Source organism: Rhipicephalus sanguineus, chromosome 10, assembly GCF_013339695.2.
Source record: "Rhipicephalus sanguineus isolate Rsan-2018 chromosome 10, BIME_Rsan_1.4, whole genome shotgun sequence".
Classification (NCBI taxonomy): Eukaryota; Metazoa; Arthropoda; class Arachnida; order Ixodida; family Ixodidae; genus Rhipicephalus; species Rhipicephalus sanguineus.
In genome coordinates this window covers 55,638,521-55,770,177 of record NC_051185.1, presented here as the reverse complement: position 1 = coordinate 55,770,177, position 131,657 = coordinate 55,638,521, and the positions used below count along the sequence as shown (strand labels likewise).

Below are 131,657 nucleotides of genomic sequence, written 5' to 3'. Positions count from 1 at the left end.
AACATCGAGGCGCGAGGACTGCATCACTACAGGCGACGCTGTTCATCTCTTCTATAGTCCAGAAATGCTCTATGACGCCAGTGACTCCGTCGTTCTCTTTCTCTCCCTTCTCCCCTTACCCCTGTGAGGAGGAGCAGGCTAGAAACCCGCTTTCCAGGCCGACTTCACTTCCTTTCTCTTCATTTAACATCGTCTTCTTCTTCTTATCACTCCGGTGTTCCATTCCACGGTGCAATACTGACTCATTTTAGAGCGAAAGTTGTACCACGCCATGTATCCCAAGGTCATTCATCGCGTCGCAATGACCTCGAGCCGCTGGAGCAGTAGTGGGGCTGATGTGACGTCACGCCGCGTAATACGTTGCGGAGAGGCGTCGCAGCTGCGCTCGCTCGGAGCCTCGTCGCTGCGGTATCACGCGACTAGGCGAAGGTTCAATGGCTGTTTCGTCGGCGGTTGGCCGCTCAGTCTCGCCATGGATGGCGTGCCGGCTGGGCTGTCTGTGCGTGTGCTTCAGCGCAAACTACAAGCTGAATCCAGTCATCCAGTAGATAGAGCTAGACGTCAAATTGCGAAATCTCAAGCGAAGGCGAAGTCGGCGAAGTTGCCTGCTGAAACACCGGAGTAAAGGAAGGCCAGATTAGCACGTTATAGAGAAGCCAAGGTTGCAACCACTGCTAGCTACTTCACGGACCATAAGTCCGTCTTCGTCAGCATTCAATAAACACAATGAAACACACCATCAGATTTGCAATAAAGCCTAACTTTAATGAAGCACTGGGTACATAGTCTTTGCAATACCAAGCCAAGCCTGCATTGAGGTCTTAATGACTATACGTTTACAAGAGATAGACCTCAGCCAATTTTTCTTGCATTTATCGCTGTGTACGCGCTGACTCTTGAGATGCATTAGTTGCTAGTGATAGTATGGACGAGCCAAGAAACCTAGGAGGCAGCTTTCCCAGAGCTACCGCTTTTCCCACTTCACCAGCAGTCCCAGGTAGAGCACTGCACGGGCCGGATTTTAGGGCCCGGGCCCGGCCCGGGCTCGCTTTATGAAGCCCGAGCCCAGCCCGGGCCCGTGGTTCCAAGCGCGGGCCCGGCCCGGGCCCGGGCGTACATGACCGAACCCAGCCCGAGCCCGGCCCGGGCCCGGGCGTACTTGACCGTACCCAGCCCGAGCCCGGCCCGGCCCGGGCGTTCATTACTAAACTAATCCAGGGCGCGCTTTTTCATGACCAGGCCCCACCCGGGCCCGCTAGAGGATATTAGTTGTTGATGATGATTATTAATGATGCCGTGCGCTTTGTAGCGGACGATCGGACGGAAAATCCGGTGTGTACATGCATCGAAATGTTGCTTTGCCCACGGTGGTAGCTCAGCGGTTAAGCTGTTTCGCTGTTAAGTCCTAGGACGCGGGTGCGATTCCCGCGGCCACGGCGGCGGGAATTTGGTGGGGGCGAAATGCAAGAACACCCGTCTATATACTTATTTTTAGGTGCATGTTAGAGAACACGAGGTGGTCGAAATTGATCCGGTGCCACTACGGCGTGCCTCGTAATCATATCGTGGTTTTGGCACTTAATACCAAGGAATATAAATGAAATGTACCATATGGGGAGCGACTGCAAGCCTCCCATACACCATACAGAAACCCCTTCGTGTCTTTACCGACTTGCACTCTGCTTACTCGGAAATATTTCGCCCAGCCTCGGAGATGCTACAGCTGCCGCTATTCAAAGCATCCTTCGTAGGCACGAAAAAGCCGACAGGCCGATAGAAATTATTTGGACGCCAGGGCATACGGGTGTGCCCGGGGGCAATACGGCGGCACACGCCGCTGCTGCTTCCGCAGGCGGGTCGACCAATCTTTCTCTGCCCCCACCCCTCAGGGTAAACCCGTATGAGCTCTTAAGTCAAATGGCTCCCTCGGTAGCCACAATGCACTACGTGCGTACGTCCCTGCGTCATGCTAGTAAAAAACGCATTACGCAGGTTACCCCACCAGTCCTCTTTTCCAGCAAGTGTCCGCTTTCGCGCTCTCAAGAAGTATTCATCAATAAGATCTACGCAAATTCCGCATACACGCCGTATTCTTTAGCTAAATGGCGACAACCGGACATTGCGACAGTGACGTGCAATCACTGCGGGCTGCGCTGCCGCGCAGACCTTCACCACTTACTGTGGCAATGTTCCGCATTTGAAAAAGGGCGAATGGCCATACAGGCTTTGCAGTACACAAATTATCGGGAAGCGCTGCTTACGGACCCGGACACGCAGTTAGTATTCGCGCAATATGGAAGTCACAGCGGCCTGATCAGAGTGGCTTAGGGGGTCCGACAGACCACAGTACTGACCACACACCGCCTCAGTACATGTGATTGTGATTTGAATAAGTGCAAACCCTATGAAACTGTGAAATATTAGTATAGTTTGAAAGTCCCGCTTATCCCCACAGAGGCCATGCGCCTCCCTCTTTTTCAATAAAGGACTTTCCATCCATCCTATCGTATGTGTCAACCTCGAATAAAAGACCGAAATCTTTATGCCTCCCATGGGAACAACCGCGATCTGGCCCATTGTTAGTGCTGTTAATATATATATATATATATATATATATATATATATATATATATATATATATATATATATATATATACACACGTGTCACTTCAGCTTGGCACAATATACCTTAGACCATGGAATGCATAACATTCGCGTGTGCTCGAAGGCCCGACTTACGCCTTTTAATGAGCGGGTCCGGGTCCGGCCCGGCCCGCAGCCTCAAGCCCAGGCCCGCAGCTTCAGGCCCGGGCCCGGCCTGGGCCCGCGCTTTCAAGCCCGAGCCCAGCCCGGGCCCGCCGGAAAACGCTTCGGACGGCCCGGCCCGGCCCGAGGGCCGGGCCGGGCCCGGGCTTTCGGGCAGGCCCGGGCCCGTGCAGTGCTCTAGTCCCAGGTACCCGCAGTCCAACGGGGAAGTCGAGCGTATGGTGCGTACGGTCAAGGAACTCTTCAAGAAGTCTCCGGACTGGCCTTTGGCCCTCTTGGCATACCGCAATGCACCTGGCGTGACCGGGTACAGCCCTGCTCTGCTGCTCATGGGGCGCAGCCTCAGGACTCGCCTTCCGGTCCCAATGGCCGCGTTGCTTCCAGGACCTCCTAACGCTGCCGACTTCCACCCGCGTGACGCTGCCCAACGACGTCGCCAGCGTCAAGATTTTGACCGTCGACATGCTGCACAAGATTTGCGGCCCCTGGAAGAGGCAGAGAGAGTGTGGATTCGCGATGCAGATTGCGCTGGCACTGTTCTTAGCCCAGCGCAGCGTCCATGCTCCTACGTGGTCCAGACGGATGCAGGAGCTCTCTTCCGCAACCGCGGAGACATCTGGTTCCGCAGCAGTCTCCGTCATCAGGTGGTCTAGACCTCGGGAGCTCCAGTCCACGGACACGACGATCCAAAAGCCTGCCACAGACTCCAACTCACCCAGAGCCTGTGCGCAGCAGTCCAACTCCCAGGGCACTTACTCCTCTACCAGTTGCATCGCCACCGGTTTCCCCAGCTACTCCCTCAAGACCGGCTGTGTCGGTTGTGCGCACTCGGTCCGGACGTTGTGTTAGGCCACCGGTGCGGCTGAACTTGTAGAGCGTGCCATGAGACATTTGTCATTACGTTGCGTACCTGAGAGCGAGGGGTTGCTTTCTGTTACTTTCCCAAAAGGGGGGATGTAGAGGGCGCGAGTGCCAAGCCGAATATGAGGCGCCCTCTATAGGATGTAGTAGATAAAGGCTGTACTGACAATAAACGGGGGCACCTCTGCTAGGGACTCGGAGCGTGTGTTTTTACTCCGCGGCCCTCGGGCTTCAGCCTGCCTGCTCGGCTCGAACCCTCCCACCACAGTTTCTACGTTGATTCTCAGCGCGGAGAGTTTCGAGTTAAACCACAGACAGTCACAGACACGACACGGATGTGCAAACTCCAGAGACAGAAACTCACGCTAAAACCGAGCTTTCGCTAATCTCACAGATCTACGGGCACGCCGTCGTTGGTGTAGGCCTTCAATCGCTTCGGGTCTTCTCGCAGCCGCACTCGCCGTTGCGGTTACCTAGTATTTTCTGGTTGTACGTACCCGCGGTCTTCTGCTCACCCCCGTCGATTCGCAGCCATTTGTTGTTGGGCCAGCTGTTGCCTTTCTTCATTTTTAGTGGACCAGTGGTGGGCAGTGGTATCTACCCAATTTCTGTGGCACATACCCGTTTATGATGACGATAGTTTTTTGGTTCGTCGGACAAGGAACGATTTGCTAGGCAGTTTCGCTGTTCAAAAATAAAGCGAACTAAAATCTCTCCGGGGCTGTAACTTGAACCCAGGTCACTTCGGTCTGAAATCGAGTGCCTTAAACTAGGCCACGCTTCCATTCGTTCTATCGCATTGTGCAGTGCTCTCTCCCATAGGTCGGCAAGCTCACTCATGAGTAGACTCAGATGCTTGAGTCTGAGTCAGAGTGAGTCCGGGTTAGGAAAATTGTGGTGAGTTTGAGTCCTAGTGAGTCCGGTTGAGAAAAAGTTTAGTGAGTCGGAGTCCGAGTGAGCTCTCAGAGCAAAATGTATTTCTTGAGTGAGTCTGAGTGAGTTCCAATTTTTTTGTCGACCTATGCTCTCCTAACGTAAGCGTTCAGTTCAGCGGTCGTCCCGGGAACGCTGTTTTCGGGCTGAAACGTGACCAACAGAAGGTCCACCTAGGCTTTCGTTTTCGCATTCTTCACACAAAGTTGTAAGCATCTCTCGATAGTTTTATTAGATAGCAATTATATGGACACTCTCGGCTGGTTTTTGCTGTTGCCGTCGCGTCCCGGATATGTGTATGTATGTATATACAGGGTGTTTCAAGAAATGTGTCCAACCTTCTTAAAAAATCAGGAAAATGCGATATTTGCTCGGGGCTTTCAGAATTGCTTTTTCTCTAGCGGCAGGAATCTTAAGGTAGTTAAGGAGATCATTTAGGACAGTAATTAAGAAAGTTACATTAATTAACTTTTTAATTAGTGGAGTTAGGTGATTGTGTCAAATAGGAGAATTGAAGTTCTTCATGCGAGGAGCCCATCCGAGCTTTGAGATTTCGAAAAAGCGTCCTCTAGTAATTTTTGTGGCGTAATGAAATTCAACGAAATGCAACGGCTTTCAACAGCGAAAGCCATCGAATTCGGTTGAATTTCATTACTTCGTAATTATTACTAGAGGCCGCTTTTTCGAAATCTCAATGTTGGGATGGGTTTCTAGCACGAAGAACTTCAATTCCCCAATTTGACACAGTCACCTAACTCCACTAATTAAAAAGGTAATTAATTTAATTTTCTTAATTACTGTCTTAAGTCATGTCTCTAACCATCTTAATATGCCTAGCGCTACAGAATAAGTCATTCACTCATTTTGGACGTCTCAGAAGAATATGGCAGTTGCGTTCTTCCATGTTTCTGCTTAGGTTTCGCCATTGAACTTGGTTGAATTTCATTACTTCGTAATTTTTACTAGATGCCACTTTTTCGAAATCTAAAAGTTGGGTTGGCTTTCTGGCATGAATAACTTCAATTCTCCCATTTGACACAACCACCTAACTCCACTAATTAAAAAGTTAATTAATTTAACTTTTTAAATTACAGTCCCACATAATTTCTTTAACCATCTTAAAATCCCTGCCACTACAGAAAAACCAATTCTGAAGGCAGCAACCAAATATCGCATTTTCCTGATGTTTTTAGAAGGTTGGACACATTTCTTGAAACACCCTGTATAAATAAAAGCCACAAATAAAAATAAATCAGAAGAAAGAACATTTCCGAAGCGCGCCGCGGGGATTCGACCCAGCGATGCCTACATTCGGAGCGCGCCGCTTTAGACAACTCGGCCAAACCAAATTGACGCACCTTTGCGCTCCGCTCAGTTGACTTCATAAGCGGAGCGAGAGATGCGTTCTACGTTCCGCTGGTCGCACAATCGTTCTGCGCATGCTCACTATAGTTGCTTCTACGCGTTTGTGTGTAAATTGCGTCACGCGCACTGCAGATCCTTATACGCGTCTTTGTGTTAATCGCTAGCATACGCGGGTCTGCCTGGAGCGCATCGTAAACACTCAGCTTAAAAGTATCTGTAAACAAGCCCCGTTATACGGTTGTCCGTAAGTTGTGTTGGATCGCTCGGCGTCTCTTTATTTCTGCTTTTTCCGCTGTTTCACTTGCAGCCCGTCGCTACGCATCACGCGCGGGCTAGTGCTCGGCTCGCACGTGCGTTCACAACGACGAAAGCCAAGCGCGAGACGCGCGTACCCACACATCTCGCTGGCCGAACTTCTTGCATAACTTCCGCAGCGTTGCACCTGATGTATGAAACGGAGTGTATATATGCATGAAACATTTTTACAGAAGTGTCCAAGTCTGCAGGGTGCCCCTAACACATGCTACTAGGGACTACATGCACACACTTATTGTGTGTTTGGAAAAATGGTTGACGATTCAGACAGAGCACGATATGTACTCCACTATGTCAGAGCGGTTAGTCGTATCGAAAACAAGGACATAAAGCATACGGGGGACCGTGATTAGAAAAATCACAGCATATCCACGGAGTGAATGATGATGAGTGGGCGAAGCTGCGGAGGTTCATCGGTAAACCGTGAATCTTCCGTGAATTCTGCCCAGTACATCACCACCGACGTGAGATCGGGCGCGTTTATACTAAAGGTTCGATGAGTTATGACGACTTGCAGCTCACTTTAATTTTACATGTACGCTGTGGATTTTCATTGTTTAGAAAACCATTGCTTTAGAAAAATCTGGCGTCTTTCGTTAAGCAGCTGGCGTCTTTTCGTTTTGCTTTAGAAACATCTGGCGTTCTTTCGTTCTGCTTTTACAAAACATCTGGCGTCTTTCGTTGGTTTATTTCATCAATCAACGGCGTTTTGAACAAAATTTTTATTGTTTAATCACGCACAGGAGAAATCTCACCAGGCACTACCTTGGAGGTAAACAATGCCTGCTAATGGGAATGAGAGACAGAAGAAGTCGGCTTTTAGCTAACACTTACACTTCTACTTCTACTAACGTTTCCTACTGGAACATGCCAATGGCTGCTAATGGGGAATGAGAGACAGAAGAATTCGGCTTTTAGTTAACGCGCACGCTGCGAATTTTTTATTGTTCAACAACGCACAGGAAAAATCTCCCACCGGCACCACCTTGGAGGTCAAAGCGGAAGACTTGTTACGGACTACGACGACGACTACGAGGGACGAACGGGTGCCGCCTTAAGGAGCTTCGCCCCTAAAAAGTTCATTTCATCGGAGGACGCTACGAACACTTAGAAACAGTGTCCGTACAACAAGAACATTAACGTACACAAATGACGAAACACAATATACATAAAACGTTTTAACAGAAATGTCGAAGTCCGTAGGGTGTCCTCGTGTGCTACTAAGAACTAGCATACGCACTCTTATCACAATATATAAAATGTATGAACGTGCCGATGACCAGAACTGTAAAACGGCGCTCAGCCGCTAGAGACAGATTGGGTAGCATCAATGCCTGCCTGCTATCTTAGTGAAACGGCATGAAGGTGCCAGTTTCCTGCTGTAAAAGCCTAAAATAAATTCCTTGCCCCAAAGGACCAAAACGGGTGCACGAGGTTTATGAATGTCATCGTGCAGAACCTTCTGATGTTTAATCCAAGTTTACAAAAGCAAGACTTCGAAGTCGCGGCACACGTGATTATATGCATGCATAAAGAGAAAGGAAGCGCCCGTTTTTTCGAAGGTGCAAAATGGCGGCTGCTGGCGAGGTGCGAATTATGATGCACTGTCTGCAAGTGCGTGGAATTAACATAAAATAATTATGTGACGCTCTATATTACATTCCAAGAAATGAAATTTAGTGATATGTGTTTTTGTGCGCTTTACAATTATTGATCGTAAGATATATGTAATTAGATATTTAATTGTACTGTAGTAAGTCGTGTTCCATATTTACAAAAAATTACAAAATTGATCTCAAGCTGCATGCGAAAATTCATTTTAATTGTATGCATTTCATGCAAAGAAAAATAGTACTTCCCCTTTGATCCTGGAACGCGGCACGACCCTTCGGCCATCGCAGTGCCTTCGCCAGAGCGATTGGCTACAGTCGCACGCAACAAATTGACGCTCAGTCAAGACATATTGGCCATGCAAAATGCAAATTCATCTTATGCACAACGTATCTTGCTCTTTCTTGGTCACTGGTCCAATGAACTGGCAAAAACAAGTAGCGTCCACATACGTATGTTGCGCCTCACGTGGCGCTGTTCGTTTGATGAAAGCTCTGGGACCGGGGTCTCAAGCTCACCTCGGCTAGCGGGCCGCAGTCAGGAAAATTAGACCCGCGGGGGCCGGAACAGTGAAGGTGGTGGGAGCGGACGGGGGGGGGGGGGGGGGGTAGGAGAGACATTATACCAAGTGCCACCTAACGTTGCTATTTGTAAGAACGCCTTTTCCATATGTCATATATGGGTCATTTTCGACGAGGATTTGATGTCCTGCTTTGAAAAAAAAGACATATCGATAAATCTGGACGGCGATTCTCAAATATAGAGTTTTCGTTCCACGATGATGTTTCAACTCACAGTGACCGCATGGGGAGCCTAACGACAAAAAAAAAAAAAAAGGTACTTGACATCAGTCGTGTCTCTGTAGCTTACCCGAAGAAAGCGCTATTGATTGCAATGGGCGAGGAAATAATGTGAATACTATTTAGCAAGGAGGAGGATAAACTTTATTATGAACTAGCAATTTAAGTTCCTTAAAGTAGCAAAACTTTATTACGTGGGAAACCGCGGGCCGCGTGTTTGACAAGGGGGGGGGGGGGGGGGGGGGGCACACCGGGCCCGTGCCCCCCCGAAATTTTTTTTGCCATGGCACACATAGCTCAATATGACGCTCGATCACATCTGCCTGCCCGACCCCCACTTCAGATCAAAGAGGTGCCCCCCCCCCGAAAAAAATGTCTGGCTGCGCCCCTGGCTGGAGGAGCTTAAATATCGAGAATTTACTGTTCAGAACCACGATGTGAATACGAGACGTGCCATAGCGAGGGACTCTGGGTTAATTGTGACCAGCGAAGCTTCTTTAACATGCATGAAGACCATACACAAAAGACCAAAGTACTGAAGTGCGCAGTCACATTTTCGACCTTTTTCCCTCATATAATTGTGGACTGGAACTGCATATTTTACGACATCGCTGCCATACCTTCGCGGAAGAGGGGTCTACGTTTTTCAAACCTTAAAGCGATACTAAAGAGAAGCAGTGAATCAGTTTAGATCAATAAATTGTGCTCTGAGAACTATAATGTCGCTAATATCGCCATCATAGGTTTTTTAATAGAGGGAGAAATCAAGTTGAAAGCTACAGTTTTAAATTTCGCGCCGAAATCTCCCCGTGTGACGCCGGCGTCCGCCACATGTCTCGTTCTTCGCTCTTGAAAAACGCGGTATGCGTCTCCAACTTGAGTTGTGCCGTGCCGTAACCACGGTCGCTGACTAGGAAATTGAGATGTCCCGCGCCATTTGCTACGGGAACGCGTTCTTGTGCTGAAGTTGCATCATCCCGCCGATAGGTATCCGCTGCCGTCAGCAGTCTTATGGGCTCTCGGCGTTGTTACTTTATCTGGTCAATCGCGTCTCGCGAGTGTCCTCACCTAAGTGTGAAGTGACTACACCGCGTGATCAGTGTAAAATATGCTTGAGCGAATAGATATTGCATGTGCATGTGTCGTCATGCTGTGATCGGGAACTTGTTGCTATAATCAAATAAGATAAAAAAATCTGCGCATTCTATGCAATAATATTAATCGCGCTCGTGTCAATCATTTTGCTCCACTGACAAACAAATTATTTAAAGCTTTTTTTGGAGAAAACTGGCATCTCCATGCCGTTTCGCTGGGAAGGCATACAGGTAATAATGTCAGAGCGTTCGACTCTACGAATTTCCATCACGGTTTGGCAGTTCTTACAAGATGTGCTGAATAATCCTAATGTTAACACAACAGCTGCTTTATTGCTCCCGTTAGTTCCTCCGGTTCGCCGCACACGCTCTGGTCGTGTGACTTGGAGCGCGCTAACGGCGTCTTTTCTTCCTGGCCACCTCCGGGACTTCATGTGGCGTCTGGGATGGGGTGTGCTCCTCACTCTCGACCGCCTCGAGCGGTGGAGAATGGTACAGTCAGCATGTCCGAACTGCACCCTTCAGGAAACAAATGAGCATGTTTTGAGGCAATGTGTCATTGCGCGTATTTTCTGGAGGGCCGTGCATGCCGGATTTCGCGGCCTCGGAGTAAACCGCGTCGTTTGTTCTGGGTGTTGTTCTCGAGGTCGCTTCGCGTGCCTTCTGATTGTTGCCGGCGCTTTCTGTCTTTGGCGCAACCGCTGCGAGGCTCTTGCAGCAGGCCGTCGCCGTCGCGCTCCCTTCCCAATCCTGGAGCGACTGTACTCGGAACTTCTATCTGTTCTGTTGGAGGAGCTCTTCTTCCTCGGTGAGGAGGAATTCCTTCGGCACTGGTCTTGCCCCTTTGTGTTGGTCTCTGACAGACGCGTGAAGCTTGTTTTTCGGCCTGCCTGGTTTTGGTAAGCTGTTGTCTCGGTTGGTATCGGCAGAAGCGCATGTAAATATGCAAGATGTACATATTGACGTTTTATTTGTGCTTTCTGTTTTACCATGTAATGTGCATATATGTACCTAGCTTTTTTGTGACATTATTTGTATGTGTGTGTAAATGTGCTAAACATCAATTGTACTTGTTACCTCCGCGTCACTTCATGTGCTTATTTATGTGCATGTTACCGAATTATGTTTTGTCCTTCTCGTGAACGTATTTCTAGCAAGAAAACGTCATGTTAAATTGTTATTGTTGTTAACCGTCTGTGATGCAATAATTTTTTCTAAACACAACCCATCGGTATGGTGGCTACCATCGGGGCAGCTTAACGCTCTCCCCTAGGAGTCCTCCTATCGTAGTGTAAATCGTCCAGCATTTGTTCTAAACACTTTCCAAGAAAACCTGAACGGCTGAGCGCTCCCGCATTGTCTCGGCCCCGTTTTTTCTGAGCACATGATGGTGTATTTTGAGCGAAACCTCTGCTCCGCCATGTCTCGCAATCATTCGTCGCCTCGCAATGACCTGGAGCCTCGAGAGCGCAAGTGACGTCAGGCCACGTGATCCGCTGCGGAGAGGCGTTGCAGCTGCTCTCTTTCGGATCCTCACCGATGCGGTACCACGTGACTAAGCGAAGGCTGCTTCGCCGGTGCTTGGTCGCTCAGTGTCGCCATGGATGGTGCGCCGACTGGGCCGTCTGTGAGTGCGCTTCAGACAGTCTAAGTCGCCATCATTGCTAAGTACCCCACGGACCATAAGACCGTCTTCGTCAGCATTCAAGAAACACAAATAGAAACTCGAACACTGCATTTGCATTAAAGTTGAGCTTTAATTAAACACCGTGTGCATACTCTTTGCAAATCCTAGCCAAGCGTACTTTTCGCTAGTGAGTGGTGATGACTAGGTTTTCTCAACGCCAATTACGAATGTACCGACAGGTGCATGGGCACTACAGGAAGAATCGCAAGAAATATCCACATCCCCGCGTGTGGCTTAGCAGGTCCCAGGTGGTCTGTCCGAGGCGGCTACAGACGGACACTTTCACCAACCCATACTGCCTGCGCCGCCTGTAGTCCGCGCTGCACCCATCGCCTGACTGCCCGTTGTGCGAACACGAAGGGGCCGATATGGCCCATGTGCTATGGGAGTTCGAAGAAACACCAAAAGGAAAGAGAAAGACAACAGTAGGGCCCTCTGAAGCAGGGCGCGTCTCTGAGCGATGGCAAGCCTTCCTCCTCAGCGAGGCCTCTGAAGACCAGGAGTGGGCCATCCAGCCTGCCAGGGCCACCGCCGAGGACTTCGGAAGGTGTTCCTCGAGCGTTGGAAACCCGAAAGCCCAGCCCCTGGCACCAGCAACAATAACCGCTGGACAAATAAAGTTTATCCAACTCAACTAAACCCTATGCGAATTTATCGCATATGACGTATTATTTTAACGCATTACGGCTTCCGTGTCCCGTTAGCGAAAAAAAGTGCTAACGATACGGAGACGTTTTCATTGAGCAAGAGCCTGTTGCCTTCTAAGAAGAAACGCTGAACAATTTAGGGCATTTTGCACTCTACTATGGGCGAGCTGTAAGCAGTAGTCCCTAATATATCACGAGGTTGGTAACAGCGAAAGCGACAGTGGTGCAGTAGCGTGTGTTTAGAACAAATGTAAACGAATGAGTACACCACTGCGGGATAATTGTATGCAGCTGTCCCTGTCAAGAATTATTCGAAGAAAGTATGCGTGTCTTTGGAATGCGTAAGCGTAGAGCTTTAGTATAGGTTGCGGCCGTCCCTAGAACGCTGCCCTTGAGCGGCATAAGCATGGCGTCTTTCGTCATCTTTCCAGCGTCTATCAGCGTTCTGGAACGACCGCCGTTAGAAGGCGCATCCCGCGACCACCGAGACGCGAGTATGACATTAAATTTTCGCGAAGTCTAAATTTTGTTTATGCGCACAGTCCGTTACATCTTGTTCTGGAGATAACTTTACACATTTGTATTGCACTGCGGGTACAACGCGTTCGTATGTTCAGATGTGCTAACATCCTTCATGCGGCCGTGTGTAGCATTGTGGTTAAGACAGTCGTCTCCGGACCATGGCGCTGGGTCTACGTGGTCCGAGAGCCCGCCGAGGAAATTAATTTTGTTTTAATTGATTTCATTTCTTTGTAGTAATGATCATCTTGCTTAACTGAAAGCTTCTTTTTCGTTGAGTAGGCATGGGAATGCTTGCTCATATGAAGTGGGAACGATGTACTGTGCTGAGTGCTACAGCTACATGTGTCCTTTTGTCAGCATGCATTTAGAACAAAGGTTGAACGGTTTAGAGTATCATTGGTACTCTACTGTGGGAAAGCAGTACGCTGTTACGGTACCAAAGAGTTCGAAAACGAACCAATAGCGACGCCGAACAATACACGACCACTAGGGACAGATTGTGTGGCATTATTGCTTCAATGCCATAGTAGTCCAAGGGTATGGAGGGGCCAATTTTCCGCTGTAAGAGCCTCAAACAATTTCCTTTCCCCAGAGGACCAAAATGGGTGATACCACGTTCAAGAATATCATTGTACGGAACGTGCTGATCTTTTATCCTACGTTACTGAAGCATGATTTCGAAGACACCGCACACGTGATTACGTGCATGCATACAGAGAAAGGAAGTGTTCGTTGTTTAGAAGGTTACTGCCTGCAAGTGCAATATGGCGGCGCCGTTCGTTTGATGCAAGGAAGTCCTTGGTTTGATGCAAGGAAGTTAAAAAAATCTTCTTGGTTTGATGAAAGCTGTAGGAGATTCCGATGATTTACCGGCCACAACAACTATGTGAATACGAGAGACGCCATAGTGAGGACCTGATCCGTGCATACCTGCTCTAGCGACGTGTCCGAGATGATGTCCTCTAACTTCAAACGCTGCTTGACGCGCATCATGCACAGTGTGCGCCATGCACATAATAGAAAGGAATTAAAGTGAATGAAGAACGAATTCCTTTCCATTTATGTAATAATTATTATACTTCTGTTGAAAGATACAAGTAACACCCCCTACACCTTCCTTGGCTCCATTGTCTGTTCATTTCATTAGGTTCTGTCTAACAACAAAAAAAACCTTTACTTTCCTTGGCTTCGTTGAATGCTGGTTTTAATTAAGGTCTTGTTGTGAGGCACGGAAGAACGGAGCGCGCGTTCTCAGAAAGAGCGCTGGAGTGCAGTTGGAGAGTTGAGGGAAAGGGCAATGACAGCGCATTGGAGCTTAGAAGGCAAGGGTAGGGCTGAAGCCGAGGAGGACTATGTCAGCGGCTGCGCGGGAAGGCATTTATGGAAATGGTAACGGAGGCGCTGGGGTGATAAGTGTCAACGGCGGTGCCTGTAGAACGCTCTGGAAACCGCTGCACGTCGCTTGCAGGTGGTCGCGCGCATTGTATACGTTGTCGCGTGCGTGGGCTCAGAGCTTCGTCCCTTACGTAACTGAATAACGTGACGGTTTGGGAGTGTTGGTACTCCATGCCCATTAGCAGCGCGAAAAATTGACCAGGAGGAGGCTGTCTGTCCCCACGCTTTGTCGTTGTTTATGTTCTCTCGATGTTAATGTCTTGTGCATTCCACATGACCAACAGAAGGTCCAACTAGGCTCTTGCCTTCACATTCTTCACATTCTTCACATTCTTCACATTCTTCACATTCTTCACATTCTTCACTAGGCTCTTGCCTTCACATTCTTCACATCCCCCGCAATATTTTTGCCATAACCGTTTTAAACGGCTACAATAGAGGCGACATCGATGAGGCGTTGTGAAGTTACTACTAATCCATTTACGGGATTTACTGACTGTTTAAAATATGTTAGAGCTCGTAGATATCATTCGTATAGTCATGCCGTGATCTTCAAGTTGTTTTTATAAATACATAGGATAAGAAATTGGTGCATATTCCACTATTCTATTTATCTTGCTGGTTTCAACCGTTTTACTGCACTGACAAGTAAAATAAATTTATGACCTTTTCTGCGGAAAACTGGCCCCTCCATGCCGTTTCAATGGGAAGGCGTACAGGTAATTACGTCACAGCTTTCGACTCCCCGTATTTACATATTGTTGCAGCTATTGTGTCGATATTTGTTCATTGGTTCCCCAGACATCTGCCTATGTCCCTTCTTCCGCCTTCAAAAAAGCGGCTGTCTACGTATTCTGGAATTGATTATACCTACTACGGCATATCATCCTCCGTGTGGGTTTCAGTACTCGAAGATGTAAAACGACGCGTCCGCGAAGCGCAACAGTACGATTTACCGCTATTGGAAAGACGGTACTTAGCACAGACAGTATTTTGCGGCCGTGCATGGTACGTTTCTCATGTTGTGCAGCCCCCCTTGCCAATAACTAGGTCGTTGCAATCCCTTCCTGGCTCGTCTTTCTGGTCAGGTGGAACTCACCTGGATTGCCGCGCTGCGCTTGGGCAACCACGCAACAGAGGCGGATTCGCGTTCCCATCTGTGTCTGTTCGCTGCCGGCTGCTTGCTCTGCGATTTTTGCTTCGCTTGCTAAACGGTGACCATTGTCCAGCGCGTGATCTTGCCTGCTATTTCTTAGGCACAAAGTTACGCTATTTGTTACCGGAAGCACGGCTTAACTCCGCACCGCAAGTACTTAACGTGCCTGCATTTTACTCCACGGCAGTAGCATTTTATCGGCATGCACAGCAGGTTTGCCCTGATGTGGACATTCCAGAAAACCGGGTTGTAGATACAACGGCAGCCCTGCTGCTCCCTCTGGTTCCTCCAGCCCGTCTAGCACGTTCGAGTCGTGCCTCGTGGAGCGCGATAACGGCATCCTTTCTACCTAATCATCTCCGTGACTTCATGTGGAGTCTGGGATGGAGAGTACTCCCAACACGAGACAGGCTGGAGAGGTGGGGCATGGTCCCATCTTCCGCTTGTCCTAACGGTCCGCTACAAGAGTCCAACCAGCATGTGGTGCAGCAGTGTGTAATTTCAAGGGTATTTTGGCGAGCCGTTAACAGTGGTTTCCGTGGCCTAGGAGATAATCGTTTCGTCACATCTGGCCGCTGCTCGCGTAGTCGCTTTGCACGCCTTCTAATTGCTGCGGGGGCTTTTTTGTTTGTGGCGTAGCAGGTGTGAGGCTGTTGCAGCTGGTCACCATCGCCGAACTCTGTTTCATATTCTGGAACGGTTGTACTCCGAACTTATGTCCTTTTTTGTCGGATGAATTGTTCTTCATTGGGGAAGAGGAATTCCTACAGCAGTAGTCATGCCGTTTCCTGTCGGTGGTTGATGAGCGTGTGCGGCTGGTTTTCCATCTAGCCTGGTTCTTGTAGCCAGGTCATCAGACAGAGCTTGATGAATGTATATAATATGTATGTATTTATTATTTCTGTGTGTGCATGTTCCCGTATCCGCGTGGGTTCTTGTATATATACATTTCATGCTAACATTATTCAATTCTGTACATTGCCTGCGCCATAACATCTGTTGTACTATCGCGCTCAGTATGAGCTACATCCCGCGAGCGCGTGGCCGAGCGCTCTGCAAGCTTGTACAGTGACGCCGATCTTGGCATATTTTCGAGTTATTGGGAGAGAGTTTGGCTGTTCCTGCAAGCGCGCATCGCCCCCACTTGCGTTATCCCTCGCCCTCGTTTTTACCTGCGGTGATATCAGCTTAGAAAATGATAACTTCGCGGGCGCAAGCAAGCAAGTGGGGGTGATACGCGCTCGCACGAGCAGCCACATTCTCCCCCGATAACTCGAAAATATGTCAAGATCGGCGCCACTGTACAACCTTGCAGAGTGCTCGGCCACGCGCTCGCGTGATGTAGCTCATACTGAGCGCGATAGTACATATGTGCTTGTATGTTCACGAAGTCATGTATATTATGTGAAAATAAGATTGTTGTAAGTGTATGTTAGCCCACAGTAGCATGTGTTGAAGACGTCCTGTGGACTTGTATTTCTGTGTAAAAATGTTTTATGTATATAGTGCTTAGACATTTGTATATGTTACTGTCTTTGATTACGACACTGTACCCAACTGTTAGTAGCGTCCTGTGATGAAATAAACTTTTTATAAATGCAACAGAGTAGCGCTTTCTCATTGTAGAGTACTCAGCACTCTGAATCGTCCGCGTTTTTTTAGATGCCATCTTATGGCGGAGTTCACTCCGGTGGTGGTGGTGTGCGGCGTGACCACCCTTACTGCACATGCGCACACCCTCTCCACACACCTCCTCTCTACTCCCCCTCCCCTTCTCCTCCACTCCTACTCCCCCTCTCCACCCCCCCTTTCGCGCGCCTCATTCTCTCCTGCGCAACGCCGGGATGAGCGCCAGCGCATGCGCGTCCCCTCCCCCTCTCTCTGCTCTCCTACGCTCCCCCCTCTCGCGTGCCTGTCGAACGCGTTCCCCGCTTGCCCTGTGAGAATTAACGGCCAGGCTAGAGGGAAGACACGACGCGCGTAGCGTTCCTCTTCGTGTTCCACGACGCGTGGTCGGTAGCATGCCCAACGAACGTCGATGAAACGCGATCGTGCAAGTGCTCCGGCTTCGCATCGCCTCATGGACCCCTTTAGCGGGAGATGGTTGAATTTTTTCTAAACATACGGAGTTTTTAGAGCGAAACCTCTACTAAGCCATGTCTCACAATCGCCGCGGAGTGCAAATGACGTCACGCCACGTGATCTGCTGCGGAGAGTAAAGTCCCTGAAAATCGCCAGTGATGGCGTGCCGGCTGGACCGCCTGTGCGTGCGCTTCAGCGCAAGCGACAAGCTGAAATAAATCATCCAGTAGATATAACTAGACGCCAGTCGGCGAAATCTCTAGCAAAGGCAAAGTTGCCTGCTGGAACACGGGAGTAAAGGAAGGTCAGATTAGCACATTATAGGGAAGCCAAAGTCACTACCATTCCTAAGTACTTCACGGACCATAAGACCGTCTTCGTCAGCATTCAAGAAACACAAAAAGAAACACGAACATTGGCATTTGCAATAATGGCCAGCTTTAATGAAACACTGGGGCTCTTCGATTTTCCACTTCTGGCTACCCGCGGGCTGCCAGAGCCAGCCAGAGCGCGCTCGTTTTTCTCGGGTTGCTCCGTCCTCCCCGCGGCGAACTTCCGGTTGGCGTTCGTTTTTCTCGGGTTGGACGGTTCTGGCGACCCGCGGGGAGCCCGAGGGTCGCCAGAAGCTTCCAGGACAATTTAGTCGTGGGAGCTCTCTGGAAGGTTTCGGGCTAGCAGACGCCGAAAAGAGACGATACGCGCTCGCCGCCATCTTTGTGAGGACTCGACGGATTGCAATGCGGGCGCTTGGGGACTACACCTTCGCTTGTCCTCACGCTCGGCGCCGTTCCGCCGTGCGAGATTGCGCGATTACGAGTGGCGGCGAGCATTTGGAGCTAATGTTTATTGCTTTTCTTATGTGTCCCGTGAAGTTTCCTTCCGTGAACAACGCGGTGAACTGTCGCGTTCTAACTGCGTCGTGCACATGTCCCAAAAGTTATGTACACGTTCGTACGCACGCATGGAGACCCCTTTTGAGTTTATTTTTTCGTTGTAGTATTCGATTGTGGTGTCGTGTGTGCTTTCTGTGCACTTAGCGAAGACGATTGTGATCGAACTAGCTATTTCGCTCCGTGGTATGTTTGCGCGCGTGAACCCCGTCAGAACTTAACTAATTCAACTAGGTCTTCGATGTTTGTAAAATGCACTGACTGACTAAAAGCGATCGCGACATTGTTTTTTGTGCGATGCTCGTTGGATGTGAAAAAACGGAGACGAATTCAAAAATGTATACATCCTTGTGTTGCTTATTTCATCGTCGGCTTTGTCTTTTTCCGCCTCTTAGTAATAATGCCATGCAGTATGTACGCGGTTATCACCTAGTAGCTCAAATAACAGCTGAACTACATGAGATTTTTGGAGTGCCACTTAGGACTGGAAAAGAGACTCAAGCAACATCTGCCAAAACGAGTCGAAGGCGCGTCAAACAGAAGTTTATTTTAGATATAACGCGCACTCGTGGTACCCATACCGCCGCATGTCTGAAGTTTTGACAAAACACAAGCTGGTCAACGCGCGTGTACGACGCAGTGGCGCACCGACGGGGGGGGGGGGGGGTTTGGGGGTTGTAACCCCCCCCTGAGGCCGACCTGACCCCCCCCCCCCCGTAACTGCTTCACGGTCATTGTCGCCGAGAATCCAGCGTACATGTTCACGGGCCTTTCAGACGTTGTTATTTCAATTCAAGAGGTGGTCTGAGGTCGATTTTCTCTCATTTACTCCAGAAATACGTGGTATTCACCCATCTACTCCTAAACTGAAAGAGCGCAAACCGCGTGCTCTGTGGCTCTGCGTTCACTTCCAGTGAAGCGGCTTTGGACGAAAGAAAAGATGCTTTCACGGGTCGTCAGTTTGACCCCTCTTCTTTTCTTGCTCCCTCTGATTATTGCAATAGAGCAAGGAGATATTTCGGAATCTTCAAAACAAGCTATTGTTTTTTTTTATTTGTTTGATTCTCGGGGGAAGTCTAAAAGGGGCTGTGTACAATGACAATGCGCCGCGTGACTTGACCACAGACGTCGGTGTAGAGTGCATATGACATGAAAAATATTACGTATAGCAGCTCATACAGCTGTGTACGCAGTGCTACATACATGTTTGTCCAGAACAAGAGTTCGCAGTGTTGTTTACCGTTTGTAACGTTATTATCCGGTTCACACGGGCAAATCTAATGCACTTACCTGCGCACATGCAAATTATACCTGGTTCACTGGGACGCTTCTAATGTAATTAGAGATTAAGATATCAAGTGCCTAAATACCATTAAATTGTCGGTGTCACATGGCTTGATTTATTGGCACTAATGGCGCGACGACGAAATTGCGCAATGAATATATGCTGGTTTTGTCTTGAATGTGCAACTTCTTTCAAATTCTACGTCATAAAACTCATTTTATAGAAATAACAAGCGCTTTCATGTACATTCAATGCCTTACTCGCTATGGAAACGAAACTCGCTTAAGCGTGATGAACATTTCCTGTTGCGATGCCGGTGGCATTCTCGTTACTTTTTCTTAAATGCTTGATATTATAGTGAACACGAATTGTGTCCGTCACGGAGCACCTTTGTTTTCCTTTAAATAGTCAATAATGTACGCTCTCCTTCCCGACAAACATTCTTTTTTCATCATATAGATGGGCTCTACAAAACCACGCCCTCTGGATGAAGCTTTTTCATCTAGCGGCCGTGACAAAACACAAAATGAAAATGAAGGCACTCATTCAACGGCAAGCTCTAAAGTATATAGCCACGTGTCACCGCTAAAATGCCCTTTATATTCACGGTGTTACCAATTAGCGCCACTTTTTACGTGCAGACGAGCTCTAACGTAATTCTAATTGGCAGGACCGAACCAAGGTAACTATCGATCCTCCAAAACGAAAAAAAAAGGAGAAAAGCATTTGAAGCACTTGGGCCCTTCCAGAGACATATGGTGCGAATCTTCTTTTTCTGCCTTATCACAATGCATTAATTTTGCTAAATATGCAAACTTTCTCATAAACGTTTCACTATTTGGAACCCTGTGCCCATGTCTGTCGCCATAGCAAATATAACAATGAAACACATCGAGGAACAAGCTCTTAATTCATTGCAGCCGCAGTCAAAAATCTTTCACAGATACGTCTCAACGACTGTCATTCGAGTGTCAAGAGGTCATAAGTCACAATTATTCTCTCATCTAAATTTATCCAACGAGTATTCAGTTCACCCTTGAAACAGAAGACTCCCTGTCGTTTTTAGATGCCCTTGTAACTTGCAAATGAAACTGTGCAAACACACCTACACAAGTCGATATTTTCAGTTCACTTTAGAACCCCACAAAAATCCGCAATACATCAGTAGTAAAGAAGAGCCGGAACGCACTGCAGCACACAACTTTAGAAAAAAAAAAACAAGAAAAACGCGATATATTCAGGAAACGCGCCAGGAACGGCTACCCAAAATCTTTTATTCAGGAAGCATTTCGCTTCCAAAACACAACGACGCAAGCTGAGAAATCCAGTAACAGGTGTCCCCCAATCAACATCACGACAGAAATACATATCTCCGCTATCCGTGGCGCCAGCAAAACCATCGCCCGTTTCCGCGGCCGGCTGAGTAACGTGACAGTAAGAACGCGAATGGCCCGTCGGCTCTTGCGCTTTGCCGCCTTTGTGCCATACACACGTGCAGTCCGAAATGGGAGGGATAAAGACCTGACCGAAGCCAGTTCGAAACCGCTAACGGTGGCGCGCGCGACTTCAAAGCGAAACCACATGTTCGAAAAGCCGCCGGCGTACTAGGCTGCCGAAAAAAGAAGGAAAAAAAACGGTCTTGTTGACACCCCACTCCTCCGAGCGCGTGGCCCATAGCCGACGATGGGGACCGGCGGTTCGTGAAAATGTTTGCAGCATTACGAACACAATAGCGCGTTCTATGCCTTCTCCCAAAAACCGGCCACCGGAAGAGCGTACCCAAGCCATCTTCAACAAAACTGATTGTACTGGCTGCGACGCGAGCTGCATCAGCGGAACTGAGAGAGACGGAAAAGACGTCCCCAATCCATCGCAGCTGAAGCCAATTACCGGAAATGAATGCTGGCAGGACTTCGCTTTTCCCCGAGCAAAGCGCAAGAAAAAGAAAAGGAAAAAAAGATGTACGCGTACAGCCTCACAGTCCGGCACTCCAAGTATCCCCCTTTCCCTGTCTGTCATCTAACAGTGCACCTCGACACATCCACACGGCAAAGGTGCTCCCCACCACTTTTTACTCTTCAACTCATTCCCACCGGTCAATCCCTCGCCCTCCTCTGTTCTTCGACCGAAGAGCACTGCCGCCGCCTGCCTCACCCTTTCATACCCACCAAACAAGAAAAGAAGCCCTGTTCATCCCTCCCTCGACCGCTCAAGAAGGAACCGTATGTATTCCGAAAAGTAGGGAAAAATGTTCACTCAAAGTTCCAAAGATAAGAGGGCGTCGGCGGCGCTTCGAAAAGAGTGTTTTTTGTTTTTTTCGGGGCTTGCGTTTTCTACAGGCAAATGGTGTCGCCAGCGGGGTGGCCGCGCACTTTTTTTTTTAACTTTGTTGACAGAGGACGGACGAGCTGTATTGGAGCGGCGAGAAGAAAGGCGACCTCGTACGCGGCTCGTTCGTCAAAGCGACAGCAAACCCGGGAGGCCGTACAGCTCGAGCACATGGCGATATTCGTTTAAGCACATACACTGTGGTTCCTGCATTTATGAGCAAGCCTTGGCGCAACTAGTGTGTGCGTCGACAGCCATGCCGCAGTACCGCGCGCACGCAGGGACACCAAGCAAGCACGAATGCTATGCGAAAATCCATACGTTGCGAAGATGGGAGGAGTAAGACGACGGGGCAGAATGAGTAATTGTTTTCAAGGACGCGTGACAAGAAAAAAGGGCTTTGGAAAGTGCGAGAGTTATATTGGGGTGCCACGTTTTCTTTCTCTTTTTTTCAGACAACTCTCGCTCTCTCTCTTTTCACCACTTCTTTTTTGTATGTTCTACATCGGACGGAAGCTACGAAGTTTGATGTGCCCCCATGCACACGTTCAGTTCGCTCGCTAGTACTTGCTTCTGTGTCTGCTGCGCGAATCTGCGTCGAATGAGCTACCACATCACAGGGATTTCGCTGAAGCGCCAGTCGAACACGATCCTCAACTACTTCCCGAAAAAGATTCCGTGTTCAGATTCAAGAGATGCAGCGACAGCACCGGAATGCCCGATTGCGGCCAAAAAGGAAGCGATGACTCAGCACTTATCACCTTCAGATGCGTCAATCGATCAGTCACTTATCACCGAGGATACTTCAGTCGCCGAACCTGTGCACCCGAATGACATGGCAAATCGGTAAGCGTGGCTACAGTGCAGTTTATCCGTGAGCTGAGAATTGTACTGTACGTGTGCTGCATTGAGCTGTACGTATATAATGTTTATAATCAATGTCACAAAGCTTATAGCAAATATTTACGATGTACTTCCAGATTTGTAGTTTGGCGAAGCCTGAAGGAAGTATAATATAGGATGTTCTGCTCACATTGTGCACAAAATTCTCAGTTGCAGAGTTCTTTAACTGCTAAAGTTGCCAATGGGGCTTGTTTGTATGACATTTCCTGATTACTGTGGTAATCAGGCACAAGACACAATAAATGGGACACAAGAAAGGCACACGGCGCTGGGTGTCCTCGTGTGCCTTTCTTGCGTCCCATTTGTTTGCGCTAACATAGTAATAATTTTTTTAACAGCAATGCGCGACCGCCAGCAGGCCGGCACGTCAGCACCCTTATCACTACCTGGAGCTGAAGAACTAGCAAAAATAAGTATTTGCCAGGCATCTTTGTTGGAACTATATTACGCGTTGGTTTATTCAATTTGCCATTTATTTTCTCCGTGCGCTGCTTCACTGAACAGTTTCTTGGCCCTCTCAAGTTTTTCAAGATCTTGCTGTAAAATGCTGAAAGATCATCATCATCATCACATTTGATATTATTATTATTATTATTATTATTATTATTATTATTATTAGCAGTAGTAGTAGTATTGTTATTACTATTTGGTATCTCATATTTTCTTTGTCGTTGCAATCCTCCAGCCTAAGCAACGAAATGGCGTATTATGCAATGTGCCCGCAACCCCCCCCCCCCCCCCATCCCACACTCCTGTAGGCTTCTCAGAATTTCAACCCCCCCCTGAGAGAATTCCTGGGTGCGCTACTGGTACGACGTAGTACGCAATAGCTCCTCGAGCTCTTTTGGGGACACGATCGCTTTCGCGAGATTTTCGCGTCGTGTTGTGCAGCGACTGTTACATGTACTAAGCAGACGTGAGCTGGTTAAGACGTTAGCGGCGCGGCAGCTCACCTTGCATCGCTTTGGTGGCGCCGTGCGCCAGCTGGCTGTCTTGTTCGCGGACAGGGCGAGTTGCGCATGATCTTGCGAACGTACGTGATCGTATCCCAAATGCGTATGCTCGAGAATATCACTTCAGCTCTTCAGCAAACCTAGCCACATATTTTCAAGCGGGCAATGCAGGGAAAACCAACGCGCACGCGGCGCAAAGTTTCGTTTGCTGCGACGGCGGTAGCGTTTGTTTACGTTTACGCTGGCTGTCCCAGCGTTCGATTTTGCAATCTTCGGGCAGCTTCGGGTTGTCTCGGGCTTCCCACACGCGTGACCAAGACGCTGTTTCCTGTCCCGAACGGAACTAGCTAGCTGACACTCTGGTTAGCTCTGGCTGCCAGCGAACTGCCAGAAGTCCGAAAATCGAAGATCCCCACTGTGTTGAACAGTCTTTGCAAAACCAAGCCAAACGTACTTATCGCTCGTGAGTCGTGATAGCTAGGTTTACTGAACAATAACTACAAATATCTTGTTGCAAAATTTGTCACAATGACGTGTTTATTTTAATGCTTTTCGGCGTCCTTGTCACGCTAATATGGCGTCACAGCCGTGTCACTGTATTAAAGAAGAGCTGGTCGCAGCTGGCTTCACGACTGAGCTAAAACACTGCTAAGCATAAGAAGTTTTATTAAGGCGAAAGCCTTCGATGCCTCAACACGAGTGACGTCAACACGAGTGACGCAAAGGATCATTAGCATGTCGTGACGTGACGCTATAATGTCATGATGTCACAGGTCGCCAAAGCTTGTGACGACACCATGATATCGTCGCTTGGTGAATGGTCGGCCGATCACGTATGCACTGCAAATCCACGTGGGTTGCAGAAAGCTTCCAATTACTCCGATCCCGGAGGCAGTGCAAAAGCACGTTGGGTGCGGAACGCTTTCAGGCGGGATAAATACGACCGACTGAGAAAAAAAAGAGGATGGCTTTAGTCTTCCTGCCTTTTAGGGGCGAAGCTCCTTAAGGCGGCACCCGTTCGTCCCTCGTAGTTGTAGTCGTAGTGCGTAACCAGTCGTAACGCTAGTACCAGATCTTGACCTCCGAGGTGGTGCCCAGTGGGAGATTTTTCCTGTGCGTTGTTGAACAATCAAAAATTCGCAGCGTGCGCGTTAACTAAAAGCCGAATTCTTCTGTCTCTCATTCCCCATTAGCAGCCATTGGCATGTTCCGGTAGGAAACGTTAGTAGAAGTAGAAGTGTAAGTGTTAGCTAAAAGCCGACTTCTTCTGTCTCTCATTCCCATTAGCAGCCATTGTTTACCTCCAAGGTAGTGCCTGGTGAGATTTCTCCTGTGCGTGATTAAACAATAAAAATTTTGTTCAAAACGCCGTTGATTGATGAAATAAACCAACGAAAGACGCCAGATGTTTTGTAAAAGCAAAACGAAAGAACGCCAGATGTTTCTAAAGCAAAACGAAAAGACGCCAGCTGCTTAACGAAAGACGCCAGATGTTTTCTAAAGCAATGGTTTTCTAAACAATGAAAATTCACAACGTACATGTAAAATTAAAGTGAGCTGCAAGTCGTCATAACTCATCGAACCTTTAGTATAAACGCGCCCGATCTCACGTCGGTGGTGATGTACTGGGCAGAATTCACGGAAGATTCACGGTTTACCGATGAACCTCCGCAGCTTCGCCCACTCATAATCATTCACTCCGTGGATATGCTGTGATTTTTTAGGCAAATGCACAGCTGCAAGTGCTTATGTGCTAGGGCTTATAATGGGGTGTATTTCTTGTATAAAAATTGTTTTCTTTTTCTCTTTGTACTTGCTTATCGAGTTTTGTATACGCTGTAAAATTAAATGCTTCATGTATTACCTTTCACAAAACTTGTGTGTGTAGTGCAATATTCTTTTTTCTTTTCAGCTTTTTTTTTCTGCTTGCTTTCGAGCTTTTCCTAGTGTATCAACGGCCAGTTGTATTTATAAGTTTGTATAATCATGTACTTTCACAGTTCTGATTATGAACGTCCCAGTATTTCTATTTTATAGCGTTAAACTGTTTTCCTCATTTCTTGTTTGTTGCTGCCTCACAAATGGGGCCACGGACCACGTCAAGCCTTGCTGGATTTTAGTTCATGGTCCTCAACATCGCTTGTACGAACGTTGAAGTAAAGTGTGGTTTCATTTGATTCGATTTGGGATCGTGTGACCTTTTGTGCAACTGCCTTGCTGCCTCAGAATAAAGTTTGAACAATTTAAGGCACTGTGTAGCCTACAATGGGACAGATTTACGCAGCTGTCTTTATTATTTCACGACGTTTGTAACAGCGAAAACGACAGCAGTGCAGAAGTGTGTGTTTAGAACAAATGTGAACAATTTAGTGCGTACCACTATGGAATAAATGTATGCAGCTGTTCTTCTGAAAAAGAAAACTTTGGGAAGGGACGAAGATTGTAGGGAAGGGTGTTTCAGCTCCATTAACGTGAAACCTGTTGAGGGGCGAAGCATGCAGTGTGCGGCGGTGTTTCCCACAGCAAAATCACTGCTAATGGGCAATGAGAAACAGAAGATTAGACACAGTGACCCGCAGGCCGCTTTTAATTAACGTGCACGCTGCGAATCTTTATTGTTCAATGACGCACGAGAAATCTCTCACCGGCACTACATTGCAGGTCAAGATCCAGTGCCTGTATATGCGGGTGGCCGGTGAACGGTTGTGAAGCGCGAACAGTTGGTTTTTTTTAAAAAAACTTGCTAGCAGACGCTGCCTGTGTCGGCGTTGTCTTTCACGGGCGAGGGGGCGTTCTCATTCCTCGCGAGCTGGTAGTTCAGCGTTCATCGCAGGAACAGCGTTTCCATAGGCAACGCGTGCCATTCGCTCTCTCTCGCCTCACGGCGAGCGCTGAGGCGGTGGCGCCCTTTCTTACGCTCAAGCAAATGGACATGACACGACGATGCAAGCAAGCAAATGGGTCACGACGACGCATGCGGGGACAGCAGACGACGATGCACCGCCGACAAGCCGAGACCCTAAGCTGCTTCGCCCCTAAAAAATGGCGAGGCTTGCACGAAGTCGTGGAAGACCTGAACAGCGAAACTGGACGATTCTGAAGTCTAATCTTGTTGCTTTTCGGTTGTTTCTAGGCTTTAGCTAGGTGATGCTAGGTTGTTGCTAGGTTGATTCTCAGCGCCGAGAGGTTCGAGTTAAAGCACACACAGTCGCAGACACGACACGGATGTCCATACTCCAGAGACAGAAAGTCGCGCTAAAACAGAGTGTTCGCACCTCTCATAGCTCTACGGGCACGTCGTCGTTGGTGTAGGCCTTGCATCGCTTCAGGTTCTTCTCGCAGCCGCATTTGCCTTTCCCGTTCCCGAGTATTCTGTCGTTTTCGGATCGCCGCCGTCGCTTCGCAGCCATTTTTTGGGCTAACTGTTGTCTTCGTCTTTTTTGATGCGAAGCAGCTTTTGCGCTGGCCTTTGTCCGTAGTTCTATTGACGACCGTCCGCTTTCTAAGACCTACCATAGCCATCTGTAACATATTGAGCGCGCGCTCGCGCCAAGGAGAAGTCTTCTTCGTCTTGTTCTTCGACCGCCTTGATGATGATACGTGCAGAGCACTTTAAGGGCCCGGGCTGCCGTATGCTGTCCTAGCTTGGCGTAACGCAGACAAAACAACGTGTGCTGGCACGCGCTAGCGCGTTCGGGCCTGGGTATGACGCTGTGGCCTCTTCCCCTTACACTCTCTCAGCAATCACGTGATGGCGTCGGGGAACGAGATTCTGCACACCCGCGATAAACCCGCGTGGCGTGCTCCAACAAGAGTTCGGGACGAGTAACGGCAACTACAGTGAATTCACGATGTGTTCCACATGCAAGGACGCGTTAACATCGGGCAAAGTGCCCGTGATGAACGGAACTTTAAGTCGACCCATGCGCTCCTTCGCATCCCCACATGGTTCCCTTTAGTGGGAGATTGTGAAATTTTTAGTGGACCAGTGGTGGGTAGTGGGATTTACCCAATTTCTGTGGCAGATACCCGCTTATGATGATGATAATTTTTGTCGGTCATGCGTTTTACCTCGAGCTCTTTAAAATATTCGAAGAAAGTATGTGTGTCTTTCGAATGCGTAAACGTCGAGTTTTATTATAGGTTGCGTCCGCCCCTAGAACGCTGCCCTTGAGCGTCATCGGCATGGCATTTTACAGCGGATGTGTTAAGACTTACGTTATGCTGTTTCGCGTCGACAAATAATTATCATCATCATGAACCGGCACGCGCTATCTTCGTCCTCTCCTTCATCTACTGCTTCGCTCCCAGAATACGTGCGCCATTTGTCCGCCGTGGGATGCATAGCTCTGATTGATGAGAGAACGAGTACACACAGAGAGAGAGAGAGAGAGAGAGAGAGAGAGAGAGAGAAAGAAATTCTTGGCGAATTCTTTACGAGGAGGGATTCGAACCCCCGATACGAAGGCGAGCATCGTATAACCAGTGAACTATCCAGGCTTTTTTCCCCCTTTATCAGCTATAGTTTAATCACGCTTGCAGAGCCCAACGTAGCGATGTAAAAGTGTTTGGATGCGAGCTCGTTGGTACGGATCCATTAAAAAAAATCACAGCATATCCACGGAGTGAATGATGATGAGTGGGCGAAGCTACGGAGGTTCATCGGTAAACCGTGAATCTTCCGTGAATTCTGCCCAGTACATCATCACCGACGTGAGATCAGGCGCGTTTATACTAAAGGTTCGATGAGAGTTATGACGACTTGCAGCTCACTTTAATTTTACATGTACGCTGTGAATTTTCATTGTTTAGAAAACCATTGCTTTAGAAAACATCCGGCGTTTTTCGTTAAGCAGCTGGCGTCTTTTCGTTTTGCTTTAGAAACATCTGGCGTCTTTTCGTTTTGCTTTTAGAAAACATCTGGCGTCTTTCGTTGGTTTATTTCATCAATCAACGGCGTTTTGAACAAAATTTTATTGTTTAATCACGCACAGGAGAAATCTCACCAGGCACTACCTTGGAGGTAAACAATGGCTGCTAATGGGAATGAGAGACAGAAGAAGTCGGCTTTTAGCTAACACTTACACTTCTACTTCTACTAACGTTTCCTACCGGAACATGCCAATGGCTGCTAATGGGGAATGAGAGACAGAAGAATTCGGCTTTTAGTTAACGCGCACGCTGCGAATTTTTTATTGTTCAACAACGCGCAGGAAAAATCTCCCACCGGCACCACCTTGGAGGTCAAGATCTGGTACTAGCGTTACGACTGGTTACGCACTACGACTACGACAACTACGAGGGACGAACGGGAGCCGCCTTAAGGAGCTTCGCCCCTAAAAATCAGCGCTAACTTACACATGTACAAAGAAAAATCACAAAAGGACGGGCGCTGCCTCCCGTCTTCGTATAATGTTTCCTCGTCTGTCTATATATTAGCGCTGCTTTTAAGATGCTTAACATAGCCTTGTATAGCAAGGGGGTGGGAATGGAAAGCGAGAGTGAGAAATGCGATGGGGAGGAAAAGAGAAAGGAGGAGGGGAGAGAGTAAAACATAGCATGGACAGAAAGGCAAGGAAAACAGAAAGAAAGAGAGAGAATCAAAGAAACAGAGAGAGAGAGAGAGAGAGAAGAAAACGTTTATTAGGTGGCCAGTAAGTGAATGTGGGAGGGTCCCTTATTCCAGGAACCCTCTGGACTGGACCGCCTGCCGGGCCCGCGCGACGAGTTGGCGCTGGTCGACCATATATAGACAGAAAGAGAGAGGAATCCAGAAATAGTAAAAAAGAAAGGGAAGAAGGCGTAAGAAGTAAACGTAAGAAATCCAATAGAAATAAACAGAGACAAAGAATACATAGAGATACTAGAGAGAAAAAGAAAGAAAAAGAAAGAGAGGAAGCAAGAAAGAGAAAAAAAAAGAAGTCAGTTTCGCCACAACGGCCAAACAATGAATGCGATGGCAACAAGTTAGAATGTCACTTGAAGAACGGCAAGCAGCTCGATACTTGCAGCGCGCCGCTCAAACGCAAAGGACTCACGAAAAGAACACACACAGGACGACCGCGAACTAACAACGGCCACAGCTCCACACTCGCTGCGCGCTGCTCAAACACAAGGAAGGACGCTCGAAAAGAACGTACCTGTATACACAGGACGAGTGCCAACTAAAAATTGTCACAGCTGTTATTTCTTCGTGTTTGAGCAGCGCGCTACAATCCAACGCTGTTAGAATTTTGTTTTCTTGAACACAGCTACGACGTCCAGCTCCTGGCTGTCCGGAAGGCCCGTGAGAGGGCAGAGAGGCTCGTCCTCCCCGTTCCGACATGGGACTAGCCATGAGTTGGATGTGTAAAATCGCATACTATTCCCTCCGGACCAAATAAACGTCTTTTATCTCTCTCTTGAACACTGCGGCGCGTGGGTTTGACCCTCACGCGTCTCCTGCCGCGCGGTGGCGTTCGACGCAATATTTAACTGGCGATCCACATCGCGAGTGGGTACAGAAATGGGCCACTTTTTAGTGCGCGTCTAAAGGGCAGTTTGCAAACGAAAGGAAAATGGGCGGTCTCGCGGGTGATGGAGCACACGCTGAAGCACCTCCAAGCTGTGCGTGCCACAAGCGTTAAATGGTTTATATGAATAGCTCGCTGTTAGTGTCCTAACCAAATGGTGGCGCGTGGCCGAGTTGTTTAAAGCGGCGCGCTGCGGAGCTAGGAGACACAGGTTCGAATCCCAGTGGCGCGCTTCGGAAATTTTTTCTTGTTGCTTTTATTTATATATACATACATATGCATATCCGGGACATGACTGCGACGGCAAAAACCAGCCGAGAGTGTGCATATATTTGCTGTCGCAATATAATAAAGAGAAACAAATAAAGCCGCCCAGCTCCGCACTTCTTTCAGGCCTGGCACCACTAGTAGGAAGCTGACTATTTTTTGTGGCTTCCTCACCGAGCGGGCACAGAAATGATGACGAATTTAAAGCGTGAAATATTTCAAGTACGACGTACTGTTATATGCGAGAGCTACAAGCAGCTGTCCTTGTACGCACTAGAATCAATGCAGTATTGTTAAGTGGCACAGAGCCACTTCAGCCAAGCAATGTGCCATTATTGCCTGCGCGCTATTCTAGTTGAACGGCATGAAGGTTCCGGTTTCTTGCTGGAAAAGCATCATGTAAACTACTTGCCCCAAGGATCAAAGTGGGTAACATTAGGGTAATGAATATCACTGTACAAAAAGCGGCGATGTTTTATTCTAGATTACTAACAAAAAATTTCCAGGATACATGCATACAGAGGAAGGAAGCACTGGCTGTTTGAAAGGTTAGTACCTGCAGCTGCAATATGGTGGCGCCGTCCCTTTGGTGAGACCTTCGAGAGAATGAACTGAGGTTTACGGGTCAAAATCACGATGCGAATATGAGGCACGTCGTGGTTTGGCACTCGCGATTCTCACCACGCGGGGTTCTTTAACGCGCATTTAAGTACACGAGACTTCGTTTTTCGCTCCATTCATAATGCGGCCGCCGCGAGCGGGAATCGAACCCGCGCATTCGAGCTTAGCTTTTCAAGCGAAGCTTGTACGAGTGACATTTGGGTGGAGGTGGTAAAGTACGCGATAGATTCAGCGCCAACGAGTGCCTATGATTTTTTTATTCATTCATTTTTCTTCGTTGGTCCGTCCCCCTACAGTCTTCGGACTATGGGACCCTATAGTCTGTAGAACGTCTCCTCCAATTTATCTATCGCTACTTTGCTAACAAAGACTCGCACGGTCCCTTGTGCACTAACCTAAGACGACCGGAAGGCGAAAGCCACCTTTTTCTTTTCACTCGATTGCACTGGCACTACCCGCCGCCCTCCTGAAGCTTTCAGCACTTAACGTGGTTTTCCTCTGCAGCCTCCAGGTTCGGAGGCTCCTCACCTGGTTTTGCACTGCCTCCGTGATGGGCCCACCTTTGACCAAGCTACGATGTCATGCGATGACGTCATCACGTGACGTCACGTCGCGTGACGTAACTGTCACGCGAAGTGACATTGACTTCACTCCATCACTCGTGTTGACGCCGACCAACGGGAGGCGCCGACGCGGGACGCCTGTCAGTTTTCGCGTTTGATGAGGCATCTAAGGCTTTCGCCTTAATAAACTTGTAACTGGAAACTTGAGTAGGAATGAGGGTGCACACAGAAACGCTACCTTCGAAAGTGCGCTGTCCACATGCGTATTTGCATGCTCCGTGCTCTTGACCGTGTCAGCCGTTTCTGACATGGCATTCTGATCTATCGAGGTCACTCGTCACTTTAGGTTGCCACACTTCATTGTTGTATTTTATTGTTTCAAGTACGAGCGTCGTTGTTGCCTATAACACCAGAAATGTTGCGCTGCTGAACACACGGATGAATGTCCCATTCCCGGCTGATAGGACGGAAAGAGTTAGGAGGGCGCACTGCGCATGGAAAGAAAGAAAGAACGAAAGAGACGAAAGAGAATTAATGCGTCAGGCACGCACAAGCCAAGCTTCGCCTTTCCTCATTTTCTCTCGAGGGGAAATGATTTGCTTTGTAGGCAGAGTCGTAAGCACAATATTACAGGTACACCCAGATTTTTTTTTTCGAACTTCAAGCCTAAATATATTTGCAAGACACAGCGGCCAGGCTACGGCCAAGCCCCTTGATTCGCGGTGTCCACTGAGTCCCTGCAACCACGAGTTCTCGGTGCGGCCAATAGTCGTTCTTCAGATTCCCAGCGTTCCTCCCAGGACGGGCGGCAGTGCGACGGAGGCCGGGGCGGCGGCTGCAGCCGCAGCTGCGGCCTCGAACGCTTCCTTGCGCGTGACGCTCGTGAAGATCTGCTCCAGTGACGTGTCCGAGATGAAGAAGTCCTGGAGCTTGAAGCGCTGCTTGATTTTCGCCATGCGCGTGAACATCTCGCTCCAGGGCATCTCCACGTGCGACATGCGGAACTCCAGGAGACCCTGCGGTTGTTGGAGGTCGTTTAAGCGGGTTAGAGGACCAGTAATAATGAAAGTAAATATAGTAAATATAGTAGTAGTAGTAGTAGTAGTAGTAGTAGTAGTTTTAGTAGTAGTAGTACTTTATTTACAGTAAGCAGAATACAGAGCTCACTGCAGGGGCAAGGGCTAAAGGCACACAAGCCTGACAAAGGTCCCTGCCCCTCCGCAGTTCATGCATAAGCTTCGAGATGAACACACTTCAAAAAGATTTCAATACATTGGTTTCAGAAGTCACACCAAGGGTTCCTAAATGTGCACCTCGATCTAACTACTACGGGTGTTATTGCATTTCGCCCCCATCGAAATGCAACCGCAGTGGGCGGGAATCAAACCCGTGACCTCGAACTTTTCAGATCTACGCCTCAGCCTGCTAAGCTACGACTGCGGGTGTGAGTGCTGCGGTAAGAGCCAGCGTACTACACACTTGGCGCGTTGTGCTGCCGGAATTCCTGGGGCTCGCAATTTCTAGAGCAGTCGCGCTTACATAAAGAGAACCATATTAAAAAGAAAATGTTTCAAGGCTGCGTTCACTAGGCATAGCCGGTCTGATGTACCTAAATATGCAGGAGAATGAAACAGAAGCACCTCGAGTTTGAAATTCTGGCTGTACTGGTCCTTTAAGTTCGTACATGTCTGTATTAAATGAAAAAGATTGAAAAAAAAGTCAATGTCCTTTCAACGGTGAGTCGCTGCTTTGCGTGCTCACGGTGCAACATATGTTGAAGCAAGAACAAATCGTAGTTCTTATCGGTAAAAATTTCGTCAACAGTCTATGGTAACGCGAGGAAAACGAACAAACCTATAAACACGCACTCTCACAAACATGCATGAAAAATAAAAAAGGCAGACTTCAACGTCTATTTGGTGTTCGTGGTTGCGTGCGTGAAAGCACGTGGCTGTAGGTAAATTTCACGTCTTTCACTCTTTATGATATGCCAAACAGGATGACAAAAGGACGCATAGACACTCGCTTTTTAGCACAAGCTTCACTGTCGATTTATTGCCGCATTCGCAGAGTTTTACAGCGAAGTGTTTGTTCCGATTAGAATCGCTCGAAAACTTAACCCACCCCTCGGGATTGGCGAAAAAGGACATCCTGCGGAAAGCAGGCACTTCTAGGAACATCTCAGCCAAATCCTGCCGTTATGCGCGTCAAGGAGTGTCTACGCGCGAAGTGTGAAGTTGCCGTTTTGTCAGGCGCCCCCTTTCCACACAGAGGCCTGTGCTCACTCTCTTCGGAGCTGCCGCGGCTCCTGCTCTTTGACGTCGAACAACAGATAGCATGCTATTGGCCAATCGCCGACATAAATTCAAGAGCGGCGTTTGGATCAGATGCGCTTTCTTCCCGCAGGGTGCCGCCAAGTGCCAGCGCCACGCTCCATATTCAGCTAACATTACACAGTAGCCACACTAGCGAGAAAAGGATTCACAAAGGAAGAGAGTGATCGCGTTTCATCACGCTAGCTTAAGGGCATGACGTGCGCTGACGTAACGTCTTTCCCCCCGGGCAGTAGCTCCCTCTGTAGCTTCCAGCGCGCTCGTCGGGACGCAACTAACCCGTGTAACTCGCTCGTTCTCGACGAATTACAAAAAACTTTTGCGGCAATCGATTTGTGAGGCAACAAAATTCGAAACTGAGATCATTCGATGACTACCATGTTAAGAAGGTGTAGAATTTGTAGCGTAATGAAAATGAGAACCTGGATGTGGGATGGGGGTGACATCGCGCGTTGTAAGGGTTCAGTACCTTACGAAGTGTTCATAATGTGGGCTAAATCTGGGCGTTGTTGCCGTATGTGGCTTCATACACTGCATGAGCATTACGTATTAGAATGCTCAAAGAAAGGGGCGTAGCTTATACCTCGCAACTGTGCACCATCTCGGCTTCGGGGAAGGCCTTGCACACGGCGTCGGCTACCTCCTGCTGGTATCCGAAGTCCTGCTTCTTGTCGGGATACGTCTTCACGCTGATGGTGTAACCCTTGCCGAACTTTTCCTTCAGGTGCGTCAGGGAGCCGAGACACTGGAGCCGCCCTTCGCCCATGATGGCGATCCGGTTGCACAGAAATTCCACGTCCGACAGGCTGCGATTGTTAATGGAGTTGCGTGTACCCACGTTTCATGCAGCTTAGCACGCTTCTTGCGACGAAGCACGAGTCGATAGCGATGAAAGTCTTGGAGGGCAGTCGTTATTTTAGTAGTCAGTATTTTCAAACTGCGCAGCAGAACGACTCAGAGGCAGAAGATTGACACATGGTCCGCGCTCGTCTGTGCTTTCCTCGTGTCCTCGTGTTATTAAGTTTAAAGTAGACAAATGATATTTAAAGGGATTACGCTATTTAAGGGGAGAAGCAGTTTACTGGGGACAAGAGCTATTAAAGAGGACAAACTCATAGCGTTTGTTCCCTTTCATCTGTGCCTTCTTTATTGGCGATAGCAAACGAGAATCTTAGCAGAAACCAACTAGCCGAATTTATTATCCTTAGTCAGTTAGTTCTGCTTCAGTTTTTTCTCGTCGAGATCTGTCCCTGTAGCGCTGGGAGAACCATCGTTAAGGCACGCCTTTGGACACCCCGAGTACTATCAACAGCGGACGGAGCTGTTCTATAGGGCTGGGACCGACGACGTCCGCATGTCACGCTCCGGTTGCCAGATACACCCATAGATAGGGCATTACTGCCTTGGTCGTGCACGAAGCGGTAGCCGCACAGTGAAATGAAAACGGGTGTCCCGCAAAAACCGGCTCCCAGATACACTCACAGACGGCGTCACTGCCTCAGTCGCGGACGAAGCGGTGATCACACAGTAATCATAGAAAATCACAAGGGACACACAGAAGAACCGCAGCTTCGCTATTTCTGCAGATTTCTCGCTGGGTGAGGTGATTATCATCATACCTTATAGGCGAAGTAGCGCACTTTTGTCGAGAACAAAGGGGACAAGACACACGACACTCGCTAGAAGGTATGATGATCAATCACCAACTAGCCCAGCTTTCAAGCCTTTTGGGGTAATTATGTGAAACAGCCCTAGCGCACCAACCTGTGCGAGCTGAGCAGGATGGACATCTTGCTGACACGCTGCAGTTCGCTGATGTAGTTGACGATGCGCTTACGCGCCGTGGTGGCGATCGTGCCGTACGGCTCGTCCAGCAGCAGCATCCGCGGCATTCCCATCATCGAGACGCAGATGGACAGTTTGCGCCGGTTACCAACACTGCGCAAGACCGATCGCACGACATTGCACTCTTGGAACAAAAGAAGGGTTAACCCAAGGGCCACATTCTTTTACAGCGATTCTGTATATGACTTGGGTCCTATGCACGCGGTCCTATGTAGTTGCGGTGTTTGTGCGTCAGTAATGTAAAATTGGAGACGACCCAAGTCCTTGACTTGGGTGTCTAGTAGTGACATTCGCACCTCGGCGTTCTGGGGCATTCCTTGGGTTAACGGAGTTGTGTTTCGTCGCACTGCCGAAGCTGACCCCAGAGGCCACGCAGAAAGGAGCACGTGGTTGAGATATACTCCGCGAGGTGCCGCCACAGTCCGAGCTGCTCACAAGCGTCTGCTCTTCCAACAAACTCATTCAATTAATTTTCAATAATTGTCCTGACATTTACATTTCATTGCATATTACCTTAAGTAAACTAATGATCGAATATCACATGTATTTAATGTAACTTTGCACTTTAGCCAGGACCATCAATTTCGTGGCAGTTTTACTGCTTCGAAGACTTTCTGAATAGTCGGTAAACAGGAAGTAAGTGCTTGACCGGAAGTGCTTGGGAAAGAAACGAGAGTTACCCGTTTGCTCGTACCACTAATATTGAGCATCGTGGCTCACCGGTCACCGCCCCGTTATGATGGGGCCGCTTAAATCCATCCATCCATCCATCCATCCATCCATCCATCCATCCATCCATCCATCCATCCATCCATCCATCCATCCATCCATCCGTCCGTCCGTCCGTCCATCCATCCATCCATCCATCCATCCATCCATCCATCCATCCATCCATCCATCCATCCATCCATCCATCCATCCATCCATCCATCCCATTTATCTATGCTAAGGACAACGCGAAGGGATGTTGTCTAGAAGCACTTGTGACGGCGTTCGTTGCGTTGCGTCCGTACCATGGTGTAAGATACACGCTGTTTAGGTGAGAACGCGTGCGAGGCACGGTATAGAAGATAAAGCAACAAAGTCACGCGCGCTCATCGGTATACTGCCGGCAGCGCATATCAGTGGCACAACGCGAGACAGAAATGGCTTGATCTCCCGTTGTCATAGCAACCGATGCTTAGCGGGAAACCTGGAACGAATGGTGCAGGTCTTCGGCTGCACCGCGAAAGCATGCTCCGTTTCATACATTAGGTGCAAAGCCGTGGAAGCTATGCAAGAAGGTAGGTCTGCAAAATCTGAAGTCCGCGCGTCTCGCGCTTGGATTTTGTCGTTGTAATCGTGACCTCACGATTGGCTCCGGCTGGGCGCTACCGGAACTAATGGCGGAGGCCACGATACGAAAACAAAGAGATGCTAAGCGATCCAAAACAACCTATTGACAATCGTGCAAATAACGCGGTTTGTTGATTTCTGAGGCACAAGGCATCTTAATTTATTACTCAGTGTAAAGGCAAAAAAAAATCGTGTTACGGGTGGCTATATTATTCAACTCTTTGTCGGTGCGAACGCATTCACTGCAAGAAGTGTCGCTAGCTTCCGGAGCGTTGCACCTGGGGGGCTATTTTGTACGCGTTCTAGCATAGAACGGGGAGGAGGATCGAACAAAAGGACGAGAGGGAGCACACAGCCAATAGGCGAGCTCGGGAATTCAGGAATGTATTCAATGCATGAATAAATATACAATTATTTTAAATGAACATCAATATTCAGAGGCATTGTCTTTCGCAGCTTGAAGTGGAAGACCTCGGCGACTTTAACAATTAACTTGTGTTAATGTCTTGACATAGCGCCAGGGGGTGTCGCAGTTTCATAACCTCCTTGGTTTCATGAGACGTTCGGTAGTGGCGCTGGCGACCACGCTGTTTCATTTAGTGCTTCTAGTATTAGGTATTAGTGTACTTGTAAAATTCAAATGGCTCGACGATTGGAACCGTTATTCAGTTGTCGAAATGGCGCAGTACACGCACTTACTAGGTCCGCGCGTTCCCGACAATCAGAGAGAGTTGCTGCTCTCGTTTACGGAACAGCATCGAGAATTGGCCGTACGAGCTGGCGAGTTTACGCACGAATTTACGGCAGCGGACAGGCGTCGGCTGTGGGGCGAGCAGCTCGACGCGCTGAACAGCGAGGGCCCCGTCACCAAGTCCGCCTCTTCAGTCATGACCTCAAACGCATCTTCTACCTCGGGGCTTCGTTTCTGCGTGACTGCAGCAGCCACGCAGGCGACACGAAATGGCATGAACGAGAACGGAGACGCCATTTTCGCAAAATGTCAGCGCTGTAGAGAGATGCGTGGGTAGCCCACCCCTCCGCTTTCGTTTCGATCCAATCCAAGTCATTTGCGGAGACTGTTTTGTATCCGTTCTATCGATAGAACGGGGCTGGAGACTGTTCTAACACCTCCTCCCCGTTCTAAGCAAAACTTGTGGCTATTCTCACGTCTTGACCGTCAGTATAGCCTCGACCAATCCCGTGTGGCTTCCTCTCCTCCTTTTGTTCGATCCTCCTCCCCGTTCTATGCTAGAACGCGTACAAAATAGCCCCCCTGATGTTACGTCGAAGTTACATCGTTTCTGTGGTAGACAGGCGCTGTCGGTCGTCACAACGACGGAAGTACGCAACAAAAAAGGGTTTTTATCTCCCGTTGCCATATCAACCGGCCCGTAGCGAAGCGTCGTCTTGGTCTCTCCGCCTGTGACCTACTTTCGCGGCGCAGCCAGAGAAGACCTGCATGATTCGTTCCAGGATTCCCGCGAAGCGTCGGTTGCTATGGCAACGGGAGATAAAGCCATTTTTTGTCTCGCACTTCGCTAGTGAACCGTCGGGCGCCCCTGCGCAAAGAGCCCTGCAAAGGTGCCTCGATGCCAGCGCCACCGATTACACATCGAAGCGCCCTAAGCACTGCATGTTAACAGTGCGGCTCGAATCTAGAGCGGTCGTTCGGCAAGGCACCTGTACGTGACGACGAGGTGGTCGGCGATTTCCTGGAGCCGGAAGATGTGCATGAGAACTTGCAAGTACTGCGGCGTGATGTTCAGGCCCTTGAGACGGCCGAAGAGCAGCAGGGTCTCGGTGCCAGTCAGCATGTCCAGCAGGCCATCTCGCTGCGGGCAGTAGCCGAGGTACCGCCGGCACTGGGAGACGCAAGGAGGTGAGTACATGTGCCTTGCTAGGGTGGAGGCTCAGGCTAGTTGGTTCATGCTTGCAGCGGGGCAAGGAACCGAGCAAAAATTTGACGGAACACAGGACGAAGTAGGATCGACAACAGCGCTTCTGTTGTCGTCCCTTTGTCTTATGTTCCGTCAAAATTTTGCGAGCGTGTGCCGCGCAGTCATAAGCTATAGATCCCCTTGCACACACTCTAGACTTGGTAACCGATAAATGTGATTTTGTGCACCGATAGTAAGGGTTACCAAGATTCGAATATATGCTCTCTAAACTAATGTAACACTTACTATATAAAGGTACACAAAATCACATTTATCTGTTGCCACGTTTAGAGTGCAGGCAAAACGGCACTATGCGGTGCTTTCAATCATCCAGGGTCGTCTACTCCCTTCGCTATGTTCCGAAGAAATGGAGATGTCGTTTGACGCGCCAGCGTTATGTGCTTTATGGATCGTCTAATAGCTAGTCACTGAGGTTTGCCAAGTTTAGGCTCAGTAATGCTCACGCTTCGCATTAGGACGTCAACACGGGGTACATGTCAAGAGGAGCATGCGCACTTGGAGAGCGTCAGGCGTCAAGAACTCTTGTGCTAGGCAATATGATGTGTCACGACGTAGGTACACAGAGGTTCACTGCTAAAGGGAACATCGAGGGCGTGGCGGCTGCTTGGCGCCACCGCCGGCCGACGGCTGAAACGAGTTTCGCGCACGCGCAGTGAGCACCGTGCGTGGTGCTCTTACGTCGTGTGAACGGTTCGCTACGGGACGATTCGACGCGCGGCAGCAGGCGGTAGCGGAGACGAAGAAAGACCACTCGCAGCGCGCACTGCGCCTGCGCGAAACGCGTTGCAGCCGCCGGTACGTGGGTTGGTTTTGCATCCCATTACGATAGCTCATTTTCATGACGTCAAGAGTTCCACTATATCGAAGATAGATCAAATTTTGCCATACAGATAAACATTTGTGTCTTCTTTTAGGTAGACGCAAATGTCCCGACAAGCTCCATAGAAAAATACTGGCGTCAGCACTCACTGAAAAAAAACGCATTAGTTAGACATGGTGAACTGTTTTTCCAGATCCGCCACACCGGTTATGGTGCTCGACTGCTGACCCGAAGGTCGTGGGTTGGAATCCCGGCTGCGGTGGCCGTATTTTCGATGCAGGCGATAAAGCCCGAGGCCCGTGAAATAATATGTAGGTGCACGTGAAATAATCCCAGGTGGTAGAAATTTCCGGAGCCCTCCGCTACAGTGTCCGCCATAATCATATCGCGGTTTTGGGGACGTTAAATCCCAACAATTATTATTAAGTATTTTTCCAGTATGCTTAATATTTACAATAGGGGTGATGATGTACTTGCGATTCGAGCGAAAACCAGCTGGTACGACTCCTTGCGGAGCACAAGGACAGCCGTGCCGAAGTTTTGTGGGCGGTGCATATACTGCATTAATTCATAGATTGTAACCTATTACAAAACAGTTTTATAGACTACCATGCAGGATGACAAGGTTCGATTGCGGCTCGAGCCGATATTTGCTTCCTTCGGGATGTTTGACCCACCAACAACGCCATACACAGAAAAGTGGCAAAGTGTGCTCACGTGCTTCGTCTGATGAACGATGGAGAATCCGGAGACCGTGGCGTCCCCGTAGTGCGGCAGAATGTCGCCCGTGAGCACGCGAAACGTGGTCGTCTTTCCCGCGCCGTTGACGCCCAGCAGTCCGAAGCACTCGCCAGCGCGAACGGTGAAGCTCAGACCCTACGCATAAACAAATCCAGAGCGGAGCACAGTTAAACCATATGATCGGAGGAAATGCGATCATACAAGATCCGCAAATACTCCATGCACTTCAAAGATCCGTGGACACTGGTATGCATAAGCGGGCGCAGGGTTTACAAGGAGGGGGGAGGGTTCCCTGCAGCGTCCCCTTTTTCTATGCTAATGCCTTTTCGTGATTTAGTTGCAGTGGTCCGACTGTGTGCCCACGTTACAAACGGGCAGCCGCAAGCGATGGGTGATAAGATTAGCATAGAATAAACCACGAGGTAGCGCCGCCACAAAATACCGGCGCCGTGGACTCGCTATAGAGCATTCGCTCTGCAATTTCCCGGCTTTTTCTGCTGGAAGCCGCCCAGCCTCTCCAGGCATTCTGGACACTATCAAATGTCGCCATCTTGTCAGATATCCTAATGTCGGCATTTAAAGCCAATCGAAGATGCCGTGGCAGCCCTCTGGGCCAATCATAGTTGACCAACGGCGGAATTTGACAACATTGTGGATTTTGACGGCGGCCAGCATAGCACCTCAGATCCTATATTGGGCAAGGCATGCCTTGATCCTCTCTTGCGAGGCATCCGACCGTACTCCTACTCGTCGACGCTTCTCACCTGTCCAAACGTAGGCAACCCCGCCTGCGTGTCCGGTTCTTTCCAGTCTCAATGTTTACCTCGATACCTGGTCCCTATTCATCTTCCCCAGGGTTGAATGTGTCCGTAACCCAGCCTAACCTATCGTAGACAGTTACTGCCCCGCATCTACCACACTATTGTTTTTCACTCGTCACAATAAGAATCCCCGCTTTCCCCCACTGGTCGCACATGGCAACTCACAGTTCTAAATATGTAACCGTAATTGGTACCTACACCTTGAATCTGAAATGACGTGTGTATATTTCTGTCGTTACAGCCAAGCAAAAACAGTGTACGAATATTCTTGCAGCCATATACTGCATTTATATTGAACTTGTCTACTCGCAATGTCAAGCCCTGTAGTTCGCCCTTCCTGTTATAACTCATTGAGTGATTAACAGTATGTTTTAATAAATAAATAAATAAATAAATAAATAAATAAATAAATAAATAAATAAATAAATAAATAAATAAATAAATAAATAAATAAATTTGTTGTGGCTTAGCTCGGCTATGCCAGGAGATACGTAGCGTGAGGTAAGGTTCAACTGATTATTCTTCGCTCTCCTTGTTGTCTAGGATTAGCTTGATTATTCTTACTGCTGCTTCAATGACACACACATGGTGTACGCATTATGTAACACATGTATATTTATTTTTTGCTCAACGCCGTTTCTCTATTGCCACAAAGACGGCTCGGTAGTCAGTGTAGGAACACTGATCACTGAGCCGGCAGCGTCTCTAGGGCAGCGTATCGTGCCCGGTCCCAACGCCCGGCGCAGCGCCGGCCTCAGTATGTCTGCCACGGCTATGACGTCACTCCTCTGGAATACGCAGGTCGGCGAGGCGCGCGCGGCAGCGGAGGCTCCGGTGCGCCAGCTGTGTCCCGTGTGACGTCACTTCTCCTCGCGCATGCGCAGCACAGCTCTCGGACTGCCACGCGAAACTGCTCGTGCTCGGCCGCTGTAGCTAACGCTACAAAATTGGAGGCGACTCTATTATTTGTGCTAGGTGTCTGGTAGTGGCACTCGCACGTCCGCGTGCCCTAGTGTTTTCCTTCGTCGCGCTGCCGAAGCGTATCTCAGAGGCCACGTAGAAAGAAGCGTGTGGTTAAAATCTGCTCCGCCAGGTGCCGCAACGATAACACCATAGAATTTCCTACAATGCTTACTAGAGGGAACTCTGGCGCTAGTGTCTATGGGAGCTGCAATGCATGACGCTTCAGCCAGCATGGGAATGATAGGTAGTACACAAATTTGTCTAAACTTCGTTCTTTCGGCTCCGTTTGGCTGCGCGTCGCCTGCATCCGCTTTGTCGCAAAACAAAGTTCAGCAAAAGTCAGCAGTTCCACTTCACCACTTTAACTTTTTTAGGCTCACCAAATCAAACCTGGTCACGAAGTTCACAGCGGTCTATTCTTTTATCCGAAACGAACTCCAAAACACAGCAATAAACAAAGCCACAAGTACGTTTGAAGCCGCAAGCACGAAGACTAGGCAAATTTGTGTACTACCCATGATTCCCATGGTAGCTGAACGATCGCAGCGCCAGAGTCCCCTCTAGTTAATTTTAGGAAACTCTATGCATAACACCGTCTGCTCTTTCAATGATTAAGATAGATTTACCAGCGCAAAAAAACGGGACATTTAGGAAGGACACACACACAGCAGCGCTGTGTGTGTGTGTCCTTCCTATGTGTCCCGTCTTTGTTGCGCTGGTAAATCGATCTTAATCATGAACCAACTCGCCCAAGCAGCCGTTTTAGCGAAGTTTCTTTCAATGAACTGATTCATTTTGATTAATTATCCCAACAGTTACTTGGACCTCACCTGAAGTAAACTTAGGCGTCGATATCACATGTATCCAATATAACTAAACTAGAACCACGACCATCGATTTCATGCCAGTTTTATTAAAAAAAACTTTTTCGGTATATTCGGAAAACCGGAAGTTAGTGTTAGTGCACGACCAGAAGTGCTTGGAAGATAAACATGAGTGTCACTCGTTGTTGGTGACCCTAATAGTGCATTCTAGCGTCGGCAATGATAAAGCGCCATAACGCAATTCAGCGTGCAAATTGGAGAACTTGCCTGCAGCACTGGATTGCTCTCCAAGTAACCATAGGACCTGAAGAGGCGATTCACAATCATCAGCGGCCGCGATGCGCTCGATGCCGACGGATTGTTCACCAATCCGACGATCACTTGGTTCTCCACCATCACGTCCGTGTCTTCCGGCTGCTCGCACGAACCAGGGTAACAGCAACGAGCACAAACGTTAACAACGCCGATTTCTGAAGTCTTGGCTCATGTTACGCGGCACAAGCTGTATAAATAGCCCCTTCTATATATTCCGTTCTATCTTCCAGTTCTTTACTCCTCTACCTAAGCTCCCACTGGAGGCCAGCGTTGATGTAGTAACCGTTCCTGCAGTGTATAGACACACCGCTATCAGCAGTAAATATCCTTTTTACTTGACTTTATCTTGCTTATTTACTCTGCAGCCATGACCCGTACTTTAGCAACTTCGTCATCCTCTACACACAAAAGGTCAAAGCTCGCGATATCCTCAAGCAAGTCTTTGCTGCGGATAATTCTTGTAGTCACTAAACGGCGTTACAATTTACGAAGTGATTGGTTACTTGCGTATCACTTCCCTACATAACGCATTGGCGTTGTTACATCTGCTATCTTTTTCGCCTCTCCTCTTACATCCTTACATCCCATACCATCTCCCGCACCTCAATGTTCGGCTCCATTGTTCCTCCAAATGCTGAGAAAAATATAGAATGCGAGGACCTAGAACACGAAGGCACGATAAGAAAACACGGACACGAAGGACGGGTACTCGCCCTGTACCTCATGTCCGTGTTTACATGTCTTACCCTGCTTTTTACAGGAGTACTGACACAAAATTTTGAAGGCGAGATAACTTGTGGGATGGATTTGTGTGTGGACACACACGCATCATCTACGAAATATCAACGCATAATATAGCCTAGAACATATTTAAAAACAATTTTAAAGTGCGTGTCGCGCCACTGCACGCGAAACGTGCCTTTGGTTTTCGTGTAAACAACCAACCGCCAACTGCGTCACGAGTGTGTTGGCTGTCGCGATACTTGCGAGTGCTCTCTCCTAGCAGACCTTTTAAACGGAAAGAGGGGGCAGACTTGTATGGGAGTACAAAGGCTGAGGTCCTTGCCACAGCAGGGCATTTTTGGGGGGTCCAGCATATGTACAACGTCTCAGATGGGATTATAGCAGCACCCAGGAAGAATTCGTTGGAGAGAGTTGTCAACGCGGTGCTCATGTGCACGCTGATTTGTGCGCTCATGTACTCTGGGTCCCGCCTCACTCGGCTCTCTCTGAAACCGGAACTGTGACTGGGCGCTACAAAACCGTCTCGTAATAAATTAACCGTCGCGGGCTCGAGGAAACGACCTTTTCAGCCGTGATAGGTGGGTCGTTAGCTACTTATTGCAACAGAAAAGCCGAGATGCAAAATTTTTGTGTCAGTGCTCGTTGAAGAAATATGTACCAACTAGATCAGGAGCTTGTTTTAGTCAGTCGCAGAGACAAGCAAAGGCAGCCTGAAATGAGCATCTCGACAACCGGCAGCAAGCCGGAAGCGATACCTATTACCTTCTTGCTTCCGGCCAGTGCCTTGCCGACGGCGGGGGTGGGTTTGGCCGTCGGGGGGACGCCCTCCCGGTAGACGCTCGGGTCTAGCGAGCTGAGCGACATGTCCACCGACGGGAGCCACATTTCGATCCACACCAGCAGCACGAACAGTACCGGGCCCTCGACGGTGAGCGTCACGAACTCGTAGAAGACCGAGTACGGGTTCACGTCCAGCGGCTTGATGGCGTACTCGGACGGGTCCGGCGCGTTGAGGTCTGCAGCGCGCGCTGGCACATCAGTCGAGCACTACATGCACTATATTGGCGCTTCAATAAGGAGCGAGCGTCCTTAATGAATCACCCTGTGTGTGTGTCCTTTTTTCCAAGGGTACTTTAGCCAGTTCCTGACGAATGTACCACACGCCGAAATGTATGGTACATTCGGCTGGTCGCTACAGAGCTGGCTTCCAGGGGCGTAGCCAGGGGGGGGGGGGGTTGGGGGGTTCAACCTCCCCCCCCCCCCGAAAATTTTCAGTTATGCTTGCGTATATATACATGCGCACATACAAACGCACGCACGAACGTACATAAAGTATGGTTGAAACCCCCCCCCCCCCCCCCCCCCGAAAAAGATTTCTGGCTACGCCCCTGCTGGCTTCCACAGCAACGGCGGATTCTCGGCCACTTGAGCTGTAAGGCTGTGGTGGATAAAAAGAGATGTGACCTTATATAATGCCTTCTTTTTTATTTCTGAGGACAACTTATTACCAGACTTCATACAGGGTAGGCATACCCCCGCCACGGTGGTCCAGTTGGTTATGGTGCTCGACCACTGCCCTGAAGGTCGCGGGATCGAATCCCGGCCGCGGTGGCCGCATATAGATGGAGGACAGTGTGCTTATATTTAGTTGCGCGTTAAAGGACACCAGGTTATCGAGATTTTCGGAGCCCTGGACTACGGCGTCTCTCGCAATCACATCGTGTATTTGGGAGGGAAAACCCTAGCATTTATTACTACGTTTAACGAAGGGATGACATCATGTGTACATCGTCAGATGACGTCGTGATCACGTTACCGGGTGACGTCATTGATGTCATGCGAGTTCTGGTGCGCCGATGGACACACTTTCATTCACTCGAGCATCACGTGATTTTTGACGGACTTTTATTAGCTTTTTGCACAACTCGTATTGACGCCGCCGCCGTCACCAAGATCTGGCGACGTACAGTTAGGTTTCCCCAATTCCCGCAAGGTCTTTTCACTCATGAGAAACGTAAAGCTGTCGCCTTAATAAACCAATAAAAAACTCACAGGATCCCTTACGCATCCGCCTCAGTCGATTCAAAGACGGACGCCATCTTCTTTTTCATCTAAGTATATGTATTAAGCCTCCCACACCCCTCTCCAAAAGCTTTCTGCAACTAACGTGGTTTTGCAATGCCCCCCGGACCGGAGGCATTGTAAGCTTTCTGCACATCACCATGTTTTGCACTGCCTTCGGGATCGGCCCACCTTTGAACAACCAATGATGCCACGTGATGACGTAACCCTGTGACATCATGGTGTGGTCTCAAATTTTGGCGATCTGTGACGTCATGATGACGATATGGTGACGTCATCACGTGATGACTTTTTGCATAACTCGTGCTGACGCCGCCGACGGGGGACGCCGACGAGGGACGCCGGTCAATTATCGCCTTAATAAATGAATGGAGGTCTTGCTACACTAGAACTCACGCAAGCAGCACTGCAGCAGGGACAGTCTGCCCTGTGCCTGCCTAGTGTGGCAGTGGCTCTCGAGCTGCAGGCCTCCCTTGCGGCAGATGCCCTTCTCCCTGGCCAGCTGGATGATCTTGGTCATGCCCCGAGAGTAGGACTGATTGGGCAGGAGCCTCAGCACCTGAAGGGTCACTTCGACCACCGTGATCAGGAAGGAGCTGTGGAGATCCTCTCCGAAGTGCTCCATGAACACCGCTGCCAAGTTACCCCCGGACGCTGCGGATTTACGTCACGTCAGAGTCGTGTTTTGAGCTTGATACACGTATAGTCGGTTAGAACCTAAGACTAAACACAAGCTCCGCCCTAGAACTGCGGCGCGCTTGCCTTTTCATCTGTGCAAGAGAGTCGTGCTAGGTGGTTTTCCGTTTGAACCATAAGAACTTTTTTGGCTGCTAATGTAAATATTCCGTAGATTAATAATCAAAGGTTTGTCGTCCCGACTTAAAATATTTGTGTTAAACTTTTTCAATCGCCGGCTTTAGTCAGCATGAAAACATAACAAGAGACAGACGTTTCGCCACCTATACCTGTGGCATCGTAAGTACACAGATGATGTGTACTTATGTTTACGGCAAGATGTGCCGGATGTTTACGGCAAGATATAAGCACGATGTATTCTCTCATATGATGTCATCTGTGTACTGAGGATGCCACCCGTATAAGTGGCGCAGCGTCTATCTCTTGTTATGTTTTTATGTTGAGTAAAGGCGGTGTTTGAAAAAGTTTAAGAGGAATTCTCCTGGCTTTTGGAATATTTTCTCACTAAAATATTCCGTTTCCCCAAGAGTGATGTCGGAACCTCTGCTGAAATTTGTCAGGAACTTCCACGTTTTCGACCGAAACCTAGCTGCACGTTCATATTGACGGATTCGCGCGAGCACACGGAGACAAAGAAGAGAAACACAAAGACTGTGTATATCTGCATTGTCTCGGTGTGCTCGCGCGAATCCGTGAATATGAATGTGTTATAACTAGGCCGAATTGCAGTATTGCTATCTGTATGAGAAAACAACCGACCTCAAGTAAGCGCCTGGTGCACAACGTCACGGAAATGAGCAAGTGCGACAGGAGCGGGCACCTATGCAAAATTTTTTTTCCTGGGTGGGACGGCGGCGGCTGTAGGCGGAGTTTACATTTATTCTTAATGTTGCAACCGCCTATAGTTATTTCACCTGGCGTGATCACTGTACCTTTCCTAGTGGACGCCTAAAAGGCCCCTAAACTACCTCTGCAAATACGAACAACGAGCGCGTTATTCTCTCCTGGCGTTCCCAGTCTTTTCGGCCCATTCCGCGACACCAGCGGTGGTCTCTTCTCGTGACGTCATCAGGAAATCAGCTGTTGATTGGTACATATACGAGGGATATCAGTTGTTAATTGCCTCCTACCCTGCTTTGCCATGCAGTCGCACGCCCGTTCTGACTTCTCTAGCATGACTATCGTGCGCGATCAACTGATTTCACTTCGTTTTGTGCATTTTCGGCCGCGCAAGCAGAGATAGCATGTAGCGGAAAAGCACGAAATACTGATAGGCTCAATGCTTAATTCCGACATTGTCCAGGTGTTTTATGAAAAAATGTATGTATGTATGTATGTATGTATGTATGTATGTATGTATGTATGTATGTATGTATGTATGTATGTATGTATGTATGTATGTATGTATGTATGTATGTATGTATGTATGTATGTATGTATGTATGTATGTATGTATGTATCTATGTATGTATGTATGTATGTATGTATGTATGTATGTATGTATGTATGTATGTATGTATGTATGTATGTATGTATGTATGTATGTATGTATGTATGTATGTATGTATGTATGTATGTATGTATGTATCTATGTATGTATGTATGTATGTATGTATGTATGTATGTATGTATGTATGTATGTATGTATGTATGTATGTATGTATGTATGTACGAATGCATCCAGGTGGACACGCGGCGGTCGCATTTCGATGGAGGCAAACTGCCAGAGGCTGGCATGCATAGATTTAGATGCGCGTTAAAGAACCCGAGGTGGTTGTCGAAATTTCAGGAACCCTCCCATGCACGTGCCTCATAATCACACTGTGGTTTTACGCGTAAAATCCCAAAAAGTTACTATTTAGGGGTACGCGGATGTCTTGACCGTTCTTTTGAACTTTTGTGCGCACAGCGGAAGCATCTAGCATATGTCGCGAACGAAATCATTCTTTCCAGCTGTTACAGTGTCGTTATAAGTCTCACCGTTACTCAAAAGTATTATCGTTGATGAATAATCGTTGAACACCATCTGAAAGTCGGACAGCTTTCCACTCCCCCATCTTTAAAATAAGTAACGTGGATGTGCACCTGTATGGGTCTGTATTTTAAAACCGAAACTCAAGGCGAATAGGTTTCGATGTCATAGGAACAAGTGACAACAAGAAAGATAGGAGGCAGGCATGATCACTTAAAAAATGTGGAGTTAAGGAGCAACACAGTTATGTTCTCAAGCGAAGTTACGCATATAGATTTCTATCGTGTCAGTTATTTGAATTTGATGGACAGCTTGTATACTCACAGATGACGAAGGTGATAATGACGAGCGCCGAGTAAGCAGTGATCGGGCTGTCGAACAAGAAGGAGCAGATGTAGATCGTAGGAAGGGCAGCGTAGCCGTGAAGCAGGTTGAGCACGAAGATAAGTTCTGCGTGTCAAAGGAATGATTTGTGAAGGGTTATTTCAGCTGAAAGTACATATTAGCGCCACAGCCCCCCACCCGCCCGCCCACACACGCACACACACACACACACACACACACCACACACACACACACACACACACACACACACACACACACACACACACACACACACACACACACACACACACACACACACACACACACACACACACACACACACACACACACACACACACACACACACACACACACACACACACACACACACACACACACACACACACACACACACCACACACACACACACACACCACACACACACACACACACACACACACACACACACACACACACACACACACACACACACACACACACACACACACACACACGCCTGGCGCTTAATGTAGCGCTAATGTGGTCATTGTGTAGGTCGTGGTATAGGTCTCAATCCTGCGGCTGAACTCGCTACGCTAGAGCTTTAGCCTCGCTCTTCCTCTTGTCAGGCTTCGCTCTTGCAGCTGGGCTAGAAAGTGCGGACGACAGATCCCCAGGAATTTACGTCAGACTTTAACAGCTCAGCTGTTAATTATCGCCATCTTTCTTGCATGCCTTTCCTTGCTTAACCCAGAGCGCTCTGTGCGCTCAGGTCACGAACACCGTGCGCGCTATCAGCGTGACATAGCATTCTTGGTAAGAATGTAGCAAGCGCCGAACATTCAAGACAGGAAACACAAGCAAGCAATATGGGGAATATTGTGTCAGAAATCTGGAGGCTATCATAATCTTTGATTTAGGTTTCTGGCAGTGGCACTCTCCCGTCAGTGTTCGTGTGCCCTCAAGGAGACATCAGCGACGTCATGCGTTCTATGCCAGTGAGCCCACTAGCCCCTTTCTAGGTCACTGTACCACGGCACGCCCAGAAGAGCAACTGGTGGCGTAAACTGGCAAACTGACGCTGAGGCAGAAGTAGGAGCAGCGCGCGCACACGGACGTCCTCTCCACGGCTACAGTGAAATAGAACAGGGTTAGTGGGCTCACTGCGCTGCAGCAGCAACGGTGAAGGTGAAGCCGCTGATGTCACAGACGCTACATTGATCTCTACGGTAGTGACACTTGGTGCGCATCAATGCTAGAGGGAAGACACGTCGCGAATGAACGGTGTTCACACTGCTGCGCACCACGCGTCACGACCGTTGTGGCCAATGTAATGCCTGCGACCAACGCTTATGCCCAAATAGACATAGGCGGTGTCACGCATTCGACGCCGGTGAGCCCACTGCCAACGTTCTAGTTCACTTCGCCGCGGCACACCCAGAGCAACTGGTGACGTAAGCGGGCGCGCAGTGTTATATGGAGGAGGAGGAAGGGCGATGCGCGCGACACCTGGCGAGCGCCGGAGCATATCAACCCTACGCGAGCCCTGGCCTTAAGGACGGGAGGTAAATATACCGGATTTTCGCGGTCTATTGGCGTATATTAAATTATGATACACTTTAATGTCCATTGTGTTGTATACAACCATTAGCTTAACCCGCTCGACCCCCATGGCCGCTACATAAAAAAAATCACCATCTCCCGCTAAAGGGGACCAGGGTTGCCACTGACTTTCGAGTAAATGTCGCCAAACGACGAGCAAAAAGTCGCCAAAAGTCGCCATTTTTTTACAATCTTCGCCAAAATGTCGCCATTCTAGATATGTGTGGCAAACTTAGTAATAAAAATTTCCACTCACGTATAGCCCCGTAGAATACAGTAGCATCCAAGACCCTGAAATTATATTGACGTTTCTCGATGCCACTCGTATCGCCCGCTTCACCGTGGGAGTGCATAGTGCTGCTTTTCCGACTAGCCGCAAGATGTGCGTGGTGGCGCGAGGGTGAATGAATGAAACGCTCATGATATCATTCCATCCCTGTCCGCTCGTTTCAAAGGTAAAAGTGTGGTAAACCCTGGGCGAAAACCATGAAAGCGTTCTTTGTAGACAGCTTTACGTACCCTTATATAAATAAAGGGATTAAAAGGTTTATTGAAGGTAACACGACAGAATTCTTACAGCAGTCTTACACCTTTTCTTTTTGAACTAAGATGATGCCGGACGCCACCGACCGTTTCTTATAGTCGCCTATATCTACACGCGTCAATCCGACGCGTTATTAATGATCAGGTTGACAATGTAAAATGTTATATAGCAATTGTTTTCATTGCACACGCTCACCGAGAACAGTGGAAAATTCCTCAATAAATATTCTTTATTGCACAAATAGCCGTGTATCCGCCTCTCTTCGCTATTCTAAAGCAGTCTTTGCGAGCTGAATTGGGGGTACCGCAACAGTGAATAAGTCGCCAAGCGATTCAGAACATTTGGAGCTTTGGCGGAACAATTGGTCGGAACACGTGGCCAACCCATCGTCTAGCCCTTTCAGAAGCGAAACTTTAAAGAAGCTTAAAACACCTAAAGCCATAAACTTATAGACACTGCCGCCTCGCGGTTTTCAAGGCAGTCCGCTGACTTACATTTTGCTAAAATGTCGCCGGGGGACGTTCCAGTACCTCCTGCATCTAGACGAATTGAGGAGATGCACAGGAGTTACAGGACGGACAAACCGAATGACGCGTAATGTGCACATTCTACTCGTGGGTTTAAAACCAAGAAAAATACAGAGAATGTTGCCGCTCATTCATTGGGAAGACACTAATCTTAGGATGCATAACTAAGTGGAGACCTAAGCCGAAAATCGCCAAAAATTCGCCAAGTCGCCATTCATAATTTTAGGTCGCCACGGGTCTCTCAAATTCGCCAATTTGGCGAAAAGTATCCACCATTGGCAACCCTGAAGGGGACCATGAGGCGATGCGAAGAAGCGTTTCGGCATGTCGACCCCACGTTTCAGAGGGAGAGTGGAGAGGGAGTGTGTGGAGAGGGTTTGCGAATGCGCAGTAAGGGTGATCACGCCGCACACCACCACCACGACCACCACTACCACCGGTTTGAACTCCGCCATTAGATGCTTCGCATTTAAAAACAAGCAAAGGGGCGGACTGTCGCGTGGCGCCCGAACGACGACTCGGGCCTAGTTCTCCGCGCGGTCGCTGTGGCTTGGGGACAGCTTGATGGAGAAGAGCTTGCACAGTTGCTTTGTACGCGCGACACTCACTCTAATCTGACCGCAAAATATTCCGAGGGTTCCGGGCGCCGCTTCCCCGGAAATCCAAGTTTTAACATCTCTCCACTGTCCCGTCGCTGTTCCACATAGGACCGATTCTCCCTACAGCTCCGCTCGCACCCGCGCTTGGCATGAAAATCACTTTGCTAGCCCCCCTCGCAATGATTGGCTACATGACTGGATATACATTCTTAAGTCATGAATTGGAAACTAAAATATCAATATACGTGAAGTTGTTGAAGCTTTATAAGTGCAAGTGCCGACGACAAAAGTTCGGAATACTTCGGAACAAAAGTTCCAATAGCATTACGCATTTATTGCAATTTCATAAAAAAAAATCGGCAGATCCCACGCAGTGTGGGAATCGATGTAATGCGAAGCAGCCAGCAAAGAGCTGCATACATCGTCTTGTTTGTCATTGAGGCTAATGAAGTCATTCATGTCGTGACATCTAGTTCGCTAAATATCGCGAGATTGTCATACATGCATGCGTGTACAATTTTGTATATGCCATGCTAATGAAAAATATTCTGCTACATATATACGATGCGTGACCTGCTATTTATGTTCGTCACGCGCTCCTGTCATCCCATACCAATTTAGGTATATATCCAGTTAAAATGGCCGCGAGTGCACCAAGCGTGGCATCTAAATCATACCCTACATGACATGCGTGTCATTATTTTCATATTAGACAGTTATAGTTTAGCGGGCTTAACGGAATAGCGGGTTTACCCGAATAGCGGGACCGAAATGCGCATGCGCAGTACCGTAAGTGACCCGTAGCGTTTACCGTACGCACGCTATTTTTCAGATTTAGCGTTACCGTGTTTACGTGGTTAACGTAGTGTACGTAAAACATGGCGGTGGTTTTGGACGCCCACTTCGAACTGAATTTAGCGTTGATATGGACGGATTCACTTCTTTCACAGCAAGCGACTGCGTAGAATGGCTTCGCTTGCCCTCAGGTAGCTTCGACGCCCGAGTATTACGGATAACTTAGCGTAGTTTTTGAGATCGCTTCCTATTTCGCATACAGTTTCCTACAATACTTACTAGAGGGAACTCTGGCGCTAGTGTCTATGGGAGCTGCAATGCGTCGCGCTTCAGCCAGCATGGGAATCATGGGTAGTACACGGATTTGTCTAAACTTCGTTCTTTCGGCTCCGTTTGGCTCCGCGTCGCCTGCATCCGCTTTGTCGCAAAACGAAGTTCAGCAAAAATCAGCAGTTTCACTTCACCACTTTAACTTCTTTAGGCTCACCGATTCAAATCTGGTCACGAAGTTCACAACGATCCATTCTTTTATCCGAAAGAAAACCAAAACATAGCAATAAACAAAGCCACAATTGCGTTCGAAGCCCACAAGCACGAAGATTAGGCAAATCCGTGTACTACCCATCATTCCCATGGTGGCTGAACGATCGCAGCGCCAGAGTTCCCTCTAGGTCGTTTTAGGAAACTCTATGCTATTTCGAACGTCCCTAGGCCTAACTAGGACATCGGTGTAAAGAAATCTGCAAAATAAAATTTTCACTTTTGGTGCGTGGTTCAGATTTATTTACTTTTATTGTTGCTAAACAAAGTAGTAATGTTGCTTCGTGCGGGGATACAGGCGAGCATTCTCAGTTTTTTCTTTTCACTTTTTTAACGCATTCACCCTCCTCCAGGCGGCGCCACCGTCCCAGCTTGGGCACGTAAACGTTATCCCGCTAAACTAAAACTCACTGTCTGCAACGAATGTTTGCGGCACGGTAACGCTATTCCCTTAACCCCCGCTATCACGCTAACGCTAAACTACAACTGCCTATTAGCTCCTGTTATTTACGTTCGTCACACAGTCACGTCCCGAGATACCAATTTTGGTGTATATCAAGCTAGCGAAACGTCCGCCAGCGCACCATGATCGTGGCACGTAAGTCAGGCTGTGCATGGCATGCGTGTCATGATTTTCATGTTACCACCTGTTATTTGTGTTCGTCACACAGTCACGGCGCGCGATACCAATTTTGGTATCTATCAAGCTAGCGAAACGGCACCGAGCGCATCACGTGCGTGACATGTATATCATGCTGTACATGACATGTGTGTCTATGATTTTCATGTTAACTCCTGTTATTTGTGTTCGTCACACAGTCACGTCGCGAGATACCAGTCTTGGTGTATATCAAGCTAGCGAAACGGCCGCCAGCGCACCATGAGCGTTGCAAGTAAGTCATGCCGTACATGACATGCGTGTCATGATTTTCATGTTAACTCCTGTTATTTGTGTTCCTGACACAGTCACGTCCCGAGATACCAATTTTGGTGTATATCAAGCTAGCGAAACGGCCGCCAGCGCACCATGATCGTGGCACGTAAGTCAGGTTGTGCATGACATGCGTATCATGATTTTCATGTTACCACCTGTTATTTGTGTTCGTCACACAGTCACGGCGCGAGATACCAATTTTGGTGCATATCAAGCTAGCGAAGCGGCCGCCAGCGCACCATGATCGTGGCACGTAAGTCAGGCTGTGCATGACATGCGTGTCATGATTTTCATGTTACTACCTGTTGTGTTCGTCACACAGTCACATCGCGAGATACCAATTTTGGTGTATATCAAGCCAGCGAAACGGCCGCCAGCGCACCATGAGCGTGGCACTTAAGTCATGCTGTGCTTGACATGCGTGTCATGCTTTTCATGTTACCACCTGTTATTTGTGTTCGTCACATAGTTACGTCGCGAGATACCAGTTTTGATGTATATCAGGCTAGCGAAACGGCCGCGAGCGCACCATGAGCGGGGAATGTAAGTCATGCTGTACATGACATGCGTGTCATGACTTGCACATTAGGACCTGTCACTTATGTTTGTCATACACTCTTGTCACGCCATACCAATTTTGGTATATATAAAACTAACGAAAAAAACAGACACAAGGGCACCAAAACAGTTGCATTTAAATCATGTCGTTCATGACATGGTTATCATGATTTTCATGTTATGACCTGTCATTTATAATCGTCATAAAGTCATGTTACGCCATATCAAATTTGGTGTACATCCTATTAACGAAACGGCCAGGAGAGCACAAAGTCGTAGGCGGCTAGACAGACAGACAGACAGACAGACAGACAGACAGACAGACAGACAGATAGATAGATAGATAGATAGATAGATAGATAGATAGATAGATAGATAGATAGATAGATAGATAGATAGATAGATAGATAGATAGATAGATAGATAGATACGCTCAATGTCGCAGAAGTTCGCTAAGAAATGCTTCGCATTTAAAATTAGGAAGGATGAATTTATAAACGGACAGCCTTCCTTATAGAGAAGTTTACGCGGACGCCCACATGCCAGAGACCTGTCGCTTGTCTCCAACTTGCTTCCTGGCGAAAGATATTTGAGTCCCTGGCGAAAGATATTCTTGAACCACGCTTCTCAACGCTGTGGGTCGCAACAAAAGTCGTCATATTTCACTATCGCGTATATTCTGTTCTTTGAGTCGCAGAGCGACACGCAACAGTTTCGAGGCATCGCACCGCAAGAAACAGGCTGGCTGCCACACGCGTTCACACCAGAGAACACGAAGATAACTTGCTCATACACACCGTCACACGAAAGACCAGACGAAAAAGCAAATCGCGAAGAAAAAAATTTGCAGTGGCTTAGCTCGGCTATGCCAGGATATTGGCCTCGAGGCCCACCACTGGAAACGCCGGCGCCACCATCGGCGTGACGTGCTTGGCAGGATCACGTGGTCTCAGCGGCCGCGTCGGCTGCTTGTGGCGCAGTGCCGCGTGCTTTGAAAACGGGTTTCAAGTCCCACATGCGCTGCGGTCTGTTCAAATTCGGAGGTTTTCTCTCATTTTCTACTCAATTGAAACCATTGTAATAGAGTGGCTGCCTTCGAAGGCGGCGAACATGGGGCTCTACCGCTCGGTGCCGCAGTGCCGCGTTTACGCAACGGAGCCCAGTGTCAGCCTGCACCGGTAACCGCGGGACAAGAAACAGCGTGAAGCATGGGTTGTAAAGCTAAGAACCGGCAAGTAGCCATCCGCTACGAGTCTTGTGTGCAACAAGCACTTCCGCGACGAACGCTTTTGCTACTGCGTAGGGCCTGCGATGTTCGATGAGTAGCAGACAGCGCGCACTGAGACGATGGCTCGCGCGCGCTTCCCGCCGGCAAATGATGCTTATCTGCCACAGGATGGTAAAAGCGCTATCTTTTACCACGTGCGATGCCATCTCGGAACCCTCCCGTGCGACCTCTTGATCGTCGACCCCGTGCTCAGCGTCCACAAAATCGGCTGCAGATGCGCAAGTCATTGTTTAGATACGTTAAATTAAAAAAACGCACAGGGTCCCTTATGCATTCGTTAAAGATGACTAGAAGGCGAAAGCCATCTTCTTCTTGTCAGTAGATGTACTGATTCTCCCGCGCCCACCTCCAAAAGCGTTCTGCACCTAACGCGGTTTTGCACGGCCTCCGTGACCGATCACGGAGGCAATGCAAAGCGACCATGACGTGTGAATACGTCATTATGTGACGCCACAATATGTGACGTCATAATGACGCTACATATATTGGCGATCTGTGACGTCATGATGACGTCATATGATGACACCATCACGTGACGATTATTTTTTGCATAACTCGTGTTGACGCCGCCGACGCGGGACGTCGACGGGCAACCTTCCCATTTGATGAGGCATGCACTGCTTCATAAGCTACATAAATTTTGCATTGCCTCCGTGATCGGCCCACCGGCCAACCCCATGTATTTTCTTGGAGCCTCATTTATTTACGTGGGAAAGATGCCACCCTGTTGGCGTTAGACACGACACTGCTGCCAAAATTGCTCGAGTACACGCCAAATAATTACTATCCTGTTTTGCGGCTGCTGGTTGCTGCAATACCTCCTATTTTATTCACCGCTATTTCAAGTTCATGTGGGTCCTAGTTCACAGCCGACGTTTGCAGAACAAGTCCGGCAAACGTTACTGTATTTTCTTTCTTTTCCCAGGCGTCGCATGCTACTACATGCTCGGTCTCGTAGACTGGTTCTTCTTCCACCAGCAATCTCGAAGTGGTGAAGCTTTGGTCTATGAATTTGTTGATGACAGAGAGCGGCAAGTTCACTGGAATGCAAACGGAACGATAATTAAGGAGCATTAAAAAAAGGCGTCGCATTTGCTCACGTTTTGTGTGAGCACCAAACGAAACGAATGCACTGAATAAAGAAACGGAAGCAGCGGCATTTGCCCGCTGAGAAGACCGATCAATACGCAGTGCGAGACAACTTGTCAAATGACATTAAAACGTACCCGAATTTAGACTGAAAAAGAAAAAAAAAACACTGAATCGTTGGGACGGCAGATCACAAAGTTGCCATGTGCACCGAAGCCGCAGTTGTAAGGAAATTGTTTTTGAACTGCTCTGATAGCGTCCGCGCAACAGTAGTTGTTTGTTTACTCACAAATTATCATATTTTGCGGCCTAAAGTTCACAGCGCGGTGCCAAAACGCGCTCGTAGCAAAAGCGAAACCATCAGTACGAACATACATGCAGACGCTCATACATGCAGAGGCACCGTCAGTCGTCGCGAACCCGTGCGATCGCTGGCTTGAGGCTTCTTTATGTTATGCTCCGTTTGGTTATACAGGCAGTCTACTCTAACGAGATATTTCACAGTTTGCACTCAGCGAGTGACTACCTTTCACGCAAGAAGCCGGTTCAGGGGTCTCCAGCGCGGTGACAGAGTGACGCGGGTGCTCGGTTTTCTGCAAAGAGACAGCGACTGTAAGACTATCTTGTGCTTTCAGTTCGTCGAAAATGATTATTTTGACAGTAAAGAACACAGTTCATTTTGAAAGTACTTACAGAAATGCCCTGGAGGGCTTCCGTGAGGTGATTTTGTAGAGCGCCGACAGCAAAACCTACGGGGAGCGCGCCGGCGGTATCCTGCCTAGCACGCAATCGAGGCGCGTCCGACAGAGGGCGACTCCGTAACTCCTCGAGGCCAATACGTAGCGTTAGCAAAGGTTCAGCTGATTATTCTTAGCTTTCCAGATTGTCTAAGATTATTAGCCTCCTTATGTTCATTCTTCGTACGCTGAACCGCTAATTGCCAGGAAGCTACTTCGGGATCCGATGAAATAAGCTTCTCGGCTCTTCTGAGCTGTTGAGCAGTATTTGCGCTCTCCTTCTCCATGGCGTTACCCGCCTGCAAACGCCAGTCAGAGGCGCTATCAAGCGGCTCCAGCGCAGTGTCAGACGGCGACTGCACATCGAAGGTGAATAGCTGCGCGCGCGCCGGCGCCAGTGTGTCTGCCATGGCTACGACGTCACTCCTCTCGAATGCGCAGACTGGCAGCGGCGAGTCGCGCGCGGCGGTGGCGGAGTCTGCCACGGCTACGACGCCACTCCTCTCGAACGCGCCGACCAGCAGCGGCGAGCTGCGCGTGGCGGTGGCGGAGAGCGCGTGAGATGCCGGCTCCGGTTAGATGCTGTGTGAGATGCTGTGTGACATCACTGATCCTGGCGCATGCGCAGCACGGCTCATGAGGATCCACGCGAAATCGGCTCCGGCTAGGCAAGTGTAGCTAACGCTACCAAAGTAAATCGCGATGTCACGACGTTCTTGCACGAACCGGCGTCCACCTTGGGTCCCCGAACAGTGAAGTCCTCTCCAAAAAGAGAGCAGGCGCAGCTGTCAAACTCAGCCTAATAAGCGTGCTCGCCCACTGAAGGTGACGCGATGCAACAGGCCGCACCTTATCACAGCGAAAGCTGTCATGAGATCACAACAACGGCCGTTTTTGGCGCCGGCGTACGTAACCGCTATTGCGCGAAATAAGACAAATATCCAGGATGGAATTGGGTTCGAACCTGGGCCCTCTGCGTGGCAGCCCAGTATGCTACCACAGAGCCCTGGCGGTGCTTGAAACTCCTTTGAAAAAAGACAATTTACAGGCTTCATGTCGGGAATGACCCACAACATATGTAATATAGCGTGGCAGAAGAACAAATAACAACCAGGCGTCACATAACGCGAATTATGTAACCAGGCGCCGCACAATGCGATTTGAGCAACGAGTGGGCTGTTGAATGCTTCCAACCCATTACAAAGGGTTCAGCCATCAATCGTCATCGTCATCAGCCGCCGCATCAACAAAGTGCATATAATGACTTACGGATGTGTAGCGGGTACCTCGCTTCTCCGCAGAATGACAAATGATGACGTAGTGGGTACTTACCAGTTTCACAAAAACTGATTTATGGCGTAGTGGGTACCTTGCAAGTGTAGAAATGGCGCTCTTCCAGCTTTCGCTGTGACTGTGCTGCGCTTTCCGCGCAGGCCTCGCGTTTTTTTTATGTAACGGTCGTGGCATTCCTTTTATATACATTTTCTGCCCTAGTGTATTGCCCCGGCCGCCACATACATGTGTAGCGGCCGTGTATTGCCGAGGTGAATTTTGTGTATCGCGCGCTGCCGAAGCCACGTAGAAGCGCGGGGTTGAGATCTGATCTGTCTAGTGTCGCAACGGGCTCGATTCGATGGGTTTTCTGAGATGTAATTGCTGCTCATACTAATTTCTACTAATTATATGACTCAATGGATAATTTAATATCATATGCACCCCTTACCTTAACCGATTTCGTCCTTTTGATGTATATTTTATAAAATTTTACCAGTTTTCGGAAAACCTGCACCGGCGCTTGACAGGGAGGTCTGGAAAATAGCTGTCGCTGGGTGCTCAATCACTAATAGACGATCTACACTGCTATGTACTGTCACGGCCGCTGGATTAAAAAAAAAGTGGGGCCCCTTGAGTGCCTAGAAAAAGCGGAAGCTGCCTAGTTGAATTTATTGCCGCTGTGGCGCCGCAAGACGGGTCATGCCAAGGTGGTATAAAAAATGTACGAGTGTCTGTGTTGCGGTAATTCTTGAGGAGTCTCAAATTCTTGGCAAGGGATCATGTCATCAACTCCCCTCCGGATGCGCTATTTCCTGGGGAAACAAAGATATTCTATTTTTGATAATGTTTTTTAACGTCATTCAGTGTCACACGGAAACTTGTGGTACCCGACGTTGGCGTCCTTGTTGTTCAAAGGCACCATGAAACGCGGTGGCTTTTCGGCATGCCCTTATATGGGGAGATACAAGAATCTGGCGCACGCACAACCCTGTTTCTTTATTGCGATAGCGATTATATGGACACTTTCGGCTGATTTTTGCCCTCGCCATCGCAGTCATGTGCCGGATATGTATATGTATGTATATTATTGCGAATATATTTATAACTTACAGTAAAGAATAGTCCAGCAGTCAAGATGGCGGCTGTTATTTTCCAGAACACCGACACGTCGTCTACCTGTTCTTCGCACACCTCACGACAGTGATAGCTGCAACCCCGCTACATCGACCTCCGGCGGCGAAAGCGCCGAGTCGGCGCTTGTTAGCAGGTGTTGGGCGAAATGTACGGCTTCCGGCGAGCGACGTGGACGACGTTTAAGATGTAGAGGGCGCCGTAGGGTCCAGAGGGGTGATGTCATAGGTAAGGTCAGTCACCTGGCGTAGGACACGGTAGGGGCCGGAGTACTTGGGCAGAAGTTTTTCGGCCAGGCCAACATTCCGAGACGGAGGCCACAGGAGAACGAGGTCATCCGGATTGAAGCGAACGGTGCGGTGGCAACTGTCGTATGTATGTTTCTGGTGGAGTTGCGTGACCGAAAGGCGTCGATGGGAGATCTGAAGGGCCTTTTCGGCTGTGCTAGAAGCGTGGCGAGCATATTCAGTGGACAGGTGGGCAGGGGTGGGTACGAGCGTGTCTAACGGAAAGGTCGGTTCTCTTCCATACGAAAGGTAAAAGGGAGAATATCCAGCAGTGTCGTGGTGCGAGCTGTTGTAAGCAAAATTGGCAAAGGGTAGCGCAATGTCCCATTCGCGATGATCGGTCGAGACATACATGGCGAGCATGTCAGTGATCGTGCGATTCAAACGTACTTTGAGTCCGTTCGTTTGGGGATGATAGGCCGTCGTAAGCTTGTGCTTGGTTGCACAAGAGCGAGCGAAGTATGTCCTCGATTACCGTGGATAAAAAGTAGCGACCTCAGTCCGTGATTAAGTTGAGGGGGAGCACCATGATGTAAGATGACGTCTTGTATCAAAAAGTCGGCGACGACTGTAGCGCAGCTGCTCGGGAGAGGTCTTGTAATGGCAAAACGGGTCGAATAATCCGTAGCGACGGCGACCCGTCTGTTACCGTTTTTAGAAAGTGGGAAAGGTACCAGAAGGTCGAGGCCGGCAAAAAAAAAAAAGGCTCAGCAGGTATGTGGACAGGTTGAAGGAGCCCGGCGGGCTGCACAGCTGGCCTTTTCCGGCGTTGCCACGACTCGCAAGAAGCGACATAACGATGTACGGAATTGTAGAAGCTGGACCAGAAAAAGCGTCGGCGGGCACGGTCGTACGTTCTGGCAACACCAAGGTGGCCGGCCGTTGGTACATCATGTAGTTCCTAAAGTACGGTCGAGCGCAGATGAGTGGGTACTAAAACTAGTAGTTCCTGTCCCACTGGGCGCATGTTCCGGCGGTATAACATGCCGTCTGTGATGTCCGTCGAGGAAGTATTCAGGCGGGTGATTAGACCTTGTAGTGACGCGTCACGCTGTTGCTCGTCACCGATGTTGCCCAAAGCGGAGAGCGAGGAAATACAGATGGACGTGTCATCCGTTACGAGGTCTGGATCGTCGACGGGGCACCGAGAAAGGCAGTCGGCGTCTTGGTGTAAACGACCGGACTTGTAGACCACTGTGTACGTGAATTCCTGGAGGCGCAGAGCGCACTGAGCTAGGCGCCCTGTTGGATCCTTGAGTGCTGAAAGCCAGCATAGAGCGTGGTGGTGTGTGGTAACGGTGAAAGGCCGACCATATAAATACGGGCGGAATTTACCAACTGCCAATGCAAGCGCCAGACACACGCATTCAGTAATAGAGGGCATTCGGCAGGGGAAAGGAGCCGGCTGGCATGCGCAAGAACTCTATCATGACCGGATCGACGCTGGGCTAACACAGCGCCAATACCGTAACGACTAGCGTCGGTGCGGACCTCGGTTGGAGCGGACGCGTCGAAGTGGGTGAGGATCGGCGGCGTGGTGAGCAGCGTAATGAGGCGGGAAAAAGCACTGGCTTGGTCAGGACCCCATCAAAATGGCGCATCTTCCTTGAGAAGATCAGTGAGGGGGCGGGCAATATCTGCGAAGTTTCTGACAAAGCTTCGGAAATATGAGCATAGGCCCACAAACCTTCGAACGTCTCTGGTTGGTACGGGGAAATCGAGGACAGCGCGAACTATGTTGGAATCGGGTCGGATGCCAGATGAGTCAACGAGATGCCCTAGAATAGCAACTTGGCGATGGTCAAAGTGGCATTTCGATGAATTAAGTTGTAGCCCAGCCGTACGAAACACTGAAAGAATGGACGAAAGTCGGTCGACGTGAGACTCAAGGGGGGGGGGGGGTTAAATAAAATGACGTCGTCCAGGTAACAGAGGCAGATAAACTGTTTAAAGCTGCACAAAAGTGTGTCCATCATCCGCTTGAACGTGGCCGGCGCATTGCACAAGCCGATCGGCATGACTCTGAATTAGTAGAGACCGTCAGGCTTTACAAAGGCGGTCTTCTCACGGTCGAGGTCGTCTACGGCGCTTTGCCAGTAACCGGAGCGTAGGTCTATCGAAGAAAAATAGGTAGCACCGTGAAGGCAGTCCAGGGCATCAGCGATACGAGGAAGCGGGTAGACATCCTTTTTGGTGATCTTGTTTAAATGCCGATAACCCACGCAGAGGCGCCAGGTGTTGTCTTTCTTTTTAACTAAGACCACAGGGGAAGCCCATCGACTCGAAGAAGGCTCCATAATGCATTTTGTGAGCATCTTGTCGACCTCCTGTTGAATAACTTGGCGCTCTGATGGTGAAACTCAGTAAGGACGCCTGTGAATTGGAGCTGCATCGCCGGTATCTATGCGGTGCTTGATGTCAGAGTAGGTCATATGTCAGAGTAGGTCAGAGTAGGGATATGTCAGAGTAGGTCATAAGGAGATCACTGAGGTCTTTAACTTGAGAGGGCAAAAGGTCTACGGCAATAATCTTGTTTATGTTGTTGTGCAGTGTAGACAAGGTGACTGCGTCGACTCTACGCTCATTTGGAGAGACGACAGCGTGCAGCTCAGGGGACACCGATAAGATCTGGGACTCGTGCGACGGTGACAGAGTAGCGAGAGCAATGCCTTGTGGTAGGACTTGAGGGCTGAATCCGAAGTTCAGAAGAGGAAGGCACGTCTTGTTCGCTGTAACAGTTACAATTGTGTACGGAGAAGAGACGTTGCGGGCCAGTAGAACACTGGGAGAGGAAGAGACCATGTAATCCCCATCCGGAACACTGGGATATGGTTCAACAGCGACGCAAATTAGGGCTTATGGTAGCAGACGAACAGCCTCTGCACACGAAAGTTTGTTCTGAACCACCTCCGACACGTAGGCCGACGGAGGCAAGTCAAGTTGTACCACAACGGCTGAGCAGTCAATTACAGCAGAGTGGTCAGACAAGAAATTGTGTCCGAGGATGACATCATGAGGACAATGAGCGAGAACATGAAACAGAACGGACGTCTGGCGGTAGGAGAACCTCACACGTGCTCTGCACATTCCGAGTACAGCCGGTGCTCCACTAGCGACACGTACAAATAGGAACTTGGGCGGCGTAATGACCTTATTTAATCGTGCACGGAGATCAGAGCTCACAACAGAAATATGTGCGCCGGTATCAATGAGGGCAGTAACAGGTAGGCCATCCACTTCCACAGCAAGCAGGTTCCGGCCCGTAGTTAGGGTCAGCAAAGGATTTTCAGGTCGGGGTCGAATGTAGCGTCACCTCCGGGAGCTGCATTGCTCAGTGTTCCGAGTATGGGCGTCCAGAAGGGCGGGGTGACGAATGGCGACGGGGCTGAGGTGACCGGGAGCGACGATCGTGTGGGGACGGCGAACGGCTGGAGCGTCGGACCGATGTCGCGGGAGCCTCATCGTATGGTCCACCGTCACGAGCGGAAAACTGCAGGGACCGGTGGTTGTCGTCACGTCGATAGCCAGAAAACGAGCGAGATGGAAAGGTGCGTGAACGAGAGTAGCGAGAAATATGTCCTACATCGTAGCAACGAAAGCAGATCGTCTTGTCGTCCTGCGTTCTCCACTGGGCAGGGTCACGATAGCGGCGAAACATTTCCGGTGCACGAGGAGGCGTTAGGGAAATGACACGAGATTCCGTCAACGAACATACCGGCTGCAGTCCGACATTTGCAAGCTTCTCCCTCACAACCTGCTGGATCAGCGAGATCTTTGGTCGAGGATCAGATGGCCGCGTCAAGAAAGATGGTGGCGACGGCGCCTCGATTTTTCGGCGCACGATGCGAACTACGCTCTCGTTGGTAGGCGGTTTTCCGCATGGCGGCTGAAGGTCCTCGCAGGATGATGTTGCGGCCGCGTTCAGAAGTCGCACGAAATGCTGAGCAATGCGGCGATTCTTCAGTTCGTCGAACCGGCGGCACTCTTTGATGATGTCGTCCACGGTTGAGCAGTCTTTAGGCACGAGTGAATTAAAAGCATCACCCGCAATTCCCTTGAGCAAATGGCTTCGTCATCCTCTGACATGCTGGTGTCGACACGACGGCAAATGGCCATCACGTCAAGGATGTAGGAGACGTATGATTCGATCGAAGTTTGTGCCCGACAGAAGAGTTCTTTAGAAGCGACCCGCTGGCGTCCGACGGCTCTACCAAACAGGTCGCGAAGCTTCTGTTTAGGCATCCCAACTGGTTGAGTCAGCTTCATGAGCCTGAAACCAGGCGCCTGCTGTTCCGCAGAGTTACAAGCCAACGTTGGCGAGCATCATTGTAAGTTCCCACCGGCAGACCGCTGCAAACCGCTCGTACTTCGCAATCCAGTCATCGACGTCAACGTGGTCGGTGCCGAGAAAGCTACCGGGATCGCGTGGATGAGTCAATACGACCGGCTGTACCGGAGTCGCGGTCAAAGCGGCAGGAGCAGAGTTGCTTTCTGTTGACATATTGGGGCTGTACAGGACACGTCCGCTGTGGAGTTCCTTCTTGCGTCGTATTCAGCAGCACCACCAAAATGTTGCGAATACATTTATAACTTATTTACAGTATATAATAGTCCAGCAGTCAAGATGGCGGCTGTTATTTTCCATAACACCGACACGTCGTCTACCTCTTCTTCGCATACCTCACCATAGTGATAGCTGCAAGCCCGCTACAATATATATATAAAAAAGGCACAAAGAGAAATAAAGAAGAAAAAAAATTCCGAAGCACCCGACCGGGGATTCGAACCATCGAACCCTCGCTCCCCAACCTGCTGCATTAGACAACTCAACCATGCCCCATGCATGCGCCCGGCGAAAGAGCAGCGAGCTATTTATATACACCATTTACCGCTGGTGGTAAGCAAATCTTGGAGGATGGATGGATGGAAAAACTTTATTTCATCAGAAAACAGTTGGAGGAGCTTGAGCGTGTTTTCTATCACACAACGCTCCTAATATTCTTTCAGTTTGAAAACTGCTTTTGAGACGCGCACGACGAAGTGGCCCTTTCCTGTACACAATCGCGATGTGGAAGGAAAAACAAACAAACACCGGGCACACCTTACATCAGATGCCCCCGTGTGGCAGAATACTTAGGGGATCACTCCACGTGCAGCAGTAAAAGAAAAAGAAAATGTCTAAGAGCATCTGATTCTCCATTGTCGACACTTGCCGACGCAACGCTCCTAATTGTCTTTCAATTTGAAAACTGCCCTTGGGACGCGCACGACAAAGTGGCCCTTTTCTGTACCCACTGTGATGTGGAAGGAAAAAAAAAAAACAAAACACCGGGCACACCTTGCATCAAACGCCCCCGTGTGGCGGGAAACGCAAGGGGTCACTCCACGCGCCACAGTTTAAAAGAAAAAGAAGTATCTAAGAGCATCTGATTCTCCCTTGTCGACACTTGCAGCGCGTTGCTCAAGCACAGAGACGTAACAACTGCGACAATTGTTGGTTCACGCTTGCCCTTGCATGCCCGTGCGTTCTTTTCGGGCGTCCTTCTTTGTGCTTCAGCGGTGCGCTGCAAGTATCGAGCTGCTTCTCGTTCTTCGTGTGACATTCGAATTTCTGCTATTGCATTCATTGCTTCGCCCTTGCAGCGAAACTGACTTTTTTTCCCCTTTTATGTTCCAAATGCGCGCGCGGCTGTACGTCTACTATAGCGTCAACGCGGACGGAACTGTGAACACAGAGCCTTCGCTTGTGCCCGTGCGCTTTAGCACGACGCAACAAGCCGCACCTAGTTTTTTGTCGACCGGCTGTGGTATTGCACTATGGGAGAGTGCGAAGCTGATCCTGCATATGGTTGTAAACAACATCATATATTTACCATCGAATGCACAGTTCTATTAGCCAAAAAGGAAAGTTTATTGAACCGGTACACGCAAGCGCTAGAGACGCTTATAAACTAAATACTTATAAATTGCGTCAGTGTAACAATGGTCCCTCAATACTGGAGGCATATGTCCATTATTGATGGACATATGTCCAAAATGGCTGTATATGTCCATCAATAAATTCATATGCAAAAGCAACCAGTTTTATCTCACAAATAAAAAACTTAGTTCTTGATAATCTGAAGCCGCGCAGTTCCACCTAATATAACGGTTTCCTTTCCGCTACAGCTGACTAGTTTGACTTTATGATCATGTGTCAGCGAAGCACTCTCGTGAAAAACACAAGCATGTCAACTTCCTTGCCCTTGAGCCTCCTCCTCCGGTTCTACTATGTACCACGTGCGCGGGGAACCAAGTTTATTTTGTAGTGAGTTCCCGCTGTTCATTTAGTACTGTCTATAGTACTTACTATCGATAGCGCTATCGATATCATTTTTAGGGGCGAAGCTCCTTAAGGCGGCACCCGTTCGTCCCTCGTAGTCGTAGTGCGTAACCAGTCTTACGCTTTGACCTCCAAGGTGGTGCCGGTGGGAGATTTTTCCTGTGCGTTGTTGAACAATAAAAAATTCGCAGCGTGCGCGTTAACTAAAAGCCGAATTCTTCTGTCTCTCATTCCCCATTAGCAGCCATTGGCATGTTCCAGTAGGAAACGTTAGTAGAAGTAGAAGTGTAAGTGTTAGCTAAAAGCCGACTTCTTCTGTCTCTCATTCCCATTAGCAGCCATTCTTTACCTCCAAGGTAGTGCCTGGTGAGATTTCTCCTGTGCGTGATTAAACAATAAAAATTTTGTTCAAAACGCCGTTGATTGATGAGATAAACCAACGAAAGACGCCAGATGTTTTGTAAAAGCAAAACGAAAGAGCGCCAGATGTTTCTAAAGCAAAACGAAAAAGACGCCAGCTGCTTAACGAAAGACGCCAGATGTTTTCTAAAGCAATGGTTTTCTAGACAATGAAAAATCACAGCGTACATGTAAAATTAAAGTGAGCTGCAAGTCGTCATAACTCATCGAACCTTTAGTATAAACGCGCCCGATCTCACGTCGGTGATGATGTACTGGGCAGAATTCACGGAAGATTCACGGTTTACCGATGAACCTCCGCAGCTTCGCCCACTCATCATCATTCACTCCGTGGATATGCTGTGATTTTTCCTTCAAGTCGTCTTGAAGAATGGATAAGGGACCGCGTGGCTTGTTTTGTAGCGTTCCTCAGCATCTTGCTGTAGTTACGCCAGTACAACACGTTCATATTCACCCTCTGCAAGCGTCGGCGTTTTATCCCACTGGGTAAAACACTCTGGTTCTGAGCGCCGAGTCGAAGGTTCGAAAGCCAATCGCCGCCCAACATTTTACAGCGTCGCTACGATCCCGCGATTTCTCCGTGCGTGCCGACAACAAACGTCCATAGATATTAAGCATGGAATAATAAAGCATTTCTGTCAGTATACATGGAAGTGTTTGCCTAACTGCAAAATAAAAGCTGCATTTTCGAGACAAAAGTAATACTTTTGGCTCGTTGTTGCTGACGTTATCTCCACAGAACCGCACCGTAAATGTCCAAAAGTCTTTTAAAACCAGGAACACGAAGATGCGCCTCTCACGGTATATCTGTACTCCAATTTCTTCAAAGGCGGCGCGGCTGATAGCACGTTTTTGCGACCGACCGACAGTTGTTTGTTGATTCCTATGTGGGACAGCTTAGAGCTCTCCCTTAATACTGTGGATCATTCGCCTCTTTTTAAACACAAGCCGCCTGACACTGTGCCCGGGTGTTGACAGTGGGCAGCTTCGCACCCTTTCATAGTGCTTAGTACTCTAATCACCCTATTCATGAACTAGCTATTATAAATTCCATTTTTACCATTGATAGTTCGATAGTACCATCGATAGTTCTGCATCACTACTATCTGGGCATTACCGTAGCCAAAAGAGGGGCTTTCTTGGTCAGTATCTTGACAAACGTGCTCTACACTATCTGCATTGACCCCGCGAGACCACGACCTGCAGTTAAATATAACGCGAGAGCAAGGGCAGCGCGAGGCTAGCGCCCAAGCGCGCTCACATGAGCAACGCGAGCAAGAGCGCACTCACTGCTGCTCAGCGCAGCGCGAGCAGAGCACACGTGCACTAGCGCACGCGCAATGTAAGCAAACCAGCGGCGGAGTGCCGTGCGCGAACGCATAATGAGATTTCCATAAAAGGGGGCGCTTTTCAGAAAGGCGCAGCAGCGCTCCCTGGCCCAGGTTTTCTCGTCTATTGAGGGACCATGGCGTAGCTTACACAAACGCTAGACGCAATCTTATGCAGACTGCAATAATAGTCTCCACACTGCACGGAATATAGCGCTGTCATAGAAGCCGAATTGTGACTGTAAACAGTTGATCATGTTTCAACGTAGCCCTATGAACCACCCTAGCTAACTGCTTTCAGTTTCTGGAAAGACTTTTTGAATTTCTGATATATGCAAACCTAAAAGCGGCCTTTTAGGTTAACTCCGCCAGCAACAATTGTTCTTTAGTTCAAAGGTCTCCGTTGCACTAATCCGATCCGCAAAGAGCCCAATCCGATGGGTTTATGACATGTAATTCCTGTTTAACAGAACATTCAGGGAGACGCACAGACACAGCGCTGATAAGCGCTGTGTCTGGCTCTCCCTGGGTGTTCTGTCTATACCAATTTCTACTAAGTATATCACCCAATTTTAATGTGACGTAACGTAACATCTACTCTATCATATACAGCCCCCTAGCCTAAACCATTCCATGCGTTTTATATTTTTCATGCGAGGCTTGTTACGAGTTAGATTTCGATGGCGGCGTCGTACGCGAAAAATCCAGCGCCGGCACGTGTACAGAAATGGGGCTCTCGAAGGTGCGTCGATAACGTGCGTATTTGTCTGTGCCGTTTTCCAATAATTGATGCTCTCTCGATCGTCGGCTTATCGGACATCAGCCGTTTCTGATATGGCAATCTGATCTTTTACCGAGGTTAGAGTGACCTAGAATAGGGGGAGTGTCCAAAGCGCCGCGCGAATACATGGGAGGAGCGAGGGCCTTTTGCGGTGAACTTGCGCGCCGCGGCGCTGCCATGCCGGACCCGTGGGCTTTCTCCGCGGCGGAAGCCGCGTCAAAGCGGCGAGCGTCTGCTACGCGCGTGATATTTTGGCCGCTATTAGCTAAAATTGCGGAGATTTGGGCAATATTTAATATTGCGTCACTGCAACATAATACTGCAGCGACTCATCATACAGAGAACGCGTTTGTTAGTTTGTGTGTTGTGAAACGGGGATTTTGTATATATCCTTTCAGCTGGTTTGTCACCGCATTGGTCCACACTTCCGTGGCTGTTTGAGGAACGCATCCTGCGCGCACTTCATCGTGAGAAAAGGCGCTTAACTTACTTTCGTGTGGAATGACGAACGTAAACTTGCTGCAGGAAAGAATAAACTGGAGATAACCAGGAGAACGTAGCACATATACACGTATTAACTAGCTCATGCACGCTAACGCGTTTGCACCCTTCATATCCTATTTTTTATTTCGTGCATTCGATTTTTTACAAGGCTTCCTCCGGCGCTCTGCTGTTTCAAGCCATTTCACGTCAAGCCGAATGTGTCAGTCAGCGTGGCCGCGGTACCAAAAGTAAAAAATTACTCGCGTAACTCGCGTCTCGTTCACTTGGTATACACGAAAATTGGCACGGAGGGGCACGAATGTACGTATGCCCAACACGACCGATAGGTCATGGCATCATTAACCTGACATGCTTGCCGTTTGCGTAACGACTAACAATAATAATATGGTATGTGGCGCGCAAACCCGCTTTCTGTAGCCAGAAATAATTCTGACGATGTGTGGTCTGACGATTTGTTTCCGTCAGGTTATAAAAAATGTGGTGGTCACCGATATCAATGTCAACATGTAGACTTACCCATATATTTTGAAGAACTGACCGCATAGGTAAAATGTATGCGAAAAAATTACATGAAAAAAAAAAAAGACATGGTCCCTTATGCATTCGCCTGAGATGACTCAAAAACGAAAGCCATCTTTTTCGTCAGTCGATGCATGGAACCTCCCTCGCCCCTCTCCGAAAGCTTTCTGCACATAACGTGATTTCGGACTGCCGACAGGATCGAAGGCATTGCAAGCTTTTTGCACCTCACCTGCTTTTACATCGCCTCCGTGATCGCCCCCGATCAGGGAGGCAATGCAAAGCGACCATGTCACGTGGTGGCGTCATCATATGACGTCACGTTGAATGACGTCATAGTGACGTCACAAGTTCTGTCGACGTCATCGCGTGATGATCTTGTGCATCAGTCGTGTTGGCTACGCGGGATACCGACGGTCAATTTTCGTGTTTGATGAGGCACCTAAGGCCTTAAAAAAAGACAAACCAAAGAAAATGAAACGATAACAGTGCAACATCGTGTATGCCTCACTTCATGTTACGAGCGATTGCCCGAAAACAAATGTGATTCTCAGTTCAGAGCAGCTGGTTGCACGCGTCTGCGAGACAAAAGAGGCTTGCTTTACCCGTCTGGCCATCTCTTTATATTTAATCAAGAGATGAGCAGACTCGCTATTTAAGTACTCCTGAGCTTCAGCACGAAATTGTCGTGGACGCTATATTGAGGTCATTAGGAAAAAGCGGGAAATTGCGGTCGGGTGCCCTGTTGGCGCGCACTCAACTGCCGCGGAAACAATTGTATTTTATGTAACTACTCGTCCACATCTTTTTGTAAAGTTTCTGAACCGGGCGAACGCTAACCTCCGAGAATCGTGAAAACATCTGATGTTGAGAATGAGTTGTTTGAAACTGTTTTCATTTCTTATGGTGAATGCTTGGAGCAATGCATGCATCTCGCGCAAACGTTCTATACTAACGTTCAGCGATACAATGCAAATATATATATATATATATATATATATATATATATATATATATATATATATATATATATATATATATATATTATCGCATGTTGCATTTTTCAGGCTAGGTACATAAGGGATCTCTGCATTTGAACAATTTTCTGAAGTGATTGAGATATTCCACTTCTATTTGTCAATGTCTTACCGTATTTTAGGTTCAGGCAGCTTCTACAGCAAGAATGGGGGCATTTGTAACTTGTATCATGATATCTGGCTATTTGTAAAGTATTTTCTATATTACGCCTTTTATGCAAATCTTGTGGAATAAAATTAGTTTACCTGGCATTGCTTTTGTTTCAAATGTTTGCGCACGGTGAGCCTTGTTGTACGCTAACTCAGAAGCAAAAATAAGCCAACAGCATTGCGGTCGTATGGCCGTCTCTACTCTTTTTTTTTTTTTCTTTTTGTTTCTCTTGCGTCTTCCCGGTGTGCTCCGTCCATAATAAAGAGCTAGTGGAGGGCTGGAGGCTAATCAATTGCCGAATAAAGCGGTGTGCATATGGCTAGCAAACCAGTGGCGACCATGAGTACAAAGCTCGTAGTGTGAAGCGGTCACTGCGCGCAATTGTTTCAGCTGACTGCGCGTGCAATTTAGTTTTTTTATTACTCTTAATTCGTGCATGTGAGATGCTATTGCCCGATTACTCGTGCGAATAAAGTTTTTTTTTTTCGTTCTTTGCTTGTGCGTGTCCGTTTTGCGCGTTTTTGCACACGCATCAACGTTCTCGAACTTTGTGACCGGAACTAGACCAGGCTGATGCCGCTTTACACATGATTTTTTTGCATTCTGTTGTTGCCTCAGCACTAACACAACGCTTAAAGATGGGTAAGCTCCATTCCGCACCGCATTATAAAAGTTAAGCAGACTTGAAGTGCCCTGTGTGGAACCGCGGCGCGAAAAACTACAGCGCGTAGCAGACGCCCCTCGCTTTCCGCGCGCTTGCCGAGCGCGCAGAGCCCACGGGTCCGGCGCAGCAGCGGCGCGGCGCGGGAGTTCACGGCAAAAGGCCCACGCGGGAGCCGGCGCTTTGGACACTCCCCCTATTCTAGGTCACTCTACCGAGGTGACTTGTCATTTCGCGTTGCCACATTTCATTGTTGCTTGGATATGAACGCATGACCGTCGTTGTTGCCTGTAGCAACTGAAGTGTTGCGCTGCTAAGCACGTGGGTGAAGGTTCGATTCCCGCCACGGAGGAAGGAAAAAGCTAGGAGGGAGCATTGCGCAATGCAATAAAGAAAGATAGAAAGAAGGAAAAAAAAAGCAAGAAAGTGAAGGAAAGAAGTAGGTTGGGCACGTACACACCAACGCGCCAAGCTTAACTTGGCCCCCTTTTTCCCGGTAGGGCAAGGGCTTTTGAATTTTCTGTATTTTTATCATGCTTTTCGGACAACTCTCACCGGCACTTGGAAGGGTTGTCTGGAACATTGCAAGTGTGTTACTCAGTACTAATGCAACTAAGAAATGCTCCCCAAGGGGTGCGAACTTGATCTAGAGCTCGGGAAGCTTACGTCAGCAGTATTTGTGTAGGTGTTCTCTTCGATCAGAGTAAACTGCGAGTGCGAGCTCGCGCGTGTGTAGCGCCTTCACATTTTTCGTGCACATCCTGAGCATATGTGGCCTGTGCCGATTATGTTGGTGTCATGACTCTGCGAAATTTGTCATGCGTAGCCATGAGAGCCATTCGTCATGCGTAGCCATGCGTAGCGTGAGAGCTTACGGAAGTCTTCGGTGGCCAGCGTGGTGAGGGGTACGAGTGGCAGCGGCAGCAGCACAATCAACGCCGTGCCCATGTAGAACATGAAGTCGAAGGCGAAGTTGATGAGCCAGTACATGATGGGTCCCAGGCCGGAGATCACGTGCAACTGCTTGACCTGCCCGAATTAGGGTCGTGAGTTGGAAAGAGCATGCGATCTAAAGGAACTCTGAAACCGTTTTGACGATTGTTTAGAAACCCATTGACCTTGAAGCGTAGGTCCTTCGGACCATTAACGGACCAATTTAACCGACCTGCGTAAACTGCATAAGCTACTACTATACTGCTTCGAATAAGGCAGTAGTTATAGGGGAAGATGGCAGCTCGAAGCGATGAGAAATTCTCGATTACAGGGTGTCGCAGGAGCCAACGCTTTGACAAGCGGTCTTGTCTTCAAGACAGTTGCTGCCTTGAAAACAAGACTGCTTGTCGAAACGTTTGCTCCTGCGACATTCAGTGTTCAAGAATAATATTAATTTATACATGTACATCGCTGCAGATGGTGCACGTCAACACGGAATCATCAGCCGCCCCTGATGGGTGCATATTAGAGAACACAAAAAAGAGGCCACTTTCTGTAGATGGGCACCCATACGCTACCGAACGCCAGTCAGGTCGCAGTATACGTTGCTCCACTTTAGAAAATCTCGTGGTTGCTAAGTGGAAATGGGAATCGAACCCAGCACCTCCCGAATTGAAAGCGGACGTTGGACACCTACCCCAAGTGCCCTCTCCGCGGTCGGGAAAATGACGAAGTTGCTGCACATGAGACTGGAGACGAGCGGAAAGAAGATGGACCGCAGCACCTTGGGCAAGAGGGTGCGGTACGTGTTCTGGCTGCGGATGTCCTCCTCCCGGACGCCGGAACCGCTTCCCGCTGCCGCGTGGAGCTCCTCGGATCCGCGCGCCGTCACTTCGAAGGTGAAGTCGGCGTTGGCGTCGTTGGTGACGTTTCGGAGACGCGCCGTGTTGTACAGCGTCACCGCGAGGGGCGCCGTGTGCTGGATCTGACCATTGTACCAGAGCGCTTTCCTGAAAGTGTTACGTCCGAATGAGAAAGATTCTGTGTGCCGAATGCTGTTGACGTCACAAATGTGCACCTGTATCAAAGAAAAAAATAGAAGAAAACACGAAGACACTGGCAAGAGAAATAAAAGTCTTGAGGACGCTTGAGCTGCGCCTTCAAGAGTAGTCGGGCCCTTCCGCATGGTCTTCTAATTCATTTTCAAGGCATTGTTTGGTCACCGCAACCGTGCCGCGAGTAATTAAATGTCTGTGCGAGTAACATTGGCCGTTTAAAACTCTCCTAGAACGCATGCGTAGGGCACAGCACGAATGATATAAAAAATCATCACGTGATCAGGTCACCATATGACGTCATTGTGACGTCAGAGATTGCAAAACTGTCTGACGTCATCATGTCACAAATTCTATCACAAATTCTGTCATGTGATGACTGCATCATGTGACGTATCATCACATGATGCCGTCCTCACATGACATCGTAGTTTGGGTCAAAGATGGGCCGATCACGGAGGCAGTGTAAAACCAAGCTATAGGTGCACAAAGCTTTCGGAGGGTGGCGAGGCAGGATCAATGCATCAACTTCAAATAAAAAGATGGCTTTCGCCTTCGAGTAATCTTAGGTGAATGCACAAGGGAATCTGTGTCTTATTTATTTATTTATTTATTCGTATATACCTTGATTTTTTCATCACAACCAACGCCGCCCACACTGCAATTTCTGCGATACGAGCTTTGTATTGCTATCGCGTTAAAATGTATAATGGTTACCAGCATATAGAATCTCTGCAAGAGTACGTTTTCCTAGGTCGACTAGTAAGAGGCTTAAGTGTCGGCAGGATTTTGTCTTGGGGGTGCAAAACCGTGTTGCGTCGCGGCTGGGGGAGGGAAAGAGCAGCTTGGGGGGGGGGGGGGGTAGTACTGATGTGGCTTGAGGGGGACGGGTCTGCAACTTTTACATTTATGTGTGTATGGTATTTTATTACTGTCACGCGTTCTTTTATATTGCGCCGATGTTTTGGTTCACCGGTTTATTATTGTTAAACACTTTTTAGTTCGGAGCAAAACACATGTACACTATTTGAAGCTTTTTGATTGCTCTGCAACAGCAGCAGCGGATGTGCAAGACAAACTTACCCTGTGGCGTCTTTCCTTTTACATTTCTTTTCGAAAAAAACCCCATAAAATTCGGTGCACATAAGTAGTTCAATATTTACCGGTTTGACTGTTGCGTTCTTCACCGTCACGGCCACCTAACAGTATTGGCAACGCACGTCACATGTCGCTATAACAACGATGTTGTCTTCATTCTAAATCCAACCGGGCTGCCCCACACACGTATACAGTAGCCCGACTTCGTTCTCTACGATTTCCTTGTTTTCTTTTTGCGATAAGTACCGTTAGTTTTCCAAGTTTTCTTCTACTCTGGTCGGGTACAACTTGAGATGTCTGTGGCGTTTCCCCCTCGAAGGTGGATGAACACCAGCCTCATGACGTCATGAGAAGGACGGCTGGTGACTCCGCCTTCGGAGAACATTGCCGAGTGCATGAGCACGACTAATTCTTTAGTTGCGGAGGCAATCGGCTGCCGCGCTTCAGTCATCTGGGCGGTGCCTCTCCGGACTTTTAGGGGCGAAGCTCCTTTGGGTGTGGGTCTGTCCCTCCTCTGTAGTATGTAGTAGTACTAGTAGGTAGCCACCTCTAGTTCTTGGAGTGTTCACTATATGGCGCTGTCGTAGCCAGCTCTAGGCGCTCGCTGCGTTGCAGATGCGTGCTGTAGTCCTCCCCCCCCCCCCTCTGTCGCCTCGCGACGCCGACATAGGCAGCGTTTGCTAGCGAATTTCTTAACTGAAAAAACCGACTGCTCGCGCTGCACAACCGTTCACTGACCACCCTGTATATGTAGGCACTGGATTTTGACCTCCAAGGTAGTGCCTGTGTGAGATTTCTCGTGTGCGTGATTAAACAATAAAAATTCACAGCGTACATGTAAAAGTAAAGTGAGCTGCAAGTCGCCATGACTCTCATCGACCCTTTAGCATTAACGCGCCCGATCTCACGTCGTTGATGAAATACTGGGCAGAATTCACGGAAGATTCACATATGGCGCGTGTCATAGGTGGAAGGCAATCGTTCGATTTAGTGCGGCGACGTAGGTTAGGGGGACCGTTGTAATGAAGGGACCACGTAAACCAACAGTACAATAAAAGTTTGATGTTTAATATATACACGGTGTTTCTGACGTGTTTACTTGATCATATACTGGGCGAATTACTCGGAGTATTCACGGTTTACCGATGATTCCCTCCGGAGCTTCGCCCCACTCATCATGATTCACCCCATGAATATGCTGTGAATTTTTTAAGTTGTACCCGATTACAGTCTTTTAGGGCCAAGTATTCGTGGCGTGCGCTTACCCTGACTTTTTGAGCAGCTGCACTCCGAAGTGTATGTTGAAGACGTATTTACGTAGCGTCTCCTTAGCGATGTCGAGGAGAAACACCGTGAGGTCGGTGGACGGGTCCTCCTCCATTATGTGAAAATCATTCGCGTCGCTGGTCAACGGCCGGAGCAACTTGTCAGTAAAGGACTTCTCAGTGTCCACTGCGTAGAAACCCTGCACAAGGAGAGCCCACCCAATTTTAAAAATCATAACTAGAGGTTTTAACAACGAACCTGCCTATGGCTAGGATCCCAAAAAAGCCGGCAGATCCCACGCATTGTGGGAATCGATGTAATGCGAAGCAGCCAGCAAAGAGCTGCATACATCGTCTTGTATGTCGTTTATCAAAATGCGTGTCATGGTTTTCATGTTAACTCCTATTATTTATGTTCGTCACACAGTAACGTCGCGCAATACCAACTTCGGGGTAGATCAAGCTAGCGAAACGGCCGCCAGCGTTCCATGAGCCTTGCACCTAAGTCATGCTGTACGTGACATTAATGAGAACTAACAGACAATAACGCCAAGGAAAGTATAGGGGGTGTTATCTGTAGTATTTAGAACATAAATGTGAAGAAAGTAAAGTGGACGAAAAGATGACTTGCCGCCGGCAGGGACCGAACCTGCGACCTTCGAATAACGCGTCCGATGCTCTACCACTGAGCTACGGCGGCGGTCATCCTCCCGTCCACTTTTTGGGGTATATATGTTGATTTAAACGTAGGAGTGTTAGTCAGCGCCAATCGCAGCCCCGGCGGCGAGTGTGGAACACTCTTTTTTTGCCTGGTGGCGTCACGTAGCACGTGATCTTTTTTTTTTTTTACGAGCTGGCAGCTGACCAATAATCCCTCGCATACTACCTGAAGGCATTAGGTCTGCCAGGACGAGACCCTCGCTATGAATGAAGGAAAGGAGATGATTTTCTAAGGGCTCGTTTATCTTTGTTAGACACAATATTAATGAGAACTAACAGACAATAACGCCAAGGAAAGTATAGGGGGTGTTATCTGTAGTATTTAGAACATAAATGTGAAGAAAGTAAAGTGGACGAAAAGATGACTTGCCGCCGGCAGGGACCGAACCTGCGACCTTCGAATAACGCGTCCGATGCTCTACCACTGAGCTACGGCGGCGGTCATCCTCCCGTCCACTTTTTGGGGTATATATGTTGATTTAAGCGTAGGAGTGTTAGTCAGCGCCAATCGCAGCCACGGCGGCGAGTGTGGAACACTCTTTTTTTGCCTGGTGGCGTCACGTAGCACGTGATCTTTTTTTTACGAGCTGGCAGCTGACCAATAATCCCTCGCATACTACCTGAAGGCATTAGGTCTGCCAGGACGAGACCCTCGCTATGAATGAAGGAAAGGAGATGATTTTCTAAGGGCTCGTTTATCTTTGTTAGACACAATATTAATGAGAACTAACAGACAATAACGCCAAGGAAAGTATAGGGGGTGTTATCTGTAGTATTTAGAACATAAATGTGAAGAAAGTAAAGTGGACGAAAAGATGACTTGCCGCCGGCAGGGACCGAACCTGCGACCTTCGAATAACGCGTCCGATGCTCTACCACTGAGCTACGGCGGCGGTCATCCTCCCGTCCACTTTTTGGGGTATATATGTTGATTTAAACGTAGGAGTGTTAGTCAGCGCCAATCGCAGCCACGGCGGCGAGTGTGGAACACTCTTTTTTTGCCTGGTGGCGTCACGTAGCACGTGATCTTTTTTTTTTACGAGCTGGCAGCTGACCAATACGGTCCCTGCCGGCGGTCCCTGCCGGCGGCAAGTCATCTTTTCGTCCACTTTACTTTCTTCACATTTATGTTCTAAATACTACAGATAACACCCCCTATACTTTCCTTGGCGTTATTGTCTGTTAGTTCTCATTAATATTGTGTCTAACAAAGATAAACGAGCCCTTAGAAAATAATCTCCTTTCCTTCTTTGTACATGACATGTGTTTCATGACTCATGTCAACTCGGGTTATTTATGTTCGTCACACAGGCACGTCGCAAGATACCAATTTCGGTGTATATCGAGCGAGCGAAACGGCCGCCAGTGCACCATGAGCGTGGCACGTGTCATGCTGTACATGACATGCGTGTCATAATTTTCATGTTAACTCGTGTTTTTATGCTCGTCACACAGTCACGTCGCAAGAGACCAATTTTGGTGTATATAAAGCTAGCGAAACTGCCGCCAGCGCATCATGAGCGTGGCACTTAAGTCATGCTGTACATGACATGCGTGTCATGATTTTCATGTTAACTCGTGTTGTTTATGTTCGTTACACAGTCACGTCGCAAGATACCAATTTTGGTGTATATCAAGCTAGCGAAACGGCCGCCAGCGCCCCATGAGCGTGGCACGTAAGTCATGCTGTACATGACATGCGTGTCATGATTTTCATGTTAACTCGTGTGTTCGTCACACAGTCACGTCGCGCAATACCAATTTCGGGGTAGATCAAGCCAGCGAAACGGCCGCCAGCGCCCCATGAGCGTGACACGTAAGTCATGCTGTACATGACATGCGTGTCATGATTTTCGTGTTAACTCGTGTGTTCGTCACACTGTCACGTCACGCAATACCAATTTCGGGGTAGATCAAGCTAGCGAAACGGCCGCCAGCGCCCCATGAGCGTGGCACGTAAGTCATGCTGTACATGACATGCGTGTCATGATTTTCATGTTAACTCGTGTTATTTATGTTCGCTACACAGTCACGTCGCAAGATATCAATTTTGGTGTATATAAAGCTAGCGAAACGGCCGCCAGCGCATCATGAGCGTGGCACGTAAGTCATGCTGTACATGACATGCGTGTCGTGATTTTCATGTTATCTCGTGTGTTATTTATGTTCGTCACACAGTCACGTCACGCAATACCAATTTCGGGGTAGATCAAGCCAGCGAAACGACCGCCAGCGCACCATGAGCGTGGCCCGTAAGTCATGCTGTACATGACATGCGTGTCATGATTTTCATGTTAACTCGTGTTATTTATGCTCGTCACACAGTCACGTCGCAACATACCAATTTTGGTGTATATCAAGCTAGCGAAACGGCCGCCAGCGCACCATGAGCGTGGCATGTAAATCATGCTGTACATGACATGCGTGTCATGATTTTCATGTTATGACTTGTCATTTATGTTCATCATACAGTCATGTTACGCCATACCAACTTTGGTGTACATTCGATTAACCAAGCGACCAGGAGAGCACTAAGTCGTAGGCGGCTAGATAGATAGATAGATAGATAGATAGATAGATAGATAGATAGATAGATAGATAGATAGATAGATACGCTCAAAGTCGCAGAAGTTTGCTAAGAAATGCTTCGCATTTAAAAATTTCGCGTCCGTCGACAGAAAACGCATAGATACGCAACGACCAACACCGGTGAAACACAAGCGAGCACGTGACGCCCTTCTCCACGGCAACGAGTCCTACCTAGCGCTCTCCTGCTTTGCAGCCACTTGCGCGCCTACAGCTTGGTTTCTAGGTTTATGATATGGTATTTTCCATCTGTCAGCGGCTCAAGTATGCAAGTTGAATATGCTGACTCTCTCTACTATAGCTTCATTTGCAATCGGCTGCACTATGACGGGCGTTACAATGCAGCCGACGGACACAAGGAATAAAAGAAGATGCACTATGCACACAGGCACCACTAACCGGAGTTCTTGAATTATGCGAGTTGCGAAGCTGCTCACAGGCTCCACGTATCAGAATCCGTATGCGGCATTGGTCAAAGTCACGGAGAAAGAATGGATAGATGCCACGAACGTCCTCTTTATAACAGCGGGGTGATCTGTAAGCCACCAAGCCCTGTTTTTATTCCTGCCTGACGGCTTGCCTGTCAGAATTATACAAATTTTGTTAAGGAAAACTTGTTTGCTTAATTTTGTTTTCCAGTGTTTAGTTCTTATTGCTATAGCAATTACATAGACACTCTCGGCGGGTTTTTGCCGTCGTTGTCGTCGTCGGCGTCATGTCGCGTAAATGTATAGGTATGTATACATATATAAAAACCACAAACATAGGTCGGCAGAAAAATGTGAATCTCACTCAGACTCACTCATGAAACATATCTTGCCCTTAGGGCTCACTCTGACTCAGACTCACCAAACGTTTCCTCATTCGGACTCACTTGGACTCAAACTAATAGTTTTTTTCAACCGGACTCATTCGAACTCAGACTCACCAAAATATATTTCTCTTGGACTCACTCAGACTCACGGCTCGATCTGAGTCTGAGTGAGTCTGAGTGAGTCGACTCATCAGTCCGTTAGCCTGTAATTGGCTTTTTCTACCATAGTGTGAATGCTCTTTAACACCAATATCTCGCATAATCAGTGCTCTACTTAGCACCTTTTGATATCGTACCTTCAAATACGAGTTATCAGTGTTTGCAATTTTATAGGGACCTTTTATTGAAGGAGATGACTCACACAAGATATATTTATGAATAACATCCGGTGAAAAAGTTTGCGAGGGAGGTCAAGGCACCTACTCCCCCTCTCCCTCCTCAACTCACGCGTCTGATCAATAAATATTGAGCTCACATATGAATAGTAGGGCGTTCAAGTATGTGTGAGTATACGTGAGTATAAACGTGAGCTGACATAAGGCTGATAACAATGCTGAAGCTGAGGAGATAGGACCATAGGTCGGCAAAAAATGTGAAGCTCACTCATACTCACTCATGCAATATATTTCGCCCTGAGGACTCATTAGGACACTCACGAAAATGTTCCTCAACCGGACTCACTCGGACTCCGACTCACTATAATTTTTCTCAACCAAAGTCACTCGGACTCAGACTCACAAAAGCTTTACTCACCCGCACTCACTCTGATTCAGACTGACGTCTCAGTATGACTCTGAGTGAGTCTGAGTGAGTAGACTCATGAGTGAATTTGCCGACCTATGACCACAAATGAAAATAATTCAGAAGCAAAATTTTCCGAATGGCGTGACTTGGGACCTGCGACTCACTGCTCATCAGCGCGCCGCGTTAGACAACTGTGGCGCGTGCCATATGTCCCGCAGAGTACTAATGGTGAGCTATTAATATACGCCATTTACGCCTGGCGGTACGCAGAACTCGGAGGTGCTTCAGCGTGTTCACTATCACAGGAGATGGCACGAAGGGCGCACTTTAAAAGCCGTCGCCCCGCTAGTCGCTGCGTTGAGGAGGCTGCTCTTGTGTTCGAAGGAGCCGCAGCGTTTGAGAGTTGATCAGACGCACGGCACACCACACGTGGCGAAATTAGAATTATGCGAGACGCGGGACATGCTGCGTCGTTGCCCGCGCTGCGCTTGCGTTGTCTCGCTTGCGACCCACGCTAGAATTGATTTTTGGGTCTTGGGACAACACGAGCGCAAGAGCCCAGTGGTGGCTTGTGTTCTGCGCATGCGCCCTGGCGGCTCGCAAATTCTCTGGGTCCCTTAGCTTTTAGTCCCCAGTTTTAAAACTCTAGTGTTTCGCCGGAGTTGGGATGCGCGCCTCCGACTTGTACTTTGACATACAGAGCGTGGTCACCCGTGCTCGCGCGCTTATCTCTTGCGGGGGTAGGTTTGTACGTCTTGTGCTTTCACCGCAAAGTTTGCGTTAAAGCTGTACACCGCACGATCCTATTACCCACACGTCACTTCGATCGCTGCAGCGACCGCGTTTGCGAAAGGAGTGAGCTGCTACCTTGAAGAGCCAAAGTAGGGGCTAGTTGAACTGACAACTGAGGCAGTTGTTAGTTCGCGCTCGTCTTGCGTATAACTGTGCGTTCTTTTCATGCGTCCTATTTTGTGTTTGGGCAGCTGCAAGTGTCGAGCTGTGAGAGTTGCTGGTTCGTGCCCGCCCTGTGTGTGCCCGTTTCGTGTGTCCTTTGTGCTTGAGCAGCGTGTAGCAAGTTTCGAGCTGCTTGCCGTTCTTCGTGCGGCATTCCAACTTGCTGCTATCGCATTGATTGCTTCGTCCTTGCGGCAAAACTGTGACTTAAGTTTCGACCATTTTCGTGTTGAGCAGGCGCTTCGTACATTGTATATACGATCGCTATCGACTGATCTGGGCACAAGGCTGGTTTGATTTGCTGTTTCCAAGTCTGGCGAAGTACCCTTGAAACACTGAAAAGGCTCTTCTTTTTTCGGAGGGGAGCCCGCATGTGTTTCCTTTGGACCTTCGGCATACAGTTGAGGTGAATGACAAGTTGTCCCAGTTCATAGACAAAAAAATTACGGCAGCTTCGCACTGGTGGTGCGAAGCCTGAGGGAACAGCGGAGATGGGTGGCCTTCCTTAGCATACCAGCCAAGCCTAGCCTACAAATAGCCAGCTGAACCTACGTATAGCCATATGAGCATAGAGAGGGGCAGTTAAGCCATGGAAAGCCAAGTTGAGGCTCTCTCTATTTATTTGTGTCTTTTAACACGAAAGTGTTTTATGCCGGGGTCCACCAAGTACACCCGTCACGGATATGACGTTGATAAAATGGACGCCAACGGGTGAGAAAGAAAAAAACCAAGAAAACGATACCCCGCTGGGAATCGAACCCACGACGTTGCGGCCGCGACGGTGAGCGCCCGACGCACTACCGACTAAGCTAACTCCGGAGATGCTAGACACGGCGCGAACGCGCCTTATATCTTTCACACATTCTCTTTCGCGGCGGGCGGAGCTTTAGGCGGAGCGGGGCGGTGCCGCCGTCTGTGAGATGTGAAAAGAAGCAAAACTTCACGCTCGACGCTTACTAGCGCTTACTCCGAGATTGCACGCGATATTGGAGGTCATGGTTAAAGCGTCTCGATACCAGAGCTGGCGTCGCCGAGGCACCCTTGACGCAGTTACGTTCTTTGCCTTTGGCTTCGTGTTAGCGTGCGTCGGCTCATCGGAGTAGTGCAGCTCCCACGTGCACCAACGGGATTTCTCCGCCGCCGACTGCTTCAATTGCGAGAGCACCGACTAACAAAACTGCTGCAATATGCGTTGCAGAAAGGACGCGAGTTCGACGGGCGAATGTCGTGCCTTGGTGAAGCGAGAGCAGCGCCTGCGAGACAGAGGCTAGCGGGACGCACGCGTTTGCGGCTCAGGCTACGAACCTCTACCTCCCGTGTTGCTGAAGCGCAGTGTGTGTTATGTATGCATAAGCACAGGCGTCGGCTACCCTTTACTAGAAAGCGCACACCGTGCCGTTTATCTCCTTAATTGACGACGCTTTGAAGAAGTGCATACCGGGTACCAATGTTGATTGTGAGCTTGTTGATATCATCCTTACACGGGATTCACGATTCGCTCTGTCCAAATACATGTTCACACCTTCAGCTACCGTGCGCAACGGTTTAATCATGATCATGGGCATTAGTCGTCGCGATATAGACATGCTGTCAACATGGGTGCATCCACGTCAAACGGTGCTATAGCTGCCAAACACGAATAGACATTGTACAAGCTCTCATATATCACTACACAATAAGCAGTACTTCTGTGAAGACACGTGTCACTTTCGTGTTATACCGATTCCTATGACAGAGGGATCAACCATGTTTTTTTGTTTCTCTCTCTTTCTCTTTCATTATATCTCTTTCTTTGTCTGTCTATTTCTTTCTCTCTCTCTCTCAGTTTATTTTTATTTCTTTCTTTATCTTTCTTTTTCTGTCTACCTTCTCGTTATCTCGCCAATAGCAACGCATTCATATGGTTCCTTAAATGCGTGTTCTGCTAGCGTGCCTGGACAGCCGAGTGGTTACGACGCTCGCCTTCGGACTGTGGCTACCCGGGTTCGAATCCTGCCTCGCCAAGAAATTTTATTTCGTTTCATTTATTTCTTCTCTTCCTCCTTCCAATGCTTCTAAACGACGCATGGTGACGTCATCGGTCGGCAAGGTTTTCAGCGCACATAGAACGGCCTAACTTCCAGCTTAAGCAGCAGCGCTGTTATAACCGTCGAGACACGTTAAGCTGCGCACGTGCGGCTTACCTCGGCATCTCCGACCACCTCGGGGAAGGTGTAGCGGACTTTGTCGCCCTCGTGCTCGATGTCGAAGCCGCTGCCGCGTAGGCCTGCGTCCTCGAGGAAGAAGAGCAGCGTGAGCAGGAGGGGCGGCAGCATCCAGCTGAACAGGGGCATCTTCTTCTCGCGCCACATGTACGTGGCCCGCTTGCTCAGCACGGCCCAGACGCACGCAAACAGCGAGGGTTCCGTCGCTGTTGTGCTGGCCATGATCCGGATTGCGGACACTGAGGGAGGCAATGCGGTCGTCGTTATTTTTAAGGCGAAAACCTCAGATGCCTCTTCATACTTCATCATCTTTTTATCAGTGTCGCAACAAGTTTATGCATTGAACATTTCTTTCCTTGTTGCTGCTTGTGTTTCAAGGAAAAGTGGGGCTGGTCAAGCTGCCATTATGCAACTTTTATTGAACCATCTTCGTTTGTTTGTGTATGTTGTGTACTTCTGGTAATAATAAATTCAGTTCAGTTGAATATGTTCTATAAAAGAAATTTGAAAAGTGAGCGTTGAAGTCAACAGGACTGATGCAAAAAATCTACAGCGTTACCCTACGACTTCACGACGCCACAGGGTGGCAAAGTTTGTGACGTCGTCATGTAGTCACTATGACGTCACATCACGTGACTTCACATGATGACGTCGTCAAATGGCATCGTCGCCTGTTCAAAGCTGGGCCGATCCCTAAGGCACTGTAGAACGACGGGAGGTGCACAAAGCTTCCAATGGATCCCGGAGGTAGTGCAAAACCACGTTGGGTGCGGGAAGCATTCGGGGGGCAGAGGGTGTTCACTTCAATAGACCGAATAAAAAGAAACCGGCTTCGCCTTCGAGCCGTCTTAGGCAGATGCACGAGGGACCGTGGGAATTTTATTGAAGTGAAACTTTGTGAACCTCTTCGGATTATCGCGATCATCGCTGCTGTTTATTATGATGAAATTGTTAAATGAGAAAAATAAAATGCATGGTCTTGGAGATCGTATGGGTGTTGACCTCAGACGTTGGGCTCCACAGACCTCCGGTGCCCGCCGGGCTTGATTCGTAAGCGCTGCCTCCACTTCTGGATCCGAGGTGGCGAACAGTACACCCTCTAGCAAAAGTTTGCTGGATGCGAAATTTTCTAGAAAGCTATAACCCCACTCTAGGAACACAGCCTCCAATTAAATATTGCAGCCGCTAGTATTTATCGGGACTTGTACAGCCACCCACTAGATTAGAAGCATCGTGCACGAACAGAGCAGAAATTCGCATTTGTGGTGGAGCGCACGTCTCGTAAACTTTTGCTCAAGGGTGCACCTCCCATTGCTTCCTCGCTGGTGTTAACGGTTTGCCTAAGTAATTACCTAGACTTCTGGGTTCCCGTCACACACCGACAAAATGTGGTGGAATGTTGGCTCATCTTTGCACCTTGGATTGGAAGGGGGAATCTTGGCATATCATGGGGTGTAGCGCGTGTAGCTTCAGCAGATGCGAACGAAGGTCCACCTGTAGCTTTCTGAGATCGACAGCCTGTTCTCCCGGGAGGGACTTAAGATGAGGTTTTCCGAAACGCTGGTTTTCCGGAATTTCTTTGGCGTGGAATGGGACGTCCATTGCGGCCGACGAGGAGGGACCTTCCGCCTCACCAATAGGCAGTAGGCACAGGAAAACCATCCGTGACACTTAAAGGGCCCCTAAATAAGTTCTTAAAGAGCGCGTTGTTCTCTCCTGGCGTTTCCCATTCTCTCGGCACAATTAGTGACGCCAGCAGCCTGCTCACGTGACTCCATGAAGAATGAAGGTCTCGATTGGTCTATATACGGGGTTTATCGGTTGGCAGTTGTCTCATACCCTGCTTTTACATGGCAGTCTCATGCCCGTTCTGCCATGTCTTGCATGACTATCGGGCACGACCAACTGATTTCACTTCGTTTTGTGCATTTTCTGCTGCGCAAGCGGAGATAACAGCCGCTAGCACAGGGGTCTCAAACTCGCCTCAGGTAGCGGACCGCAGTCAAGAAATTTAGTCCCACAAGGGGCGGGACAGTGAAGACTTTGGAAGCGGGGGGAAGAGGGGGAGAGGAGGGGGTTGAACAGATTAAGCGTCACCTAACGTTGCCATTTGAAAGAACGCTTTTACGATATCCCATATAAGGGTCATTTCTGAAGGGGATTTCATGTCAGATTTCGAAAAACATATCGATTCTGATTTACAAAATCACTAAAATCTGGACTCCGATTCCGAAATATACAGTTCTCGTTCGACGGTGAAAATCGTAGTGACTGCATGGGGCGCCTCACGAAGAAAAATATGCTTGGGACTAGTCCCGTCTCTGCAGGTTACCCGAACAAAGCGCTAATGCTTGCAATAGGCGAGTAAATAATGAGAGCATCATTTATCAATGTCACAAAGCTTTATTCCGTGTGGAGTCGCGGGCAGCTGGTTTGAGACCCCTGGTCTAGCAGAAAAGCGTGATATCCTGATAATCTCAACGCTTAGTGGCGACATTTTCCCCGTGTTTAATGAAGAAATAAGTGGCGAGCATGAGGTAGCGCCTGTTGAAAGGGCAGTGAAGGCATCAAAGAAACCACTCCATCATCTCTGAACTTGGAGTGGTTTAGAGGCCCTTTAAATGGATAGAAAGACATGTTGCCGTTTCCTCTATGCGGCCACATGAATGACCTTCAAAAGATGACTCCATTGAGTACTCGAATTTCACCTGACTGGCGCTCTTTGTCCTACAGCGACGGCTGTTTGGCCGCCGACATTCTTGAGTATCTGTCTACGTGCGCGAATGTATATAGCCTGGGGAGTGTTAGCCAGCGCCACTCAGGAGCATGATGGCGATATGCGGAATTGAAATTGTTATCGTAGTGTCAGTAATACGTGAACGTAGGACTCATCACGTGATGCTATTGAATTTAGCAAATATCAAAGAAGATGGTCAGCATGTGATAGATCGATTAGTAGATACAGATAGATAGATAGATAGATAGATAGATAGATAGATAGATAGATAGATAGATAGATAGATAGATAGATAGATAGATTGTAGGGAAGTCTTACTTTTGGCATCGATGAACGAAGGCTCCTCGCTCAGTGGAGTCGGCACGTTTGGGACCTTGCGTTGGTGGACGTTCGGCTCTTCGCCCACGCGCACCAACACGTCCTCCAGTGACGTCACAGTTAGGCCTACGGAGGCGATGCCGAGCTCGGTACTCCGGCGCTCGAGCACCTGTAAAGCAAAATGCGGCACGGAATAGCTCAGTTTGACCCTCAGAGACTCCTCGTACATTATATTGCACATTCACGGCCGGGCTAGACTGCACGCGCGCAGCGCGCGTGCGGTCTAGCCCGGCCGTGGCACATTAAACTTAATTCGGAAGCCATACTCCGCTTCGTACATCGGGTGCAATGCTGTGGATGCTGTGTATGTTCGGCCATCAAAGTACAAATCCGCGCGTCTTGCGCTTGGGTTTCGTCGCGGTGAACGTGGCCTCCGTGATTGGCTCCGGCTGCGCACTACTGGAACTAATCGCGGAGGCCATGATACGAAAGCAAAGAGACGCTAAGCGATCTAGAAGAACCTATTGACATATTATTATATAATAACCGTATAAATAGAGGGGTTTGTTTACTTCTAAGGCACTAAGCATCTTTATTTATTACTCTGCCTAAAAACAAAAAGCTACATTGCTGGTGGTAAGATGACTGAACTATTTCTTGGTGAGAATCCATCCACTGCAAGAAATCTAACTAGCTTTCATAGAGATGCATCTGATGTATGAAACGATGTATAATTCGGAAATAAATGTGCGAATTACGTTGAATATGCATGCGGAACTTTTTTGGAGAAAATCTACGCCATTCTTACATGGTCTTCTGTGTCTTCTAAAACGGGCAAGCAGAAACCAGTGTGTGTGACACGAGAGGCGGTAAATGGTGGAAGGAAAATGGCAGGATGCAACGTGGTCTATAAACCGCACGCTACTGCCGCTACATCTCTTATTTTATGCAATAAAAAAAGTCTACTTCACCTCAAACATAACGAAATAAATATTTGGTCCAGCCTACTACGTGAACGTCCTGCTTCTCGTAACCAACTAGGATATTTATAAAAATTTTTTTGGCATTATTAACATAGCAGTTAGTAATAAAAACCGACATTGAGCGCAATTGCGCCTTAGACCTGCTTTCAGGACTCATGGCGTTAAACGCACAGTTCAGGAGTTATTGCGATAGCCTTGGACTGCTTTCAGGCAGCACGAGGTTAACCGCACAGTTCTGGAGTTATTTCGATACACCCGCAGGAATACCCGTTGGCATATTACATATGAACGTTGTTTACAGGGTTTGTCAGAAATGAGAAACGATTTATGTGAGATGCCCACTTCAAATTATAAGAAGCGTAGTGAATCAACTCGGCCAGTTGGGCGAGTTGGTATGCTAACCTACTTGGCTAAACGTGCAGCGGCACGACACAAAGGAGGGACAAAAAATGGACGACACGACCGCTGACTGAGAACTGAAAGGTTTATTGCACTCATCATCATGATATAGACTTAGATCATATGATGCGTGCACGTGAAACTGCAGAATTACATTATTACAAGTTCGGGCTACTCAGGGCACGTGTCAATAAGCCTGAACGTCTCCTTGACTAGGGCCTGGACACAGCACAAACGCTGGGGCTGTTACAGGCCCATGGTGACGCGGGCCCACCCCTGTTGCCAAGGGCTATTTTAGTATTTCTATGGCGAAGTGATCGCAAGCGAAGACTCCGTGCTCGTATGATGCTCGTACTGCGCGTAGTAGGAAATGGAAACGCGCACGGAGTGTACCTTGAACATGGAGACGATCTTTCGGGTCGCAATGATGTGGCCCAGCGTGAAGAGTGCCTCGTTGTCAGAGTCGCTCTGAAGCTTGACCTTGGGCGCGTACTTGCGAATCAGGTCCTCGATAGCCGTCACGTTGCAATTGGGAAGCTTGTAAATGTTCATGTGGTAACCCGTGCCGAACCGCTGCTTCAGGAAAGTCGGAGAGCCAGCGCACCTGTGCGATGTGGGAGATGACAAGGGCACCCTGAGGGTATATTGCGATTTAGCGGCTGAAACTAAAGACAGCGTGACCGATTGTGCTAGTTGTTTGCTTATTATTGCAACTAAAAGAACAGTCCAGGCGCATTGTTGCCGTCCCCGTCGCCGTGAGGTTCCGTATATCCAAATCTATAACATTACCCCGCGCGTCACTTTCTATGTGCGAGTGGAAGCGTGCGAGGGCAGCCGACGATCACGGTTCGAGCGGAGAGGAAGCGTGCCGACCGTCTTCTGTCGCACGAAACGCGAATGGACAGTTCCTGAGGTGGGGCGGCGTGTCTCCGGCAAGAACTGAGTACGTTGAGCTGCCGTCGCACGTGCTCTATCTTGAGAGAAATAAGCAAGGTGCTCATACCTTTGTATGTGCTGTGTTCACGCCGCTCGGTTTGCGTTGGAGAGATAAACAGCATTAAGGTCCCTGCGCTCGCTGGAGCGGCCGCATTTCCTCATGCCAGCGTTTTGTAGGGTTACACTAGTTCGGATTGTAAAGGAATTGTTTGCTAGCATTACTTTGTATAACATCCCAATTCCCTGCTATCGCGTTCATTGTTTCGCCTTCGCGTCGAAATTGGTTTTTGATCCCTATCGTGCGGATATGCGAATATGTCATAGCCCTAAATACGAATTAGTCTTTCCATGAATTCATCTACTATAAAACAGTGCTTTGATTTATCTTGTCTTGACGCCGGCTGCTTCTATCGCCGAATCTTAATCTCCGTGTTTTAAAGTCATACGTTGCAATATATCCAAATTCCTTTAAGGTAGCATGTTTTCCTCCATTTCTCGCGGCTAAACTTGACACATGTCCTTGATACACCCGAGAGAAAAAAAACGCGCTTGGGGGCGCCTTTACGCCGAACTGCAATGATCGTCGGGTACTTTTTCCGTGCTATCGCCGGGCGCCCGGTACTTCTCAATCATGAATGGCTGGCGTGCTATCAGCTTGACATAGGACTCTTGATAGGAGAGCAGTGTGCGAGCAGATATCGAGAAAGGAAATCTAATTGTTGCGGTTTTACTTCCCAAAACCACGACGTGTATAAGAGGGACAAAATAGAAAGGAAACGCAAGCAAACCAGGTGATTATCGTGCGGCAGTAAGACGCCACAAGTACTACCGTTAGGCTTCCGACTGGAGCCTCAAGCTTACCTCAGGTAGCGAGCCGGAGTTGCGATATTTAGTCCCTCAAGGCCCGGGACAGTGAGGTAGATTGGAGTGGAGAAAGGGGGAAATGGGGAGGTTGAGCAAAATGTCAGCTAACGTTGCGATTTGTAAGAAGACCCTTCCCAAATCTTGTATACGAGTAATTTATAAATGGGATTTAACGTCAGGATTCGAGAAGCATATCGGTACTAATCTCCAAATTGACTGAAATCTGGACGCCGATTCTGCCAATTCCGAAATATACAGTTTTTGTTCCACGGTTGTGTTTCAACGCTAGGTGACCGAATGGGGTACCACACGAAAAAAAGAAAAATTCATCAGACTAGTCAGGGCGGTGTCGCTTATGAGCATACTTATTAGGAAAATATGCAAAAAAAAGATATGGAACTAAGACATAAATGTGGGGGGCGGGCCGCGCATCGCGTGTTTCAGACCCCTGGGGCGCAATCTTGTATGCATTCTGCGACAGAATGGAACGCAACGTCACGACAAAACGAGAGAGAGCCAACAGCCAATAGCAGAAGGACATGCGCCCCGGAAAATTGTATCTCGTTTTGATCGTCCGCTGATATAATATCTGGCGATTTACTTCTCACAACGATCGTCTCCTGAGGGAATGCAGACATTTTTAACGCACCAAGAATAATGGAATTATTATAATTGAATATCAACAATCAAGGGAATCGTTCTCAAAAGCTTGAAATTGAAGAGCGCGACGACTTAACAATTTATTTGTGTTAATGCCTTGACTGGGCGCCAGGTCGTGCCGCAATTTCACGAAACATTCGAAACATTCTATTTTCGCAAACTATCGGCGTGAGACTGTATTAAGCGAGACACAAAGCAGGATAATTTGGTTCTTCGGCACGGGCGCTTAGATTTCGATCCAATCCAAATCGTCCGGTGACCGTTTTACATCCGTTCTATCGGACGAAACGGCGCCTTTGTCCGTTCTGTGCCCGTTCTCTGCCAATCAGACGACAAAATGAGTGTCAGCACTGCCTTTTTCGGTTTCTGTTCTCTCGTCTGACCATCAGACGAGCCTCGACCGATCACGCGCGGCGTGATAAAACGTTCTGTCACAGAACGTGTACAAGGCTGCGCCTCTGGCTTAGAGTATACTGTGTCGCAGTTAGAACAGGTGTGGATAGAAAGGCGAGCTCTCACCTGATCTGTCCGTTGGCCATGATGACGATGCGGTCCCCGAGCACGTCCGCTTCGTCCAGATGCTGAGTGGTGAGGAATATGGAGCAGGTTCGACGCACCTTCAGCAGCAGCTCCCACATCTCTCGCCTGCTGTCAGGGTCCATGTTGGCTGTTGGTTCGTCCAGGATAATCACCTGAGCGGATGCCGCAGGAAGGAGGCACAAAACACCCGTTAACGTTGTACCAAACAAAAAGAAACGAGCCCTCAAAATTCCCTCCATTCACTCTGCATAAGTCACGAGCCTAACCCGAATCCTAATCACGATCGCAACCCAATGACGGGTAACCGATTACTTTCCATCCCATTATCCGAATATGAAATGCTTCCACCGGCATTAAACATTTCCGGCGAAGAAGTGACCCTCCCTAAGTGAGAGACACTAAAGAGAAAAAATTTCACCATCTCCCACTAAAGGGAACCATGTGGGGATGCGAAGGAGCTTATGGGTCGATTTAATGTTCCGTTCATCACGGGCACCTTGCCCGATGTTAACGCGTCCTTGCATGTGGAGCACACCATGAATTCACTGTTGCTGCTGTTGCTGTTGCTCGTCCCGATCTCTTGTTGGAGCACGCCACGCGGGTTCATCGCGCGTCTGCAGAATCTCGTTCCCCGACGCCATCACGTGATTGCTGAGGGAGTGTAAGGGGGAGAGGCCACAGCGTCTTACGCAGCCCCTTACACAGGCCCGAACGCGCTAGCGCGTGCCAGCACACGTGGTTTTTTTCTGCGTTACGCCAAGCTATGACAGCATACGGCAGCCCAGGCCCCTAAAGTTTCCCTCACGCATCATCATCAAGGCGGTCGAAGAACAAGACGAAGAAGACTTCTACTTGGCGCGAGCGCGCGCTCATTATGTTACAGAGGGCTATGGTAGGTTTTAGAAAGCGGACGGTCGCCAATGGAACTACGGACAAAGCCCAGCGCAAAAGCTGTTTCGCATCTAAAATGATAGTTCTCGCATCGGTACAATACTCTTTCAGAATACCGAAATCGCCACGCTTGCCGCGAGAAGACGCTTGGTAAGCGAGAAAACACGCAAAAAGAAAATAGCAGTGTCGACGCCATCTTGACGTTCCCGCACCAATCGCCGTGGCGTCATAGATTTTGACGACGACTCGGGCCTCCATAGTTCATAGTCGGTGAAAATGAAATGAATTGTCTTCCGAGGGGGCCAGCGACTTGACATACCAAGGGTCAGAAACTTTCGTGGGACCAATGTGGACAAAATATAAAAAAAAACACTTTGAGATTCATAACGTCATTTGAAGATATTTCGACGCAAAATTTGAAAATGAAATTTTGACCTTGATTTTCTTCTCTGTTTACTTACAATAGTGAAATTAACAACAGTAGTCTGCTCAGAGTATAAGTTATCTGCCTCAACGATCCGTTGTTTCTCTTGAGTGTCTTTCTCTGAAAAGAGGCTAGATAAAAAAAAAATTGCGGCGTGCGATAGTGGCCTGTGTTTGCACTTAGAAACCTTGCGCATGTGCGGCGGGTACACATGCCCTGGTTGGGCATATACGTTTTTGATGACATAAAGCTTACAGTTCATAGTAAGGGATCATGTCATTACCTTTCTTGTCGGTGTCTGAGTGCTTAAATTTTCAATGACGCATATTCATAATAGCCCATCTTCACTTCGATCTATCTTTTATAGAAACATTCAAGAGAAAACAGCGCAAGTACAAAGCTAGCGATAAAAACAATAACTTAGCTTAAGCTGGGCAAAGTGACTCGTTGATCTTTCGTTTTTGTGCTTTTCCTAGCTTAAATGGCTTTGATGATAAATGTGCGTAGAACAACTGTTTTTCAGCGTTACTTAGCTGTTTTCCTTAGCGTTTTTTGTGTACGCCTTTTTCACAGTACGGTTATTTCGCGACCGACCAACCTCCGAGGGCAAGCTCTGCTGAAGGTTGACAGAGCTTCGGCCACGCGATTTCTTAGTTGCAGTTTCGTTTAACAAATGCCCTAACGGCTAAGTGCTCATTTCTACAACAACAACAACTGATATAGCGTAGCGCATCATGACATTGTACAGAGAAGGGCAAGTACACTGTCCCTGTCGTGATGCGTTACGCCACATGAATTATGAATCTTAACCAACTAGCCCAACAACAACAACAACAACAACAACAACAAGAACAACAACAACAAGAACAACAACAACGAGCTGATTGACATTGCCCGGTGGTCTTCGCTTATGTGTCCGTCGTCAGGATCGGGAAGAATTTTCTCGTAAGAACATTTAAAGAGTAGTAGTTTTAAGGCGAAAGCCTTAGATGCCTCATCAAACCGCAAAATTGAACGTCGGCGTCAACACGAGTGATGCAAAAAGTCATCACGCGATGACATCACCATATCCTCCTGAGACCTGAGCAAATTTGTGGCCACACAGGTGAAATCAAAACACATTTTTGGAATGCACACACATGCAGTATTAAACCAGAAAAAATATTGCGTCTGTACAGCAAACAGTTTTTGCGCAGCAGTGTGTACATTATAATGCACACTGGGTCTCAATGCACGGAGAACGAACGACACTTGCCTATAACGAAATTTTTACATTTGCTCGCGAAAAGCACGCTTATTTGTTGTGAAACTGCCTGCAGAAGTTGCGCGCGGATGTGATGCAAAGAACGATGTTGCACGTGATGCACCGGAACTTTGTGCGCTGAGCATAGGCGTACGCAGGGTTCCCCATCAGGGGTGGTGAAGGTTCATCGCAGCGCCCCCCCTACTAAGTCAGTGTACGAGGCAGATTTTGCGACCCCCCTCTTAGGTGACTAGGGGGGTCAACGTATGGGGCAGATTTTGCACCTCCCCCTCTTAGGTGACGGGGGGGGGAACGGCCGACCCCCTGCCCCCCCCTCCGTGCGCACGCCTATTGCGCTGAGAATATCCTCTGAAAACATATTGAGCGCTTACAAACAGGGACGTAAGGAAGACGACAACACAATGCGCTAATCGTCTTCCTTACGTCCCTGTTTGTAAGCGCTCAATATGTTTTCGAGTTCCGTTTACCAACACGCCCAAAAAATGGCAATGCTAAAATATCCTCTGTTTCGGCACCTCGAGGAGGATCCCTAGTTCCCAAGCTCTGAAATGTGGCTTGCTTGCGCAGTTCTTGGCTCAGAAGGCATAGGCCCAACCTTGGCTTTCAGCAGCTTCTTTCGTGCCTCATTAGGGAGCTTTCGAGTAGCGTACGCAAAGCTTTGCGTTGGCTTTTTCGCGCAACTGCGCATGCGTCGTACTGTTCCGCTTGCGGGCTCCCGTTAAGTGACGCAAATGGCGGGCCACAAACGCTAACGCTAACTTAGCGTACGCTATTCGAAAACTGCCTATTGTGAAATTCTGCACCATACCTGTCTTCCGGCAACAGGTAATGGGGAAGGGACAGCCTCATCGTATGAGAATTCTAGGTCCGAGGTGTCGTTGCTGGTCATTGACTCAAGAACACGTTTCTTTATCACTGATTCCAAGGTGAAACAAATGCCAAAGCTTAATGCTAAAGAGTAACAAACGGCATCAGATTGGCAAACATACGCAGGAAAAAGCACGTATAGAGACCGAGTGTGCATTATAATGCACATTTCAAGAAAACAGCTTGTGATAGCAAAAATACTCGCCGTTAGGGTTACATGACGTGCGGAAATTATCCCTAAACCCTTCCTAAGTAGATTTAAGCAACAATTAAGAAATATGACACAATGATTATTGAGCAATTTGTGAATTACTTGGGACACCGTGAACAGAACCTCGAAGACGAGAATGACGCCATGTTTCAAAGCGGGAAAACGGACCTTCCACTGTAGTATGCTTCCTGTATTGCTGACCAGATGGCACCACATGATAGACCATGCGATTGCACCAAGAATATTGGCTCTAATAGTGGCGCGAATTTCGAAAATCGGAAAAAACAAATGTACATTTTAATGCACGCGGGGTCTGAAGAGGATATGACGTTATTATGACGCTACAGATCGCGAAAATGTGTGACGTCGTCGGATGATATGGTCGCTTGCTAAAAGGGTGGGCCTTTCAGTTAGTGCAAAACTAGATGAAGTGCACAAATCTTGCTGTGCCTACGCTTCTGCAGCTAATAAGGCTGCAAGTTCGCTTCTGGAGGTAGTGCAAGTTGCAGAAAGCTTTCGGAGGAGGTCGGGGAGGGTCAATAGGTCGACTGATAAGCAAAACAAGTTGGCTTTTGCCTTCGAGTCGTCTTAGGCGAGTGCATGAGGGATCCTGCGAGTTCTTTTTCTAGGTTCTTGTTTGAATAAGGGTCCAACTTTCTCTATGCTTTGTTTGCGCTCCATTGCATGTCAACGTCTCTTGCACGTGCACTCACCTTCGGCGTGGCTATAATGGCGATTGCCGTGCATAGCCGTCGCTGTTGTCCCAGCGAGAGATCTACGGCGAGATTCGTTCGCCAATCCAGAAGACCCACATCCTGCAGGAGGTTGAACACCTCGCTTCGTGCCCTGTCGAGAGGGACACCCTTGATCTGCACGCGAAGGCAGGCCAGCGGTGACATAAGTCAATGTGCGTTGATTACGAGGGAGTTTGCCAGAAATAAATTATGCAGCCCACATATGCTGCAGAACTTGCATTCACTATTTCTGTACTACTATATCACAGGCTGACGCGTGGGAGGTAGCGAGGGATTAGCTTGCAATTTCGGATGAAGTTCTCCCCCTCCCCCAGCGTCCCTTCATGCTCCTTCGCCCGACAAAAGACGGGCGGGGTGTTTATCAATCGACAGCAGGCCTGTCACGCGGGCTGATGTTAGCACATGCGCCTTCCGTGCTACGAAGGTAGGAGGCTCGTTTCATCTTTCCTTCAGCCGCGTTCGTAGCTCGCGCGCTTTTACTCGCGGGCAGCACATACGATGCGCGGGGCGACGTTATCGATTTGGTCTCGATACGAAACATGACGGCGAGGGCGAGAACCCACCGAGAGTGTCCATATAATTGCTATCACCATGACATTCTTTATTAATGATTGCCTAGAAGACCTATTGCGTGAATTATAGGATATGCAAGAAAATACACGTTTTAAGCAGTATCTATGTATTTCAATAATTCTTTGTCTCCCCCGTCTTCTCTAATTTCTTCTTTTACGATCCACCAGAGCACCTAAAATATACGGTGTCCTAACCACATTCTATGATTATTCTGAGCAGAACTATGCGAATTCACCTAAAGTTCGAAAAGGGGCAAGAAAACTGGTCAATTTATTGATTCGCCCCGTTCCCAGCGAAGGAGAGAAAGAAGGGATACATTCTCCAAAAGTAAATAGGCAGAGGTTCGGGGGGGGGGGGGGAGAGCTTGAAGGCACGAAAAAATCGTCAACAAGGGTTGTCGATGGAGCCGATGTTTCGACAAGAGGACTTGTCTTCTTCAAGGCTGCAACTTGAAGACAAGTCCACTTGCCGAAACGTAGGCTTCAGCGGCAGCCCGTGTTGAATTCTTCAAAACTAATAAGGCAACTTCCAAAGCAGAGAGGGAGAGAAGACACACACATTCGCCGAGCGAGAAATAAACGCTAGCTTTCGGCGTTTGCGCTTCTCTCCCCTTGCCCCTACGTCTGCGTTTGAAGTTGCGCTTTTCAGTTCTCCATCACATCTCCGTACCAACTCGCAGTGTTTGCTCCTAAGCGAGCAAGCAGAAAAGTTACGTACGATAGCGAAGTACATCAGGTGTTCCTCGACGGTGAGGTCGTCGATGAGGATGTTGTACTGTGTGCAGTATCCGATACTGTCGCGCGCATCCCTCGTGCAGGTCTTGACGTCGTAGCCGCCCACGAGCAGGACGCCGGAGCTGGAGTTCAAAAATCCTGGAATAAAAGCACACACCTTCGGTGAGTGGTAGGCTTTGCTTACTGCATGTATCGTTGCTTAGGGTGTCCCGCATTCTAGGTCATGTTAGACCGCTCGCACCCGCACACCGAGTCTGTCCCTACTGCGCCCAGAGGGCGCCACTTGCTTCCCAACACCAAACATTAGTGCATTTCCTTACAGCTACCACCACCGCGCCCAGAGGGCGCCACATACTTCCCCGTCATGGACGGATCTCCTCATATCTAAAAACACCTGTCATCAGAAATAAAATACACGGTAAACGAACGTAAGATCTAGGTGACGCCTGTCTAGAGCTTGTCAAATGTCTTATGTCGTCATCGCAAGCAAAAAGCAAACTCAGCGCACCAAGCAGACACTTCAAGAAGTAATGAGGTCACTCATTGACAAGCCGGCATGTGCGCTCCATGCAAGTCGCTTAACTGATTTGAACTAAGCAGTTCATTCGGGTACTCGAAGGCTCCAGACAGAAAGTGCTATTTGCAGGCAGAGCGACAACAACGCGAGAAATGTTGGGCACTGCTTTCACGATATACGGATCGTGTATATCCGTGTTTTCTCGATACGCCTTGAAATGAAGACGCTCTCCGATCGGAAGGTCACAGCGAAGTACGCAAGAACCTTTGACAATACGCCACAAGAGACTTTGCTCGTCCAGCATTGGAAGCCGCTCGTCATGCATATTCGGATAAGAAAACATCACATGGCACATGCCAGTTTGAAGTTACAGCTCGTATTCTACGTGGCGCCGTCACAGTAACGCCACAGTTGGAATCAGTGTCGCGTTACTTTCCCAGAACTGTGAGTGGTGTGATTGAAGCGGGGACACAAATTTGTTTTCTCCCATGGTCGGCATCCTGATTGTGACCATTTCGCTCGAAGCCATCAGTGCGTTTCGATGGTCGATGTTCTATGGCCATCACTTTGTGAACTGCTCTGAAATTATGCCCTCAAGGTGCTGCTGCACATCGCAGAGAATAGAGGCAAAATTAGAAGGTATCAAACATGGGCAGCAACCTGTAGATACGATCAGTAAAGGAGAAATAAAACAAAAGAACGTTACTGAAAAAGATCGAAGGCAAACACATGTGGAATTGTAACAGAAGTGTTGGACAAGGAGCTGAACAAGAAGAAAAAATTACGCATGTCATATTGAAACAGGTATTGCACAGGACGCATTGTGCTTTTAAGTAGTTCGCCTTTTCGCCGTGACGTCACGAGAACCAGCGAACGTAGAAATCTGTATCCGTAATGAAAATATCAGTGTCGAAGAAGGGTGTGTTGCTGCTACTACGAAAGACCCTTCACGATATCTCACCGGTAATCATGTTTAGCAGGGTTGTCTTCCCTGCGCCGTTGTGTCCGAGAAGAACAGTGATCTGGTTCTCGAAGATGCGCATCGAGACGTCTTGCACGGCCACGGCGCCGTCGTAGTCCTGAGGGCAAAATTTATTACAGGAGCGTTGATCTACGCTTTGCAGACAAACTCTTCTAATTGACCAGTGAAGCGAATCATGTCTGAATTTGTGTATGATGAATCTAATGTGTAGAATGGAGCAAAGCTCCTGGACTGGTTGGTACATATTACTCAGAAAAACAAGGCACGACAAGGAAACACGGTCATGAAGGGCAGGACGAGTGTCCTGTCCTTGGCACTCGTCCTGTCTTTCGTGTCCTTGTTGTCTTGTGGTGCCTTCCTTTACTAAGAAATAATATGTCAGCATGCAGATTTGCCCTTTCCATGAGGAGAATGGTTATCACGATTCCCTGTCGATGCATTTGTCCTAGAGGTGTAGGAAACATCACTAGACAAGATAGCAGGATGGACGTAGAGATAAAACGCTGATGGACCATTAAGTTATGATCAGGAGAAGTTAGGTTTATAATTTTATGGATGATTAATGCGCGGTCAGCTCAATCTTGAGTTCAAAGAGAAGCGGAGTAGAATGTGGTTGGTTAAGCTCACGTTTCTTGTACACTGAACTGTCGTGCGCGCAAACACAGGGCAACGAATGCGATAGCAACAAATTGGAATGCAACGCGAGGAAAGGCAAGCAGCTCGAAACTTACAGAGCGCTGCTCAAGCACAAAGTACGCATGAGGAGAACACACACAAGACGAGTGCGAACCAAGAACTGTAGCACCTCGACACTTAAAGCGCACTGCTCATACACAAAGGACGCACGAAACGAACGCACAGGTACACAAAGGACGAGCGCGAACTAATAACTGTGACAGGTCTTACTTTGTGTTCGAGCAGCGCGCTCCTTTCGCAAACGCGGCCGCTGCAGCGAGCGAATTGACTTTCGGGAACTCTGTCGCTTCAACTTTGCGGTGAAAGCACAAGACGTACAAACCGCCCGCAGCACGAGATAAGCGCGCGCGCCCTAAAGACCACGCCGTGTAGGCCAATGTGCAGCGCGCATCGCAACGAGCGGGGCAACGGCCTTTGAAGCGCGCCCATCGCGTCATTCGTGCCATTTCGCTGGTAATCAAGAGAACGCGCTGACGCGCTTCCGAGCTCCGCGTACCGCCAGCGGTAAATTGTGTATATAACTAGCTTGCCATTACTATGCTGAAGGACGTACTCTCCGTGGCCGAATCTTTCGAGGCCGCGCGCTGCGCAGCAGAGGGTCGCACATTGAAAACCACGCTTCGGGAAAACATTTTACTGAAATATTTTTGTGGCTTTTATATATATATATATATATATATATATATATATATATATATATATATATATATATATATATATATATATATATATATATATATATATATATATAAACAAAACTTTTAACAGGAGAATCGAATATGACTCTGTAGTGCTGTAGGGCATCGCTTCGGCATATCATACACGCTTTTTAAGTCTGAGCATTAATGTACATTCTTAGCGAAATTGTCCTCAAAGACAAGCAAAACCAGTGATGGTCAAGCCTGACATACCTGTATCTTCATGGAAGTCAAAAAACGAAGCCGTAGGCTTGGTGTCGATCATTGCGGAGAACACACAGAACGCTCCTCTTCTACGATATACAGGCGCGAAGCCTCATAGTATCACGGGACTAATTCGACGTACGAACCGTTTCGGAATTCTCACTTTTCTTTGTCCCCTTTAATGTGCGTGGCTTACGGCGTACGTGGAACATTCAATGCTTGAATGCATTAAAAAAGTGCACAAAATTTGGCTGAGTGCTGCTGACGTCAAATAAAAGGCCGTGCTTTTAGCAAAATCCCCCGCGCTGAAACGTTGGCTGCACAGAGCTCACTTGTTAGAGCACGGCTGTAAGATTCATTGAGAGAAAGACTTTGGAAAGGGCCTCATTTAAACGCGATAGCGTTAAAGAGCTCGTTTCGCAGAAATTCCGGTGTTGGCGTCAGAACAATGCTGCGCTAATTAGAGACGCATAGCGCCTATGTTTAATTTTCTGGCGCTTCTTAGCTGAAACACCCTGTATAGCCGTGGTATGCGCTTCCGTAGCATGTATCTATGCTACAAGCCCGGTAATCTCCCCTCCTCTAGTCACAATCTCGTGTGCTGCACCGAACGTCTGTTCCGAATGATGTTCCTGTTTTGCTGGAGGTTCGATCACAAGCACAATGCTGCTGGCTTCGCCGTTTCTGGCGTACGTACCTTGCTGACGTTGATGATCTCGATGGCGACCGGGTGGTCCGTCGGCTCTGCCTCGAAGTTCGGCTGTTCCTCGATCGACTTGGGCGGAGCCCGAAGAGTCGACGTCCTCGGAAACCAGTAGATGGCCTGAGCATGACGAGGGCACGCGATGCTGACTGTACTCGGATTTACCGCTCTGAGGTTCATGTTTTATGTTTTGACAAGCACTTTTAGTCAGAAGTGGTTTTATATAGGCGTTAAATGAATTAGAAAATTTGTGCATATAGAAGGAAAGAAAGAGAGAGAGAGAGAGAACGAAACAACTTTATCGCATAATAAGGGAATGGGGCTGCGAGAAGGCGAGGGATCCTACTCGCCGTAGACCTCCTCTGCCACCTCCGCCCACCTAAGGATAGCCTCCTACGGGCTATCCTTAGATGGGCTTAAGTGCGGGGTTGAATATGGCAACAGACGGGCGGCAAACACCAATTAAGATCTCTAGACAGACGTAACCAGTAATTGAGAAAAGCTTTAATAAACCATCGTGATTATTCCAGTGATAAACACCGTGGCCACACGTTTAAGCTTCGCTGAAGCATCTGTGCGGAGTGTTTCATCGGCATGTAAAACGAAAGAATACTAGGGAACGGGAAAGGCAACGGCGGCTGCGAGAATACCCCCGAAGCTATGGAAGCCCTACGCGAACAATGACGCGGCCGTAGATCTATGGGAGGGGCGAACGCCCGGTTTCCGCGCGAGTTTGTTTCTGGTGTTTGGATACCCGTGTCGTGTGTGACCGTCTGCGGTTTAACTCGAGCCTCTCTGCGATCAGAAGCCACCTACAAAGAGCCTAGCGTCACCTAACTAAAATCTAGTAACAACCTAGAAAAAACCTAGAAACAACCTAGCATCACCTAAAGCCTAGCAACAACCTAGAAGCAACCTGAATAGACTTCAGAATCGCCCAGCTTCGCCGTTTGAAGCCTTGCGCGACTTAATGCAAGCTTCGCCATTTTAACACGAAAGTGTTTTATGCCGGGGTCCACTAAGATTTTCATGACGTATTTCCGTCACGGAAATGCGTCAGCAAAATGAACGCCATCAAACGGCAAAGAAAAGAACTTGAAGAAAAAGTTCCATTCACAGGAATCGAACACATGACCTCTCGGTCAGCGCCGATGGCTGGCGGGCAATTAGCCCACTGAGCCACCGCCAAACTTTTTTTTTCTTTATTGCCTCACACAAGTATTTTAACACACTAATCGTAAACCAGGGAACAGTACAATGATACACCATCAGCTGTTAGCTGACTGCATGTTAAAACTTTGTAATGTGTAACAGCGACTTCACTCTGGGAACCCACTCCGGTACATCCAGCTGCACTTTCTGCATTTCGACAAAACGAGACACACATTCGCGAAAGTAATCGCGCACAGGTCTGACTTCCACATCGACATTGTGTAAGGCCGTTCGGGTTTGCCATATACTATGCAGGCCCAGGAGCATAATAAGGTCGTAAGGTACGCCATCTTCATTTTCAACGGAGAGAAACCGCATTCCTTGTGAATTTAACGGTAACTTCTTTTTAGAGTTCTTTATAATATATCCCAGAAAAACACACCACTGCAGCAGTCTATGAAAACGTGTTCAGCGAAAACTCGTCCGTGACCGAAAATCGAGGAAGAAGCAAATAAAATAAAGAATAAAATCTCCGGTCTCATTGAGGATCGAACCCGGGCCGTTCGCGTGGCAAGCAGGTGTCCTACCACAAAGCCACGATGTTACTTGCAGCTGCTTCGAAAAAAAAAACACTACATAAATGCCATGTAGTGGAAGGAGTCTCCTAACGCATTTTGTTCGGCAGGTGTCACGATGAAAACGAGCCCATTCGGCGATTTGTAGGCGCATTTGGGAGGCCATCAAATTACGTCGAAAAAGGCCGGTATAGCGCAGCCATTGCCACTAAAAACACACGCGAACTTTCAAACAAAAATGGACAACTATGTCCATCTAGCGGAAAACATGTCAATCCAACGCCGGCTTGCGGAGGCGTTGATCAACAAACAGCAAACCATGCAGCAAACTCTAGATAATGTGCTGCCATCTGTGAGGCATTGTGAGACTCTTCATGGCCTCGGAGATGGCGAGCGCGCGGCGTATATCTTGGAGGCCATGCGACTCTTGCTTTAGAGCAAAAACGTGCACCATTCGCGCGCGCGCGTGCGTGTGTGTGTAATAATAGACATTAATAAGTATGCACATAGTGGTCGAAGTGCGCACTAGGGGCCGGATTTCACCATCGCGTTCAACTCTTAAAGGCGAAGGTTAAGGGTCCCCCAATTTTTTGGCATAGGAAACAATCTGGGTCCCATGGTACAAATAATCCCAGAACCACCACCAAACACATAAGGGAGGCTACATGAACGCGCCTTTTCTCTTTCACACTTCCCTCTCACAGTGCTCTCGGATGGATGGATGCTATGAGCGTCCCCTTTATAACGGGGTGGTGACATGTGTGCCACCAGGCTCGAAAAAAAATAAAAAAACGCGCGTTGCTGCGACCGTCCCTTTTGGCGCGTCTCAAATTCAAGCGTAATTTCATCAACGCTTTAACACACCCCGAGGTGGAGGCTTTAGCGCAAGCCTCGCTCATAGCATCCCTCCATATCAGAAAATAGCTCTCCGACGCTCACCTGGCTGTGGCACCGCGTTCCGCGCTCGCCCTGAGAGAATTAATGGCCAGGCTAGAGGGAAGACAGGACGCGCGTAGCGTTTCTCTTTGCGTTTCACAACGCTTTGAAGCGGTGAATATCGGGTGCCAGTGTTTATTATGTGCTTGTTGATGCCATATTTGCGCGGGATTCACCTTATGCTGTGTCCACGTATATGTTAAAGGGATACTGAAGTGGTTTTACAATTCGGTAAAACTTTGTTGTTAACAAGGACCAACATTATTGTCGACGATGGCGTATTTTTTTCGCTGTTGTGGCAGCAGGAGCTTTAAAATACGCGAAAGAAAAGTCCGTCTTGCTCCGCCCACGCGAACGCGCCGAAAGTGTGGGCGTGACCGCAACTACGTCATCGTCGGTAGTTTTGGCCACGGTGGTAGAATAACAGGTGGCCCGACGAGGCGCTCCGCCAATGCGCCGCGCGTGTCACGGAGGTGCTCGAGTTGCCGCCGCTTTTCCGCAAGGTGGCAGAAGGTACATTCTGGGCCGATATCTCCGCTCCGGCGCATTTGAAAGCATGTGACCAGTGTGCGTCGTGAGCATTTAAACTGCAATTTACATCTTTAACTTTTGAGAAAGAGATCTGCGGTGTATTTATTACACCAGAGAGGCCTAGAGCAACACTGAAGAGTTGCCGTCGCTTAGAACGGACGCGCCACTAATGAAAGCATGCAACGCAACCAGCGTTGCAGCCGCGTCTCTTCCTTTCTGCTTGGTCATCTTCGATAAATGCGGAGGCGTCCGTGGATGCAAGCGTCCGAAGAGCAAGAGCGTCCCTATGTGACGCAACCAGCGTCGCAAAGTCGCAATCAGCCTTCGAGTCATGAACGCGGCCAGATCACTGTGGTCGTGATTAGGTGATCCCACGGCTTGAGATCCGCTCTGATGCGTCGCGTTTGTTGCGCTCTGTCAAACGAACGCGCGCGACCGCATCGGTGTTTCCGCTCACTTTGTAAGCTGGAACCACGGCTGAAACCACGGTGGCTCGATCTGTGCCGCTGGTGCGGCGGCCACCATGGGACGAAAATGCTTCGCTCGAAATTGCAAATCTGGCTACAAAATGTGCAAAGAAAAGCTGTGCCTTCTCTCCGCGCCGAAAGACGAAAAGCGACTGCAGTTGTGAAGAAATGCAATTCCACGGAAAGACCGCCAGCTACTGTTTTCCGACATACATACGATAGCGTGAAAACCAAATGTTTTTTTTTTACTCTATACACTCGCCGGTAGAATTTTGCACGCTTTCGAAAAAAAAAAAAAAATACGCGCGCGTCTCTTGCAATCGGCACCCTGTGACAGTCATATCGGGACTACCCGCGCCGATTAAAAAATTTTAAGCTTCATAAAGCCTGGCGCTCTCACTTTTGCGGTCGAAGCTGGCAGACAGCCACTACAAGCTAGTAAAAGCACAAACAACCGGTTAAAGCCACAAAATTAGCTAGAGAAACCGGTTTTTATAGCCCAGCGAGAGCTTGCAATGCGCGTCTTTCGGCCCAAAAACTCGTCGCGAACCTAACGGCGGCCGCGAGCAACTCGAGCAGTACGGCGACGCGCTCGCGGCGCTCGATGGGCCACCTGTTTTATTCTACCACCGTGGTTTTGGCGGAGCCGTGGCCTCCGTGACTACTTCTGACTGCGCGCGTTGGTGGAACTGATCGCGAAGGCCATGCTTTTACAGAGCTTATGGCGCCGATGACGCGGCATACCGAAGGTGACGTCACCGCCTTCGCTCAGCAGTTCAAAAAGCCCTGCAGCTGCAGCCGCTCTTTTTTTGCCAAGAAATGCCATTTGCGTTCACTTCTGTGAACTCTTACATTGGTTTTCGTATTCAGCAAGGATCAAACTATGATTACACATTCCAAAGTCATTTTTTTTAAAAAGTGCTTCAGTGTCCCTTTAAGAACCTCAGCTACCGCAAGGGTTAAATCATGATCATGGCCGTTAGTCGTCGGCCCAGAGATGTGCCACTAGGCGTCAACGTGAGTGAATCCACATCTAGTGGTGCTATATCTGCCAAACAACAGTAGACATTGTACACGCTCTCATATACCAGTGCACTAAAGCAATCAGGTACTTCTGTGACGACAAGTTTCACTTTCGTGCTATACCGATTCCTATGACAGAGGGATCAACCATATTTTTTACTGTAGTTTTCTGTCTACTGCCCATAGAAATGTACCAACGCCGAAACCGAAGCCTACTGTGCATGAAACCACGAACGATTTAGATCACGTTGCTTATTCAAGGACAATAAAGAGCATGATATCGTTTTTCAAGGTTAGCGTCCTTTTGAGTGGTCTTGGTGAATAAAATATCATCTCGACAAAATGTGCTTCCGTCATACCCTCCACCTCGTGAACTATTACCTGAAATGGGAATAGGAATGGCTTCGAGACGCCTGGGCCGATGTGCAGCGCGTTGTCCAAGTACCACACCAGGAAGACGATGGTACAGTCGCACACCAGGCCCACGAACAAGAGCTCGGCCAACGTGATGTTGTCCGGCGTCTCGGCATGGTCGTAGAAATTGCTCCAGTTGGCTCCGTTGGGGACTGTGAGGGGCGACGTAAGAGGACAAACTCGCTCGCTTCAACGATTTGTAGCATGACGCTCTTCAACCGCAAGTTTGACTTATTGCACTCATTATTCACCGATTACTATTCCTTCACCAATTCCACCAATTACACATCAATTACTATGACTGCGTAGTCATCGCAATGATACGTCAATACTCTTTGTGATGTTGTCATAGTTTAGGTGTACAGGAATTTTCGTTTCCTACCGTGCATTCGCAATGTTTGCTATTTCACTACGTGTAATATTTCGCAGTGGGTGGAGGTATTTTGCATGTGTATATTGCGTTAACTTTCCGGATTGAAGTCTGATTAAAGCGCCATTTTGCTTCTTGTGTGTGTATATGCGTATATGGCCACATCAGATACTATCAGGCACGAACCGTTTTGTAGTATAGCTTAACGGCGCATCACAACCGTCAAATCATGTTACAACCTGTTTCAGTTGATGAGAGTTGGCGGAGTTTGGTTCTATTTGTCTTACGAAATTAACTTTTCATGCTGCTCTTTTGTAAGGACTTTCTACTTTAATAAAAATAGACCATAGTTCCCTATATAAGGCGCTGAAGGGTTTTTTTGTAGACACGGACGGGCGTCGTCAAAATTGAGGTGGTGTGCCATTTACAGCTGCACTGCAAAATTATGACAAAACTTGTTTGCAGGGATGCCGAAACCGAGGTATCCTGAGGAAACAGTAAATGCGAGAGTGACTAGGGATGAAATAGTTTAGATATTATTCTCACTGCACGAGTCTCATGTGTTAGTGAAATGATAAACATGCAAAATATTTCGGTAGCACATCTCGCCTTATGCATATGCTCGAAAAACAGTTCAAAAGTTATCAAGCTAGCGGAGCACCTAAATTTTGGTTTGGTCACATGGCCTAACTTTCCTGCCTAAGTAGCACTACCGGGATATTAAAATCGTGTTAAATTTCAGAGAGCTTGAACGCACGTACGTGTTACCAACGGCAAACATCGTCGGCCCTGTCTTCACTTTTCGCTGTCGAAACGAGGAAGGTTGTTTATCAACCGACCTATGGGAAATGTTGAGCAAAAGCCGTCAATGAATGACATTTCTTGAATACGGCCTGATCCGCCTTGACAAATTGGATGATCAAAAAGTCTTAAAACAGCAATTGACTTCCATATGAATACGCGACGAACATTTCTTACTTTGCTCGCTGTGTTATAGTACCGCTATAAAACTGTACGTAAAACACGTAGGTATGAACGTACGGCAATTTCGAAACTATAACGGCTGGAGTTTCTCGCCCATAACATTCCAACTATACTGAATCTGTATAGAGACGCAAACTGTCTAAATGAAAAATTTGCGCGACTAGGTTGTTTGATTATAAAGTCAAATATATTACTAAGCTTTTTTGGTAGCTCTACTATTAATGTATTTCGATAGGCGTATTCGTGATGTGACAAGGTTGATTTTCATTTTTAAAGATATTTAAAAGCGCTTTATTTTTTGGATCATACATATTTTATAAGGCTAGTGAATTACCACGTGAAATTAGCGTATTCTGCTCAATTAAACTCTTATTATTCCGTGTGCAGATTATTTGTCATCGTCTAAAAATAAGCTTTTTTTTTTGCGAATGCAACTGCAATATAATAGATCCTTGACCTTCGACAAAGTGCGGCTACAGCTTTTCTGCGCAGTTGTCGCTACAGTTCTCCTTTTTTCTGGTACATAATAATATTTAAATTAAAAAAAAACAGTTTCGTTGTCAAGTAAGCTCACTTTCATAGCATTCTCTAAACCTCGCAGCGCTAAGATGAGAGAACACTTCTTCGAGAGGAACATGTGAGCACCCTATGGAACTCAAGCCTCTAACACCTTGCACATGTACATGAAAGACATGACGACGCAGTCGACGTACAACAACGTTTATTTGCTAGCTTTCGTCATAATACAGTATAATACAAAGCGGTCCCTTTTCATCACACATATTTCGCGTTGTTACCCTATTCGCATTTGATACGGTTTCATTGCTTAATTGTTCGATCGCTTCAATTACTGTCGCTTGATCTATACCCCGGCCTTTGAGATTATTTGCAGCCGATTGATCACCAAGGTGCACTATCTCGAAGACGCCAGTGGATTTCTCTCAGCAGAACGCGGCGTGCGGCGTCGTACCGAACTTCTCGAAGCGCTCGAGGACGCGGAAGCTCCAGTGGAGGCTCATGCCGGGAAAGATGGAGGTCCACAGCTTGTCCTTCCGTTGTATATAGTAGTAGCCCTGGCCGCCGGCCTGCTCCAGCGTGAGGAAGGGCATCACGCAACTGAAGGTCCAATAGAGCATGGCTCCGGCGATCGCGTACTGGGCTGCAATGGACAAGACCAGTATTGTTAAAGGGCCTCTAAACAACCACTGTAAATACACAGAACGAGCGCGTTGTTCTCTCCTGGCGTTTTCCCGTCTTTTCGGCACCTGTTCGTGACGCCAGCACTCTGTTCGCGTGACGTCACGAGGAAATAAGCTCTGGATTGGTCCATATACGAAAGGTATCAGTTGTGAATTGTCTCCTACCCTGCTTTACCATGCAGTCGCAAGCCCGTTCTGCCTCGTCTCGTACGTCTATGGTGCGCGATCAACTGATTTCACTTCGTCTTGTGCGTTTTAGACTTTGCGCAAACGGAAATAAGAGCGTGTCGCCGTTAAGCGCGTAATCCCGATCAGCTAAACGGTTAAGTGCTGACATTGTCCACGTGTTTTACGAAAAAATAAGTGGCGAGGAGGACTTTGCACCTGTAGAAAAGGTAGTCAAGGCAAGAAAGAAAACTCTCTCTCGTCTTCGAACTCGGAGTGGTTTAGGGGCATTTTTGAGGCAAGAATTAGACGCCGGATGTTCCATCAGCGCATCACCACATTGATGAGGCCGCAAAAAAACAGGCATCCGAAGATATCGAATGAGCTCAGTAAAGGGCAACCATCGATGACGATTTTCCGTTAATAGTTTTCTGCTCATAATTTGCCACTGAGCTTGCCGAACACTGTCTCTTGCCGAGTGCTTCAGGTTGAGGATGTGTTCATAAATATTGTAACGGTTTCTTGGTACAAACAACACTGACCAACTGAAAGAATATTTTGTACTAAAATTCTGCTCACTCACGCACTACGTTGCTGTTTGATGCGAGATTCAACGTGGTTCTCGTGGCAACGAACACAAAAAAGTGATTCAACTAACCGCAGTAATTAGGTGAGTGCCGTACAATTTGTTGGCACGTCGGTGCTGCCGTTCTGACCTAGGAGGCCCTTTGAACACGGGTATTGCGTTTGCGTCTGACATCGACCTTAAGTGTATACGTTACAACTGCGGGTACGAAAATGTTGCGGCTTGAAACAAGCACGCGAAAGCTTGGTACTCACGGCTGCCGAAGAACATGGACAGCAGTATGGCGTGCATCTGGCAGTTGCTGCAGAAACACATGAGGATAGTGAAGAGCAGGAAGGGGTCGCTGTATTGGATGAAGGCGCGACCCTCTTCGTTCCTCTTGACGCACAGGAAGAGCATCATGAGGGTGACGGTGATCGTGTGCATGAAGAAGCCGCTCAGGTAGTGGCTCACCCAGTACACCCAGTCGCTCAGCCCGATCACGCGCAGCATCTCCTTCATGCCTGCGATACGAGGGCTAGTGTCAGCTGGGACAGTGCCACCTCGGAGTCCTAGGTGCACGAAGAGATGTGTTCATTATACATTCAGATATTTAAAAGCGCACCACTGTGCATACTTGTCACCCAGAATTGCTCCAAACAATCTGTTGTGCTAACGGAAACAATGACAAAAACGGCAGGAATTTGAGATAGCTGCTAGGACACAAAAAAGAGCCACGCGCAGTAGCAGAGAGCCAGGCACAAGAAGGAGTTTGTGTTTTCTGGTTATTTTCTTTTATGTCCGCTTTGGCACGCCTTTTGTCATTATTGATGACAGGCATCCATATTGATGATGTATAACAAATACATCACAGACTATTACTGATCATAAGACCGCTATATATATATATATATATATATATATATATATATATATATATATATATATATATATATATATATATATATAAATTTATCGTTCTGTCGTCTTGAACTGTCCTGGATTGTGTAGGACTGCCCGAGACGCCGCATACTCAAACTAATTGGCTGAAGACAAGGCGTTGGGCAGTCCGGCAATAGTGAGACGTAGCGCGAAGAAACTAGACACAGGGACGAAGACACAGGACAGCGCTCATCCTGTGTTTTCTCCCCTGTGTCCAATTTTCTTCGCGCTGCGTCTCACTGTGAACTTGTACCAGCTCGCCCAGCTCGCCCAGCCCACCGCGTTACTTCAGTACGGCAGTGTCAGGGACGGACGGTAGATGCGGCCGACTGCTGCCGTAGTGCTTCGGCACGCAGCCCGCTGTGCTCACCGGTCGCCTTCTCGTCGGTGAGTTTAGCGACGAAGAAGGAGAATGGGATGAGCATGCCGATGCAGAACCGGGTGAGCACGAGCGCGTAGTTCTTGGTGTCCTTGTATTCGAGGTAGGCCGGGTAGGGAAAGCGCTGCAGCCTCAGCTCCTCGATGGGGTGCGCGTAGCTCGCGCTGTCCGCCTGCAACTCCAGGTGCCGCTGCTGCAGCGCCCCCATAATCGGCAAGAGGGTGTTCATCTCCGGGAACCGTTCTTCGGCCACGGGTCCCTCGGGCTGGGAGATGAGCCTCTGCGGGTACAGAACCTGCACGCAGACAAGTCGGAGCTTGTGCAAATGGTACTCGGCAGTTTACCTGCCTACAACTTTTGCAAGACATTCACAGTAGGACAGGTACATGCACACAGCTACGGTGGTTAAGGAGGTACTGGCACAAAAATTTTCAGCTCTCGTTCTTTTGTGTAAAATGAAAGTACAGGCCCCTAAGAGCATAGAAAATGTACTGATAAATGCGATGTGCGCCCTGAAAACGTAACGACAACATGCTTTTAAAAGCGAGTTTCGATTCCTGCTGTGCCTTGACGTCTGGACACGGTATGAGCTTCTCTTCACGTGCTCGCGCAAGATATCGTGACGTTTCCATGGCTGCTCCGCTCCGTGGCTACGTTGGTAACGCACAAGCGGCCATTTGGTATGTTTTGGTACCTGACGTCATCGCAACTCATAAGTCATAATTGATACTCTAGCCTGACATCATGCTAGTGTCGAGATCAGTAGGTGCGCAGTGCGAATCTTGATATTAAATATCCTAGCATTTCCTAAGCTTCACAATTGGTGAGCGCCGTCTCTGTGTACAGGAGATTTGTCTGGCGGAGTAATGTCACCTTCGAAAATTGCTGTCAGTACCCCTTTAAGGGGTTTCGAGTCGCTTACTACATCTTGTGATGCCATGAATATATTTCTACCAGTGACCGCCAGCGAGACATTTTCAACGAGCTAGGCACGCACAAAGGGCATACCTTTCTGTGTTACCTAGTTGAGCTCACTATTGGTATATTGTTGCATATATCGACATTCATAACTCAATCACTGTTCTTTGCTTCAAGCCTCCACGTTCCTTAGAACTTCACTCTCGCTTGTATTCATAGATGCGTGTGCTGTTCACTGAACAGTGTAACTTGCTTCTATTTATGGGAGCGAATCTCGCGGACACGTGACCGAGACCCCCGTGGCTGCTAATACTTTAACAGACGCGAGACGCGATGTCATCCGAGAGGAGGTTTCACACCAGCAAGTTTGACACGGACCTTGGCAAAACAAGGCTCAGTACAACGCAGCCAACGCCTCTGAGACAGCTCACTTCTCTCCTCAGCATGTCTTCTAAGTCGCGTACGCTTACGTTCACGCATCGCCCTTTTATCGTTATCATCCTGTCGCTTGTCAACTTTAGCTGGGCGTTTATAAATTTAAGTTGACCACGGCGCGACGTCAAGTTCTTGCGTCGACGCTCAGAGAAAGGTGGAGGCACGACGGGATGATAATTTGTTGAGCAGCATGTAAGGCTCGAAACCCGTCTTCGAAACGTTGGCTCAAAGATTTCTTATCACTTGCGTCCTCAGGATTTTTGAAAAGCCTTCAGCTGTGTGCACAGTGATATCTCACCTGCAAATCAAAAGGCAGGCGTCCCGCGAACAGGGACACGTGCAGGCTCAGGGGCACGGGCGCCGTGTCGTTGACGCCCACGAAATTTGTGTAGAAGAGCAGCACGCTGGTGGCCGGCAGCGTGCCGTTGGCGTCGACGCGGGCACCCTCGATCAGCTGCTGCTCGGTCGGCACCTCGATCACTTTGTGCACGTTGAGCTTGGCGAACGCCGAGCGCGTGAGCGCCGACAGGTACTTGCCCTTCGGCGCGAAGTAAACCTGCGAGGAGGAGAGATAATGCCCCTAGAGCCATTTCCAACTTTCCACAGGAGGCCAATGCCCATGCTTAGGAGTGCCTTCTTTAACTGGACACCTGAATAGTGTCGAAAAAGAGTGGGACAGGCGGACACTACGAAAGGCGCTGTGCGCCTCTGTCTTTAGAACGACACTACTTAATTATATATTTACTGATTACCTCAAGTGCCTTAATCAACGGATATTACATCAGCGTTTGGTTACGGTTACACTATATCTCAGATTTTATATGCTTGAATTGAGCGGGATTGGTGAGCAGCACGGCATCAGGTAGGAAGTAAATGAATCCGTGAGAGTGTATATTTAGGCGCCTGTAATACTGCTTCGCACCTAGGTGTATGTATGACCAACTAGCTCAAATCGAAGCTTTGCTATGGAAAACGCGAGTTTGCACTAAAGGTGAATCAGTGATAGCGACAATGAAGTAGACAGCTATACCAGGTTTCAAAGCTTTATCGACCCTATACATGGCAGTAGCCATTCGCGTACTACTTGAGTTAGAGAGCACACTGTCTGTGCGCACAGGAAAAACACGGAGCGCATCTAGCTCGATGGCCGCGAATACTCACTGTCACAACGCTGGCGTCAAACACAGCGCGAAGGGATGTGAGCAGACGTGTATTGTTGCTTTACGCATCTTTAGATAGCGTAAGCTGCAACGTAGAATGTATAGAACATAAGTATAGATTGTGTAGGCGTTAGCGGCTACGCAGATAGATAGATAGATAGATAGATAGATAGATAGATAGATAGATAGACAGATAGATAGACAGATAGATATATAGATAGATAGATAGATAGATAGATAGATAGATAGATAGATAGATAGATAGATAGATAGATAGATAGATAGATAGATAGATAGATAGATAGATGCCGTCTTTGTACTCGCGGGTCACCGAGAAATTCTTAGGATTTAAAAAGGAGCGCAAAGTGAACACAGTGGAAGAAGGTCGACGAGCGCTTCAAGATCGTACTTGGGCTGGACGTAGCACTGACCGTGTCTATGCGGGCAATGTCAGGCTGCGTGTTCCAGAAGGTCGAGGTGTTGATCGGGTCGAACACGGTGTCTCCTCGGCGCAGCAGGGGCTCCCGGGTCACCGAGTCCTCCTGGATGCCCAGAAGCAGCGTCACCATGAGTGCCACCTCGAGCACGGTGTTCAGGTAGTGGCGGCTGATCCGCTTCACGTACACGTTCTTCCAGAGGATGATGTACAACTGTCGGCACCACAGCAGAGGCGCGGAGCGCGTGGACCGCGACGCGGTCAGACCAGCGTCGCCGGCTGCGTGGCAAGCGCGCGAGCTTTTATAGTGAGGCGATTTTATCAAGACGGAAGCCTCAGGTGCCTCACCAGACGCGAAAAGTGACCGCCGACGTCGGTGGCGTCAACACGAGTGACGACGTCACATGTCACCTTAAATTAGTGACGTCCTCATGACGTCACTAAGACGTTGCATCACTTGAAGTCACATGATATCCTCACTTGGTCATACGTGGGCCGATCCCGGAGGCGTGCGACGTGCAGAAAGCTTGCAACGCCTCCGATTTTGGAGGAAGTGGAATAACACGCTAGGAGTAGAAAGCATGCGGGGCGGGAGAATAAGTACAACCTACTGATACCAAAACGAATATGACTGTTCTCGCCTTCGAGTTATCTTATGCGAATGCATAAGCGACCCTGGTAGTTTTCGCGATAGCATAAAGTCGAAATCGACGACATCGCCCTAGCGTCGTATGATCAGTGTGCGAGTGAAAGCGTGCGAGCGCTGCCGGCGATCGTTGCTCAAGCAGAAAGGAAACGCGCTGGGCTGTCTTTCGTCGCGCAAAAGGCGCATGGAGATATCAGTCGGAGGCGGGGCTGCGTGCCCCCGGCTGAAAATGCCCACTGGCATTTTCAGCCGGGGGCACGCAGAAATGTTTTCAGCCGGGGCCAGTGAAAATGTCGCCCGTGGTCTTGTGTGCCGTATCTTTAGAGGTGGTCAGCAGACGGCTTGTACCTTTGTACGTGTTGTGCCCTCATTGTAAAGCTTGCGTTGAAGTCGTAGACAGCGCGAATGTCGCTGCGCTCAGTGCAGCTGCCGCGCTTCCTAAAAGAGTGGGCTGCTAGCTTTACTTCGCATAACATTGCTGTTTGTTTCTATCCCATTGCGTCTCTCATAATCATATCGTGGTTTTGGGACGTTAAACCCCAGATATTATTATTATGTTTCTATCGCATTCACTGCATCGGCCTTGCGGCGGAACTCACTGTTAGCAACATCCTCTAAACAGGGCAACGGCGAGTGATGTCATAGCCCTACGATTTTGTACGCATTCACAAACACTTCATTTATCTATCCGCGCTGCGATAGCTCCGATAGATCCGCGCAGCCATGGCGGCGAGTGTGGAACACTTTTTCTGCCTTTCTGGCGTCACGTAGCACGTGCTACGTGACGCCAGAAAGGCAGAAAAAGAGTGTTCCACACTCGCCGCCATGGATGCGATTGGCGCTGGCTAACACTCCAAGGTTTAAATGCCCATATATACCCCATAAAGTGGACGGGAGGATGACCGCCACCGTAGCTCAGTGGTAGAGCATCGGACGCGTTATTCGAAGGTCGCAGGTTCGGTCCCTGCCGGCGGCAAGTTATCTTTTCGTCCACTTTACTTTCTTCACATTTACATTCTAAATACTACAGATAACACCCCCTATACTTTCCATGGCGTTATTGTCTGTTAGTTCTCATTAGTAATACACATCATGTCATTCATACATCATGGCTGGTCGCAGTCTATCTGTGGGGAGGGTTTCAACATGAAATGTCATTGCCGGCGACACCAATAATGACGCCGGCGAGATGACTCTACAACATAACGCCATGGACAGCATATGGTCACTGCTCGAATTACACAGGAAGCAGCCAGTTAAGTTAGTGACGTCGACGAAGCAGCCGTTAGTTCCTGTGACTAAGCCCCTGGATGCTCGGTGTCGCGTCGAGTGCGCCGATTTCCTACCCGCATGAAAAACGAAATTCATAGCTGCAGGCGTCTTAGCAGTGTCTCATACCGTCGAGAAGAACCAAGTAATAGCTTTATATTTCATGCCTGATGCTACGGCACGTAGGCGCCGCGTCACGCACTCTAAAACTCTTGATGTATTGTATTATGTAAAGACTGGTGCATACCTGCGACTAGCGTCAGCCACGCGACCAAGTTAGTCGCACATGGTCGCGAGTCGCAAATTGGTCGCAAAGCGGCTGCCGAATCATTCGTTCGCTGCTCGATTTTTATTTATGACGCGACTACAGTCGCAAACGTCTGAACCAATCAAACAAGACGTCAGTTTATCTTACGGGGTAATGGCAACGCGAGACACAATGCAAGCAGACGATTGCGTGGTAACAGCTTGGTCGTATATACTGGTGTGAACATCAGTCGCCTTTTGAGTCGCTCTTTGGTCGCCACTCGCAAATGGCCGTGCGACCGGTGTAGTCGCAAGTGTGAATGAGCCTTCATGGTGATGGTATGGCCGCCCAAGGCTCTGCGCTGCATCTGCCCCCGCAGGTCTGCCCTAGCCACCCAAAGCGGGTGCCACTTGTGCGTGCTTCTTAAGTAAAGCGAGATTAGAGAAACCGCTCACTTGGGTTCATCTTCAGGCTGTGTTACGGCGGCTGCTTCCACGCTGGTACCGAGGAACGAAAGATCTGGAAGGCGACCGTTGCGTTTCGAGCGCAATGATTCTTCTCTCGAGAACGTCGCGAGCTGTCACGAGCATTGCGACGGGGCTCTCGGCAGTTATTTTCGCCTAAAGAAAACTGGCTCATACCCACAAGGGGGGTGGCCACACTGTCGATTATAAAGGGAAATTAAATGAGGGTAATAAGGCGCGATATAGTTGCGATGGTGATGGGGAAGGTGCTCAGTGTTGGCTTTGTCCTGGCTGGCACGACAATGCCTACCGTGGACGTTGGAATTCAAGCCACAGTCGCAGGAGGTTGCCGTGTTCGTCAAGCTCGATGTACCACAAGGTGCCCACGTTTCCATTACCGAGAACGTCGCTTACATCGCATTTGGCTGTGATCATGTACGGCTTGCCGATGCTGACGCAAATTGAGGCCGACAGGCCACCCATGTCGCTTGCGTTCCTCTTGGCCACCTTGGTCACGGCATCCCTGTGTACCCGTTCGTTCTTATCGCCAGTTATGTTGCCGCATGCGCGATGACATAACACGTTGTCCGCAGCGTCGAGGCAACGTGCGTTATAGCGGTCGACGTCCGCATTGCTGTAATATAGCCGTATGTAGTCAGGGGACTTAGCGGCGGCTTCTTCGCGTGTCACAAAGCGGCTCTCAATCAATCTAACGTCATCCTCGGTTAGCATGAGGCCATCGCCGAGCCTCATCAGAAATGAAGAGAACACTGCGTCATTCTGGCGGACCACGGGGACGAGTGGATGACAGTAGAGCGTCTTCCAGGGGAGTTCTGCCTTCAGCTCCCTGACTTGCATTGCGTTTCAATGTGTTATGTTCAGGGTTACTGTTTTGATTGGGGCTGTGAAACACCTGTGGCACATACCCGCATAGCAGGAACTGCGGGTGCAGGTATGCGCCACACGTGACTGATGGAAAGGGTTTCATGACGTACGCGACAGACGTTCGGCGTTATTCATGTCATGACCAGTTAATCGTGTTCGTCATACACTGATCCCCTGCTATGCCAATTTTGTTATATTGCAAGTTAGGAAGACGACCAGGAAAGCGCCCAGATGTAGATGGCTAGATAGATAGATAGAGAAATAGATAGAAACGGCCAAAGTGCCTAGGGTTTCTCTAAGATATGCTTCGCATAATGTGTGTATTTAAATATATATATATATATATATATATATATATATATATATATATATATATATATATATATATATATATATATATATATATATATATATATATATATATATATATATATATATATATATATATATATATAGGGTCATTCCACGCCAAACGTCCCAGACATTGCGCTCGACCCTCTCCAATTGTATTGTAAAAAAAATTGTGGACGTTCATATCACTGCACTATTTTCCCTCGGAAAGTATTTTTTGGAAAAAAAAAATTTCTTGTCTGTTACAGTGATTTGAATTTTGCCGTCGTGGGTGAAACATAGGTTGCGAAAAAATACTCTAAAAAATACAATACTTTACGGAACGCCTTGAATATCTGCTGTTTACTTGAAAAGGAATGGCACTATCTTATTATCGCCCATTGACGACCACTACTTTGTCTCACGATGTGCTTTGTGGTGAATCAATGCTGCAATTCTGCGCCCATTTTGGTTATTTTTTAAAAATTCTACGAACATTACAGACAAAATAGGACTATTTCACATGGCTGGATAGTTGGCAGTAAGCGTGTCAAAAAAGTATTGAAGTCAATGACCGAGTAGTTTCGAAGTGGAAGGGGCGCAAACATTGAAAAATGTGTGAAATGCCTCACGTTCAGGCGCATGTAGAGTGGTGATGCACTCCAAGTAAAAATGCACGCTTGGTCTCGTTAGGAAGAGTAAACAAAGGAGATTTATTTGTGAAAGTTTCATCGGAGTGTTATTTGTTTTAGGCGAGAAACAAAAATTTATGTTGAGCGTTCGCGGCGTGCCTGGGCGCGGCCTGTAAGTCCGCTTCACTGCGCCGCCACTGTTCCTTGGGGCAACGGAAGTATGCAGCGCCCACTCGGGTGGCACGATCGTGTGCTGCTGTGAGCTTTCACGTTGCTGAAAACTTCCAAACAGTGTGTATGGCTGGCAGGATGTTTCGGAAGGGCACTAAAGGCTGCCGGTTAGTAGTCGGAGCAGAGCACGATTTCATTGCCACGTCACTGCATGCACACGTACGACAGGCGCAGAGGTTGGGTTGTGTTTTCGATCTCTGCGGAGGTTGCAGTTCTTACTTCCGTTGCCGACGTATGGTCTTCGCCACTTGAAATGCCTGTGTTGCTGAGTACGTGGTGAGCCCGGCATTAAGAGCGGTCAGTGATGATGGCACGAAATGGTGAAACGTGCGCGTACCTTTGAGAGAGATTGCACTCAAACCTTGCTGAGAGCTCAACTTTCTTCCACGCTGCATGCGATGCCTTCATCTTAGTAATCCCCTTGCGATTACTAAGCGAAGGCGATAGACATTTAAAAGGACGAAGCCGCCTTTAAGGCGGCTTCGTCCTTTTGTATATTTATCGCTTTCGGTTTCCGTTGTACAGGCTCTCCGTCTAAAATATGACACAATAGCAGTATACTCACCGTTCGCAATGTTTCTTACGCGCTGCCAAGGGATGCGGCCGAAAGACGAACCTTCGAGTGCCGCATGCTCGCTCGGCGACGCGATCACCGGAGCAAAGTTCACATCTGCCGAAGATCCGAGCGTAAGAATACGTAGCACCATTCGGCTCCGAGGCACGAATGAAGCGAGTCACGTTCAAGTGAGCTGCCCATAAAAAAGAAGTATAAGTGTATTCCCGCGGTGCCTGTTAGCCACTTTTATTATATAGTAATATTTTTTAAAGAACCATCCCTCGTTTTCCCTGACACTTCGTCGGCGGCACTGCGGAAAGCCGAAGAATGCGTGTCGAAACGTGAAAACTCACAGCAGCACCTATATATATATATATAGGACGAAGAGACTCATCTGCGGGCCGCTAACGAGAGGTCGGCGGGCTGCATGCGGCCCGCGGGCCGCGTGTTTGGCATCTCTGGTCTAGATGGCCTTCAATTGATTGGTTGACTCATTGCTTCTTATTGAAGCGGTGGAACCTCCCTCTCGCGGGTAGGCTGAGGATTGAGCTGCAGTAGGGAACATTCGACAAATGCTTGAATTGATGATACTCCATACAAAGAGAAAATGATAAAAAAAAGCAATACGCTCCAGCGTATTTTGCTAAATAGGGCTTGAATCGAGTAGTGATACAAGGTAAAATTACAAAGGCAATAGCTAAAAACCGAAGAGAAGTTTAATGAAACTATAAGGTAAACAAAAAACAAGACACACAAACGCTTTTGGGCTTGGAAGAAGAGATAGATAACAGTAATGACAGAATCTATTGAACATTATTTTATATCATGCCGCAACTATTCAATAATTAGGAAAAGACTTCTGGTTATTCCATTTTCGACGAGTGGTTGAAGTTTAACTGCGGAAAATGTTCTAAATATCGGTGCCTCGGTTTAGGGACATTGTCATAGAGAAATCTATGATGCTGTGTGTAATTTCATTCTAGCAACTAAACATATTCCGACGTAAGGTCTACTTTAAGAAATACTGAAAAAATACTCGCGACATAATTATAAAATGTGATTAAAACTAAGTCATAGAGTCAAATTTGGTCGGGTCAGGTAAACTCAGCTGTCTGGTCGGATCAAAACTGTAATTAATGTAATTATCCTCCATAGGCTATATACATTTTGTAATTTGATGGCTCTTTATCTTCGCGTTTTTTTCTACTTTACTGATAGGGAGGTAAAAATTAATGTAGTTATCATCCGTAGGATACCATAATTTTTCTTGGCCAATCCCCCAGAGTGGGTATGTGCCAATATTGAAAGGCTTCAGTCAATCAATCAATCAATCAATCAATCAATCAATCAATCAATCAATCAATCAATCAATCAATCAATCAATCAATCAATCAATCAATCAATCAATCAATCAATCAATCAATCAATAATGACAACCGCGTTGGTTTCGCAGTTGTCAGTCTTATGCACGGCCAGCATATCTTTTACAACTGTCTGCTCGGTGATTGTTTACGAGATCGAAAATTTTCATAATTTAACACCGAAATATAAATTGCGGAGGTATGGCAAGTGAATGATTTCAGTTGAAAAAACATTAGGAAGGCAGGTTTCTTGTTTCGAAGGAATGTTCGTAGACTGCTGCGCGAAGGTTAGTATGACTGTAGAGTAGCGCTTACGCTTAGTGCGAGAGGACAGGTGTACTTGATAAGCATAGCCCAATAATACGAGGGGAAATTTTCAAAGTAGCTTTTGTTGAGGGAAAAAAAATCACCGCTCAAGCACTCGTGCCAATGAAGCTGAAACGTGCGACTCCGATGTTTCCAACACGACTCCGATCAGCCAGCCGCGCTTAGTCAACCGGCCGTCCATGTAGGAACAGACATTCATGTCTAAGCACGGACACCTCCAACGCTCGTTACACGCTACGACTCGTGCGCCGATTGAACCTACCGGTTTCGAAGCCGGAAGGCCAACGCACCACGCCAACATTCAAGAACCACTCTTGAGCCACCCGGGCTTTATCAACTCCACCCGGTCCGTGCATAGGCATGGCACCCTGATCCCATTGGAGATTCGGCACCATCCAAATATTACACAGAGACCTCCCATCGCCGGACACTATGACAATCAACGCTCCCTGGAGCGGTGACGCTGTGAGAACTGCTCTGGTGATAGTCATGGAGATTAAAGGCACTCGCATATCTCTTGATAATAGTGGATGCCATTGAATTGCCGCGGTGGCCACGCAAAACACGGAAAATTACCAGCGAGCGGCCTAGCAGCACAATATAATTTTTTCTATTGTCTGTTCTTTCACACTTACTGAATAAATGTATAAAACCGACATAATTGCTTTGAGTGCACACCTCTCTGCGCCGTCTGCGGTTGGTAAAATGTTTAACAGCCTAGTTGACGCATATCCAATAAAATCGCGAAGCAAGGCCACACGCATGCGCGTTTTACAGCCAATGTGTATATGGCTAGAATGTGATAAAATGAGGCGGTACGTGAGTGCGCAGAAATTATAATGAAGGAACAATGTTAGCGTACGCTACCTCGAAGGGTCTCTTCGCTTGGACTAGTTTCTCGTCAGGTTTTGTCAGCATATGTAGCTATATTTCGAAGGTCACAGGTTCCGTCCCTGTCGGCGGCAAGTTATCTGTTTGTCCACTTTACCGTCTTCACGTTTACATCGTAATTACTACAAATAACACCCCTTATACTTTCCTTGGCTTTCTTGTCTGTTAGTTCTAATTAATGTTGTGTTTAGCAAAGAAAAACAAGCCCTTAAAAATTTCGCCGTGTTTCGTTCATTCATAGCGATTGTCTAGTTCTGGCGGACTGGATGCGGGGATTATTACGAGCTACCAGCTCGTAAAACGTTCACGTGCTTCGGGACTCCAGCAGGCAGAAAAAGAGAATTGAACACTCGCCGTCATAGCTACTAGCGGCGCTGACTAACACTCCTAGGTTTAAATGCTCACATATACCCCATAAAATGGATTGGAGGATGACCGCCGCCGTAGCTCAGTGGTAGACCATCAGACGCGTTATTCGGAGGTCGCTGGTTCGGTCCCTGCCGGCGGCAAGGTAAGTACATTTGCGTCCACATTACTTGCTTCACATTTACATCATAATTACTACAAATAACATCCTCTATACTTTTTTTGGCTTTCTTTTCTGTTAGTTCTAATTAATCTTGTGTCCAGCAATGCAAAACGAGTGCTTAAAATTTTCTCGTCTTTCGTTTATTTATACAGGAGTAATACCCACCGCAGTAGGAATCACTGCCTATAAAATACTTTAGGTGTTCTTAATATCCTTTACGCTAACGTCACCAAAACGTAAAGTTTGGTGCACGCATCTTTTAAATGGGGTGATATAGATACAAAAAAAGTACAACAGAAGACGCTTTCATCGATCCCAGCTTGGGATCAAAAATAGGGCCGCAAGTTTCATCTTCGCTGATTAACGATCTGTACGGAGTGCTTGGGCGCTGCTTTTTGTTTTCGTTTTTATGATAGTCCACCAGGCGAGCAGCTATCTTGCCTTTCTGCTGCCATTCTGCAAAAACTTGCATTTCTTGACTCGGAGATTTCACTGTGCTCACTTCACACCTTCTTTCAGTGTGAGGCGTGTGCTTTGTAAAGACATGCGAGTATGCCCGCAAGCAATAATAATAGCTTCTACGGTCTTGCTGGCCACGATGTTATTAAGAGGCGGAGCAGAGACAGGTCATAGCTGCCATGTTTTAGTACACAGTGACTACGCATCCCTACACCCGTTGTCTACTGTAAGTCGCTGTCGTGGTTGCGAAAGTAGAGAAACCGGATACGTCTTAGGTTAGATTATGTCGCAAGAATATTTAATGAACTGAAAGCGAGACGACACACAGTACAGGAGCGAGTATCAAACCAAACCAACACGAGAAACCTCGGTAATCGAAGTTCATAAAGTTATTGCTCACTCACATTCACACAGCAAGAACAGTGCACTGGCAAACACTAAAACACAAATCATTATTCAGAAGAAACTGAACGATCGTAAAGTCCACTATCAAACGCACAGTGCTCGGCGAGTGAGCCGCAATACTCAGAGCGCGTGGCCGCTGGCGGTTATGGTGACCGTGAGAGCGAGAGTGCTCGTGTCGCATGGTGACTGCATCCGGTAAAGAGGGGTTTATTCTGTGGTTCTCGGTGGATCCGGCAGAGCGCGTACCCCACTAACAGGCTCCGCAGCCATGTTCCAGGCGCTTAATACGGAAGCAAAAGGGAGGCCTTATCTCTTCTAAGTGCAATGGCGGAGTGTCCGTTGCATAGGCCGTCTTTCGTCCACCTGACCGTGAAGTACGTGGACTCGGCAGCGTCCGTGTCTCGTTCCAGTCGGCACATCTTTGCCGACAGTTGTCTCGTCCCTTCTCCGTCAGGCCCGTCGTCTCGAACGCTGCGGAGCCTCGGTGGTGTCACCGTTGCGATCACAGAGGGAGGGACTGTCCGCCATCACCTCCATAAGGTCGACGACAAGCCCTTCTCACTTCAGGCCTTGCTTGATTACTTCAAGATGCAGTTTTGCAACCTGGGCTTATATCCGTAGTGAGATAAACGCTGCGATATCGTGTGATGGCCGTCATAGTGAAGCCTGCGTATGTACAGCTCTCGGCGATCGAAACGAGATACCCGGAGGAGATGGCTGCTGGCGGGGAGGGTGACGGTGAGAACCGTCACCCTCCCCGCCAGGTGCATGGTGACTGCATGCGGCAGGCTGCCGTTCAGTCTATGGTCCTCGGTGGCGTCGGCGGAACGCTGCAATCCTTCATAACAAGGCTTTGCGTTAAGAACGCTCGCCAGCTCCAGCCGCATCGCGCGGCGCAGCACGTGAGCGCAGCGCTTTGCGGCCATGACAAGCAGCACTCCGTCGATGTCACCAATAACCACAGACTGAACGGCTGTCTACCAGATGCCGTCACCATGCATAACGAGCGCTCTCACCCTCACATTTGTCCTTATCTCCAGCGGCCACGCACTCCGGGTATCGCGCTTCAGTCGCCGAGCACTGAACATGGGTTGCACTGCCAGCCTAACGCCAAGGCTTTCTGCGAGGACGAAACGCGGGCTTAAAGAAACACGCGAAGAGCAGTTCGGCAAACAGGACGCATACGGTACCCGAGAGCAGCGCCGCGTAGAATCCAAAGAAGCCGAGTAACTCGAACAGCGGCTTCTCGGTGTCAGAAGCGAACTCTGCGTTTGAAGAACGACGCGTGCAAATCCCATCTTTCTTGCACTGGGGAGAAGAGAGTAAGTCCGCCTCTCTCACCCGCTGCAGAAAGGCTCTGAAAGCGTCTTTCAGCGGGAATGTCTTACGAATGGGCAAGCTGGCGGGTCGTGTTATGAAGTTCTCGTAGAACGCAGCGACGTGGGCTAACACCGGTAAGGACGGCGGCCAGCGAGGTGCGTAGCACACGCCATTCACCTTCTTGGCGCAATCAATGCAAGAGCGCACATTGTCCTTTACAAGCTTCTCCCGGTGTTTCATGAGGGACGCGCGCAGCTTTTGCCCCAGCGTCGTCGGGTGGTCCGAGCGCGTGAGGCTGTCGAGAGTGGCCGACCGGGTCTGAACGCATGGTACCATGGCACCCGCGTCCACGGCGGCTTCCAGTTCCTCCAGCGTGTCCAGGTTGCTCGCTGGAACTCCGACTGTCACCAGTGACGTCAGTTCGCACCGAAAGTACTCAGAAAGCGGAACCATGGCTAGAACCCAGATCAGGCAAAGGGCATTCTGGACTCTCGGCCATCTGCGGTGTTCAGGAAAAGGCCTTGACGTAGCCATAAGGACGGCGTACAGAAACAGTGTCGTCGATTGCGCTCTGTCGCGCAAAGGGGGGCCGCCTGTGAGGACAAGGAGACCTGCGCAAATTGTCAGTGACGCAGCAGTCATGGCGACAGTCGATGCGGACCGGAGTGTGGTTTGAAAGAGAGACGGGGCTTGCGTGTTTCCCGCCAGAGCGTAGAACGTTTCGGACACCATCTGAATCTCGCTGTACGTCGCCATTGCAAGCACTTGCACGTTGAAAGGGACGCTAAGGACTGTCACGTCGGTGTTCTCGCAGTACAGGTCATGCCATGCCGTCCACCAGTCAGAGGCAAGTTGGTATACCAGGGAGACATTCTTCGCTTCGAGCATGTCAAGAATGTAGGAATGAACCGAGCAAATGTCGTAGTCCTCGAACTGCTTCGACCGCACACACCCGATCTTCATCACCTTGCCCTTCAAAGACGTTTTTTTCGTGGAGCGTTTTAAGAGTCCCATCTGTTCGTGCGGCCGGTTGTCGTACAACAGCGGACTGCCATGAAGGTAGGAATTGAGATCTTCCGGACTGGTGTGGTTTCTATGCGATGTACCCGCTATGCAAGCCGGAAGCACCGAAACAGGCTCATACACGAAGGAAAGCGTCAGGTCTTCCCGAGCGGCGATCCAACGCACGAATATTCCATGGAACGTCCTTCCTACATCGTCTACAATCTCACGCCAGTCAACGCGGAGACTCGGAACTATCGCCACGGTCAACCTGTCGGCTGCGCCGTTCCTCAAGATATACGCTTTGAGACCTCCGTTCTTGAAAATCCAAGTCGTTCTCGGCCACGGTAGAAGACGCGTTAATGAGTTATCGACCTCATTCCAGTACTCATCGAAGGAGACGACGGCGACGTTCACTTTTGCCGGAGTCGGTGTTTCCACAATGTCGCGCAGGCTTGCCTGCGGTTCTCCGGCTAAAACAGTCACCAATGTGATAAGAATGACAATAACGATGACCAGAGATGAAGTCTGTTGATTGGTGCGCATTGTTCTTCTAGCGGCGACGACAGCGCCAAGCCTGTCACGGTAACGATAAGACGCACGAACGTTATCTCTGTCTCACTGTAGTTGCGATGCGCACATGTGTGCAGGGTTCCTTACGCGTCACTACCGGCTCCTAAACTGGCCAATCACAGCTTAGGATCCCTCTTTTCGATCGGTCACGTGCGCGAGGAGTGTGAAACACGCGAGAGGAGGAGGAAAGTGAAAGACGACAGGAAGTGCTGTACGTGAATGATTAGGTTTGTTAGGAGGATGTACTTCCAGATTAAATTATGACTTCAGATCAATGTCGCGTAGTGGCGTGTCTGGAAAAGTGCGGTTAGCAGCGCGTTTCGTTTCCGTGCTAGTTTGACAGAGGGCGAACCAGAACGTCCCGTTCGTTTTTCCTTAGACCACTTGCCCAGTGTTTCTGGCGGTATGCGTGAGCGAAATTGTTAATTAACTCGGTGAAAAGAAACGGCCGCAGTGATGATTTTAGCAACTCCTTGGTGGAAATAACAGCAGGCGAAAATTAAAAAAAAGCCGCATACTGTTAATGCTAGGGACAAATTATTAGCAAGACATACCTTTGGAGATGGCGTCCTCTATCGATCTTAGTGGGAGTAAGCACTGGCGGTCGAAATGCAGAAGACTCCCCGTGCAGCTAGTGAATGAAGGTAGCAACTCTTAATTTACACCAATTACTCTGGCCGTGCGATGTGTAAAAGTACATACTTCACCGTCGCATGTCGGTGCACGAAACAGGTGTGCTGATTGGTTGCTTTGCAAGACGGCTAATCACGCTGTATTCGTATGACCAGACTCGCGAAACAGCAATCAGCGCTGTGTAAATAGGCACGTCAATATATCGACCGCCTGCGCTTGTGTCCCAAGGAGTAAACTCTTCCTGCTCTGGGAAGTTTAAGACCCATGCCGTCGGCAAACAGGACGCATACGGTACCCGAGAGCAGCGCCGCGTAGAATCCAAAGAAGCCGATTAACTCGAACAGCGGCTTCTCGGTGTTAGAAGCGAACTCTGCGTTTGAGGAACGACGCGTGCAAATCCTATCTTTCTTGAACTGGGGCGACGAGAGTAAGTCCGCCTCTCTCACCCGCTGCAGAAAGGCCCTGAAAGCGTCTTTCAGCGGGAATGTCTTACGAATGGGCATACTGGCGGGTCGTGTTGTGGACTGGTGCGGTTTCTATGCGATGTACCCGCTATGCAAGCCGGCAGCACCGAAGCTGGCTCACCCACGAAGGAAAGCGTCAGGTTTTCCCGAGCGGCGATCCAGCGCACGAATATTCCATTGAACGTGTTTCCTACATCGTCTACAATCTCACGCCAGTCAACGCGAATACTTGGAACTGTCGCCACGGTCAACCTGTCGGCAGCGCCGTTTCTGAAGATATACGCTTGGAGACCTCCGTTCTTGAAAATCCAAGCCGTTCTCGGCCATGGTAAAAGACGCGTCAGTGAGTTATCGACCTCATTCCAGTACTCGTCGAAGGAGACGACGGCGACATTCACTTTTGCCGGAGTCGGTGTTTCCACAATGTCTCGCAGGCTTGCCTGCGGTGGTGCGGCTAAAACAGTCACCGATGTCCTTATAAGAATGACGGTAATGATGAGCAGAGATGAAATCGGTCGATTGCGGCGCATTGTTGTTCTAGCGGTGACGACATCGCCAATCGTGTCACGGTAACGATAAGACACACGTACGTAATGTCTATCTCACTGAAGTTGTGATGCTAACGTGTGTACAGAGTTCCTTGCGCATCACTACCGACTCCTGAACGGGCCAATCACTGCTTAGGCGCCCCTTTTTCGATCGGTTACGTGCACGAAAAGTGTGGAACGCGCGAGAGGAGGAGAAAATTGAAAGATAACGTTGACGGCTGTACGTGAGTAAAGATTTTTTAGAAGGCTGTATTTCCAGATTAAATATTGACCAGCTGAATGTCGTGGAACGCCGTGTATGGAAAAATGCGGTTCGCGTTTTGTTTCGTTTCCATGGTAGCTCCACTGAGGGCGAACAACAACATCCCGTTCGTTTTCCTTTGCACCACTTACATGTTTTTTCGAACGGTACTTAGGAGCAATATTCTGAAAAACCCCCGGCGAAAACAAACGGCCCTAATTATGTTTTTCGCAACTCGTTGTTGGAAATGACAGCAGCCAAATTCAAGGAAAAAAAAAACTACATACAGTGAAAGCTAAAGACAAATGATATAAAAGGTATACCTTCGGAGACAGCGCCTTCCTTTGACCGCATCTGAGTTGGCGTAAACTTTAGCGGTTACAAGGAGAAAGACACCTCGTGCTGTTGGCGACCGAAGGTAGCAGCTATTAATTTGCAGTATAGCTGTGCTATGTGCAACAGTTCGCACTTCACCGTCCCATGTCGGTAGACGAGACAAGTTTGCTGATTGGCTGCTTCGCAAGGGTGTTCATCACGCTATATTCGTATGAACAGACACGCTAAACAAACAGAAATTAGCGCTGTGTAGATAGGCACGTCGATATATCGACCGTCTGCGCTTAAGTCTCAAGCACTTCCTGCTCTGGAAAGTTTAAGACCAATGCTACACATTGGAGGCCTGAATTACTTTATTAACCGCTAATTTTGTGCTACTTGCCTTGCGCTTGAAAACTGCTAGATCGAGGATTATATCGATCGAAATGCGTCCGCATCTTTCCGGTCAGAAGCCAAGAACGGTAACCATTGTTAAAGAACTGCCACTCTGAGCTACCGGGCGCACTCGCGTGCGTCATATGTTTAAAGGGTTCTGCAGAAGGCTGCAGAGGACTTATTCAATACATATAATATTTGAGGTTTTACGTCCCGAAACCGCGATACTAATATGAGGTACGCGGTAGTGGAGGGCTCTTGAAATTATGCCCATCTGGGGTTATGCCCATCTGCCACCAGCGGTGACGACAGCGCCAATCGTTTCACGGTAACGATAAGACACACGTACGTAATGTCTGTCTCACTGAAGTTGTGATGCTAACGTGTGTGCAGAGTTCCTTGCGCATCACTACCGGCTCCTAAACTGGCCAATCACAGCTTAGGGGCCCCCTTTTCGATCGGTCACGTGTACGAGAAGTATGGAACACACGAGAGGAGGAGGAAAGTGAAAGACGAAAGAATGTGCTGTACGTCAATGATTAGTTTTCTTCGGAGGATGTACTTCCAGAATTATTTATGACTTCAGATGAATGTCGCGTAGTGGCGTGTCTGGAAAAGTGCGGTTAGCAGCGTGTTTCGTTTCCGTGCTAGTTTGACAGAGGGCGAACCAGAACGTCCCGTTCGGTTTTCCTTAGACCACTTGCCCAGTGTTTCTGGCGGTATGCGTGAGTGAAATTGTTAATTAACTCGGTGAAAAGAAACGGCCGCAGTGATGATTTTAGCAACTCCTTGGTGGAAATAACAGCAGGCGAAAATAAAAAAAAGCCGCATACTGTTAATGCTAGGGACAAATTATTAGCAAGACATACCTTTGGAGATGGCGTCCTCTATCGATCTTAGTGGGAGTAAGCACTGGCGGTCGAAATGCAGAAGACTCCTCGTACAGCTGGTGAACGAAAGTAGCAACTCTTAATTTACACCAATTACTCTGGCCGTGCGATGTGTAAAAGTATATAATTCACCGTCGCATGTCGGTGCACGAAACAGGTGTGCTGATCGGTTGCTTTGCAAGGCGGCTCATCACGCTGTATTCGTATGACCACACTCGCGAAACAGCAATCACGGCTTTGTAAATACGCACGTCGATATACCGGGTGTCCCAGCTATCTTTAGCGAAGTGTTAAAAAATACAGTATTAGAGGCAGGCGAGTGAAATCACTTGCAAATTACTGACAGTCACCTTGCGCACTACAGACAATTTTTTGTTGTTGTAGCAAGCGCGGGCCAAGAAACCACCGACAACTTATCGGCCTATACCACTGCAACGGAGCCGCCGAGTCGCGGCCGTAGCTGATTTTGTTCGCTCGAACCATGGCTGAGGGCAGCATTCTCGCGGCGGGCGAATGCGCTAGTCACGTGGTTCTTTTAACACGAAAGTGTTTTATGCCGGGGTCCACTAAGACTTCAGTGACGTATTTCCGTAACGGAAATCACGTTGAAAAAATATACACAATCAGATGGCAAAGAAAAAAAGGTACCGTCAACGGGCATCGAACCCACAACCGCTCGGTCCGCAACAAAAGATGCCGAGCACGCTATCCACTGCGCCACGGTCACAGACTCTGCAGGCGTTACGAACGCGCCTTTTATATCTACCACTCTCCCGGTCGGCTACGTGGTGTTGACCTCTGGGAGTGGTAAGGTAAAGTAATTCGTCATTGCCGTGGCCTCCGCGACTAGCACCTGCAACGCGTTACGCGTCTGTCCCATTCGGCGCGTTTTGAATAGAAGTTGAATTTTGTGAATGCCTTAACACACCGCGAGGTGGCGACCTTTGCCCAAGCGTCGTAAAAGCGTCGGCCTCGCTCAGCATCACGCTAACGCAAACCAAAAAATCACAGCATATCCACGGAGTGAATGATGATGAGTGGGCGAAGCTGCGGAGGTTCATCGGTAAACCGTGAATCTTCCGTGAATTCTGCCCAGGACATCATC

General features: G+C 48.4%; 2 protein-coding genes and 1 pseudogene across 2 annotated transcripts; 1 reads left to right on the top strand and 2 right to left on the bottom strand.

Annotated features, from left to right (window-relative positions):
• Positions 1-2,966: 2,966 nt before the first annotated feature.
• Positions 2,967-3,870, top strand: LOC125760104 (uncharacterized; annotated as a pseudogene).
• A 28,462-nt stretch (positions 3,871-32,332) lies between these two features.
• LOC119406392 (ATP-binding cassette sub-family A member 2-like) lies at positions 32,333-77,425 on the bottom strand. Its single transcript, XM_037673134.2, has 12 exons — positions 77,310-77,425; positions 74,589-74,901; positions 73,834-73,987; positions 49,330-49,455; positions 46,734-46,991; positions 45,018-45,271; positions 43,464-43,610; positions 40,565-40,723; positions 38,750-38,931; positions 35,654-35,827; positions 34,473-34,695; positions 32,333-32,572 (listed from the first exon to the last, which is right to left on the bottom strand). Exons 1-12 carry the CDS (start codon positions 77,423-77,425, stop codon positions 32,333-32,335), a joined length of 2,346 nt encoding a protein of 781 aa, XP_037529062.2.
• Positions 77,426-84,643: 7,218 nt separating this feature from the next.
• Positions 84,644-127,038, bottom strand: LOC125760246 (phospholipid-transporting ATPase ABCA3-like). Its single transcript, XM_049420075.1, has 17 exons — positions 125,356-127,038; positions 122,149-122,254; positions 114,934-115,217; positions 113,641-113,898; positions 111,981-112,284; positions 110,944-111,192; positions 109,710-109,898; positions 107,353-107,537; positions 102,282-102,407; positions 99,966-100,083; positions 98,471-98,670; positions 97,139-97,294; positions 92,748-92,920; positions 90,162-90,372; positions 88,387-88,555; positions 85,311-85,570; positions 84,644-84,655 (listed from the first exon to the last, which is right to left on the bottom strand). Exons 1-17 carry the CDS (start codon positions 127,036-127,038, stop codon positions 84,644-84,646), a joined length of 4,683 nt encoding a protein of 1,560 aa, XP_049276032.1.
• Between the last annotated feature and the right edge of the window lie 4,619 nt (positions 127,039-131,657).

Bases quoted from the DNA above. Each gene is read 5' to 3' on its own strand.
- LOC119406392 (XM_037673134.2), bottom strand. From the start codon at position 77,425: ATGGAGGAGGACCCGTCCACCGACCTCACGGTGTTTCTCCTCGACATC. The intron at 43,611-45,017 runs GTAATAGGTATC...TCGTGCGAGCAG, and splicing joins CACTGGCCGGAAGCAAGAAG to CCGGAAGACACGGACGTGAT. The intron at 38,932-40,564 runs GTGAGCACACTT...TGCGTCTCCCAG, and splicing joins TCGTTCATCAGACGAAGCAC to TGCCGGCGGTACCTCGGCTA.
- LOC125760246 (XM_049420075.1), bottom strand. From the start codon at position 127,038: ATGCGCACCAATCAACAGACTTCATCTCTGGTCATCGTTATTGTCATT. The intron at 113,899-114,933 runs GTCAGTGCTACG...TCCTCCTCGCAG, and splicing joins ACATTGCCCGCATAGACACG to GTTTACTTCGCGCCGAAGGG. The intron at 100,084-102,281 runs GTACGTACGCCA...TTTTGCCCTCAG, and splicing joins AGATCATCAACGTCAGCAAG to GACTACGACGGCGCCGTGGC.